This window comes from Diachasma alloeum, unplaced genomic scaffold (genome assembly GCF_001412515.2).
Source record: "Diachasma alloeum isolate Michigan unplaced genomic scaffold, Dall2.0 Dall_scaffold_00879, whole genome shotgun sequence".
Classification (NCBI taxonomy): Eukaryota; Metazoa; Arthropoda; class Insecta; order Hymenoptera; family Braconidae; genus Diachasma; species Diachasma alloeum.
Window position 1 is genome coordinate 2,650 of NW_021681000.1, and position 141,897 is coordinate 144,546.

Sequence of the window (141,897 nt, forward strand, 5' to 3'; positions counted from 1 at the left end):
ATAGGGCAACAGAGCTGCAGCGAATCTCACCGCAGTGGCTAAATTTCCCATTTTCTAGTCCACATTATTTTCTCACTGTGTTATTATTCCGTTTCCATTCCACTTATCAATTGACTTTATTTTACTTGTCACGCTTGTTGTTTTGAACTGACATGGAGAGAGTCGGATATTTTAGGGGCACTAGGCGGGACAAAAAGCACTAAAGTTGTTCTCTCGTCGCTTGGCGACGCGACACTGAACTCGACTCGGGTCGGAGCTCGATCTCGGGGATCGGTGGTGGGGAGCCTTCGGGGTATTTTCATCTCAGCGCTTGCTCAGTTGGTCAACAAACTGTTGTGGTTTACCGACGTTTATGGGGTTTTACTGAACTCTGAACGAAATTAATGTTTTCATGAAATGTTCGCATTTTATGGGCATTGATCATTACAAATGATTTATTATAATTAACTAAGGGAGGCCGCACGGAAATTTAAAAATAGCAGGGGCCTTTATTTATGGTGGCGATGAATTTACTTCGGTTTTAGGGGTCCATTTAAAACAGTACAAGTCAATTTTGACTATTGGCCAGTTGCCAATGAATATCTCGGAATTTAAGAGAGATAGCAAAATTTTTGTTATAACCTTTTTTGCGGAGCTGATTGAGAGCTACAACAAATGTAATTACGAAAATTTCGCTATTTCTCTTAGATTCGGAAATATTCTTCAAAAACTCAACTGGGAGATAAGTCGACTTGAACTGTTTTACCAATTCGCTACTGAATTAATTCTCCACTCTCAAATAAAAACAAAAAAAAATTTGTTCCAAGATTTTTTATCGTGTTTTATTAGTTCATTATATTTATGTTACACAAAGTCTGTATACTTAAAGTACTTGAATCATTATCAAGTTACAATCCTCCATGTGAATCCATAAATCATTATGTAATTAAATAGACAGCAAAAGAAACATTTTTACATGTTACTTTGTTTTTTAATCATCTCATACGACTAACATTAAACCAGGTCACGGAAATGAAAAATTTATTAATCCTAATTAAATATTTTCTACATGATGATGATAGAGAGAAATAATATAAAACGGAGGGGAGCAGGGAGGAGGGGTGAGATGGGTTTAAAATAGAAAGTAATGAAGTTAAAAACCTATGGATTTTTAAACAGTACATAATTTGTTATCTCCTTCTCCTTTGTCTTCTTATTTCTTGTATGAAGGCCTTGCCTTCACCTACGGGTTGTAAAGTCTCTTATTAAACTTCCTCTACTCTTCCAGACGGCGCCATTAAACAGTACTCTCCTCTGTCTATTTTTATCTTACAAATTTTCTGTTGTTGTTTCACTTTAATCATTCTTATTATCGGTCTTTATACAAATTGGGATAGGCTTCTCCCAAAAATTGGGATGTTGGGATTACCCTCGTGCCTATGACCTTTGATAATTGTCTCTAAATTATAAGTTTTTCTTAGTCTTTTTCTTTCGTTTTTATACAGTTGAACATTATCGAAATGAAGATATTCGCTTTTACTCTGGAGCACTCGACACAAATTTTTTCGTGTGCGTTTGGCGATCATATTCATGTATTTCACTGATATAAAATTGTATTGAGAACAAAGTCAACTAGAAAAATTGAATCGGGGCAAAAAATGGGGAATTGTCTTCGTGCTCCAGAATAATTTTTACCTTCCCCTTGTTCGTTTTCCGTATCACAATGATTAATATACACTTCTTAGATAAAATTCCTCTTGTGATTCTTCATTCAATAATTTTAAATCCTTCCACAAATGTAGAATATAAGCGTTTTCATCTCCATGTAATATGTATTCCTTATTAAATCTAAGCATTAGTAGTCATTATTTATTTTTTCATCATTTTTTTGTCCCTTTTCTGAATTTACTCTGACTAAATTTGTTCCGTATATTTTCTCATTTAAATATATAATTTGTTTTTATTCAACGTTTTTTTTCCCATACAAATCCACGAAAATTGGTGATTTCTCATGTTAAATGATTTACATGTAATTTTGACTAAATTATTTCAATGCTCCTGAATGAGATGCTAATTTAATTATTCGGACGCCGCAGAAAATTCCCTCATTCACACCTATCATTCACATTAAGTTTTTTTTTCATTCACCTCACAATGATTTTTTTATTGATTTTATTTTATTCATTACCTCACACTCTATTTCGACTATTTATTTACAAGAAATTTGTTTAATCTCTGTTGTTGATATTTCCATCTCCACTAGTATCTAATATTTAGAAATAATTACGACTACGAGCTCACAAGGGATTTTCTCATCACTATCATTAAGTCCACATATTCATTGATACATATATATAATTATGTATAATATAGATATATTTGTTTTCCGTCTACACGATAAATGCTATTTACATTGTGGTTCTATACATTAGTTTTTATACAAGATTATGTCGAAAGGAAATAAGGAAAAATCCTATTTACTCGGTCGGTATACCTGAAAGTCTCGATGGATTGTAGATTTTAATTTAATTAGACACTGCATTTCATCCAAATAAAAAATAATCATTGGTGATTCTGGACCATTAAAACATTCGAATTCCCGTCTCGAGACTATTTTTTGCACTTTCATTGTTGAATTCATCTCGATGGAAACTATGATGTGCAATCACTCAAAATAAACTCATGCGAAATTTTATACAAATCAGTTGACAATAAAGCTTTGAATGACTATTTCATGAACTAAAAAGAAGACGAAAGATTGAAAAAATTTCTCAGAAATTCTCATCGCCCGAGGCTTCGTTTGTTCGCAAATTGATCAATCTCCTGACATTTTAATCACGACGGAGGTCAAAATAAAAGCCAAAGGAAAATAAACCAAAATCAGTTGAATCCAGAGAAAAAAGTAACAGATGCATCAAAAAGCTGCCAAATTAACCCACAAAAAATCATAAATAAACATCATTGAATAACGAAAGAAAGAAATTTCATTGATTTCTCCATCGTTTTCATTACCCCTCATTTTTTTAAATATTAAATCGAAAAAGGCCACTGTTCAAGGCCACGGGCCAAGAAAGTCAATTAAATCCAGTCAACGAAGAGCCCTCAAACATTCACAATTTTCCCTCAAAAATGTTAAATTCCCTTGCATTCTTCGAGAACAATTATCACACACTCGAGTTTGATCGTTTCTTGGGACTTCATGTCCCCAATAAATTCCTCCCTCATTCTCAAATTTTCAAAAACAAAAGAAAATGTACAAATATTCACTGTACATTTACAAGAAATTGATAAATGTCCATAGCCCAAACGCTATTCGTGGGGGCTTATTCATTTGGTTTTTGTTCATCATCTGAGGAGATTTGAAATTTATTTCACGTGACCCTGTGTAGGTTACACCTTGGGATATACTGATTGGTGTCCAGTAGCCAGCCCTTTGTCAGTGCACAGGGGTAATGTGTGACAGCTTTGCAGCCACGTTTAACACAGCCAATATTGGCTCCACTCAAACCACATGCATTGCAAATGGACTTTGTGGCGTCCCAGACAGCTTCCTGAAGTCCAGTGACCCTTCCACCTTGAAATAAAAATTTTTGAATCAAATCATTGAAATCGATCATCACCCGATATCATTGTATTGATTTATTACGCGTGAAGCTGTGAATTTTTTTGATAGAATTGGTAATAAACTAATTTTCTATAATAAAAAGGAAATGGCCAAAATGTGTCACGCGCTCATTTTTTTCGATTTTTTTTCGCGTTTTCGCAAAAAACAGCGAACAGTAAACAGTGAACGTATTCACGTCAAAAAAGTGGTGTGACCCCCACTCCTTTACTAAAAACCTTGAAAACGTCAACAGAATTCTAAAAAAACTCACCAGCCAAATAAACCCCAGCGGCCCAAACAGCGCACTGTTCATGCAGCCACACCTCCCACCGCTGTTCCTCCCCAGGAATCAGCGTCATCCCCGAGTAGCTCATGGTGGCAGTGGCCTCCACCGAGTTCCTCTTCTTCTTCCCCATTTTCGCTGAGAACTGATCGGCCAGCCCAGCATACCTCAGACTCCTCTTATTCTTCCCTCCCTTTTTCTGCTCAGTATTGATCTCCTGCTCATCAGCAGACAGAATTCCATCCTCGAGTCGTTCATTGCCAATGAGATACGGCCCAAAGAGATCACTGAGGACCCCGGCAGGCACAACATAAGTTCCCGGGGCTATATGAGGCCCAGCCAAGTTGGGATGGGGTCTGAGTGGATCTCCAGGGACAACAGCGTGTGGACCGAGTTTGCAGAACACACAGATCCACGTTGAGTCTGTCGTATGTGCGTCGTACCGAGAGGACAATGTAGAACTGAATAATCCAGCTCTACTAACCTGCGATCAAATTTTTATATTGAAATCGGAAATATCAACGCGAAGAGAATAATTACAAATGAAAAATTTGAATAAGAATTGGCNGAGATCACTGAGGACCCCGGCAGGCACAACATAAGTTCCCGGGGCTATATGAGGCCCAGCCAAGTTGGGATGGGGTCTGAGTGGATCTCCAGGGACAACAGCGTGTGGACCGAGTTTGCAGAACACACAGATCCACGTTGAGTCTGTCGTATGTGCGTCGTACCGAGAGGACAATGTAGAACTGAATAATCCAGCTCTACTAACCTGCGATCAAATTTTTATATTGAAATCGGAAATATCAACGCGAAGAGAATAATTACAAATGGAAAATTTGAATAAGAATTGGCACTAGAGTAAAAAATGGCAAAATGAAATGAAGGAATAATATCATCGATAAAAATATTCTCCATAATTATGGGCAAACCAGCTTCAAATGAATTATAATATCAAAACTATCACTCATTATGGACAATTTTTTTGATTGTGAAATATTTAGTAACACAATCCCATAAGTCATAGTTATAAGCTATTCGATGTTTACAGAATAATTTCCATTCCCATTCATTCACAAATTGTATGTTAAAATTGAAAATATTACCGTGAAGAGAATACATATAAATTAAGAATTTGAATGAGGAATAATATATATAATAATCTCAATTCCCATTCAACTGCTCATTCATTCACAGGAAAAAAAATTCTCGATTTTCAGGATCATGTCATTCATTTCCAGGTATATGTCACTGATGTTTAAGAATCTATCGTCAATTATTGTTGATACTCGACACTGACTAAAATAACCCCGACCATCAATGATTGCTGACACTGAAATTTGATGACAGATTCCTAACAATTATAAATGGATCCCTATAAATCGGTGAGATTTTCCTGAAAATCAGTGAAGATGTCACTGAAAGTTAGTGACAATATCATTAAAAATTAGTAACAAAATCACTGAATTTCAAAATTTTGCACTCTTTGAATTTCCCAACCGCGAATTAGGAACAGATTCCTAAAACCAGCGAGATATCCCTGAATAATCACCTTTTTTCTCCGCGTGTCTACACATTCTCTCATCCCCACCACTAATTTAAACTCCCAATTCCCGTTTGAAATTATAAAAAAAATTAATTATCCTACAAACCTTCCCACGATAATCAAGATCATTCTGATGACTGAGTCTCTTGCTCCTCCCAGCACTCCCATTCCCCACACTCTTCCTCTTCTCCTTGCTCTTCTCCTCCTCCTCCTCCCTCGGAGCATTAACCACCTGAACACTGAGAGGACTGTCCCTGGGTCCCTCCACGTGCACCACAGGTCCCCTAGACCTTATCGAACTGGCATTAGACCCAGAGTCATACGCCATCTCCCTGACCCCATCCGTCTTCAAGTTCTTATTCTTCTTCTTCCCAACCTCCTGCTTCTTCCCCCCCTTCATAGTTTTCCTCTTCTTCACCTCCTTAACCGGAAGATCATCAACCGAGAACAAAGGGTCCACCGACCTAGCCACTTTCCTCTTCTTCCCTCTCCCTCTCCCCTTCTTCCCCCTCTTGGGGGCTGGTTTAGCTTCAACAGTCGACGTGACAGGTGAAGTCTTCTCCACCTCCATCGGCTCGTCCTCCCCCTTCTCATCACTCTCCACCTTGACCCCTTCACTCTTAACCTCATCCACGTCTTCAACCTTCACCTCCTCCTTTTTCACTTCACTCTCAGGCTCAACGATCCCAGCAAACATCTTCTCGAGTTCCGACTCAACCTCGTTAAAGGGATTAGCATTGGCAGATCGTTTTGGGCTCGAGGTCTTCAGTTCAGAGACATCGTCACTGGATTTTCTCCTGGTCCTTGGACTCCTCGGTGTGGGATTACCACTGTACCCCTCACTGCTTCTTCTCCTCCTCACAGGCTCGTTCTCCCCAGATTTAGAAATCTCCTCGTCCTTGCTCTTTTCTCTTCCCGTCTCACTCGGCTCCTCAGCTCCCTCGACTAATAATCTGTTCTCCTTCTCGCTTTCCTCTGGCTTCGATTCACCTGGTGAGACCTCTACCGGCTGCCCCTCCTCAGCCACTCCTTCAGCTATCCTGGTCTCCCTAGGTTCAGTTGGCTCCAGCTCCATGTCTTCAACTTCTGTCTTAGAGTCTTTACTCAGCCTCACAGGCTTCTCCAGTTTCCTTTTCCTCCTCTGTTTGGTATTGTCGTTGGAGTCGTCATTGCTGAAGGCCGGTGACACCACGTCCTCCTCCCTCGTCGGGGACTTTGACGATTTGTCGAAGCTGCGTTCTGGGGACATGCTCTTGACACTAGATGTGTCCCTATTGTCGTCGATTGGTGTCACAATCACTGACCCAATGTTCTCAGTTCCCAGCTTCTTGTTTCCACCCTCAAGCTTCTCCAGAAGTGAGTCCACCCCCTTCTTCCCCCTCTTGGGGAGATTCTTCGGTGATCTAACATTCAATTCCTCCACCTTTCGATCCCGTTCAGTCGACGGCTCCCGCCTGGGGCTGTCAGTAACATCCTTATCCATTCTCGATGTTAAATTAACAATAACTGGCATGACATTGCGTCCCTGTGGTATCACACTCAACGAATCTTTAACTTTAACTGGCTCTTCTTTCTTATCACCAGATACACGCTCAATCGTGACACTTGGAGGTAAATTAATCACCTTCTGGGTGAAATTATCACCACTCAATTCCTTGATCTTATCGTGAAGATTAGCAACACCCTTGAGATTACTCTCAAAATTCTTGACACTGATTTTTGGCGTTGGCAGGGGCTCCTTAGTTGACAGAGAGACTGGTTCACTTATTGAATTGGGAGTGGGCACTGATGACGATATACCAGAGTCTGAGGATGTCTCACCGTTCAGGGGAATCGGAGGGGATATTATGTTGCCATTTCGGGAGCTTTTGTCCATTGATCGGGCTGTCAGACTGATGGGGATGTCCTGGGGCAGTCGTGAGTAGTTTTCAGGGAGTTCTGAGGTCGAGGAGAGGTCGAGGGTGCTTTGGGCACCTGGGGAGACACGAAATTGATTCTGGCTCTGGCGATTGTCCACCAGCATCTGGAGGCTGAAGAGGGGGTTGCCAGGGGGATTTGACGAGTTTACGGACTTAGAGGGGACTGTCGGGGTGTGCCAGGTTGGTGGGGCCTGTGTGTGCGCCAGTTGGGGGGTCAGTTGAGAGCTCAAGTGGCTTGATCGAGTCATTGAGGGGTGACTGTAGAAATTCGCTGGATTCAGGGAGGATCCGGTGAGGGCTGTTGGGTGGAGGTTCAAGCCTGAACCCTGGGTCATTGTCAAGTGATTCCAGACTGTTTGAGGGGGGGGAGTGCCCACTGGAGGTCTGCTGTGACCTGGGTACTGCCCTGACATCTCGATTTCCTCCCAGGTGGATGAGGTCTGGGTCGAATGGGGGAGGTTTTCGGACTTTTGGGGGTGATTGGGGACTCGGGGCGGCTTTCGGTGGAGAGGGGGAGTGGGGAGGGGGGTGTGTGGGGGGAACGTGATAGGGGGGTGGTTTTGACGGTTTAAGGGGGGGAGAGAGAGGCTTGGCGGGTGGTGGTGGTGGTGAGAGAGGTGCTGGTGAGGTGGCGGAGTTGGTGAGTAGAATTGGGGGTAGCTCGAGGGGGCCTCAGGGTTTGAGGGGGACTGCTTTGGATCCAGGGGGTCGAGGTGAGACTGAAACTCGGGCGATATCGGCGGTGAGAGGATCAGCGGCTTCTGGAGGGGGTCCCAGTAGGCTGCTGGAAGCGCCCAGTTAGGCGCGTATCCCGGAAATTGTAGCCCTGGAACAGGGGAAATTGGTTTTAGGCGATTTTTTGGGTGTTTTATTCCTTTGAATGGAAGCATTGTAATGGTGCATTTTCGAGGTTTGGAATTTTTGGGTTATATGGACCCATTATGATCCAAAAAGGCCTAAATATGCAATCCATGGAATTAATTCATTTCTCATGTAATTAATCCATCGAATTAATTCATTTCCTACATTTTTCTCAAATGCAGGGATTGATAAGCCTTATCCATCGACGCCATTAATTAAAGTTTAATTCATTGATTAGTTTTTTCAATTTTTGAATTTTTTCGAAAATCGGTTGTCCCACGATAACTAGAAAAATTTTCAGAGTTGATTGAATGATGGCTTAAAAAATTTGTTTGGATGTCCCTTTGTACAGTTCGAAGATGAAGGCGACAGCAATAATGGTTATTTTGATTTATTCGAAAATATTCGAAAATTTTGTATTTTTTGAAAATCAGAATTCAGGGGATTTCTTTTAATATCGTGCTTCAAATGAATTCAATCACACCCTCAAAAATTCCCTAAATTGAATCATCCATGGCGAATATTCCGCTAGTTTGAGCTGCTTCAAAAAAAATTTTTTATTCGATTTTTTCAATGAAAAGAGAGGAAAAATAAAGTGGAAAAAACATGGAAAATTTATGTCGAGGAATTCCTGTAGAAAATGTCTCAATCGAAGAAGTTGTATTGGAAAAAACTAGTCAACTAATTCTTTGTATAAAATAGTTTCTATTGGACATTTCCATTCTTTAAGCTGTAGAATTCTTGAATAGAATCATCTAAAAACTAATCGAATTTCCAATAAAAGTTGACTAGAAATCCATTTAACTTTTCTATCGAATTTTCTAGGTTTTTTAATGAAAATGTTTCATACAGGACCCCATCTTGTTTTGATCGTTTCTCATCGTTTCAATAATATTATCTTCTTTCAGGAAAAAAAAATTTCTTCGTTCACGGAAATCTATCGTGGATTGATCGAATATTTATGCTATTTTCATGTCGCCATAAATCATATTTATGATATTTTATTTTTTTTTTCATCCGTTTTGAAATAGCATCCATCATAAGTGAAGAGAATTCCCCAATCAATCGTTACCATTGTAAAGGGCTGGATCTGGTGGGCAGCGAGTCACACCATGCTGACCGAAGCAGGGGTCAAGCTGAGGGTACTCTGGAAGTTCTGGACAGTACGTTTGGTCAAATCCTAAGCTTGGTACCGACAGATCAGTGGCTGGTGGTTCTAAAACAATAAAAAAAAACACTGCATCATCAACAAGAAGAAACAAGACGAGAATAAAATGATTATGAAATAATTTTTAAAAAAATACAAAAAATAATTTTTTTAAACACATTATCATCAACGAGAAGAAACAAGACTAGAACAATGAACATCGAACGAGAATGATCACTTCCTGGACTCTTCACTCATTCTATAATGAAATTTATGAGAACAAGTGCAATTGAATAATCGATGTGAAAACTTCATCGTTAAGGGGTAATAGAACACCACCGATTCCTCAAAATTTTTAAGGAAATAACGTTTAAAAACTAACGTTTTAAAAAATCTCGATAACTTTTGCCAGAGAATTTGAAAATTAAACGATCTTCTGTGATCCCTTAACAAGCAAAAAGGGGGACCAGTGAAAATTAACCAAGTTTTTTCACGTGAAAAGCGCGAGGAATTAAAAAAAATCTGATAAATGTTCCACATCATGTTTCGAGACGTCAAACTAAGGATCTTGTTCGAAATTTCCATGAAATTTAAGCTGTCTCGTGTTCTCACTGGATCAACAGAAAAATTTAATTCAAAATTGGAGGGAAAACACCGCATTTTGGCCGAAGGATCTTGAAAATCGTGAAGAGAAACTTTTTCCCAATATAACAATCATTTTTATAATATCTTAGAATCTAGTGGGGCAGAACAGGTCGTTTTTTTTCCATCAAACATGAATTTTTTGTTTTACCAAATTCACTACAGAAATTACCGAGGAACTCAGATTGAAAATTTTTAGTCAGTTGCAACATTGTCATAATCAAAACAACCCTAAGCATTTTTCCAGCGCCCCTAACCCCTCAAAACGAGCAGAATAAATTACTCGTGTTCTCGATGGATGAACAAAGAAATTTAATTCGAAATGGGACAGAAAACCACTCATTTTGACCGAAAATTTTGGTCGAAATTGGACGTAAAACAACTCATTTTGACCGAAAGATCTTGAAAATTTCGAAAACAAAGTCTTTTCACATAATAACAATCATTCTCATAATATCTTAGAAACTGTCGGGGCAAAACAGGTCGCTTCAATCAAAACAACCCCAAGCTCCTCTCCAACGCCCCGAACCCCCCGAAACGATCAGGATAAATTACTCGGTTTCTCGATAAATGAACAGAGAAATTTAATTCGAAATTGGGCAGAAAACAATTAATTTCAACGGAATTGTCTTGAAAATCATGACGACAAACTTTTTTAACATAATAACAATAATGTTTATAATATCTTGGCAGCTTCCGGGGCAAAACAGGTCGCCTTTTCCCTTCAAACATGAATATTCCGTCTGTCCAAGTCCGCTAAAATAATCCCCACGAACTCAGACTGAAAATTTCCAATATGATCAGTCGCCACATTGACATAATCAAAACAACCCCAAGCTCCTCTCCAACGCCCCCAACCCCCCGAAACGATCAGGATAAATTACTCGTTTTCTCGATAAATGAACAGAGAAATTTAATTCGAAATTGGGCAGAAAACAATTAATTTCAACGGAATTGTCTTGAAAATCATGACGACAAACTTTTTTAACATAATAACAATAATGTTTATAATATCTTGGCAGCTTCCGGGGCAAAACAGGTCGCCTTTTCCCTTCAAACATGAATATTCCGTCTGTCCAAGTCCGCTAAAATAATCCCCACGAACTCAGACTGAAAATTTCCAATATGATCAGTCGCCACATTGACATAATCAAAACAACCCCAAGCTCCTCTCCAACGCCCCCAACCCCCCGAAACGATCACAATAAATGACCCCCACACTTTCCAAAACTTCAAACCAGGAGAAAAAAGCCTCGAAAAGGCGCGGCACCGAGTGCCCGATCCTCGAAATGCATTGCGTTGCCAAAATAAAATCCCCGGAGAAATAATTCGCAAGCACAATCTCCAGCTCGAGCCACGCGATAGCCGCCCTCGTGCACCCCACCCACCCCCGAAAATTTCCCTCGCAAATCTCCGAGTGTTCGAACACAAAACCGCCCCCCGAACATCAAAAGTGAGACTATTAATTCTCTTCTCTCTTTCGTATTCTCGCATCAATCTTTCCTCCTCAACTGTCTCACTCCCATCCGTCTCACTTCCTCATTCCACCACCTCCAACGCGTACTTTACACCGATGATTCTGTAGAACTGTAGCTCCAAAACCCCCGAAAACCTCGGAACAATGCGCCAATGACTGCAGCTGAGGGGACAATTTACCGAATTTCAATCCTCCCCAAAAAATTCGGAAAAAGGCGAAACGACGCACCGACATGCACGCACACATGGGCATTTGTTACGAGATTTAGCCAGGCCCGGTGACCACCATAGAACGCACACAAAATTCTCCCCATACCCCGTGCCCCACTGATAAATCATCAATTCATAGGATATTAATTACCGGGCTCGTTGAATTTTCTGAATTATCAATGAACGAATCCAATCCCTCACTCGTGCAATCACTGACCCAACTTCTACTCACTTCACTGAATCATTTGATTACCATTTGGAGCAGATGAAGTTGGGAAATAAAAACGTGGAACCCCCCAGTCACAATTTCACAACTACTTCACACTTCCCACGTTGAATTGCTCGCAGGGTGCCTCGGGATCTCGTCACTCTTGATTATCCCCCTTTTTTTGACTCATTCGACACTATTTTTTTTACTCCTCCAGGGGGTGATTCGGGAGTGTACGAACCTCACCTCCGATACACTGCGGAGGGGCTACTTGTTGATGATTAAACTACTGTACCAATTTATTTGGATATTGTGATGATTTTTCGGTGGGTTATTTGCGGCCAATTGTCGGGTGGTTATTGTTAAATTTGAGATTAAAAAAAAAATTTTCTTCACTATTTGGGCATCAAGCAAAATGCAGGACTCCAACAATGGTGGCCGCTAAGGCCGTGAAAACGGGTGGCTGGGGGGGAATCAACCGAGCTGACGCCTTGTGGCGGCGGCGAGAGGCTCGACGACGAGATGTTTTTCAACCTTTTGGGATTTTACTACAGCGTTTCGCCCTTTTTCCCTCGCTAGGACGCAGTATTCGTGGAAAAAAACATTAATTGAGTTATAATAATTTCACTTACTGCTTTTTTTCGACTCTCGAACGCTCGACAGTAACTCTCTCCGATTTTAAAATTGTCCCGTGGGTTTTAGCGTTTGAAAAAGCTTCTCTTTGGAAACGAAGTTTTTCAAATTTTTTATTTTCGAGAGGGATTCATTACTTCGTTGATATGGAAACGGGGATATTGAAACAATCTTATTTTGTTTTTAGAATATTTAAAGGAGGGGGGGGAGGTAAGCGATGCGATTTTGATCATTTTTGTTGTGTTTTTTAGTTTGGAAAATTACTTTGGATATTTAAAATCAGCGAAGTGGTAAAACGATTCAAGTCACTCACTGCTGGCTGAGTTTTCGAGGAATATCTTCGAATCTAAGGGAGATACCGAAATTTTCATGAGGACCTTTTTTGTAGAGCGAATCAAGGGCTGCAAAAAAGGTCATGACAACAATTTTGATATCTCCTGTAGATTTCGAGATATTCATTGATAACTGGGAAATAGTTAAAATCTTCGGTATTGAAATAGTTATTATTGGGGGATTTGAAGGTATGGGCGGGTTAAAATGAGCCGTTTCGCGCCGTTCGATGGTGGAATGGAATGCTGGAATGGGTCACGTAGGCACTCTCGCCCAATTAGGGGTGATTGGGGCAAAATGAACACTTGGAATTTTTTTCAAATGTCAATGATAACGTATGAAAAAAAATAAAAGAAAAATCTAGCGAATTCGTTGGACAATTCTGTTGGATTTCTCTTAGGTTTTGGCTCATTCTACTGAAATGTTCAATAGAACAACTCGATAGAACTAGATTTTTCTATAGAAAAAAATTATTTCAAGTGAAAAGAACAAACAAAGAATAATTAAATTAAAAAATACTTGAATGCCGCCGAAACCCCAAATTTCTGGACGAGGGGGCCATATTTTTCTTTATTAATTAAATGTCGATCAATAGAAAAAATAATTGATCACATGATTATCCACGAGTAATATTATTAAAAGGTGAAATAATCACTACAATTTTCATTTTATTATTTATGGAATATTCAATGAAAATTGAAATCGTCCAGAAACTAACTCTCGTCCGTAAATTGACCTGTTTACCCTACCAAACTGTAACAAGATACTTGGATATCCTTAAACCGTTCTACCGCTTCGATGCTGAGTTTCTCCCATCCTCCCCTATTTTTTCTAAAAAAAATTATTCTCCGAGTTTTATTCCTGCAACGGAATTTCTCGACCAAATTTCCTTCTCCATCTGTACTATTCGCGCACAAAGTTCAAAAAAATGTAATAAAATGTACGATTTTATTGTTGATTTCTTCGTTAATGAATTTAAAATATATTTCTCGAAATATTTTCTTTTGCGCATGGACTCCCATCTCTGGAATTAAAGTCACTCATTGGTAATTCCTCCGAGTCGGAAGTGTCCGAGTTTTGACTCGGAAAATCTCCTTTCCTGTCTGAAAACTCACGAAAAAACTCACCCCCAAAAGCCCTCCTCTCCTCAATATTACGAAAATAAAAGTAGATAATTTCCTTCTGGCGTGCATCGACGAGAACAAGAAGAATAAACTGAAAAAAAATGTTTAAACAAAAAAAAATCATTGGATTTGTTATTGAGTACTCGAGTCACTCACCGTATTCACGTGCCAATCCCAATGACGTGTTCATCGTATCTTTACCGCGCATTTTCGAAATGTCTACATGTACCGGTGTCAATGATAACATCCATGTTACAACACTTTGTCACGAGAGAGGAAAATTTGTACTGCACGGGGGGAAAAATAATGGAAAATGCACAACACTTTCGGGTTTCAGATATCTCGAGATTCCGTATCGCTCCCAAAATTCAGGGACGTGCCCTTCAGCAACTACGCATTCCAGAATGTTCTATCGTCCTTCGAAACTTCGCACGTTTTCACACTCCGAGGAGACGACTCTCCTTCTCGACGCGAAATTGAAGGGAATAAGCAAAAATGAAAAGGAAGACCTAAACACAAGAGTCTTGTTCTCGCAAAAAACCCAGTTGACAAAGTATTTTTCAATGTTTATCGCTGATTTCAAGGCTTTTTTCACGTTTATTCAACGAAATTGTTAATCACCTAAAGCGCTAAAACTCGCATCCGAGCACGCGACATGTAACAACTTTCAACATTTATTCCTCCACTTGATTCACATGTAAACAAATATTGTGACGCAATAGCACGAGACTCTAGATCAACTAGAACGTGTCTGACGGTAACGTGAGGTTGCAGCCCCCACCATGCGGACCTAGCGACAGATGCACCGGGGCACGTAACCGACAACCCCCCACCCTGGGCAAAATCAACGAAAAAGGACGCGAAATTTTTCCGTGAAAGAAAGAAGAATCGCCTTCCAATCCGTCTCCAAATTTTTATTAAATGATCTGGAAAAAAATAATGCATGGATGATCAATAATCACCAAGTGGTTTTATAAAAAAAAATTAAGCCCAACTTCACGGAGAGAAAAATTCAATAAAGATTAGGGGAGGGTGGGGTAAAACGGACACTTTGGACTTTTTTAAAATTATTCATAACTCAGAAACAAATTGATCAGTTGAGCTCAGTTCAGGCTCGTCACAAAGGGAAAGAATTGTTCTTTGTATTGAAAAAAAAAAATATTGAATTTTATCAACATTTCAACCCCTCAATAACAGTTTGAAAAAAGTCAAAAGTGTCCATTTTACCCCAACCTCCCCTGCCAGAAAAACAACGTAAAAATTACGTTTCGAAACGTAATCCGCGAGCGAAGTAAAATTCATAAAAAGTGTGAGTCGCAACTGAAATTGTACGAATCGTCACGTAAATTCTACAATTTGTTTCGTAAAAATTAACCAACCGTCTGATGACTCACCGCTGTGGGGACAAGTCGTTCCGTAATTTTTCCCCAACGATTGAGAAATCTTACGGAACGGAACGTAGAAATAACTCGCCAGCTTCACAAAAATTGTTGAACGTTCAAGAATTTTTTATTTTGGAGGCACAATAAGTCGGCAAGTTTCTGTAAGATTTTATTTCATCGGGAAAAATTACGTGACAATTTCGTACTTTGTTCGGTGATGAACCTGAAAATTCACTGAACGTTTCAGATTTCTTCTCTTCCATTCCTATAAAAATTATTCAACAATTTTGCAGAAAAATCCCTCGTGCTTCGCCCTTGGGATTTCAAATCTGCAAAATTTGACACTATCGGAAAATATCCAATACTTTTGAAGCACTAGTGATATTAATACTGAATATCTCCGAATCTATAGAAAATACCGAAATTTCCATTCAAACCTTTTTTGTAGCTCCAACTCTCCCCTACAAAAAACATCTGAACAAAAATTTCGCCATCTCCTCGAGACACCTCGCTATTTCCCAAAAACTGATTTCGCATTTCGCCATTTCATCCCGAATTCTCCATAGTAAACAATTAAAAAATTTATAAAAATATGTAGGGGAGGGTGGGGTAAAATGGACACTTTAGACTTTTTAAAAATTATTCATAACTCAGAAACAAATTTATCAATTGAGCTCACTCTAGGCTCGCCACAAAGGGAAAGAATTGTTCTTTATATTGAAAAAAAAAATTATAAAATTGTATCAACATTTCAACCCCTCAATAACAGTTTAAAAAAAGTCAAAAGTGTCCGTTTTACCCCAACCTCCCCTATTCTAAGGAGTCAAGATGCAATCATAATTCACCCCCGCCACCTCTAGACTGCCCCCATAAATCCCTCCAATACTTTCGAAGTACTAGTGATATTAATACCGAATATCTCCGAATCTATAGAAAATACCGAAATTCCCATTTAAACCTTTTTTGTAGCTCCAACTCTCCCCTGCAAAAAACATCTGAACAAAAATTTCGCCATCTCCTCGAGACACCTCGCTATTTCCCAAAAACTGATTTCCATCCGAAATCGACATTTCCCATTTCGCCATTTCATCCCGAATCCTCCATAGAAAACAATTAAAAAATTTATAAAAATCTGTAGGGGAGGGTGGGGTAAAATGGACACTTTAGACTTCTTTAAAAATATTCATAACTCAGAAACAAATTTATCAATTGAGCTCAGTTTAGGCTCGCCACAAAGGGAAAGAATTGTTCTTTACATTGAAAAAAAAAATTATAAAATTTTATCAACATTTCAACCCCTCAATAACAGTTTAAAAAAAGTCAAAAGTGTCCGTTTTACCCCAACCTCCCCTATTCTAAGGAGTCAAGATGCATTCATAATGACCCCCGCCACACCTAGACTGCCCCCATAAATCCCTTCAACAATAAACCTAAAAGTTTCACCCTGACATCGACGTTTTGCCTATTGTCTGATTTCTCACATAATTGAATATTTTTTTTTATCGGAATGCGCAGTACCACGTGCGCAGTGCAGCCCTGTGCGAATGGCGAAGTGTGTCCACGACCCGAATCACCCTTATCCACTCCTTCAAATGCGGGTGACAATGACCGATGTCTTGAAATTACTGTGATTCCCTAAAACAAAACATTTTCCCTAATTCCGCTGAAATCCGGGGAAAAATGGAGGCAGGAGTGAGAGTGAGAGTGTTCAATACTCTTTCACCAGGCTCAAGGCCATGCTAAATAATCCCCAAATAAGTGATAAATGAATAATTAGCAGAATGTGAATTTATATTAATCGAGAGATGAAGTGAGTGAGTCTAGTCCCCTCGTGACCCTTTGATTACGACCTAAAACGTACCAACTAAACAAAATAACTTGATAAATTAGGAAAAAAATAATTAATCCGAGTTAAATGTCAATTTGTGGGTGATGGGTTATGTGAGAGACCCTGTTCCGTGGCCTGAAGCCTTCGATACTCATAATAAAAAAGGGAATTGACTGAAAAGAAAATTAATGGGGAGAATCAATCGATTCCGTTAATCCGGTGCTTAATAATTAATCTAGTCAGAGTTGCTGAAGGGGTTGAAACCCAAACTTTCCTCCACAGAACCAATGAACACCTAGAACTGAAAATTTAATAAAAATGATATTAATATTTTAAACTTATTTTATTATTAGCTAGAGGTGGTGAACAAATTAATTAATGGAAAATAAAATAATTATTAATTATGGAGCATAGTGATCCCGGTGGGGTATCGAAAGCCGAAATCTCCCCGCGTCTCAAGCAGAAGAAGAAATCCCTCTGTCAAATTTTAATGAATAAGAAAACAAGGGTCGGTTGTATGGAGGTGTCGTACAAGGATTCAGAGTCTCACGATACTTCGAAAATTGAGAACTCTCAGACTTCTCACACGAGCACAAAATTATCCCTCTGCTGTGCGATGACCGAGAGGAGTAGAACACCCCCACAGAGCATGAGTGCAACCAGGTTGTCACCGACGTTGAGTCGAGCATCGGTTAAATCTGAAATAGCCTCGATCAATGGAAATTGCCGGGCTAGTGCTATCATCGAGAGGAATGAACAGGTGCCGGTGGTCAAAATGAGGGGGAGTAAGTGTTGTCATGAGTGCGGGGTCAGGAGGAGTAATACGACTGGGAAGGAGCATCGGAAGAGTGCTTACACCGATGGTGAGTTCAGAATTCATTTGCACGCGAGAAAAAATTTCAGTGAAAAACCCAACGAAGTCGATTGAACTTTTATGCGCTGGGAAGAAAACATTTTCATTTTCAGGAACATGCACGGAGAGAAATTTTATAGAAAAATTCTAATACGGGGAAAAATTCACGTTTTCACTTCGCGCCTCATTTCCCGTGCTAGCGCGAGAATTTTTCTAAAAAATTTCTCTCCGTGTCTCTGATTTTCAGGGAGCCGTTCTCCAATTTTTAGTTTTTCCATTATGCGATTTTCAGAAATTGCAGAGACAGAAAAACCTTGGAAAAATGTCCAACGTGTATAATTCTTATCTAATCTACTCATCGTGTCATTTTTCTTCTCACTACTTTTACATAGATAACGTTATCCAATGACATGTATTGTTGATTATTTTCACTCACTACACGGAGATAAATTTTCTAGGAAAATTCTAGTACGAGTACTGGAAAAAATCACAATCCACCGGCTGTGGAAAATTCTAGTGCTGTTAAATTTCAGGGGATTTCTGTGAAATTTTCACAGAAATACGGGGAAAATTTCAAATAAAGAGTTTAATTTGTTCAATTTTTGTCGAAGAGTTTAAGTCTTAAACGTCTTGAGTTGAGTAATGCTTACTATGGAACAGTAATGCTTACTATGTTCCATAGTAATGGTTACTATGTTCCATAGTAAGCATTACTATGTTCCATAGTAATGGTTACTATGTTCCATAGTAATGGTTACTATGTTCCATAGTAATGGTTACTATGTTCCATAGTAATGGTTACTATGTTCCATAGTAATGGTTACTATGTTCCATAGTAATGGTTACTATGTTCCATAGTAATGGTTACTATGTTCCATAGTAATGGTTACTATGTTCCATAGTAATGGTTACTATGTTCCATAGTAATGGTTACTATGTTCCATAGTAATGGTTACTATGTTCCATAGTAATGGTTACTATGTTCCATAGTAATGGTTACTATGTTCCATAGTAATGGTTACTATGTTCCATAGTAATGGTTACTATGTTCCATAGTAATGGTTACTATGTTCCATAGTAATGGTTACTATGTTCCATAGTAATGGTTACTATGTTCCATAGTAATGGTTACTATGTTCCATAGTAATGGTTACTATGTTCCATAGTAATGGTTACTATGTTCCATAGTAATGGTTACTATGTTCCATAGTAATGGTTACTATGTTCCATAGTAATGGTTACTATGTTCCATAGTAATGGTTACTATGTTCCATAGTAATGGTTACTATGTTCCATAGTAATGGTTACTATGTTCCATAGTAATGGTTACTATGTTCCATAGTAATGCTTACTATGTTCCATAGTGATGCTTACTATGAACAAAAAAAACTACTGTGTTCCATAGTAATGCTTACTATGTAAGCACTACTATGTAATTATTATGTAAGCATTACTATGGAACACAGTAACCATTACTATGGAACACAGTAAGCATTACTATGGAACATAGTAAGCATTACTATGGAACATAGTAACTATTATCATGGACTATAGTAAGCATTAACATATGTGGCATAGTAAGCACTACCATGCGACAGTAAGGATTACCATCTAGGGATAGTTGAAACCCCTTTCACTATACTACCAAGTAATCCCTCCCATGGCCATGCTAATATTTACTATTTAATTCTCTGCGTGCACCACGGCGGGAGGGGTCTCAAAAAATGGCAGAAAAATAGCTTACCCAATACTTGACTGACCCCCAAGTTATAATAGACTCATTAAATCAAGTTATATAAATCAGTCAATACTATATTCACCCAGCGAGAAAAATCAACAAAAGCGAATAAATCCCACTCGCCTATGCAATCTATTTCAATATTCCTCCTAAATCACACAATGCAAATCGCGCAATATTCCAGCGATAGGATGGAAAAATCAAGGCCACTGACACATGCTCAATCAGAGACGATAGATTTTCTTCATGAATAATACTAGAGGATGCGTACATGGCAACACTAGGATAATCGATCAGTGTGTGGGTGCCTCCTCCCTCCGCCTGAAACGCACTTGAAGATCGCGAGCGTGCATCGGTCAGTCGGTGGCTCAACGCGGGCCGTTCAAGTTCGATGACAGAACGCCTTATTTCAACTCGAATAAAATAAACTGCCTACCACTATCTCCCAACTAAATCGCCCCAACTAAACTAATTATTCGTAATGTCCGAGGAAAGTCCGAAGCGAAGGCACAAGAAAAAATCATTTTTCTACAAAGTGTCGAGGGCCTTCGGGGGTAGAAGACGCAGTAAAAATCGTAATGACTCGTTATCCTCAGAGAGTGATGAGGACATGTCGCAGAGTAATTCGGCATCGAAGGGGTCCACACCATGTGGCTCCCCTTCTAAACCAACAATTACTGACAGGACTAGAGTAAACAAAGCTGAAACAGCTGTTTGCTCGGCTGATCTTACGTCAAACACCCACCATCCGGGGAAACATTCGAAAATCTCAGGACATGGAGAGCATAATTTCGAAGATAATCGCGAAAATATACCGTTCATGGACGGTAAACCCAGTGATTCGGGTAATTTGAGGTTATCCAATACCAACGACACACCCACACGTGCGCAAAGTAGTTCTGATCGGTATTTGGAGTTGAAGAATGCGTTTCTGGAGACGTCAGTGAAAATGCAGAACTCGAAAGTGATTTCTGCCGGGGATGTTGGGGAGATGATAGCCCCAGTGGGTGCGGAAATTAAAGCTAGTAATAAGTTGATAACAAAGGAGAGAAAACACCTGGGTCAGGGGCATATTTCGGACAGCGACGAGTCAGATACGACGGAATCAATACATTCGGATGATGACTCGGTGGATAGTGAGGAGGAGATTAATATCAAGGATCTTTATTTTACAACTGGAAAGTACATAACTTATTTCTTCCTGGAGATGGAGAGACAGCATTACAATCCGCAGGAGGAGAAGTACAGCTATATTCACTATCACGGGGCTGGGGAGACGTGCAAAAAAGGTATTCCGTGCCGAATTCAGTAGTGAAGTGGAAAACGGTTCAAATCGACCCATCTTCCAGTTGAGTTTTTGAGGAATATTTCCGAATCTAAGCGAGATAGCGAAATTTTCGTAATTACATTTGTTGCAGCTCCCAATCGGCTCTACAAAAAAGGTTCAAAAAATATTTTGCTATCTCCCTTAGATTTCGAGATATTCGTTGAAAACTGGTCAATAGTCAAAATTGACTTGTACCGTTGTACCACTTCGCTGCAAGGAATGCGAAAATGTGGTTGATTTAATGCTTCTTAACAATGATGAAGGTGTGATGGGCAGCAACTGCGGGCTAAATAAAGATACGTACATGTACAATTGATCGATGCAGTGACCTTGGTGTGACTTCATTGCAACACTTGATAATAGTATGAAACTAAAGGCACGAATTCTTTGATGGAGACCCGCTGCATTCGTTATTGTCTATTCTTGACTTTGGTATCTTTGAAGGATTCTCTAGGTTGTTATGATAATAGGAAAAGTTATGTTTGACGTTTTTTTGATGGAAATTTTTTAGGGTTCAGGTCTTCGTGAACTTTCAGGCTTTCTTCGTTGCAAATGCTTCGATTGATATTTTAATTTTGAGGATTAAATTCAATTGGAAATGCACTGTATTCTTGAAGGGTTTAATCTTATTGGAAATTATTAAATTTTATCAATTTTCTAATTGATTGTTGGTAGAAAAAATTCACTGTATTTGCACTTTTTTCTTCGGAATGTTGTTCAAACCTCAGGACGCAAAATTTTGGCTACGAAGCTGAATTTAGCAGAATATTCGTCAGCAGAAAATTCAATGCAGGAGATATTTAAGTGTAAGAGAGTCAAATGATCATATGTACAAATGGTTTTTAAGTGCGAAAGAGTTTGTACATTACTTATAAACATTTGTACATCCTTAGCTTCGCCTACGACAAATCTTCTTGTGTCGAATCTTTCGCTTGTTTCAGCTTCCTGTGTTGGCTTGAACTATAAAGTACCTTTTTACGGAAGTTTCAATAATTCTTCATCATTTCGCAATTATTTATACGGAATTATCCAAGTATGAGACCAAGAAATCGTGTGCAGTCCATCAAAGTGATGAACAATTAATTCGTTAATCAGCCTCATTGATGTTATTTGATGAAATTTCAATTGCATTGGCAGTATTTTTAATGATGAAATATTCCCGTTAATGATAAATTCGAAGGTCGTCGGATACAGCCTAGCTTCAGGCCTAGAGATGCAAATGCGCCACATGACCCGTCATATGACGTTCACATCGAGGCATTTATGATGGATGTCACGATTCCCCTCTCCCCCCTCTATGACTGTCACAATTTGTCAAAAGAATACAACAGTCTCTTTTCATCTATATTAGAATAGGATAGATCCAACTTCATTTTTCCTTCAGCAATTTTTATTTCAATTCATGTCGTATTAGCCTGATGTGCATTTTGAAATGAAAATCGCGATCATTTTTCATCTTTATCCACGAAATGTTTTATTTATTCATTTCTTTCCTACTACCCTTACGGGTTTGTAAGCTCCCCTTTTTCGCCTGCTGGAGTTTTTTTATTCGCGTTGTTGGACAGTCCTCGCATTTGGCTCGAATGCCAACACCACGCGAGTAAAAAACTCCATGGCAGTCGTCCTGAAATATACTATTTCTCATAAGATGGAAAAATCGAGTTCGGGAGGATCCATAATTCCGTTTGGCCTATGCCTCGTGTGTTGGAAGCTCGCATTTCATTATTTATTATCTCCTAAAGAGATAATGTAGTACAGCATAATGCAGTAGTTAGCATTTTTTAATAACTGGAGACTATTATAAACATTATCCATGAAAAACATGCGGACAATCTTAAGAAATACGTATTTTCTACCTTAACTCCGAGAAAAGGGACTCTACTAGAAGCCACCAGAACACTTTTCTCGTTGCTGGTTCAATTTATAACAAAACTCTCACCTCATATTTTCAAGAAATTGACAATTCAGTAGCGAAGCGCAAACTGGGTCAAGTCGATTTGGACTATTGGCCAGTTTTTGACAAATATCTCGGAATCTAAAAGAGATAGAAAAATTTTCACTATGACCTTTTCTGTAGATCCAATTAAGGTTTATAAAAAAGGTCATGAGAAAAATTTTGCTATCTGTCTCAGATTCCGAGATATTCATCAAAAACTGGCCAAAAGTCGAACTCGACTTAACCCGGTTTACCGCTTCGCTACTGAATTATCGAGTTAAGTGATTGAATTCAATGCCGAGTCAAATTTTGGTTGGAGATGAAGTTAATTTACACCCGAAATATTTGCTGACTTTCGAAAATAAATATTGAAACATGTCTTCTGGAGCTCGCTGGGACTGTTAATTTTTCTCTAAAATCACAGGTTATTGCGATAATCCTTACAACATTCAACAAAACGTCCATTGTCGTCTTGTTCCGTTACATTAGGAACTTCACTACTGCGGTGACTTCTGAAATCTTGATTTCCGAACTCTCAAGGATATTTTTACTCATGAATTACCATAACCCGGTCAATTGGAATCAAGTGCTTTAACAACTGGTGTTATGTCACACGATTATTTCCATCATTCCTGCGCGAAGGCTGCGGAAAATTAATTCACTAATTGAGTGTTTCATTTGTCTACCCCTTCCCCGCAAGAGTACACGAATATCAACTTACTGCCATTCATTGCAATAACACATAAAATTTTTGACGAATGGTTTGTCATTAATTTCTTATCTCTCTCGTTATGTCCAGGAGAACAGTCGTCCTCGGATTCAGCCTCCCCCAACATTTCCATGCAGATGAAGCACAAGTTGTTGCACAGAAGATCAGTAGATAATATCGTCGTAAATTCACCGTCAACTTCGTTAGAACATTCCAGTCCCGAGTCAGTGAAGAGTGTACCGATACGATTAAAACCGAGATCAACGTCTCACGATGCAATTGCCAGGAAGAAAGATCGTCTTTTACATCATGAAGGAGCTGCATCAATGGACAGTCTGGCCAAGCAGGCGTTACTAGCTGCACAAGTTCTCAATTTAATTCCCGCCCAGAAAGCTCGGGAAAGGTAATTATCTCCAGTTAATTTCAATAGCATACATACAAAATTACAATACTGTTCATTGTCCAATGCTATCTCAGACCAGGAACACGTTAAATCCAACGATATTATCCACTAATTTAGTAATGGATAATCTTCTTCGAATGAGTTTTTATCACTTTAGGGTCCGGGTGGATTTTCTTTCGAACGTGATCTTGATTGTTTTTTTTATTTTAATAATTTGAAATGATCTCCAATTGCTATTCAGTTTTGCATAGCCCTAGAGTTTCCAAAAACTATTTTTTTTTTAATCGTTATTTTACATCGCTTCGACCCGGTTAGAGTATACTGCGATGATGATCAAGACTTTAAATGGTTAGATCGCACCATTCTACCCGGCCGGGATTTGAACCTGGAACCTTTCGCATGTAAGGCAACGAACTTACCCACTGCGCCGAGCCACCGGGCTCCAAAAATTGTGATTGTACAATTAAAAGAAAAAAAAAAAAAAAAAAAAAAAAAGTTGAACATTGTCAAAGAGCGTTTTTGAATAACAATGGGAAACTAGGGGACTTCGCTCACTGCTCGCTTCGCTAAATTTAGCTTAATAATTCAACAGTAATTATAATTTATGAATACGGCTATCTCTGCCGTGATTATTTTGTTAGTTTCAGCTTGATCATTGTATCATAAAGGTTTGCATGAGGATCGAAATTTTTTACGCGAAAGTAAAAGTTTTTTACTCATTCAGGTGACCGCAATGTCTACCATCTCCTGAATTATCTCCAAAACTCGGTCGAATAATCCCTTCAAGTCAATTAAAAATATTAAAAATCATTAAAGGAATTTCTTACACGGTCGAATCGCCGCGAACTCTCTCCTGGGTCCCCGGGAGCTCGAGAAGGTCCTGCCAAATCGTGAAATCAAGATTTTCGTGGGCACATGGAACATGAATGGCCAAAGTCCCCCGAAAGAATTGAATGACTTCATGTTGCCCTCCGAGATCCAAACGATCCCCGACATCCTGGCGATTGGAACTCAAGAGTCCTGCTCGGAGCGATCAGAATGGGAGGCAGCACTTCAAGAGACACTGGGGCCATCCCACGTGCTGTTGACCAGCACAAGCCTTGGCACACTCCATCTAGCCCTGTTTTTACGCAGGGACCTCGTGTGGTTCTGCTCAGTACCCGAGGAGGACAGCTTCTCTACTAGACCTGGCACCGCCTTCAGGACCAAGGGAGCAGTGGCACTCGCACTCATTATCTTTGGCACTAGTTTCCTATTCGTTACTGCTCATCTTACGGCACATCAGGACAAGGTCAAGGAGAGGGTGCACGACATCAAGAAGATCGTCAGGAATCTCGATTTGCCGAAGGAATTACCGACCAAGCATAGCAAGAGTAAAGGTGAGACGAGTATGTCATTCATTGTGATGGGACTGGTTATGGAAAATACGTGAAACCAGTTTTTTCTTCAATTTTTTAATGATAAAGTTGCATTTTTTTAGTAAAAAATGTCGAAGAGGCTAGATGAATTTCAAATATAATAAATCTGTTGGCCATTCTTTGACCACGATTCAAGCGAAAACGATTGAATGGATTTCAGTGGTATTTTTACTATTACGTAATTTAGGGTCCTCAATCGGCTTTAAGCTATAGATTATCGCGCAAAAAGCAAGAGAGAAATGAAGAAGATGAAGAGGATTAATTCATTTCTCTTCAATTTCTCTAATTAATTCAGTTCTCATTGTGAAAAACTTCGTTGAAACCATTCATTATTCCTGCATTATTATTGAGATAACAATTAATGAAAGTGAGAAACGGTAAGGTTTTGCTATTCTGGCACCCATGGAAAACAATACGCGCGGCCTGTTCTAGTGTCACTAAAAATAAGTGACAAAATCGCTGAATTCCAGAATTTTGCACGCGTCGAATTTCCCAATGGCGAATCCCTAAAAATTCGGGAGATAGATTCCCCAAAAATCAGGGACGGATCCCAGAAAATCAGTGTCGCGTCCCTGAAAATCAAAACTCTAATTCTCCATTATCAATCTCATTTATTCCCTCCAAACAATTGCAGATGTGACACAGAATTTTGATTGTGTCTTCTGGTGTGGAGACTTGAATTTCCGTCTGGCTCAGCCCCGTGAGGAGGTAATCCAGTGGGTGTCAGACGCATGTTTTCCCCAAACGACCCCTGTAAATCTCGGCAAAGATCAACTACGTATGACATTAAACGAGGGCGCAGTATTACGTGGCTTTGAGGAGGCACCAATAACATTTCCACCGACCTACAAATACGATCCTGGTACACAGACATTCGACTCAAGCTCCAAGCAACGTGCACCAGCATACACAGATCGTATTTTATTCAAGGGAAAGGGACACACTCGTGGCTACATGAGACGAGTGAGTCATGATACTTCAAACTCCCATAAAGATGGCAATATCGAGTGTCTGGTGTATGACTCGGTGCCTAGTATTTGCACGTCCGATCATAAACCAGTTTGGGGGGTATTCAAGACAACTGTGAGGCCTGGAATCGATACGTGAGTTTAATCCCTTCATTATCTCTTCATAAATATTCTTGATGGGGAGTTAAACCGTTTGGTTTATGGCTAGGGGCACTCATTTTTCATTTGCCGTGTTTTCTCACAGAATACCACTGGCTGCTGGACTATTCAATCGAGACGTCTACCTCGAGGGAATTAAACGACGTGCAATTGCCATGGGCGACTCGTACAGTTCATCAAAAGTCTGCGCACTACAGTAATAAATCATTTTGCCATCAATTCCACGAGAAAATTTTTTTCAATTATTCATGCCAGAGCTGCACAGAAATTGGGGTCTTGCATAATTTTTTTTTTTCATTGAAGATGACTACACGCACGAAACAATTTTATAGAAAAACCAAGCGAATTCGGTAGACAAGTCTTTTGAAATGATCAATAGATAATATTCTATAGAAAAAGTCAATATAACTCGATTTTTCTAGAAAACTTATTTGATTGAGATATATTCTATAGAATTTTATTGACTCAATTTTTTGAAGTTTTTTCGTTCTTTTTCATTTCTTTTTATCAAGAAAATCAAACAAAAAAACTTGGAAAGTTCTGCGGACAAAAAAATTTAACAGAAAAACCTAGTGAATTCGCTAGAAAATGCTATTAGATTTCTATTGAAATTTCTATTTGTTAAAATTCCATTAAGAAATATTGAATTGAAAAACATTATCGATTCAAATTCTCTACTTTTTTGCCACTGCAATTTTTTTTCTAGTCAGAAAACTTTGAGAAAGGAAATTTTAATGGAAATCATTTCAATTAAAATCTATTGATTCTTTAAGTAAAATATTGTCTATAAAATTTTTCATATGGGATGAGTTATTAATGAAGAACACAAAACGGATAGCTACAGCTTCTAAATCGCTTATTGTCAAGAGAATAAAAAAATATGTAGCCCATAATTTCATCCAAAATTCCAATTCACTGAATTTTTGAAAATGTTTTTCTCACTTTTTACCTCAACGTGCTTTATGTGGCAAGAATGAGAGTAGTAATTAATCTAATGGAAGGAATGCTGGGCTTCAATTGATCTAGTCGAGAAAATAATTCACATTTATTGTGTGAATATCAAAGCTTTACAGATGAATATTCATTTTATTAATACTTCTCGATTTTTTATAGAGTAATTCGAGTGAAGAGCTTTGGATTTTTTAATAGATTTTATTAGATGGAACAATTCATTACTAGGACCTACTGTAATCAGAATATAATACGGGGTATCTTCAACACTTAAAAATTCGGGACAATAAGAATTTGATAATGAAAATTACAGTTCTCCAGAATTTGTTTCTGAATAACTTGATTTTGTGATTTTTACGACGTGAGATTATTCTATGGACCTACTCTGTCTTAATGAGTAATCGTTATTAATGATACCTTGAAGAAAAATGAAAAAACACGTCCAACAGTATTTTGCACTCTCTAAGCTGTAACTTAATGGTTCTAAGTGACTAGCCTCTTAATTGCTAAGATTTAATTCAGATGATTTTGGTAAATTGAAAATTTGTAAGTTTGTGCGTTTACTTGTGGCACCTGCATAGATAAAAATTTTCATGGGATCATGTTATGAGGATCCCGTGGAATGGTCCAATGCAAAATTCAAAAATTCCTTACAGGATTCTTCCAACACGAAGGATTATATAAAGAAAAGGTGCTTACAAAAAAAAGTAGGGTGAACAGGTCAATTTCTAGCGGTTAGTTTCTGGACGATTCCCACTTGCATTGAATATTCCATAAATAAAATGAAAATTGTATGCACCTTTCAATAATATTACTCGTGTACAATCATGTGATCAATTATTTTTTCTATTGATCGACATTTAATAAATAAAAAAAAAGATGGCCGAGCTGTCCAGAAATTAGGGGTCTCGGCTGAATTCAAGTATTTTTTAATTCAATTATTCTTTGTTTTGTTATTTTCTAATTAAAACATTCTTGAAGGTGTGGAAGTCATTATATTCCTTAACCGTCCAGCAATTGGCCTGTTCACCCTATTCTCTGCGATAAATTCTTAAGGAAATTTCTTCTATAGAAAATCTAAATTTCTAAAAAATTTGGGCAATTCCTACAGGCATGTTCTGAATTCTGAAGGAATTTTTCATACATGTGGTGGCAATAAACTCAAATATTTATCGTTTTATTTCTGCACAAGGGTCTTTAGATCATTACAATTATATTCTATTATTCTTCATAAAAATTGATTTATCGGTTACTGAAGTCGCAGTGCGACAAGTTCCTAAAACTATTCCTAAATGGATGGGAGTCAATGAAATAGAGAAAATATTGATGTACAATATACAATACATGGAATATAAATGAATTTCACAGAGATAATTTATGATTATTTTGCAGAGTAACGTAAGCACATGTTTATTAAAGGGACTGTCCTCATTCAACTCAGTAATTCTCTGTGTTACCGAATACTATTTAACGATAAATATAATCAAAATCTCGTCGAATTCACAGATGAGAATATTCTAAAGGATTCTCGATATTTCCAGGTGAGCTGCTTTTCTATAGCTGATAATGAATCCGAAAAATTTGGATATGCATTGAGTAACAGAGTGGTGAAGCAGGATAAGTCAATAGGGAACTTGCATGAAGCTCACTTCTTTCTAGTTCCCCTATTCAGACATTCTTCATAACATATGGATAGCTAAACGGCGAAAATTATGGAGAAATATTGCCTACATGTCTAGAAGACGGTCAGGTAACGCATTATTGGTCGAAAAAAAAAGAGAGTGGGGAGTTGTCGTTCTCCATTGGCCGAGGGGCACCTCAAGATTGGGCTAGGTCGGCCCGAGCCATTCTGTGATTGGTCCAGCACTCGACCGTCTGTGTGATGTCATTAACGATTTCAAAGCGTTTGAAATCTTCAACTTTTAACAATTAATTATTAATTAATGAGCAATATTTCAAACGTTTGTGACTGAAAAATGAATTATTCAGGTCGGAAACTTGAGATTAGAAAATTGAAAATAATTCAAGTTCCCTATTCTAGTTGGAGATAGCTTTTTAGTTTAATCGGAACCAAATTCCCGTTTTTTTTCAAATCATTCTGTCCGATACAAATATCCAGATTGAATATACCAATCATCAACAAGATTCCAAGAGCGTTTCTGGACTCCTTTTCTTTATTCCTTGAAAAAAAAGAGAAAAATTGACGGGGAAACAATTTCCGGGAATTTTTCCATGCGGAGAAAAACTCCGACCACCAAATCGATAAAATGGGCGTTTTTCACGTGGTCGTACATAATTATGTTAATGAAGTCTGAAGAAGATGCATTGAGTTAATGTTACCATTTTTTCTCATATTATACATTAAAGTGAGGTTCAAAAAACCTCACGTTAAATTCAGTTAACGACCATCTCGTCTCAAGTTCTGCATAAAAATTACACCATCTCCTTTCAATCTCAAGATATTAAGTGACGAAATTGACGGTAAACATGAGTTAATTTATCCAGTTTCACCACTCTCTTATCAAATTAAATATTGAAAAATGTTTTGGACAGTTTTCCAAAGGGAAAACCGAAAAAATGGATATAAATAATAGGCTAATATCGAGGCGACGTAAGGGGATCTGCCTTATTACATGCCTTACCGGAAAATGGCAAAGACTTGAGAAATTGTCGCTATGAAATGTTTCTGATTGATGCCAATGTATTTAATCTATAGATTCAAAATTGTTGATATCTTAATCGTTTGATTGAAGAAAAAAATATTACATGGAAATTATTATCGCATAACTGAAATACCAGAAAAGACTCGCAAAAAGTGCTAAATGTACATCAAGTACGAGACTATATCTCTGACTTATTGGTACTCTATTCATTTTTTTAAAATGAATGCACTGTTGTCTACTGTGATACGTAACATTTGATGTATAGCACATGAAATAATGGAGGAAAATTGTGGGAGTTTGAAATTTCGTCGAAGGTCCTAAAAGTAGCCAAATATGAAACAATAATTTATCTCGTCAATACACCAAGCACAGTGGTAAAATAGAATGTTTATATTTCAGGAATTTGAATCGGTACTGCACAAACTTTTCAATAGGATGAAATGTAGAATGTTTCTACTGAAATAAAGAGACTCCATTATCAAATTATCAAATTATTTTGGGAGGAGTGGGACAAGATTGAACATCTTCAAGGAGAGACTAATCATCGATTACAGAACAGACAGAAGTCTTACTTTTGCCTCCGAATGGAAGCGTGCATGAAAGCTTTGTGATCGTTCCAATTTAAGTTCCGGATTTTTTGCGTTATATCGACTCAATATGATCCGAAAAGTCCGAAATAGTATATTATGTCCCGAGAACAGATAAACCGCGAATTTTAACTTCACTTTGTTCGGTATTTGAACGCAGTTCTCGGTATTTGAGGCATAAAAAATTATTTTATGTCCCCAAGTCCATAAAACCGCGATTCTAACATCGATTTCCTCGCTTTGATTAATTGATGGGTTAATTAATAAATTTAATTGATATTATTTTGATATTTTGTTAATTATAAAAATTTAAATTAATTGTTGGGTAGTTTAAATTTTAGGGCATTATTTATTAAATTTATAAAATAATTATTTTTTAATTAAATCGCGGCTTCCGGGCACAGAGACATAAAATATTGTATGCCACACGGCGATAAAACAATTTAAGAAACTCAAAAACATGAGCCCCATACCTCATAAAGAGTAAATTTCACGAGGGTCAAACATTGCAAAAGACCAAAGTCACAAATTATCTCCATTGTGAGAAAGTCAATCTCATTATCTATTGAGCTTTATTGGATTTTCCTCTTTATTATTTGGAGCCCTGGAAAAGTTCAGTTGTCCCTGAAATAGTATATTTCGTAACGAGTGCAAAAAAGTGTTTTTTGGGGAGTGGGAGGTTTATATCACGAGCCGAAGGCGAGTGATATAATCTCACGAGCTAAAAAACATTTTTTCACGAGTTACGAACAATATTTTTCATCACAATGTGCCGAAAATTTCACTTTTCGTCACACCGTGATGAAAAGAACCATTTTGTTCTGAAGCGTTAAAAAAAGCTACCAAAGCAGTTGAATCATTTTGTCATTAAAGAATGCTGAATGAAACAGGTTAATGTGAAGGCAAAAAATGATGACGCGACGAATTCAACAGAGATTAATAAATAATGACATTGACCAACTGAGATCGCAATGAGGTCCCAATTGAAAATTTCACAAACATGGAGACGAACAACAAAATTGACAAAAAAATCCCTCAGCGCATAACGAAGATCCCTGCCTACCCCAGTTGATAACGCGAGCCCGCGAATCATAGACCATACAGTTCCCACCTAGACCCCCGATATTCCCAGAAATTCCTGACCCACGACACTGCCCATCTACTGTCCACCTCGTTCCGTCTCCTCAAAATAAATTGCAACCGTGCAAAAAGAGACCAAGTGGGTTCAACAGAGACGGAAAACCCGTATTAAAGAGTGCTTGTCCGGGGGCAAAATCGTGTAGACGGAGGGCGATTAAAATCGTCGCCATTTTGTTTATTTTCCGTCTGTTTCAGAGGTAAAATATAAAGGCGCCCAACAACGTCGATAAATTTTTCAAAGAAAACAGCCGAAACAGGCCAACTAGTACCACGAATAACTGTGTTAGTGAATCTAATCCCGAGAGACTGCACTGAGACACTCGGGGTCACCTGTCCACCGAAAAAAAAAACACCGTAATAATATCGAGCTCAACTAAACCCAGGCGTGGCATTTTCCACCGCGAAACCTCTGCTAATAGTCCCCATAAACCCAGAAATAAAAATAAACAAAACCCCTCGGGAGTAAATCGATGAAAGACAAAGACTCGCCTCGAAAACGAGACCCAGAATCATAAAAACATCGGGAGAAATCAAGCCGCCGACCCCTCGCCACTTCCGCCAGCCCAGTTGAACGAGAAAATCTTGAAAAAAAGTGTCCGGAAATCATCGTGTGTCGCATCACTCAGTAGCGCCGGTGTTCCCCCCGAATAAATCATAATTTTCCTTCACCCACACCATAAAAACAACCCGGGGGTTGCAATCCGGTCTCTCTCTAACCGTTCGGTCTCCCCCTCTCGGTGTTCCGCGGAAGCGCCAAGCACGACATTTCTTGTTGGCATACACACACAAGCCCGCAACACCGAAACCCCCAGTTGGAGCATAAAAAGTGCCGTCGGAGTGGAAATAAAGGGAGAGACAATTTTTTCCCTCAACATCGTCGTGGCAAGTAAATAATTATCCGGTGGAATCGTCGGAAAGACGACAATTTGTGCCTGAAAACGGTAGGGGGGGCGGGGAAGTGTTCCTGCTGTGTACAATATCTCCCAATAAAAACAAAATAACCGAGCAGGGAGGCGACAACGGGAGGAATAGACTAGTGAATAATTCGTTGGGAAAAACAACTCGTGGAGAAACAAAAAATATTGAAGGGAAAAGAAAATAAAAAAAAAAGAAGAAAAGATTTCTCCGTTCCCGAGTGGCCTCGAGAACGGGCATAAAACGGCCGCAGAAATTGGGCGAATCGCAAGCAAGTATCAGACGTCGTCGTGCGGTAAAGCAACGTCGCCGACGGTACGCCGCATAAGTACAAGTGATACATTGAACGAGGGTAACATACCTGAGGAACGTTTGACAAATTTTGATCGGAAAAATTTTGATAAAATTGATAAAAAATCGGCGGATTGCAACGATTGCTCGGGGATTATCGGTGGAGATTGTGAGAGGGGCATATCGCCGTTGTTAACGGCGACTGATACACCGAAAAATCATCAGATTAATACGGAAGTAACCTCGACGGCGCGTGTCGTCCGCGAGGTACAAAGCACAGACAAGACGACCATCAACATTGGTGTCGCAATGAACCACGTTAATGAACAGGATAACCTGAAGCAGCTCAATTTAACACCTGTGCAGGTCAACGAATTTGAGGAGATGGACACCCAAGAGGGTGAGTAATTGGTGTTTTATGTCGTGGGGGCGCGGAAGGGGGGGGGGAGTCGCGAATGCTTGCGGGGATATTTGAGGTTATTTTGGCGGGTGGGACAAAGACCTTGGGCATGACTATTTGGATGAGCGATGCTTTAGGACGTCGAAACGCAGATTCTTGCGGATTCGTCAGTGGGAAGTTTGGAGTTGATGTTTGGGGGAGATTTCTAATGACGAACATATTGGTTGCTGCTGTCGCCCTTTGTTGGCGAAATCGGATTAATGGAGTCTTGTCAGGTGTTTTGGTGGCTCAGCACAACGAAATGGAGCAGAGGCACTGAGGCAGAATTTAATTTTTTTTCAAGCATTCAGTGAGGTACTTGTGAAGTTGAGAATTTTTTTATGGGAGTTGTCTAATGATGAACACATTGGTGTTTGCTAATGTCTCGATTTTTAATGGAGCTGCTGTGAGTGGTAATGGAGCCAGGTGGGAAGTCAGGAATGGGGATTTGAGAGATTTGTAATGACAAACATATTGGTGGTCGCTGGGGGCTCTCTTTGTTGGCAAGATTTAATTAATGGAGTCTTCATGCCAAATGTTCTGATGTTTCAGCATAACAAAATTGGAGAGACATTGAAGTAAAAATTGACTTTTTTTTTGAATGAAAAATTCATTGAGTTGTTTGTGAAGACGAAATTTTTTTCAGGGGAGTACTCTAATGATGAACATACTGGTGTTTTGTGAAGTCTCGATTTTTAGTTGAGTCTTTATGCCAAGTAGGAAGTTGGGAATGCAGATTTGGGAGAGATTTCTAATGACAAACATATTGGTGGTCGCTGGGGGCTCTCTTTGTTGGCGAAATTTAATTAATGGAGTCTTCATGTCAATTGCTTGGATATTTCAGCATAACGAAATGAGGGAAAGAAACTAGAGTAAAATTGACTTTTTGTTGGTAATGAAAAAATGCAATTAATTGCTTCTGAAAATGGGAATTTTTTTCCTTCAAAGCATTCTATAATGGCGGACATATTGGTGTTTGCTGAGGTTTCCCTTACTTGGCTGAATTGAATTAATAGGTTCGTTTCCTATTAGGTGGAAAGTTGAGATACAGATCCCAGGGAGATTCTTAATGATGAACATATTGGTGTTTGCTGGGCTCTCTCTTTCTTTGCTAAATTGAATTAATGGAGTCTTCATGTCAGATCTTCTCATATTTCAGTACAACAAAATAAGGGAGCGAAACTGGAGTAAAAATTCACGAGAATTTTTGTCATCAGAGTATTCTGATAATGAACATTTTGGTGTTTCCTGGAATTTCCCTTTTTTGGTTGAATTAAATTATCGGAGTCTTCGTGTCAGGTCTTCCAATATTTCAGCACAACCACATGAGGGAGAGAGACTGGAGTAAAATGAACACTTAACTTTTTTTAATAATAAGAAATTCAATGAATTATTTGTGAAGGGCGATATTCGTTCATCATTTGATTAAGAGTTTTATAAGTCATTGAATTTAAAAAAAATGCCTGTCCATTTTCCCTCACTCGCCCCTGTATCCGTAATGGGGGAATTGTGAAGATGTCCACTCCAGATTCTCCATCACCCCTCCAGGCATTTTGAATGCTGAACATAGTGGTCTAATGCTTTGTCCTTCCTCCCTTTGTCGAAATTGAATCTATGGGTCTTCATGCCAGGTTTTTCGATATTTTAGCACAACAAAGTAAAGGAAAGAGAGAGAGAGAGTGGATCGAAATTAATCGAATTTTTTGCTTTCAAATGGAAATATTGTATTCGTCCAATTCGAAATTTTCTGTACCGCCCAATGGGTAATACCCCCCCCCNCCCCCCCCCCCAATTCTCAGGATTGGCTGAGAATTTTTTTAAATTTTTTTATTATGCAAATATTTGATAACAACAAGTAATTTCAACAGAAATTTTCAATTTTTTTCTGTGGAAACATCGTTCAAAAAATCCAAATCATTTCTTGCTGAATTATTAAAATATTTCGACTCCAGAATTTGAGATTTTTAAAATTTTCAGTTGTTTTATAATTGAATGGAGTGCGAAATATATGTTCGTTATACATTTTCACATCCATTGGGATCCATTCGATAGCAGAAAAATATCTTCATCAGTTATTATTGGCTATTTTATCACTCTCCGCGTTTANTCCATTGGGATCCATTCGATAGCAGAAAAATATCTTCATCAGTTATTATTGGCTATTTTATCAGTCTCCGCGTTTATGGGTAATTCCGCCCAGAGTTTGTGAGTAATGCCGCCCAGGGTTTCTATAGGGCTGCTAGACTCTGCAGCCAGAGGGCGGTCGAGTAACAGCTTGATTGTTTAGAGTAGCCGGTGACCAGATCCTATCAATTAGCCCCTCATGTATAGATATTCCAAATTTTTATTTTTTTCCTCATTGAAGTAGTTTTGNATCCGATCAATTAGCCCCTCATGTATAGATATTCCAAATTTTTATTTTTTTCCTCATTGAAGTAGTTTTGAAGAAAATTGCGAGCTAATAAAAAACATTTGCTAGTTAGTACTTTTTTTAAAATAAATTTTTGAAAAATCACCCCTGAAAGAAAAGGCGTTATCCTCCCTATTTCATTATTTCCAAAAAAATTTATCACCAGTCGGTAGCAAATTGTTTGAAGTTTTTGCGAGTTAAGAAAAAATCGTCAATGTACTCCTATTATTGTGTAAATTAACAATTCCAATTTCAACTGAAAACCAGAGTTGATGACCAGAGTTTGTAGCAGAGATGTCAGACAAGATATGAATGTTTTTTTGGGCTCAAATGAAAGAGCGGGTCGAGAAATGACGTGCTAGAGCCTCTAAACATGACAAATGTCTCTAAAGATGATATCTGTTTTCAATTGAAAAGCAGAGTTGTGACATCATTGTCTAGGAGGACAATGGGGTCTAGGAGTATGTATAGAACATTGGGGTCTAGGAGTCTCCCCTGGTTCAAAACCATCTTTAGAGGTCCTAGCACGCCATTTCTCGACCCGCTCTTTCGTTTGAGCTCAAAAAAACATTCATATCTTGTCTGACATCTTTGCTACAAACTCGGGTCTTCAACTCGGGCTTTCAATTGAAGGCCCGAGTTGTAGACCCGAGTTTGTAGCAGCGATGTCAGACAAGATATGAATGTTTTTTTGGGCTCAAATGAAAGAGCGGGTCGAGAAATGGCGTGCTAGGGCCTCTAAAGATGGTTTTGAACCAGGGGAGACTCCTAGACCCCAATGTTCTATACATACTCCTAGACCCCATTGTCCTCCTAGACAATGATGTCACAACTCTGCTTTTCAATTGAAAACAGATATCATCTTTAGAGACATTTGTCATGTTTAGAGGCTCTAGCACGTCATTTCTCGACCCGCTCTTTCGTTTGAGCCCAAAAAAACATTCTCAGTACAGTACAGAAAATGAGAAAACTCACGGGTCTTTTCTGTACTGCTTCTCACGATTTCTCGCCTGGAAATTGGTATTACATACTTCCCAAACTCGAAAACTTGAAAATCACTACAGAAAAATATTGTTCCTGGGCTGTTGCGATGGGGTTTTTTTGTGGTTGGCCAGTCCTCGCCTACGGCTCGGAGGCCAACGCCACACGAGTAAAAAACCCCATCGCAACAGGCCGGAAAAATACTATTTCCTTAGGTAAGCGGTACAACCACCAGGTGACCGCTGGTGTGATCGATCGTTTTTCGACGATAAGTGAAACCATAATTGTTTAAATGAATTAAATTGTGATCTAAAGTATTCTTCCCAACGCCGTCTTGATCGAGTTTGCTCATGAGATTGATCGCCTCATCTGTTGTTGAAAAAATTTATTTTGAAACCAATATTCAGAGAAAGGTAAAAAATTTAACGTTGGGGTAGTGTTAGCTGGCAATAAACCATTGAATTCAATTTAACCTTTACACCGAACCGCTCCGAAAACGCACGTTTACCGCACCCCACGATCTGTCAGACCACTACTCCGTCTGGATCGCATTTTCCGTGTGTTTGAACAAATGAATCAGTACTTTATGTAACTGAAAATTCAAATGAGGGCTAAAACGGGGAAAGGTCAAGCAAGGAAGGGTTTAACGGGGAGGGGTTGAACAGAAGATTTGTTATGAACATTGTCTCATGTAAATCTCCCCTGTTAATTCTCGATTATCGACCTAACAAACATATGGCATTCATTATAAATAATTGGTGCTAATTTTTTTTTATCAATTCCCTCAGTGAATGAATTAGAACTAAAATTAGTTTTCCTGATACTAAAAATTGGAAATTTCGAATTTGACGAAATACAATACTTCCATTTGAATGCGAAAAGCTAAGACCGTCAATTCGATCTTACTCGCCTAAAAAAAAATACTTGAAACCGTCAAAATTGGATTGGAAGTTTCAGGTCTCTTTCTGGTAATTCCAATGAAACAGTAAACTTGTTTAACCGACTGTTCTGTGGATTCAATTAATTTAATCCGTATCAGAGGACCTCGGAAGGAGACACAAAGTTATTTTCAATAAAGTTTCAACAATTTTTCGAAGGTCTTTCCCAAGTTTCTCGGTGGGTAATCGTCACTGCTCCACTTTCCTTCTTCTTTTATTGTACTGTCAACGTTTTATCAAGATTAGCTGCTGATTTGGGGGGATATGAAGGTGCAAAGTTGACTCAATTCAGTTGAGAACATAAAAACGATTAATATTGGTTTCTGGGGACAATGAAAGGAGTCAGTAATTACAGAAAATTGTACTCCCTCTGTGCGATGATGAGCTCGATGTTGTTTCATCCAAATGGTAATGAAATTATCGACTTTTTAATTTTTTTATCAGCACATCCATCGGGCACATAACCTATCGAAAAATGCTCCGATGATTTTATTTTTATGAATATGTTTGATATTTTGTTTTTTTTTTGTGAGGCCTGTGGACATGATTGGACAATTCGGCTAATGAGATTTGAAATTGATATTTCAGAGGCGCCGAATGACGGTCGAGGCGATGGCAGGGGTGAACTACCACCTATAAATGGTGAATTGGAGTTCGAGCTTGCAGGCATGAACGAAGACATGCCCGGCTGCGTCAGTCTGGATCACGAGATGAACGAGGGTAATTTTTTTAAAGAGGAAATTGAGATTATGAACAACTCGCACATTTTTCTGGTGTTTGCGAAAGCTTCAGCGAATATTCTAATAATAGATGGATTCCAGAGTGACGCGTTAACAGCATGGAATACCCAGAATTTTGATTTTTTAATACATTCTGCGTTACTGTTCTGAATAATTGAGCATTCTTTTGGTGAAATGAAGTAGAAAACTTTTTGGAATTTTTTCAATTACAAAATGCCATAGATTTTACTTGACTGAGAATCGTGAAAGTCAGTTTAATGTGAACTAACGGAAATTCATATGATTAGGAATGTTTATCCACACGGAGAAGAGAATCAACAAAAATTTGCAAAAATAAAAAAAAATACTCTATTTTCAACTAAGTATACGGTTACCAAAAACGCAAAAGAAAACTAACACTCGGAAAAAACTGTAGTGGAGACCGGGGCAAAATAAAATGAAACAGTTGTGAATTTTTCCATTCATGACCTCATCGAATCTTTCCCCGCATGTCCTTGTCCAAAAAACAATTAATAACATGTTCAACTCATTTCGTTTATTGTTCATCAAACAGAAAATATTATAAACAAATTGATGTACGAATGCGCTGTGCTCATGTAAATATCCGCTGTGAATTGTTTGTTATATTCTGGATAATAGTAGAACACATGCTGGCAAGGTTTTTCGTATAAAAAATACATGAAGAGAACATATTCAGTATCGAAAGAATAATCAGTACTTGGTTCGCTTGGTTCGCAGATAGAAAACCTGGGGAGAGAATTCCCTCCAAATGAGAATAAAAACAGTGTAAACTATCTCAATCTGTCACTTTCGAAGTGAAATAGAGCAAAAAAAGTCCCCCAAATCGTGTGAATGATGCGTTCTCCACATTATTTCATTTTGCCTCGCATTTCATTCGGTCCCGGTCTTTCCTAAAAAAGTTTTCCAGGAATAACTCCAAATCTAAGAGAGTTACCGAAATTTTCATAATAACCTTTTTTATAGACCGAATAGAGGGCTACAAAAAAGGTCATGACAATAATTTAGGTATCTCCCTTAGATTCCGAGATATTCCGTGAAAACTGGCCAATAATCAAGATTGACTCAAACGGTTTTACCGTTTCGCTACTGAATTTTTCTCAAATCTAAAAATGTTCAGTTTTCATCCTTAATTAAACAGTTTCAATCAAAAAAGGCTGGATTTGGTGGGAAAATTTAATTGAATTTAAATTGCAGATGAGGCGAGATCCGAGGCGACATTTCGCTATACCGTCGAGAATGTATCAAAGATGAAGGACTCACAGCTGTCACCCCCGTGCTATGTACGTAATTTACCATGGAAAATAATGGTAATGCCACGGTCGAGTCAAACCCAAGAGAGGCAGCCCCAGAGATCCCTTGGATTTTTCCTCCAGTGTAATGGTGAGAGTGAATCATCAACATGGAGCTGTTATGCTGTCGCTGAATTACGTCTTTTGTCATGCAAGGAGGGCCAAGAGCCGTTCAGCAGAAGTGAGTACAGATTTATTTGAATTCAAGTCTTGGATAATACTCCACAAACATCATCGTTATCATCAGCAACTGGGAGAATATCAACTGTAAACATGTTTTTTTTTTCAGAAATACAACATCTCTTCTATAACAAGGAAAATGACTGGGGATTCAGTCATTTCATGCTGTGGCAGGATGTCTTGGACCCGGACAAGGGATACATCAAAGATGATTCGATAACACTTGAGGTAAATTAATTATAAATTATTGCAGTGGAAAATTGATGCAGTACATTGAGAAAAACAAAGTTTTGAGAAGTACGTCTTTACTTATATCAAGAAACTCGTGGCTTGAAAATTTTCACGAGCAAAACATCTTGCACCAAGGAAAAACACATTCGTCAAGAAATTTCGTACTTGACCTATAGATGAGGACAACTTCTTGACGACGAGAAAGCGATTTCTCAAACCAAGTAAAATTGAATTAATTCCTCTAATAGTTTTCTCGCCTCAATTCTAAAATATTTTAATGCAAAAACCTTAAAGAAAAAATATGCAATTGTTGGAGACAGAGAGTCTTTTTGATATTCCTGAAAAATTGAACTTCAGGAATGATTGACTAGTCTCAATCTATGGAATCCATGTATCGAATTCTGGACAAAAGCTCTATAAATGTCTGATGTTACACACTGTGGACAGTATTGCTCGCTAGATATGAATTGGTATCGTTCTATATGGCTTCAAAATCAATACTCTTCCCTTCTTAACATGCATTAAGATAATCCGGTGGATTAGGGCGCTAATTTCCGGATCTAGTACATTAGGATGATGCGCACATATTTGAAAAGACCCATCGACGAAACCACGCGATGGTCACAATTATCATTAACGAGATGGTCAATATTGATTGCCTGCATGACAATACCTGAGTCTAAAAACCACTTTGAACATCCCCAAGAGAATAAACTGCAGTGCTATGGTATAGAAATATCTTGATCGATTATTCTAAGAGGAAGTGCCAGGATGTATTTTTTGTTGAGAAATTATTCAACTACAATAAGAGTGTGTTGAATTTTGAACATTTTTCTCTCAAAGGACTTGTTTTTACGATGAATTGTCAATTAATAAGAAATAAAATATAAGCCTAAAAAATAAAATTGGGTTGTTGATGGGCTGAAACGGAAAATTTTCTGATAAAGACTGATTTGTGGATGAAATAACGAAAGGCGTTTCTTTGACATCTTCCCATGGAAGTACTTGGTTTTTACATAAGCGAACAATCATCAGAAATTAACATATAATTCGAAAAAGCAGAAATCTAGGTATTGTAGGGTGAACTAGGAAATTACTTGATAACGACTGATTTGAAGAGATAATGTCATAAACAATGGGCTAGAAAATCAAAAATTTTGGCGTGTCATAAATAAAAGTCGGATGAATAGCCCTGAAATTTTGAAAAAAAAATTAAAAAACAAAAAATCCTATCTCCAAAATGGGCTGTGAAAAAAATCTGAAAAAAATTGAGAAATAGTTTTTCTAGTCCCCTAATCGTAGAAAAAATCGAGATCAATTTCCAAGAGGGTGAGGGTCAGCCGTTGACTCGTTTGACATGGAATACCTCATATATAATCGATCTTCAACGCATGAGAAATCTCACTTCAATTGCTCGCGACTTTAAAGACTTATATTAATCCCCCCTTAATTTATTCTCATTATACGATTTAGCACTTCACAATGATGGTTTTTTCTCCAGGTTCACGTTGCAGCGGATGCTCCACACGGTGTAAGCTGGGACAGCAAAAAGCACACAGGCTTCGTAGGCCTGAAGAATCAAGGTGCAACATGCTACATGAATTCCCTCCTCCAGACCCTCTACTTCACAAATCAACTGCGCAAAGCAGTTTACAAAATGCCAACTGAGAGTGACGACTCAAGCAAGAGTGTCGCACTAGCACTGCAGAGGGTATTTCACGAGTTACAATTTTGTGATAAACCAGTTGGTACAAAAAAATTGACCAAGAGCTTTGGATGGGAAACCCTTGACTCATTTATGCAGCACGATGTTCAGGAATTTTTGCGCGTACTACTTGACAAACTTGAGAGCAAAATGAAGGGCACTTGTGTTGAGGGTACAGTGCCAAAATTGTTCGAGGGAAAAATGTCATCGTTCATAAAGTGCAAAAATATGGAATACACGTCGACAAGGGTCGAGACATTTTACGATATACAGTTGAATATCAAGGGGAAGAAGAATATTTACGAGTCATTCAAGGATTATATCAGTACTGAGATACTTGATGGGGATAATAAGTACGATGCTGGGGAGCATGGACTTCAGGAGGCTGAGAAGGGAGTGATCTTTCAATCTTTCCCGCCTGTTCTGCATCTTCATCTCATGAGATTTCAGTACGATCCGGTTACAGACTGTTCCGTGAAATTCAATGACAGGTGAGTGTTTTGATAGAGTTCTTCCATGACGACCACAGTTCGATGGCTCCTAAAGGGAACTCCGTAACTCAGAGAACATTTCCAAACTCAAGTGTCTTAAGAATATTGACTGAAACTTTGTGCCTCAGAGGAGATGACAGAAACCAAGCTTTTCTGAGAAAATTCAAAAAAATTTAGCTCAGTGACTCCGATTAAATACCGTCTAATTGTAATTACTCGGATAGAGTTACTGCAGATATTTTCATATACTTTGTTTGAGGAATATTTCATACCGGTTGTCAGTTGTCAGAGAACCAAACCTCTTATTCAATCAATTTAGTAATTGGTAAATTGTTGTCATCTCATTTCTTTTAACATTAATTTCTTATGTAGTGGGTAATGCAGGGGTTGGTGAATCATTTTGAAACTACTGGTTCATTTGATTTGATTGGTTCTTTGCCACTGTATTCATTAATATCTACGAGAAATTTTCCAATTATTGATATTAGTTTTTCGGAATTAGCGTTCTGTACGAGTGGGTAACTAGGGATCAGCTAATCCTGATCCCTAAAAGATTGATAGGCTTGATTCATAGAAACCATGAACGATTTCCTAAAGCAACAAGAAAAACTGCAACAATTTGGGAGCAAAGGATTGGCAGCTCTGAATTTTATTCATAGGTTATTAACGAAACTAAACGGAGATTAATCAGAGCTCCTGGGTTACGTGTTTTTGAATTTTCATTGAGATACTTCTCTCGTCTCCTCTGAGATACAAAGTTTCAGCCAATACTCGTGAGATACTTGAGTTTAGAACGAAATCTTGAGGTACGTGGTTTTGGAAATGTTTTCTGAGTTCCATTGTTTCCTTTAGTAGCCATCGAGTTTTTGCTTTAAGTTTCATCCTAGGCTTAATTGAGTGAATTTTTTTTTTGTTGAATTATAAGGATTAAATTTTTTCATTTTGTTTACAGATTTGAATTTTACGAGAAGATAAGCTTGGGTCCCTATCTCCAGGTAGAAGAGCCAACTAATTACACCCTGCACGCAGTGCTTGTGCACAGTGGGGATAACCATGGAGGGCACTATGTTGTCTTCATCAATCCTGCTGGGGATGGGAAGGTAAAAAATAATTTGCATCTATAATGGGGGGGGTAATGACTGTGCCATTGATTGTTCGCAAAAAACGTTTGTTTTGTTTTTCTAATAGAGGATGGTATATGAGTAATTTCTGTTGTAATTTAAATTTAATATCGAGCATTTAATATTGAAAAAATTAGTAGAGAAGTCTTTTTTTTTTCATTACATCTTTAATGCTGTTGAATTTGTTGGATCATCAACCAAAACCTAGAATTATAATGAATAATTTTCCTAATAATTTCTTGAAAGATGTGATGGATATCCCCTGAATCCTTCGCACGATTTTCCTTTCTCACGTCAACCAACAGAATTTAATATAAAAAAGTGAATAAACAATTCAATTGTCACTACAAAAAACGCGAAATATCCTATGAAAAATTTTGATACTTCGTTCATGTATCCTCATGAACCCTTAACACAAACTGATACAATTGTAATAAATAATTGACTGCGAGAGCACCAGAAAACCCAAGAATTTGTGAAATCTCACATTTAAACAATCACTTCAACTCCACATTAATAAATTTCTCATGATTTGTGTGTGCTCAGTGGTGCAAATTTGACGACGACGTGGTATCAAGATGTACAAAACAGGAGGCAATAGAACATAACTACGGTGGACAGGACGAGGACATGTCAATGGCAGTTAAACACTGCACAAATGCATACATGTTGGTCTACATACGCGACTCTGAGCTACAAAATGTACTCCAAGAGGTGAAAGAAGAGGATATACCTCAAGAGGTCAGAAACGTCCTACAAAGAGAACTATCCGAGGAGATGTACAATCGCGAGCGTGATAAAGACGTTATTGATACTAACAAAGACAATCGTGATAATGAAAACGCGTCCTTGAGGCCGTCCACTCAAACACCACGTAATCCAAATCTCTACATCCACGATTTTTAATTTTCTCAACGATTTTTATCGCTAATTTTTATTTCTCGGACTGTTGAAAATCAAAATTCTTTAACAACTATTTGATTCGTATTTTCGGGGGATTTTTTTCACATTTTCTTTGATTTATTTGATAAATCGAGGGGAGAAACTTTCTCAATCTAATTACGATTCTCATCCCTATTGTTTCAACAAATGGGATTTAGTTGTTGAATGATTTTTTAAAATGCAAAATAATTTATGACGAAGAAATACTTTTTTAGATTTTTTTTCCGACTAAAAGTGAAGATTTAAAGTCTCTCCCTCGTTCATTAATCGTGATTTAAAAAATTTCACGTGGCCGGTGACGATAACCTATGGTTTAATTAAACATTTTTTCTACAAAATAATGAAAAACGTGAGAAAAGTACGTGAAACACTTTTTTTTTTAATCCAAAATGATGTTTCATCAGTGTTGATAGTGAATTACGAGTATTAACAGATGCTTATCTATTTATTTGTTGTTACATATTAATGAATAGAAGGATAACAAAAAATTTAAGACGACGGATTGAAAGATAACAGAGTGACACAGTATCGTCGAAAGAATAAATAATTTATAATTGCTGTAATCGAGGTTCTTTTTGAATGCTATTACCAACTATTTTATATAAAATAATGGGAGGAAAAAAAGTTGAGAGAGACGAGCGGATGGGGAGTGATGAATAATAAATTGTTGGATATTTAATGAAAAACATTAGCGTCATTTCAAGAATCGACTGGTTCATGCATTCATTCTATTTATTTAATGATGATTAATTCATTATTTTTATTCCTGAGAGGATCCATCATTTTACTAATCATGAGGAGTAACCGGCCTGTGTAATTAGCAATTTTGCACTGTCGATTAGTTTTTTTTCGACTTTTTCCCCATTTTTAATATTTCATCGTTGATTTTTCGATGGTAGAATTTAGTTGAACGCGTTTTTCACACCTTGACATTGATATGGATGCTATGTCAACGCATTCAGATACCTCGAGGTTTCATAATACATCGGAGAATCCTGGAATGATGTCTGAATAAGCCTCACGTGACTTTCTAGAATTTTATTCATCAGTTTTGGATCAAATTACACTTATGTCATCAGATTATTATATTTTCCATTTCCATCGTTGTACTAATCACATGACCCCTTCCTCATTATTTAGATAAAAATCACTTCTGGTATTCGTTGGAATAAGGAGATGAATAGTTTTAGCACCAAATTCCTCTTTTAGTCGTTCAGAAGTTGAATGAAAATTAATTACTGCACTCGTCTCCTTATTTCCACTAACTCCAGAGCTGTATCGTAACGCATCTTATCCAACTTATCGATATTTCATGCACCCCATTCCCAATGAACTACGCCTGCTGAATAATTTTCATTTTGTAATCACATTTAATAATTTTCGATAAAAAAAAGTGCTGACTATTACGGCAGATGAACAAAATTAAAATTATTTGAAATGCAGTGATAATTGATAAAGAAAAAATCCAAATGAATTTTTCGATCGTAAAGAGAGAAAAATTAAAATGAATGGAAAAAAAAAATTGATAATTGGCAAAAGCAATATTGCGAGAAAGCTCGAAGAGAAAAAAATTCTGTATACACTTGGATAATTTTAATTTTGTTGGTCTAGCTGGTGGAGAGGCTACAAGAGGAGAAGAGGCTGGAACAAATAAGAAGAAAGGAAAGAAACGAGGCATACTTGTATATGACTGTGAACGTACTTCTTGAGGATAGCTTTGATGGACACCAGGGGAATGATCTCTATGATCCTGAACACGCGCATTATCGAATGTTTCGGGTTCGCAAACAGGCGACACTCCATGAATTTCTCGAATTACTCAGCGAGAGTTTGGTAAGTTTTATCAAGTCCATTATTAACACATGTTGCTGGAATTTTTTAAATCAATTTTGAGCTCCAAAATGAATTCCAATATTTTGAATTCATTAATTTTTTGAAGTCACGTAAACATAATTTACATTTTTAACATTAAAATCTGAAATAAATTCAGTAGCGAAGCGGTGAAACGGCTGAAGGCCCGGGTGGATTATCTTTCGAACGTGATCTTGGTTTTTTTTTATTTTGATAGTCTGAAATCAGTAGCGAAACGGTAAACCGGGTTAAGTCGATTTTGACTATTGGGCAGTTTTTAATGAATAACTCGGAATGTAAGGGAGCAAAATTTTTGTCAGAACCTTTGCAACGGTTCAGCGAGATAACAAAATTTTTGTCAGAAATTATCAATGATGAATAATTTGTTTTCCGGAATTTTAAATATATTTTCCCTTGTCACCCTCAACGACTTACGTTGAGTTTAGATATACTACTTTAATAGCTTCACTAATGAATAAATTTCTGACTGACTGTACACTTCGAGGCCTAATTTAACTGTCTCCCTCAGAAATACCCAATGGAGCAGATCAGAGTCTGGCCATTCAGTGCCAGGACGAACCAGACCTGTAGACCAACCCTAATCGAGCCCGAGGCTGACCTCCAGAAGACAATGACAGTGTGCGCCGAGAACGTCAACCCCTGGCACGTGTTCGTCGAGCTAGTTCCCCCAGATTCCGGCCTGACTGCCCTCCCACCCTTCGACAAGGACACCGATGTATTATTATTCTTCAAACTTTACGATCCAAAGAATAAGAAGATACATTACGCTGGGCACCACTACATGCCAGTGACAGCCAAGGTCCAGGAGCTCATTCCCATTCTCAATGAGAGGGCAGGCTTCGCCCCTGATACTGAGTTAGCTCTCTACGAGGAGATCAAGCCCAACATGGTGGAGAAAATTGAGAATCTGACGGAGCCACTGGAGAAGGTGCTGGAGGAGCTTATGGACGGTGATATCATTGTTTTCCAGAAGGAGGAGAGGGATCATGAGATGTATGAGCTACCAACGTGTCGTGATTACTTCAAGGATCTGTTCTACAGGGTAGAAGTTACGTTCTGCGACAAGACCATACCAAATGATCCTGGATTCACAATGGACCTATCTCTCAGGATGACGTACGATCAGATGGCAAAGGCTGTCGCACAGCGAGTTGGCACTGATCCTTATTTATTACAGTTCTTCAGGTGTCAAAATTATAAAGACTTACCAGGCCACCCCTTGAAGTGTACATTCGACGGTACCCTGAAGGATCTCGTCGCCTACTGTAAGCCAAAGACAAAGAAAATATTCTACCAACAATTGAGTATTCGAGTTAACGAACTAGAGAATAAGAAACAATTCAAATGCATCTGGGTTGGACCATCATTGAAAGAGGAGAAGGAGATTATTCTGTATCCAAACAAAAATGGCACTGTTGCGACACTCCTCGAGGAGGCGAAGAAGCAGGTCGAGTTCTCCGAAAATGGTTCCGGCAAGTTGAGACTACTCGAGGTTAATTGCAGTAGACTCGTGCCAGGTCCCAAAGAGGATACTCCACTCGAAACCCTCAATACACTTGGCACCAAGGCTTACAGGATAGAGGAGGTACCAAAGGATGAGCTGAGCCTCGCCGAGGACGAGATTCTTGTACCTGTTGCTCATTTCCATAAGGACATTTTCTCCACTTTTGGAATTCCATTTATGTTTAAGATCAAACATGTAAGATTGTCTTTTTTTTCGGGTTTGAGGATGTTTATCCTGAATCACAAATAGGAGAAGCTAATTTTCTTCAATTTCATGGGGATTTTAATTCATTAATCCAGACGAAAATGTGGAGAATGGCTAAACATCCTCAACCAATTTTTTTAATTATGTTTTTTTAAAATTATTATTCTTACGGTGTTTTTTTTATTTTCGACCACAGGGTGAGCCCTTTACCAAGGTCAAGGACAGGTTATTAAAGAAACTAGGGGTACCAGAGAAAGAATTCGAAAAGGTAAGCATCTACAATTGAATTCAGTAGTGAAGTGGTGAAGTAGTTGAGTCAATTTTACTTGAACACAGACTTTGAAAACAAATTTTGATATCTGCGAGAGATGGAGAATTTTTACAAGATTTTTTGTTTGTAAATTTCACTTTGGGACAAAAAAATCAATCTGTGGAGATTGGTTTTTGGAAAATATGTCAAGTTTTGAGAGAACTAACTAAACTTTTGCAAGAATCTTTTTTGGTAAATCCCATCATAAGTGGGAAACTCCACTCCATAACTTGGAAAGTTATATACCCATTTAGAAAACGGTAGAAAATTTCAATCTAATTTTTTTCTAGGGTAAACCCATTCTTTTTTCAACGTCAATTTTTTACGCGCTTCATAACGATGTTATTATACAGGATGTATGAAGTTGAATCTTTCATTCTGTATGAATTCCAGATGACTGGCATTATTTACCTTTTTCAAACGAAACACCTTAATAAAGAGTAGGAAATAAGTCTGATAGAGGCAATTTTTAATGGATAATTAACCATGGCAACGATCTGCCAGCCATTAGCTACTCTGACAAATGACGGCCGAACAGTCATTAGATACAGTAAATTATTAATTTACAATTTTCTTCATATTGGGTTCATCTCTCTATATTATAAAAATCCAAATCGACGTCTGGTGATGAAAATTTGGTACGCGAAATTAAGACTCGAAAATGAAGGGCCACAAGGGGTAGAATGAAGGTCCAAACAAGGGTCACAAGGGTCAGATCAAAGATCTACAGGTCTTATAGAGGTCATGTGTGGATCATACGGGGGTTGGTGAGCGGAGCGAGCAGGGGCGTAGCCCCCTAGTTTCCCAAGATTATTCAAAAAGATTCTTTGAAAATGTACAATTTTTTCCAACATTTTGTTGATTGTACAATCATAATTTTTTTAGACTCCAGGACTGTATAAAATTGAATGGCAATTCCAGAACATTTCAGATTATCAAAATAAAAAAACAACCAAGATCACGTTCAAAAGATAACACAAGCGGGCTTTAATCTAAAAAAATTATAATTTCCCTATTGCATCGTGAAGTTGACTCATTTTGTACCGCCACTTCACTACTGAATTCGTAAACGCTCAATACATTATGAGAGTTCATAAAAACTTTAAAGTTTAAGTTCGCGATCGTGTCAATGGGCAAAGCGCAGTTTATCACCGATGAGACGGATTACTTCATAAATCTCGCTGATTTCCGAGCCGTTCCCAACCAGAGTAAGTATCCCTTGCCCCTCAAAATAGTTTTATGGGGAGACTATTATGAGTATTAAAAGTCGTGGGCTATTGGGCAAAAAAAATTGTTTATTGTTCGTTTGCACGAATTTTGATAAATTTGACGATTGAAAATGATTGAATGTATAGTATGGTCTCTACCAGACGGTGAAAGATACTTGGATATGCTTAAAATTTTGGTGACTCAATTAGTCATATTTTTAGCATAAAAAACCCATTATTTATAGCCCGAAAAAACTTTCAAATGTCCTAAATTTTTCTGAACAACCCTTTTTCCCCTAAAATTCTCCAAAAAATGTATAGAAAAAAGATTACGATTTCATTTTTCTATAATCGAAATTTCACATGTTTATTGAATTTTTTTTATTAAAAAAAAGTAAATTGCGCTATTTAAGAGTTGAATATCGAAAGAGTGAGTCGTAATTATTCCTCTACTCATTTTTTGAAAATATTGGAGGAAAAAAAACCGTTCATCTGAAAAATTTACATATAAAAAACATGTAGAGGGAAAATATGGAGATCCTCTCTTCAATAACCCGTAGTATTTGAAACTCATAATAATGTCCCCCTAAAAGTCTAAACAACTTCATTCATTAATTTATTAATTTCTTCCCGAATCAGATGCACCACTGCAGAGGCCTTGGCTGGGTCTAGACCACGTCAACAAAGCCCCAAAGCGTTCCCGAGTTAATTACCTCGAAAAGGCTATTAAAATATACAATTAAATTCTCACCTAAAAACTAAACCGACAAACGAAAACGAAAAAAAAAATAAGAATAAAATCCTCATGCGGAAGCGAGCAATTGACCGAGTCAGCCATCCTTGTTACGTATGCAGGAACTCTTTGTTAAGTGCATCGAGGGAGGTCATGGCACTGTAAGTGGACGACGTGATACCGCTGTCTCAAATGAAGAATCATTAAATAGAGTCGAACAACTAAAATTAATTTCACGTGAGAATTCAATAAATTCAAATCGAGAGAACGACAACTGAAATTTTTTGAGAGTTCACATGATCCAATAATTATGCTGATGATGGATACAAAGAGAATGAAAAATAATCGTGAAGTTATGAAGAACGGTTTTTAACACTGAAGGGCAGCGAAAAAGAATGAGAATTTTATTTTTCCCTCAACTCGAGGGACGATGAATTTTTATTTATAAAAAGGGCATCACATGCATTGAGAAAATTCATTTGGCATTGATTTTCTCGGATTAATGTGCTTCAACTAAAAAATGATAAATTTTTCCCCTTCACTCGCGAAGAAATGAAAGGAAATAATGAGTATATAAAAATTCCTAGTATTTTTAAAAAGTTAAAATGAAACAAAATAATGAAATACTAGCGACGACTTTTGTGACGAAAACAATTAATCAAACCAGGCCAGCGCGATTTGATAACTCGTCTCGTTATTCCGGCGTTTCTCCAATGTGAAAATAAATTATATGAGATCTAAGGTTTACCATAAAACCGTAAAATGAATTAATAAATGAAAGAAAAAAAGCAAATGGAGTAAACAAAACTTAATATACAACGTATTATAAATGTGTTATTATCAATCAATCAATCGTAGATTAGGTGATAATTTAGAGTGGAGTTTTTAGAATTAACTCTTAATCGATCTGATGAAGTGCAGGGGTAAAAATTGTGAGGATTTATTCATCTGAACGAAGTGAAATAAATGAAGAGATGGAGAATTAAGTGGAAATATAAATAAATGTGCACAGAGGATTAAATCCAACGCCGGGTATCGAGAACGACTGAATCATACCTGAAGAAATATTCATTTTGATTTGGAAATAATTAGGCAAATAATTACTGGATGTATAAACAATTAATCATGGACAATGTTATTTTACCTTCTGAAAGTGCATTTATCTGGGAAAATTGTGGACAGCCCCATCTCTCAATCGTACATCAAATAAAAATAATATTGCACTCATTTTTTAATGGCACTCTACTACAATTATTATTTGAAATTTTTTTTAGGATTTTAGTTGGAACTTATGCTGGAACTTTGCGAACACTGATGATGTGAATATTTGAAGAAATATTTCCGAATTAAAATGAGTAGTAATCTCTCAGCATAATTAACTAAAGAATTACTTTCTGTAATATAATAATGTCACGACTAGGTATTTAAAAATTTTTATGGTTAGATTGCATCGCGTTTTTATCTTATTTTTGTATGATTAATGTACGCATGCATCTTCCTGAAGACTTTTTTCCATGGATATTGTAATTCCAGGGCCTTCACACTGAGCACCTGTCGTCGATCATGATTTCTATATTTTTTTTTCAATGAAATTTCTTCATTTCTCTCTGCCTACTGGAAAATTCAATTGAATCAAGTGATTGATGAAAAGATGAAAAATTCAGGTATCCAAATTTTTTATTTATTTTTCGACGGATCACTCTGTTCATCACTTGTTTATAAAATAATTGTTTATATGAATTTTTTTATGAATTTTTCGTTTATTAATTTATCGACGACGATGATTTATTGATGATTCTTTTCACTGGGGGCTGAAGAGAGAGTGAAAAGAACTCGGAAAATTGCGATTTTAATATCTTAATAATGATTAATTTTTTTTGAGAGAGAGAAAGTGGTCATATATTTTTTGTTCCTCTTTTGCAGAAAACATCGCATAAATTTAATATGTGAATGGAAAAATTGTTTAAGTTATAACTGTATGATATTAATAATAAAATAGATAACATTCAGCTATTTGTATTTCTTGTTCTCATTAATTATTTTTATTTATTCCAATTGTTCATCCCACGTTTCGATTGTCTCGAGGTTCTTCATTGATTGTTGAGGACATGCGCAGTAACTCCCAGTAAAAATTATTACATAACGAAAATTGCATCTGGGACTACTGCACACGTGTTTGTAAATTTCCTGAACAACATAATTTTCTTCGTTCCAGAATATTAATTGATTAATAACGGAAGGAAATAAGTAATGATGCGTAATCGATAATTTATTATTAAATTCTGAAGTTGAAAATTTTCCTCTTCAATAGACAAAATGTCTTCTGCACGAGAACAACACAAACAACGAAACAAACAATTTCCTAAAATCTCAATCTCCAGGGTTATCAGGGTTTATCAAGAAGACCCGAAGTCGAGTGAAAAATAAAAAATTATTCCAGTCGCCCATTGATCGTCTCCATACGCACTCCAGCAACGTGCTGAACATCATTGAGTGAAGCAAGGGTATGTAATCTCAATAAAATTACGATATAAAATAAACGATTGATAGCGAGTCAAAGTCAGTGCAATATTCTAATGACGTCCTTTGGTAAGAAAAATCGCGAGTATCTCACGCGGCATGGGTAATCGTGTTTTGTTGACCCTCGGTGACACTAGCTGGGGGGTATTAACGTCTTACAGTGATAAGAGGAGTTTTTAGACTTCCCTCGTTGATAACAAACCCCGAGGATTAAATTTTTCGAATGGAAAGCGAATAGAAGACAGAAAAGTGTGAGGAAAAACTAAAGAGTACACTGTTAGGAAAAAAATGAAATTTCAAAAATGAAAATACAGGCGTACGTTGACCCGGACGATCGTTACCACTTTCAGGTGTTTAATTAATTAGTACAGATCAGAAAAATAATTCTTGTCGATGATCTCCATGAAATGTTTTCTGAAAATGAACTACTCACCCTAATTTTTTTTAGTTTATGTGGGGTAATTTCACCTGTATGCAGGCCCCCGCAACTTGAGAAAGTCGCTCAACGTTGCACAGTGTGAATAAGACACGTGTGTGTCTTATTTCCCGTTCAATTCAGTAGCGAAGTGGTGAAACGAGGTAAGTCAACTAAAATTGTGGGTGAATAACCGTTGAATAGCCTCAAATCTAACGAAGATGGAGAAATTTTCATAAAGACCTTTTTTATAGAACAAAATTAAAGCCACAAAACAGATTAAAATGAAAAATCTGCTATTTCTCTTTCATGCAAAGATACTTTTCAAAAACTCTAATAATTTTATCTTCCTTTTCCACCTTGTTATTAAATTGTTTTATCAATTGTCCTTCCATAGACATATTTATATGACAGGACAATTATATATAGATACATGTTCATTAGTGGAACTCGTCGTTTATCAAATTAATTCTATTTTTAACGTTTGTGATTGCTCAAAGAGTTGCGGATAACTTTTGAAAATCAATATTTTTGTTATTCTTTCCTTTCGTACATAAATTTCTTACACCGAGGTTGCTGTTTCTAAAGTGATAAAAAGCAACTGAAATATGAATTAAAAAACAAACAGCAATGTTTAACACTAATTTTAAATGTTGAATATCAATATTTGTAACAATCGATCAATTCCTAGAGAATCACTTGAATGACTGCATTTCCCACACTTCTCAATTTATCCTCATCATTAATACGCAATCATTACCATATGGTGTAGGGTCGCAATCATCGACTTGTAATATTGGAGAACAGTGAAGAGAAAGGCGATATCGAGAGCAATCCGAAAAGAATGTCGTCAATCACGTTCTTCGCTGAATTTCCCTCTGCTCTTGTCTTTGATTTTCAACCAATTGTTGAGCCTAAACTGAGCTCAATTGATAAATTTGTTTCTGAGTTATGAACAATTTTAAAAAAGTCTAGTGTCCATTTTACCCCACCCGCCGCTACTGTCAAATGGAAAAAAAATTAGAACACGAGCAAATCATTTATTGTAATATGAGAATTTAAAAGCTGATAAATGGGGACATACCATTCTCATCGGTCGTATTGTTTCTTGCAATAAGAATAACTATAAACAATTAATTTTAAAAAAATAGCGAATCAGGCCTCAACACTCCGGCCGCAAGCGCTAGTACATTCAAAAGCCCGGAAATTGCCTCCCCGGAAATTCCCACCATCACTGGGATATTATTTTCCCGCTAATACAGTGGAGGTTATAAAAACAGTTTTTATGCTAGTCTTCATGGTATTACTCTCGCAAATGACTTTGAAAAATCAGTAAATTGTTCACGCTTTAAAATTGTGAATTGTAGGGCCTGATTTAAACGTTCGGATTGATTTTTAGTCGGTGTCAACTTCACGATGGCGGTAAACTGGACGTGCCATGGTGTTCGGTCTGCTCGATTGGTCGGAAATGTTTTCATCAACAGTCTGGAGCCTATAAAGGGGCCGGTGCTCCAAGGTCACATCCCAAAACTAATCTTCATCTCGTCAAAGCACGTGGCTACGACGACCTGTTGGCGTTCGCAAAACGTAAGTATTATCAATATTAAATAAATAAATAACTTCATCTCTTCATGCAGAACTAGAACAAAATTTATCAGACGACTGTTTATGAAATTGAATGAAATAAATGCAATAACAGAAAAGAATTGATTAAATTCTCAGAGCAAAAAATTACAACGCACATAAAATACATAAATATTGACTGAAGCAGAAGGAACACATCAGCACTATTTTTATTCTTGTCAGTTACATTGAATGTCGCTTGTAATATGTACATCAGAAGATGATATTTCGCAAATGATTAGTTGCACCACCATTTGGGTTATCTGTTATTGCCTCAGCGTTTGTCTACCCTCACAAAATACGGAGCTGAATAATCTTCATTCCTCATTCCGTAATCAACGACGATACAGACCAGTTCCCAAAGCCAATATCTTCACGATTGCTGTTTAAATCATTTCTATTCCATTAATCGTTTCGTTTCTCTGTAAGTGATCACAGTGGTTCAATCTTTAATCGTGATTCTAAGTTTTCGAAGTGCCAGAATGTAACAGAATGAGTTATATTATACATCTCGTTGATTAATTTCTTTGGATGCAAGAATTGAGAAACATTTTTTTTAGCTGGATGATTTATGGACAAACGTGTCCCTTGACATGGCCAAAATTATGTCCTCGACTCATTATTATCAAAATAATTTCACGTTTAAATTACCGTTGTTATTTGTAAGTTTCGCATCTTGTGGATTAACAAATCGTAATCATGAGTGATTTTAGCAAAAAATTTCAAGAGACAGTTTTTCGGGAATTTATCCAGTTACATAAATTGGAACAACAAGAGACCTTTCAAATGCCAATGAACGAGCTTTGGAGAAGTTTTTTCAAAGGTTTGAAAAGTCAAAATGCAACAGAATGAGCCCTTATTAAACATTTCGTCGATTTGGAAGAAGAAATCAAGAAACATTGCTTTAGCCAGATTATTTATGGACAAAAGTATCCCTTGACATGACCAAAATCATGCCCTCGACTCATTGTTACTAAAATAATTTCAGGTTTAAATTAATGTCCTAATTATTAAGTTTGGCATCTTGTTGATTGAAGAAACAAGAATCCCTTGAAATGTCGATCAAAGGGGTCTGGAGAATTGATTCTAAAGTGTTGAAGTTCCAAAATTTAACAGAATGAGTCAATATCGAACTCTCGTTGATTAATTGATTTGGGCGAAGAAATCAAGAAACATTTTTTTTAGCCGGAGGATTTATGGACAAACGTGTCCCTTGACATGACCAAAATCATGCTGTCGTCTCATTATTATTAAAATAATTCAATGTTTAAATTAATGTTTAAATTTATGAGTTTTGCATCTTGTTGATTGACGAATCGTAATCGTGAGTGATTTTCACAAAAAATGTCAAGAGATAGTTTGTAGAAAATTTGTCCAGCTACAAGAATAGAGAAACAAGAAAATTGCCACGTATGAAATAATGCTATAGAATTTCCCATAGGATATCCTATAGGATTTTCTATAGGAAATCCTATGGAGAATTCGAACATTTCCGATAGGATTTTTCTAATAGGATTTCTCACAGGATTTTCTATAGGATTCCCTATAGAATTTCCTATCAGATTTATGACCCTAATCCTGACCCTTGTGACCGATTGGTTTCGAGTCTCAATTTTGGGCGTTACTTTCTATAGAAAACCCTATAGTGAATTCTATAGGAAATTCTATAGGATTTTTTCATACGTGTGACTGGTGACGCTCCGCCAATTTCTTACTGAGTGGTTTCTAAGTGAATTTTTGAATTTCAGAAAATGGCTGGAGTTTTACACAAAAATCTCTGGGAGACTGATCCCGAGCTGTTCGACCTCATCAAAAAGGAGAAACATCGTCAGAATTGTGGATTGGAGATGATTGCAAGTGAGAATTTCACATCACTGAGTGTCCTCCAGTGTTTGAGTTCTTGTCTCCATAATAAATACAGTGAGGGACTTCCAGGTGCTAGGTAAACACTCATTCATCATCTCCACACTGAGAGAAAATCTTGAGCAAAATATTTCGGTGTTGTCGAAAGCAGAGTAATTATTCACGTTTGAGATTTTCAAATTTCAATCAAACAATTTCTATTTTGGCAACTGTCAACTAGCGATTTTGTTGGCTCAAACAAGACGATTGAAAACTTGTTTGTTTTTCTCTGAGTGCGGAGTGCTCCGATGATCATAAATTGGATAAGGTAGATGATGAGGTTCAAATTTTTTAGATATTATGGTGGAAATGAATATATCGACCAGATCGAGTGGTTGGCCCAGAAGAGAGCTCTAGCTGCCTACAGACTTGACCCCGAGTTATGGGGCTGCAATGTCCAGCCTTACTCTGGTAGTCCAGCAAACCTCGCTGTCTACACCGGTCTCATTGAGCCTCATGGCAGAATTATGGGACTGGATCTGCCAGATGGTGGCCACTTGACACATGGTGAGCCTCAACAATACTTGATAATTATATGCAACGAGAAAAATATATATTTTAAAATACGTTTCACAGAAAAAAGTAGCGAATTCGCTAGAAAATTCTGTTAAATATCTATTAGTTTTTAGTTGATTCTATTGAAATGTTCAAGAGAAAAATTCAATAGAATTCGATTTTTCTATATAACTTAATCTCTTCAAATATTTTCTATGAAATGTTTTTGTGCAAAGACTCTAGTCCTTCTCGATTTGCACGAAAATGGTTCATTCTAGGGTAAAGTATCCAAAGACTTTTTTTAACTGAGGTAATTAACCCCGACCGTAAATATTCCTTCACACTTATAGCAAAACACCATCAAAATATTTATAAATGATCTTAAAAATCGTGAAATATCGACTTCCCTATTCCGTTCTCTTCTCTCAAGTTCCCCATTCCTCCTGATCATTAATAATAACCTATTGAAAAAAAACTTCAGGCTTCTTCACCCAGAACAAAAAAATCTCAGCGACTTCGATATTCTTCGAGTCGATGCCCTACAAAGTAAACCCAGAGACTGGATTAATCGATTACAATAAACTATCAGAGAACGCAAAACTCTTCAAGCCAAAAATCATAATTGCCGGAGTCTCCTGCTACAGCAGATGCCTCGACTACAAGCGATTCCGAGAGATTGCTGATGAGAACAACGCCTACCTCTTCGCCGACATGGCGCACATTTCCGGATTGGTCGCAGCTGGGGTGATTCCAAGTCCCTTTGACCACTGCGACGTCGTCAGCACAACTACCCACAAGACCCTGAGGGGTCCTCGCGCAGGAGTCATCTTCTTCCGAAAGGGAGTCAGAAGCATCGGCAAAAACGGTGAAAAGATAATGTACGACCTTGAGAGTAAGATCAATGCTGCAGTGTTCCCGGGGCTCCAGGGTGGGCCCCACAATCACCAAATAGCTGGCATTGCAACAGCTATGAAACAAGCCCAGCTGCCAGAGTTCATTGATTACCAGAAGCAGGTGGTGAAGAATGCGCAGAAGCTGTGCGAGAGTCTCAAAGCACGTGGCTACAAGATCACCACTGGTGGGACTGATGTGCATCTGCTTCTAGTCGACCTCAGGAACACTGGGGTCACTGGATCCAAGGCTGAGAGGATCCTGGAGGACATCTCGATTGCTTGTAATAAGAACACAGTGCCTGGGGACAAAAGTGCCTTCAATCCCAGCGGAATTAGACTGGGAATGCCTGCATTGACGACTAGGGGAATTACGGAGGAACACGTGGATGACATTGCTGACTTCATTCATAGAGGTAAATAATTCGATGGGGGAATAGGGGAGCAAACAATTTTTTTTGTCTTTTTTTATTTTTGAGAATACTGATAAGAATAACACTGATGCGAAAAATCACTGATATTCGAAACCCCTGCACTGAGAGAAAAATAAACACATTGTCAAACAAATCTATCGACTACTTCCACAGATGAATCCCACTCCCCTGCTAAATCTCGATCTCAACGTTCACTAGTCAGCTTGTCCCCTGACTCTCCAGTAGTCAAACTAAGACCTCGTTATCGCTGAGTCTATGTTCTCTTCTCATTCGAAAGGTTTTTCATATATTGCTTATATCGAGACGACAATATTAATAATTTTCACTAATTTTATCCACAGTTCTATTTTCAAGTAATATGAAATATTTCATCTATAATTCAATTGATTAGATTCCATCCCGTTCTAGTGAATGAAAAATTATTATTCTCATCGATACTCCCAATGACAAAGAAAGTTGGAAAAAAATTTTTTTGCTTGAATTATGTCGAACAGTTATTTTTCGACTGTTTCATTTGCTGGAGAGGGGAGGGGAGCACGAGATGGAAAAATTTTTATGAGGAATTTTATTATCAGATGCAACTTAAGAGAGAAATCCTTTGTGAATTTCGACATATTGATTTTTGTTTCAGGACTCGAATTATCAAAAGAAGTGACAGCAAAGTCTGGCCCCAAGCTCGTGGACTTCAGATCAGTCCTGGAGACCGACCCAGAAATCAAATCGAAAGTCAAGGCCCTCCGTGATGAGGTCGAAAGTTACTCTCGAAAGTTCCCAATGCCTGGGTACGATGAATACTGAAAAACAAGACTGCACCAACGCAGTTGTTTCCACACATCCGTTAAGCAATTACCAACCTTGTTCATCCCTCTGATAATATTATCAGCATTACGCAACATTCACCGTATGTATTTAAAGAATCAACACATGGTATTTCTATTTTTATACAGAAAGTGTATGAAAGAAAAATAAACATTTTTGTAAAATGATTTCTTTTATTGCTCCAAGACAATTATTATTACCATCATCCCGCTCTGATCAGTACATTATTGCATTAGTCGAATACAAATATTGCGCACATACATTAGAGACAAATCCTTGGATGTACTCTATATGGTCGTACTGATTATGTACAAATCCGAGAAATTTTATTAATTTTTTACAAGTACATCTAATCATTGATTTTATAGTACGTACGTGAGTGACAAAATAATTCTTCTCAGGATTGAATTTTAAAGGAAAATGCATTAATTTTTTACGTATGAAAAATTTTATAGACATCTTCCGTGTGGAATTCAAGGGGACGATCCTCGAGGAAAATTTCTGTAAATCTCCTCCTTCTGGAAATTTGTATTTCGCTCATTTGAAACTCCATGAACGAATGAAAAAAATTAAAAGGAAGCCTAACGGATTCGCTAGGAAATTCTATTCAATAGCGAAGTGGTAAAACGACTCGTGTCAATTTTGACTATTGGCTGATTTTCCATGAATATCTCTGAATTTAAGGGAGATAGCAAAATTTTTGTAATTACCGTTTTTGTAGTCGTAAGTTCCCTCTACAAAAAAGGTCACTACGAAAATTTTGTTATCTACCTTAGATTCGGAGATACTCCTTGAAAATTCAGAGAAGGGCTAAAAGGGTTTCTAATTTAATGAAACTCCATTGAATTTCTAGTAGAATTATATTGAAAATTCCTCTAGACAAATTTTCATACGGAACTTTTACGAGTACTCCACAGAATTTTCCACAGGACGAGTTCATAAAAAATTTTCACACGTGTTTCTTTCCAATTCCCTCGAATTACAAATTTACGTAGATTTATTTATTTAGTGTATTGCAACCCACTAAAAGACTCGTGGAATAGAAACGTTCCAGTACTTTTTTTTGGCAAAGTTACATTATTTTACACTCAACAGACCAGAATCTGCAAGTAACGTTCGCATGATAAATTTCGCTCGCTCACGTTGGCCTGACCCTTTTAAACGGACTCATCTGCCACAAGTCGTAATTACCACCTAAAACTCGTAGTTATTTGTACAATATATAATCCTCCATTTTTTTTCCATCGACATAGTCCATATCGCAATTGTAAAGCTCGTTAAAATGAGCACACCACAAGTCACACTCCTTAATCAACAATTAATACACGTTACTTCAAGCATTTCCATTAAACTAGCTTTTCACGTATAAACAAATTTCATATAAAAACCTAGTGAATTCGCTGGATAATTCTATCTGACTTCTATTGAACTTTCTGTTAGATCTTAACCAATTCCATTGAAATGTTCAATAGAAAATATTCTATTCTCTATACAACTTATTCTATTGAATTATTTTTTATAGAATTCCTTCGGCTAAAATTTTTCAAGTTTTTTTCATTCTATTTTTATTTTATTTTCATCAACAAAATCAAATAAAATAACTTTAAAGATTTGAGTCCAGGAAATTCTATAGAAAATATCTCAATTGAATAAATCGTATAGAAAAATCGAATTCTATTAATTTTTTCTGTGAAATATTTTCTATACAATTTTCTCGTTTCAAATTTTATAAGTTTTTTGCTTCGTTTTCTTGATAAGAAAAATCGAAAAATCGTAGGAAAAAACTTGGAAAATTTGAGTCGAGGAAATTTCATAGAAAATATCTGAATAGAATAAGTTGCATAGAAAAATAAAATTTTATTGACTGCTTCTATTGACTACTTTCTATTCAACGTTTCAATAGAATTGGCCACAAACTAATAGAAAGTTCAGTAGAAATACAATAGAATTGTCCAGCAAATTCGCTAGTTTTTTCTATTAAATTTTTTCATTCGTGTTCTTTTATCATGTATTATCATTACCTTTTCCCCATGATTCAACAGAAAGATATCGTACAGTAAAAAACAAAAGGAATCAATAAATAATTAGATGATAGATCAATGTCAATAGATAAATTGTCGATACCCAGGGGTAACCACTAAGTCTTGAATTTACCTCAAGACTAGATGAGAACGTAAAGGCATCGAGGAGTTGAAATGTGATGCATTGTCTTCAACCCTTAAGGTGTAACGGAATACCACCGTTTCTTCGAAATTTTCGAACAAATTTCCTGCTCAAAGTTATTAATATTTTTCGACATCAAAGCACATCGATCTTCATCTGATGATCTTGAAGATTGATGAGCTTTTTTGAATTTCGAAAAATATGGATAATTTTCGGCAGCAAATGTTCTGTTATCTCCTTCAAATAATCGAAAATTAACAACTAACAGCCATCCACGGTCATACAAGCACGGATACAAAAAATTGAACAGGAAAATCTAACGCTTTCTCTGAGAATTTTTTTTTTAATTACTAAAACTATTTTTCCAACAAAAATTTTCCATCTCAGTACAATCCTGAGATGGTCAGCAGTAGATTTTATATTTTAAAATTTTCAACTACAGATTTTTTTGGTTCAAACAAGACTTGTTTAGGAAAATATTTTTTTTCTCTCAGTGCGCAGGAAATTCGAAATCTTGTTGAAAGAAATTCTGCAGGAAGTCTGCATTTGTCACAATCATTCCATAAGAAATCTGACAGGATTATTCTCTTGAGTTCTCCAATAGAAATTCAAATTTCCATTTACTGCTTTTTATTCAGCGCGTCAATAGCTGTAAGAAGTTAATTTTAGAAGATGGATAAAAATAGTAAAAATAATTTACACCAAATTTCGCTGTTATGTTGCTCACATTCATCGTCAATCATAATCCTTGCACTTCTCGTTCAAAAAGGAAGAGCTAACGATTTTCTATTTTTCTTCAGGGTCTAAAACTCATCCTCATGAATCAATGGGTGCACTAACCGAGTGTGAAAACTTGTCTATGCGAAAGAAAGAAATGTAAACGAAATTGTAAATATCTGCTCTACTACATTATCATACATTTTCAGTGGCCTCGATAATCAGTCAAGTTCTTGGGGAGCTTGCGAGGTGGATGCACCACTAGCACTACTCTGTCTTGTGGCCTGCTCCTCCATGTCGGAGTCCTCATCCTCGAGACCAACGAACAGTGACTCGAGCAGATTACCGAAGAGACCTTGACGTTTGGGACGTGGCGCTGGGGCATTAAAAAATAGCTGGGCTATTTTCTCAAGGTATATACGATAACTTGGGTCTCTGTTGAGACTCAAGTGGTACTGCTCACAGAGTATGAGGAACATTTCGTGTGAGCAACTGAAAGAACAAGAAAAAACAGTCCTGTAATATTCCTGAAAAAATTGATAAAGACGTCATCGATGAAGGGATTAACCCCTCACGGACGGGGCCCTTCTGTTACCAAGCGTAGAGTGTGCTCAATACGACTCGAATTCGATTACTTCTAATGAATGGAAAAATATGAAACCGATCTCTAATTGAAGCTACAGTATTCCGGTTTCCAATTTTGTTTGTGCGCTCAAGTTATTCTTCATAGATTTGGAAATAATTAATCTTGAAAACAAGCGTTCACATTCGCATGGCAGCGACCCCGTACGTGAGGGGTTAATGGAGAGATTTTCCACATTTTGTTAAATGTGTTACATAATTCAGTAGCAAAGCGGTAAACCGGTTTAAGGGGAGACTACTATGAGTTTTAAAAGTCGCAGACAATTGGAGTGAGATTTCCCATGCATTGAAGATCGATTACAGATGTCTAAAAGCGAATAATTAGTGCAAAAAAAATAATTGTTTATTATTCGCTTGCTTCGCACATGCTTAAAATATTAAAAATAGTCCAGGGCCTCCAATTTTTGAGCTGCAGAGGTCTTTCTTTTTAAAATTATTGAAAAGAATGTGTACAATAACAATTATGAATTAGTTTTTTGATATTCGATTCCTGCACAGCTAATTTCGTTTTGTTTAATATAAAAATTTGCGTCATTCATGTAAAATAGACAAAAAATTATCGTTAAAATATTTGAAAACAAAATAAGTAATGCAGTAATAACGCTCCTGAAGAGCTTCTGTACTCACAGTTGAATTGTCTTTAACAGAAACGACAAGAAGTTGAGTAATGGTAGGAGGTAAGGGGGTCCATTATTTATTTTTGGATGCCTGGACGTGTAAGAATCCAGGGCCTCCTGTGCTGCTGATGCATTGCGTAGACAAAGGTACCTGAAGGGATCATTGCGTTAATTGACGAGTGGATCATTGCGTAATTTTTCTGCTATTGTAATTCTTGGAAATATATTTTGTACATTTCTATATGATTCCGAGTTCGTTCAGGGTAAGTGTTCTAGTGTTCGAACGAATGGCATTCGGTCATGAGTGAAAAAAGTGAGTTGAAAAGTTCATAAACTATTAGAGAAAAATTGACATTTCAGACTCTACTGGAAATTCAAGAAAATTTGGAATTTTTGGGCAGCAGGAAGACATGCACTCCCTTTCAATCCAAAAATTGCTATTTGATACCAAACTATTCTGAATTTTCCAATAATCGAAGTTTCAAAGAAATATTGACCTAAATTTTGTTCATTTGTTCTCAGTTGTAAAAAAAATGCATTAAAATTTAGTTTCCATTCCTTTTCTCATCAAATTGTGAATTTTCAATATCGAAATTCTCTGAAATTTCAATGGAATTGTCACTTGATAAGAATTTGCAAGAAGTGTGCCGGAAATTTTAGCCAAAAATTTTCAACAGTGAAAGGTCCAACTGAATTGATGAATGTTTTAGTCGTTTATAACAAGGAAAATATCAGATCCCCTTTACATAATTATTCATAATTAATATAATACGACAATGTAGAATGAAATACTCACTGTAAAACAACTTGGGCTATGAAAAGATCAACCTCGTTCGAGTACCCACGTTGTTGATGAATCTCTACGAGCATTGCTGCACATCCGGCGCCATCATGACTATAGATAAAGTGCTGCTTAGCCAATGTATAATTCTTTTCTGCAATTAATGACAACAATGTTAGCACTTAGCATTGTTCATATGGATGTACGAAAAAATAGAAGGAAAAAATCGCCGATGGGTAATAACACGCGTTGCATCCCTGGAGAGAAAAATAAAATAGTTCTAAATCAATTCTGAAACAAGTCTTGTTTGGGCCATCAAAAGGGCTAGTTTGAAAATTATAAAAAAGATTTAAGCTAAAGGATTTAAGATCTAAGACCTAAAATAAAAGATTTAAGATTTTGATTTATTTGATTTTCAACCTTCAGTATTAAAAGAGCTCGAACCATACCAAATAGGAAACTTGCATGAATTTTTTTCAATTGTCTGATATCAAGTTTGGGACCTGAATAATTCATTTTTCATTCAAAAACGTTCGAAATATTGCGCATTGATTGTTAATTAGTTGTTAAAGTTGAAGATTTCAAACGCTTTGAAATCACCAATGACGTCACACAGACGATCGAACGCTGGAGCAATCACAGAATGGCTCGAGCCGAAAACTCCCCACTCTCTTCTTTTTCGACCAATGGAGCGTTACCTTAGCGCCTTCGTGACGTCATGACCGAAAAATTGGCCTCGAAAACGACTGATGTTCAATGAATTATCATAAGACATCTAGGCAATATTTCTCCATAATTTTCGCCGTTTAGTGTGTGCACTTCTCGTAACATATGGATAGCTCTTATGGAGAAATACAATTCAAATATCTCACCTTGCCAAAATACCTCGGCAATAAGCTTATGAAGGTCAGGATGTCCCCACTTGTAACTCGTATGCTTCAAACTCCACCCAAGTGCATTATGGAGGAAGGTCTCTCTCTCAGGTGTTCCCTGCTTCATAATACTGAACAAATTCGTTATCTTCTCGAAGTAAACTTTGGTACGTTCTGTCTGGGATCTATTCAACACATCGATGAACAAAATTCCTAAGTCAGCACCACTCGCGTGCTAAAGAAAACCCCGAAGACAACGGCAATTAGTCGACAGCGAACGTTGAAAAACATTGCAAGAAAATTAGGAAGAAAATATAACGCATTCACATCGTTGTCGTATAGCCAAAGGGGTGTAAGTGGTGGGTATGAGCATAGCTGGTACGCCCCTTTGGCTCTACGACCGCATGGAAGTGCTGTTGCAGGTCTAGTAGAATTCCACGAATGAAAAAATTCAATAGAAAACTTTGCGAATTCACTAGAAAATTCTATTGGATCTCAATAGGATTTCTATTGGAATAGGATATGTAATTTAAATCATCGCATCTTCACGCTCATTTCGATAGAAATATTGGACTAATGATGTGTTCACGTTAGCTAGACGAGTGTAGGGTCATTTACCTTAAATCTATTGAAATTTATGTGGCGTTTTTCAAAAGATATTTGTTCATAGCAAAAGGATTAATTTAACACGAATTCTTGAACAAGAATTTTCCAAGTGTTGGATTATATTATGAGAAGCAAATGAAAATCACGGACAAAAAAATTTAATAGAAAAACCTATCGAATTCGTTAGAAAATTCTATTCAATTTCTATTGAACTGTTCTATTAGGTTTGGCCGATTCTATTGAAATGTTCAATAGAAAATATTCTGTAGAAAAAGTCAATAGAAGTCAATTTTTCTATATAACTTATTCTATTGAGATATTTTCTACAGAATTTTCTCGGCTCAAATTTTCTAAGTTTTTTCGTTTGATTTTCTTGATGAGAAGAAAAGAAAAATAGAATGAAAAAACCTTAGAAAATTTGAGTCGAGCAAATTCTATAGAAAATATATGAAAGGAATAAGTTATATATAAAAATCGAATTCTGTTAACTTTTACTATTGAATTTTTTCTATTGACCATGTCAATAGAATCAGCCAAAAACTAGTAGACAGTTTAGCGGGAATTCAATAGAATTTTCTAACGAATTCGATAGGTTTTTCTATTAAATTTTTTCGTGCGTGATAGAACGGAAAAAATTTGGAACATTTATGTCCAAGAATTTCTGTAGAAAACAGAAAATCGAAATTTATTAATTTTATTCTATCCAATATCTCTTAACAAGATGACAGGAAAAAATTGCATAATCTTCAATAGAATTGGTGCAAAAAGAAAGTATAATTCATAAATAAAATCCCAATAGAACTGCCATAGACTTTCAAAAGAATTTCAGTAGAATTTTTTTCCCTATCCTGTTATATTTTCCTATTCAATTTTTTCAAACGTATTAATAATCGTCCACTAACCTGATCACGTTGCAGAAGTAGCATGGCACCATTATACAGTAATTCAAGTAAATCTGCATACCTTTTCCGACCGAGGTACCTGAAAGGAGGTTAGAAAAATTTACACGTCAGTAAAAAAAGTCCAGGAACCCAAAAAAGAGCCCAGAAAAATTGTCCAAAAAAAATCATCACTCATTACCTAAAGTATAGTGATCTGTATAGCTGATGTGCCTCATAGTAATTTCCAGAATTAACAGAAGCCTCTAAGTTATCCAGAACTCTCTGTATACCCTGATTAACTCGCGATGCCATATTATCATATAAATAATCCACCCAAAAACTCAAATATGGTTTAAATAATAATTGACTAAGGGATCACCGAGCCACTTTTCCGTGTCCACGATGATCAATTACTATTGCACGCTGTTGATTTTTTATTGGACAGTGATTCATTAAAATTTCTATTGGACATAAATACAATTTGGTCACTATTTATTTGATTTCTACTTTTATTTTTACCACGCGACGACTTATCAAGAAGGAATATCATTGAGAATGTCAATGTCGTTTTTACCGACTCGTGAATCTCCGTGGGAGATCCAAGATGGCGTTTCGAGGTATTGGAGGTGGAAGAAATCAGCTGATTTGCATTTTTTTATTTGATTATTTGAAAAATCGATATTTTTTCTCATTAGAGGAGATCGCGGTAAAATGGAAACTTTTGACGTTTTTTTAAATATTAGTGACGGGTTGAAATGTCGATGAAATTAGAATAGGCTTTAGGATCCACCGGCATCCCCACCACCTGGAGAAATTGAGGATGAGATGGTCATTTTCGAGAGATACGTGGAGATAATCCAGTAGATGGGGAGGGGATGCCACTGCGATATGGAACGAGTTACGAAACTGCGTGACTCGCCGGTCAGTAATATCGATAATTATTCAGTCGTCGGTGGATTCTTGGCGTTGAAAGTTATCGTTTTGAGTTTTGAAGCATCATGAGTCTTATTAGGGAGGATTTGTTGAGGGAGTTCGCCATCTGGGGCACTGTCCTGGTGTTGAAGACCCTGGGAATGGCTTTGCTGACTGGGAGACTGAGATTTGGGAAAAACGTAAGGCCTACTACATCGTATATGACCTAAGAACCCCCTGATAATGTCCAACACACTGATAAAAATATATCTTTGCCAAATATCCATTTACTTGAGACAAGTATTTATTTTTTCAATTTCGTATTTCTCCAGTTGAGTCATTCCCAGGCAATTCTCGTTAGGTTTCAATTATGACAATTATATTGCTCAAGAAGATAATTTTATTTTTATTTTCTATTTCATTGGTTTTATTGAAGTAATTTTCGATTTGAAACCCCTCCTCTAGCCTGCCTCCCCTCCTTTCTTTCTTTCCTCTCATTGTTATCTGCGGTATCATGGCCGTCTTACTCTTAGCTGTGCCCCATTCGAGCTAGGACTGCACGGGAAACCATGTAAAACCCCAGTCGCACAGCCGGCCGATTTGTGCAGTGCCCTAATATATCTGTCACACTGACTAGATGGAGACACTAGGCCGCTACACCGTGCCTACCGCCCGTAATTTTTGTGTGAGCGAGGTGTTCCTAAGCGGTCACCCATCCAAGTACTAACCCAGCTCAACGCTGCTTACCTTGGATGTCCGCCGGAGCAACACCTCACCCACTTTTTTTTTTAACCTTGTCTTCATTCAATTTTTACATTAGGTATTTACAGGTATTTACAATATATACAAAAAAAAACAGGTACATAAAAAACACTTGATGTTTGATCTCTGCTCTATAATTAACCAATGGTCATTCCATGACACTCGAGTTAAATAGTTTATCAGTTTTATGATATTTATTATTTTTTTATATTTGTTTGTGCGGTTTATAAACCTTTGCCTTGGGATTTGGCAATATTTTTTATGAGATTTTATATGCGCTTGAAAAAAAAAGATGAAAGAGAAAAAAAAATAAAATTGAAAAACTTATTGTATAAAAACAAGCGCTTTTGATATTCGCTTTAATCTTTTTTGTGTTGACTGAGGTTTGTTCTTCCCTGGATTTTGTATGGGGGAAGAAGATATTGTCGATCATTTTTTATTCTTCATTTTTAAACACCTCACCCACCTAACTATTAGAGTCGGTGCTCAAGAAGATGATCTTGGACATTACCTTGAGTGAACTACCTCAATAATTATCAATATTAAAAAATGATCGAAATTCCTCCCTCTAGAAAATAAGAAATTATTCTGACCCTCATTGTACTCCTCGTGACCCTTATTTTGATCCTTCACTTCTGAACCTTAATTTTGGAGTCTTAATTTCGAGTCCCGAGTTTCCATCACCAGAAGTCGATTTGGATTTTTATAATATAGAGAGATTTTCTCACAAATCAATTCCACAAAACAATGAGACTCCCGGAAGTTTGAACAACTTCCATTGTTAATTTATAACAAGCAAATGTTTGAGCAAAATTGATATTTCTCTATATTATAAAAATGTAAATCGAATTCTGGGGATAAAAATTTGGTACTCGAAATTAAGACTCCAAAAATAAGGTTCAGAAAAGAAGGGTCAAAATAATGGTCATGACCAGAATAAGGGTCGTAAGGGTCGGAATGAAATGTCACAGGTCAGATTAAAGGTCATAAGGGTCAGAATAAGAGTCAGGAGGGTCAGATTAAATGTGACAAGGGTCAGATTAAGGGTCGCGAGGGTAAAATTGAGTCACAAGGGTCAGAATAAGGGTCACCCGGGTCAAAATAATGGTCATGAGGGTAAGAATAAGGGGCGGAATGAAATGTCACAAGTCAGATTAAAGGTCATAAGGGTCAGAATAAGAGTCACTAGGGTCAGATTAAATGTGACAAGGGTCAGATTAAGGGTCGCGAGTGTAAGATTGAGTCACAAGGGTCAGAATAAGGATTATGGAGGTCATATGTGGGCATATGGGGGTTGACGAAAAACATTAAAAATCTACTATTAAAATAGACGAATAACATTTAAAAATCTATACATTAAAAACTGTAGAGTGGTCAATAAAAAAGACTAGGTGTCACCTGGCAATTAATTTATCATTTCCTTTAACGGTGGTGAATAGTCAGAACTAATATTTGTCTCGATCATTTTCCCAGGTATTCGCGAATCCCGAAGACTCTTTCGGCAAGAAAATAAAAGTAGCTACAGATGATCCAGACATCGAGAGAGTCAGAAGAGCCCACAGAAATGACTTGGAGAACATTCTCCCCTGGTTCGTAATGACAGCAATTTGGCTCACCACTGGACCGGCCTACTACTGGGCCATGATCCTCATTAGAACATTTGTTGCCGCTCGAATTGTCCACACACTCGTCTATGCAGTTGTCCCCAAACAGCCTCACCGAGCTCTCGCCTTCTTCGTTGGCTTCGCCATCACCATTTACGAGGCAGTTTCGACTTTGATGTACTATCTCTAAGTTTAAATAACAGATTGTGTGAGTGGCATGAATTATTGAAGCGAAACCGCTGAATCCAAAACCGGTTTATCATTTTTTTTCGCATAGAATATTTTCTATGATTTTTTAAAAATTAAAGTGAAATATTTTTATATCTGGTGTGGTGATAATAAAATGATGTAACATCACATGAAATATTGATTGGACTTTTTTCGATTTATTTCATTATTCAGCAACAGCATCCTTCATTCATTCCACAGGTGAAGATGACAATCATCATCATTTCTACTGCTCTTCGGGCTTTCTTCGGAGAGTTAATTTTATCTAGAGACCGAAATATCGCAGGATTTTTTGGTCGCTAAAATCATCAATTGTTTCATAATGTAGTATGTAGTCGAGTGGTGAAACGGAGATAAGTCCACTTTGATTTGATATCACTTCCTACATCCAATAAATTAATTCCTTATTTTCCGATTTTAAAGGTCTTCAAATAAGATTTTCAAACGTCCTGAAAAACGTCTTTGAAACCTGAAATTCTTGAGTTTAGAGTGTTGAAAGTCCCAAGTTAAGACTTTGAAAGGTCTTAATGTGTTTTGTCTGTAGATCACCTGGTGGTGAGACGGAAGGGGAGTCTTAATGGCCTCGAGCCCTGATTCAATCGCTGAGCAAGAAATTTTCCAATTTTCAAATAACTATTTAAGTGTACATTTGAATATTTTTTGAATATTCTTTTTAGTTATCACATTGATTGATTTTTTTCTCAGCACCTACGGGTGTCAAATAATTTTTATTGGATGTTATTCTAATTGTTTAAATAATATTAAAATGCGTCTCGAGTTGGTAAACCTGTCGAGTGTTTTGTCTCTCTCAGTTCCATGGTCCAACCCATACCTTTTCTATGATTCTCACTGACTTTCCAATCACGCGCCTTTGCGGGAGTGCGTAATTACCCTAAAACTCATAATTTTCCAAATCATTTGTTTAAATAACCCACTAGTTATTATCACCCACTAGTTTTTTCTCAGTAGTTCATTATTTTTTTTAGGTGCCATGGAAATTTCCCTAATTGAGAGTGAGGTAACCTCGGAGGTTATAGCTGGAGGGGTCACAAAAACATTCAAATTTCATTATTTTTTTTCTTGAAACTGAGATCTGAACAAAATGTGCAACTATTCTTAATGATGCAGTATACTTAAAAATTTCTCTCATGAATTTTCCAATTCTTTTTCATTATTTTGACTTTTCAACCCAAATACCTAAACTTGAGACTTGCAAACGTTCAAATTGAGACTTTCGTAGACTCAAGTTGATACTTTCGAAAGTTAAGACTTTGGGAAGGCAACTTGAAAATCTTCTTTAACCCTAGCCGTATAGTTACTATACGCAACCCTGCGAGTCTGGTCACCTCCGCGGGGATTCCCCGTGTTATTTAGGCTCTAGCATTGCCGAATTCACTCTACACTGCCCGAGCGCGTTTAGCGAGATTCCGGCAACGTCACGTTGTGGACAATTTGATTCAACATGGGAAAAAATAATTCATCTGTTCGACATAATTTGTTTTCTCTAGGAATTTCGGGAAATATATTGTTCTAAAGACTACTATAATTCTTTCGTCACTTCAACTGACGAAGCCTTATTTTTTTTATTTTTCCAGTCAGTCAATTGTAATTAAAGAAAAACGGCGCGCGGCGGCCGAATAAATTAGCGAATTAGTGCATTGCGATGCAACAAAATGCAGCGATCAATAATCTGCTTAGTCATGATTGCCTGATATCAAAGATAATGATCTCGAAGTCATAACAGTTACGTCGCAACATGACTTTTCTCTTCTCACAATAAAACAGAGACCTGTCAAGTTCTACGTTCAGTCGTAAATAACCCACTATGGAGTACGGATCATTGGAAGTTCTTCTAGGCGTGGCAGCGCTCCTATTGTTGTTTTACTACTACGCAACATCTGGATTGGATTATTGGAAGAGAAGAGGTGTTCCAGGACCTCGTCCACTTCCAATTTTCGGGAATTTCACTAGCGTGTTTTTGAAACAAAAAGCTCCCTTTCAAGTATTCCAGCAGATATATGAGGATTACAAAAAGTATCCTTATGCTGGGGGGTTCAGAGGGCTCAAACCGATGCTAGTTATCAATGACTTGGACCTGATAAAGATTGTGCTGGTCAAGGAATTCAGCACTTTCGCAGGGAGAGGACTGAATGTGGACGAAAAGAATGAGCCACTTTCTGCGAATTTATTCGCCCTCGACGGACCTCGTTGGAAGGATTTGAGGAAGAAACTGACTCCAGTCTTCACAAGTGGTAAACTCAAACACATGTTTGATCTCATTCTCGAGTGCTCTGATCATTTCGAAAAATATCTCAAGGAGCAAATTGGTAATGGAAAAGTCATCGAGTGTAAGGAGCCAATAGCCAGGTTCACAACTGATGTCATTGGATCCTGTGCCTTTGGTTTGGATACGAGTGCTCTGGAGAATAGCGACAGTGAGTTCAGGAGAATCGGGAAGAAGATTTTTGAGCCAAATTTCATAACGATGATCAAGAGATTGATAAGGGAGATATCACCTGGTCTCGCCAAATTCCTCGGGCTCAGAGGTAGCAGCAAACAAGTCGAAGATTTCTTCATCTCGGTGATCAAAGACACTATTGCGTTGAGAGAAAGAGAGAATATTGTTAGGCATGACTTTGTAGACACTCTCATCAGCATGAAGAGGAGTAATGATGTTAATGAATGGAGTGAGTACCTTCATTTGTCTACTCACGCACGAGGAAGTTTAATAGAAAAGCCTAGCGAATTCGATACACAATTCTTTTGGATTTCTGCTGATCGTTCTATTAGTTTCTCTCTATTAATATTCAATAGAATAATTTGTATAGAAAAATCGAATCGTATTAACTTTTTTGATAAAATACTTTGTATTGACCATTTCAATAGAGTCGGTCAAAAACTAATAGAAAGTTCAATAGAAAATCAGTAGAATTGTCTGGAGAATTTACTAGGGGACCGTGGGGCAAAATGAAACACGGGGCAAAATGAAACAGCAAGAAAATCTTGTGATCTAAGGGAGATAGGACGATTTTCATGAAAACCTTTTTTGTAGAGAATTTTACAAGCTACAAAAAAGGTCCTCTTCAAAAATGTCCTATCTCCTTTAGATGACGAGATTTTCCCACTGTTTCATTTTGCCCCGTGTTTCATTTTGCCCCATGCTCCCCTAGGTTTTTCTATTAAATTTTTTTATACGTACTCCTCCATGGGATTGTTTTTCACTCACTTAATTTTGATTTTCAGAGTTTACCGATGCAAATTTAGCAGCTCAGGCTCTAGTTTTCTTCGCCGCAGGTTTCGAAACATCTTCAACAACCATTTCCTTCGCTCTCCTTGAGCTCTCCCATACACCTGAGCTTCAGGAGAAATTGAGGAAAGAAATTTTGGAGACTATGAAAAATTGTGATGGCAAACTTACCTACGAAATCGTCAGTGAAATGAAGTATCTTGATATGGTAGTTCAAGGTATGCCGAAGAAATTGATGTGAAATAGTAATCTGAAAATTTTATTCATTTTTTTTCGATTTTGTTGAGGTTGTTTCTTCAGAAAGTCTTTAATTTAAATTTTGTTCTTTTAGGCATGAAAAAATCGAATAGAAAAACCTAGAGCTTTGTCTAAAAAATTCTACTAAATTTCTATTGAAACTCTATAAGAATTCTCTTGAAGTTCCATGAAAATTCTAAAGAGAATTCGAAAGAGAAATCTCATAAAAATCATTGGGCTGTCATTATAAATGAGCCGCAATTTTCAGTCAGCCGAAAATTTTGGTGGTAATTGAATGATTTTTTTTTCTTAAAAATATCAGAAAAGTTATGATGGTCATAAACAAAAATGCAGAATAATAATTTTTCTATTTTTTTCTACGTAGTAACCAATTCAAATGGACGAGAAATTATATCATATAGAAAGTGTTGAATTGAATTGACAAAACTGAATTGATTTTTCTTCCAGAAACTCTGAGGAAAGATTCACCAGCGCTATTACTCACGCGTCACGCATTCCAGTCTTACAAAGTACCTGGAACAGATTTCACCATTGAGAAAGGGATGTCCCTATTCATCCCTATATACGCTATTCACCATGATCCTGAATATTTTCCCGATCCCGAGGTATTTGATCCTGAACGCTTTTCGGATGAGGCTAGGCGTCTGAGGCACCCAATGGCTCATATTCCCTTCGGTGATGGTCCAAAGAATTGTATAGGTAGTTAAAAAACATCCAAAAACCCCCATCTAATAATTACTCAATGAATTGTAAAAGTTACCTCTCGATTCCTTATTTTCAGGCGAGAGATTCGCTCTCTATCAAACTAAAGTTGGGATGATCAAAATACTCAAGAATTATCGCGTGAAACCAACGAAGCTGTCACCAATTCCTTTTGAAATAGATATATCAGCCGTAGTGCTATCAACTAAGCATGGAATTCACCTGGAGTTCGAACCTGTTATGTAAATTGAGTACGAAGTACTGGTGAAATGTAATGAAACAAATTTGGCATGTTTGTTGTAGAGAGAAAATTGTCAAATCACAAAACAAGACGAGAAACACGTAATTCTTGTCTTATTTTGTCTTCCAGTATCACTAATCATATCAAATGTAAATACTGCAATGCACTTTGTGCATGAGGAGATACCACTGAAATTGGGACAAATGGTCACGCATTCGAGAGATTGTGCATCAACCCTTCGCCTCCGAGGCGTCTGCGTCGAATTGATGTACACAAACCGTTACCCTGGCGACTGAAATGCAACCACCCTGGGCGAATGTGCACGCGGGTAGCTCCATCAGACGTTCCGACGTGCTCGTCGAGGTATCATCCCCATTTCAACTGCCAAGCCATCGTCACTGATATCAGTCGTCATGACTCGAGATCGTTGATCCAAAAAAAGTACTCTAGAATAATAATTACTTGAATCTTGAACGTGAAATAACGTGAACTATGAATAGTTTATAATTACCCTTAATAATACCAAACTTTGGACATTATTGTTGATACTTTATCGATCTTATCACCGCGAAATGACACGTTTCCGGGTTCAGTGGAGGCTTGCCAAGGTCACGATGCGTAGGGACTGCGGATTTCGACGAAGGCCCGGAGAATCAATAGTTCAACGTTTTATTGTACAGTAGAAATTTCGAATGAAAAATCTCAGTGAACTTGGAGTGATTTCTCAAGAGACTTCAATGTGAATAATGATGAAACTACTTCATGCGGGAGAAGAGAAAAGTTATAAGTGAAGGAGGGATGTAGCACCGTCAGGTATTTAATATTTAATGAATCAATTACCTTCCTCAATATTTCCCAAGCGGATTGTACCATGTGCACTGCTAGAATAGAACAGTAAAGCGTGCATAATCGATGCGATTTTTTTTATGTGTACACTGTTGGAAAAAAAATGAATTCCTGGACCGTTGACTACTGATTTTTAGGACGGTGACACTGAATGCGATTTAGGGGAAAAAAATCATGAAATTCCAGGTTTCACTGAAAATTCAGTAAAATTCCAGAATTTTAAGCAGCATGAAGATGAAAATTCCTTAATTTATTTCAATTCCCAACGAGGGGCTGGTCACTCTTCAATCGGGTGGCTCAGTCATTTATAGAATGGGATGATTTCTTGTGATTCGTTGAATGATTTCTCAATGAGAATTGTAAATCATGATTTTTTCTCATTTTTCCTGATTTCCATGAATTCTAGTAGATTCTGATGATTTCCTGAAATCAAGAAATCATCGTAATTAAATTCGATGAAAATTTTCGCAAAGTATACCAGAAATTTCAGACAATAATTTTTAACAGTGAAGAGCTCCATTGATTGCTGTAAACTCAGGTGAATTAACTCGTACTGTAAATTTGTGGTGTGAATGCAAGAATATACAACTGAAATTGTTGAGTCAGTATAATGAAGAATGAACTGCTGACACGCGCTTAATTAATTGACGCTAAGAGAGAGAATTTTAATTGACATTTTAACCAAGTTTCGGTAGTAATGAATGCGCTTTATCGATGCAGGACCTTGGTTACCGAATCTGTGTCATTCCAATGCGGCAAGGGCTAGTCAAATTCTCAATAGAAATTCCAAACCCGAATTAAAAATAGAAATGGATCAAACTAGAACCACTTGGAAATAAATTTCGTTTCAAGAATATCTATTCAATATGAATCATGCAGTTTGGAGTGCCTAAAGTAATCCACTCACATCATTAAAGTAAAATGAATCATTGAATTTAAACAATTGACCTTGCCTTCTTTTCGCCGTCATTGGTACATTGAGTAAAATCTCTCGTCCCGTCTTTGATCCGAGGCCAGACGTCCCGTGCGGTTCACGACATCACGTATTTTAGTGTCATGGTCGTATATGGTGAGGACTGCCTCCACTTTCACGTTTACAAATAAAAGTGATGACGGTGTGGTCCTCTCGCATTTCGAGAGAGATTTTAACTCGAGCGAAAAATTTCGCGTGACTTCACTGGCTGCATATGCTATTGAGATGAAGTGGTGCGGCTGCTTCAGATAATAAAATGCATTTCCTGACGCTATGAGAGGACTCATTCAGCTTAAATGGATCCTGCTGTCATTGGGCATCCTGTGTTTTTATACCATTGACGAAAATAATACTGGAAGCCGGGCGAGTTAATTATTCGCTTGATCCCAGATACACGTGTAATGAATTTAATCAACTTGTTCGATACAATTAGTGTCAATAGGCGTACAGAATTTCATTTGATGTGACGCAATTGAGTGGCTTCGGAGAAAAATTGTCGTGGGATTCATCACGTTCGAAAATAACAGTTGAAGAATAAAGAAAAGAGTGAGGAATTTTTATTGTGAATTGAGAATCGAATGGAGTAGTTTTGTATTCATAAAACAAGTTGATATTCCGATTTTTGCAGAAGTTGAAGTGCTTGCAAGGATTTTAGTGAAATAAGTGGGAAATTGCTATTGTATTGTACATAGTATAGTTATTTTTACTAATAAATGAGCAATATGCTTCCGAATGGGTATTTTGCACATCAGTTCCATCTATCATGTACAATGCTTTATTTATTGCATTTTATTAAATTGAATAGGATTTCTTTTCAACTAATTTTGTCGGATTTTCAATTTAATTGAATGTTATCCTCATCATTATATATAATCGATTGTCTTTTTTACGGTTCTATCTCTCCTCTCAGCCCTTCGATAAATTGTTGATTGAAAAATTTTATTTATGTATACTTGAATGAATTTGAAACACCAAATTTAAAGAAACCTTCGGAAACTCACTTTCAGGGAAATTCATCAAAAATTAGAATTTTTCAATAATCATCGTAAAAATCAAATTAACCAATATAGCTAGCGTAATCATCTTTTAACTTCGATTTAATGGTATTAAAACAAACATTTTAAACTATGATTGAATTCATTTGAAGCATGATATTCAAAGATATCCCGGAATTCTTTAGCTGAATAAAACGAAAATTTATTCTCCTATTTGAGATTTTTGCAGCTTTTCTCATTTTTGCGAAAATTTGTTAATGAATTGATTATTTTTAAAGTTTTTCGAGCACATTTTTTCGTGTAAATATCCCAAGAAGACGGGCATTTTCTCAAAATCGTTTAATCATGTCGAAGAGTTGAAGAAAATCCGAATTATTGTGACTGTTCCGTAATGTTCTGGTGTTCATCCTAACAAATAAACATCTCAATTATGCAGTAATAAAATCATTATCAAGTACAGACTTCTGCAGAGGTCTCGCACATGGCATCGACCGACGAATGATGAGGTCAAACCCTGTCCCTCAGTGACACTGACCTTGTTTCATTGTTGTAAAACTATAGAAACGTGCCATTGAGTGTTTATAATTCAACTTGAGTTTCTACATTATACGGAATCTGGTCGATAAAACCAATGCACAGGGAATGTGCACAACTCAGTCTTTGTGGCATTTGAATGTTCGTGGATCTCATTGAGAGGATGACATCATCCACAAGTGCGTGCCCTCCACGCCTGTTTATTCACGTACAAATAATGAAACACGACGATATTAAGTGAAAAATATTCATTCATATAAATAACGATGAAGTCATTCTTCAATATTTTTTGGGTTGACTTTCCCTTCCCTTCATTCTTGAAATGGGGTTGCTGCATAAATTTCGTTTATTGACCACAATTATAAAATATAAAAGATCGATGACAAATACTTAATACAGTTTTTTTCATACACTGTTAGAAGTTCTTTGAAATTTCATGGAAGATATTATAGTACATCTCATCAGAGTGCCATTGCATCGGATTTAGGGAAAAAATGGTTATGAAATTTGAGATTTTAAGTAGAATTCACGAAAATTCATAAGTTTTCAGTTGTAAGGAGATGGAATTCACAACTTAATTAAATTTCCGGTGGAATGTGAATATTCAGCAACAAATGTTCGAAATAACAAATGTTCAAAAAATTGTTCGATGTCTTGAAACGAATAATTAGTGCGAAAAATTGAGCGTTTACTATTCGTTTGCCCCACAGACGCTTGAAGTGTTAAAAATAGTCGAGGGCCTCCAATTTTTGAGTAAAAGAGGTTTTTTTTTTAATTTTTGAAAAAAAGTGTCTACGCAGTTAATTAAATTTTTTTGAAATCGAACTTCGCTAAAATTGAAGTTTCTTTTGTTTGTCGCAACTTCTACTTTCAAGAAGAAATGATTGATATTCACCGTAAGATCTTTGTTTTTAAATTGGTTCAAGTATATAATACTTGTTCCAAGAAAGAAACATCTCAATAATAGAATATTTTCAATTGCCATTGAATTCATTTAAACAATTTTTTTTCAGTTGTCGAAAAAGAATAACCTTCGAAATCCCAATGAAAGGGAAAATGTATACAGTCTCATGGCGGGGAATGCTAATGTTGGTCTTGATTGAGTCGTCAATAAAAATAATTTCGTTCTAATTGCAAATTAATTAATGGGTAGACATTTACAGCGAATCGACAGACGTCCATTTCGTCTCGATCTCCTCGGCGGATTAAATACGAGGTCGTGTCTCCGGAGGTTTACTTGCTGTTGGCAAATGTGGCCGGCTTTCGTTCCAAATGTAATGAGAGTCAGGAGATTAATGGTCCCTTGTATTCTCGTTGCACGTACTCGAGCTCAATATCCATATACCGACACTTTCCATTTAACGTTTCCGAGAGTAATCCATTTTTGGGTTTTCAATGATCGATGCCAAATCGATCAACATTCAGCGCTTTTGGTCACTCCTTGAGACGTTGAAAAATTATTTAACGAGTGAAATAACACCTTTGGGAGGGTTTCGAGACTAGTTGTGAAGCGGAGGAAATTTCGAGATTTTTTCTTCATCTTTTTAAGGAAATACTTATTTTTTGGGAGTTTTTTGCTTTCGAATGGAAGATTTGTAATCGTTCACATTTAAGTTTTAGATTTTTGCTTCCGAATGGAAGCATTGTAATCGTTTAAATTTAAGTTTTGGATTTCTTGTGTTGGATTTCTCGTTATATCGACCCATTATGATCCAAAAAGTCTGAAAATGCAATTTTTAGACCGTGTCCGTATGTGTGTATGTATGTAACAAAGTTTTTCTTCAATTGTTCGCTGATGAATGGATGGAATTGATTTTTTTTCTTCAAATGTAGGTATTGTTGAGGCGGATCAATTGCCATTAATTGAAATTTAATTAATCCATTTTTTTTATTTTCGATTTTTTTCGAAAATCAATTGCCCAATTGTGAATTGATTGACTGATGACTTAAACAATTTGGTTGGATGTCCCTTTGACCGACTTTGAAGATGGAGGCGATAGCAATAATCGTTATTTTTATTTGTTCGAAAATTTGCGAAAAATTGGTATTTTTTAAAAATCAGAATTTTGGGGATATCTATGAATATTCTCCTTCAAATGAATTCAATCATAGCTTAAGATGTTTGTTTCAATGCCATTAAGTTGAAGTTAAAACATGATTACGATGGCTATATTGGTATTTGATTTTAATGATGATTGTTAAAAATTTCGAATTTTTAATTAATTTCCCCGAAAGTGAGCTTTCTGATGGTTCTTTCAAATGTTTCAAATTCATTGAAGTATGGGTAAATAAAATTTTTATATTAACATTTTATCGAAGGACTAAGGGGAGACATAGAACCGTAAAAAAGACAATCGGTTGTATAGAAGAAAGGGACAATAATAAGAATAATGATGATGATAACATTCAATTAAGTTGGAAAACTGACAAAATTAGTTGAAAAGAAATCCTATGCAACAATGAATTGTACATCATAGAAGGAAATGATATGCAAAATAACCATTCGGAAGCATATTGCTAATTTATTAGCAAAAATAACTGCACTGTATGCAATGCAAGAGCAATTTTCCACTTGTTTCTATTTGTGGATTTGAATCGGAGGACAAATTGTATTGTTCCCAAAATTTTAGAATTGTATGAGAAACTGTGTTGACAACTCCAATTTTCAAAAACCCCAAGGTTATCATTTGAAGAATCCAATAATATTGAATACCAAGATTTTCTCAAAATTATTGCGAATTAAAACTTTCTTCTGTGATTATTAAGAACGAAAATTTCACTGAATTTCCGGATTTCTCCTCGCTAGATTTCAATACTCAAGAGTTTTAAAATTCACGGATTATCATTGAAAACTAGAAATTTTTTCTCCAAGTATTAATTCAATTATTCATGAATGAATTGTTTCTCCATCCAAAAATCCATTGAATCTAATTTGAAAATTTTTCAATCGTCTTGTTTTTCCGCACTTGACTTTCTCATGCGCATTAAAATGATATAAGAGTATGAATAATCGATGCGTAGGTCGCTCTCCCACACAATCAAGAATCCCCTAGTCCTCCACAAAATCTCCAGTTGCACCCTAATAAATCTCGAATCAAGATCTACATTTACAGATGAAAAAACTGTTGGCTCATTATTCCTGAATATTTTTGTATTCTTCGCTTCATCGGGCGTACCGGCTCCCAACATTTATAATCGACGTAAAAAGTGATTTAGATGAGGAATGAATGGAAAACCCGATGCAGGTGATATTTTACATTTCCTCCAGTCGCACGATGTGGCCAAGTCCGCTTTCAGTTCGCCCACGGAAACCCCGAGGTGTTTCATTTCACCAAATAAGGAAGTGTCCCGAGGAGAAGGGGGGAAGGTACTTGGAGGACGGCGCCGTGGGTTACGGCCCACGTATGTATCCATGACGCTTTCTTTCGGGACCAGATTCTTAAAGGAGTGGTTGAACATGAATTCGTCGTCTGAACTGGATCAAATGCTCCCAATTTCGATGTCCCCCTCACCTTCGAAGCCTCAAGATTATCAGATCCCGTGAAAATTGATGGCTTCTAAAAGAAACTATGTAACTCAAAAAACATTTCCAAAACCACGTACACCGTTAAAAAATTTTGTCTGAAATTTGCGGTACACTTTTTGGAAATTTTTATCGAATTTGATTACCATTGAAATTTCAAGGAATTTCGTCATTGAAAATTTTGAATTTCGTGGAAAAATTAAAGAGAACTATCAATTTTAGTTCCGCTTTTCCTTTTTTTTTAATTTTTAGGGCAGTGACACTGAATGCGATTTAGTAGAAAAGAAATAATAAAATTTCAGATTTCACTAAAAATTCAATGTAATTTGGCACTGAATATTTATATTAGATTGGAAATTCAAATAAGTTGAGGAATTCTCGTCTTTATGCTGCGTCAAATTCCGAAATTTTACTGAATTTTCAATGAAACGTGAAATTTCATGATTTTTTTCCCCTAAATCGCATTCAGTGTCACTGTCCTGAAAATTGATTGTCCATGAGTATGATTAGTCAACTGTCCATGAAATTTCATTTTTTTTCTAACAGTGTACCTCAAGATTATGAGAATATGAGGGTCATATGGGCTCATAAACGGAAAATATAGGGATTATAAGAGAGTCATATGAATGTCACTATTCAAAACAATAAAAAATAAGAGACCTAATTTCAAAAATAGAGAATCCATTCGGAAGCATATTGCTAATTTGTTAGCAACATAAACTATACCCATATACAGAAAATGCGATTATCCACTTGTTTTTAGTTATCGCGGGACAACAGATTTTCGAAAACGAAATATTTTCATTTTTCTGTGCACGTGAATTTTTTTTCTAACAGTGTACCTCAAGATTATGAGAATATGAGGGTCATATGGGCTCCTAAACGGGTAATATAGAGATTATAAGAGAGTCATATGAATGTCACTATTCAAAACAATAAAAAATAAGAGACCTAATTTCAAAAATAGAGAATCCATTCGGAACCATATTGCTAATTTGTTAGCAACATAAACTATACCCATATACAGAAAATGCGATTATCCACTTGTTTTTAGTTATCGTGGGACAACCGATTTTCGAAAACGAAATATTTTCATTTTTCTGCGCACGTGAATTTAATTTCCGCAATAGTTTCGTTATCTCCACTTTGTTCAGTTTGTGGGTAATAGGAAAATTATAGGTACGCACCTGTGATGACACTCATTATGCAAACGAATACCTAGATAACGTGTATTCACATGAGAGAAAAATGGAAGAAATAATCGTCGGAATAGTCAAGTAATTTTTTGCTCACATCAGTGCAAATGCCGAGGAAAAAAGAAACAGCCAATTCGCTATATTCCGCATAGCAAAATTTTTTACATAACAATCATGACTCTATTTATTTGCTGGCCATAAATAACTCGACGCGAAGGAATATTGTGATCTTTTTCATCGCTGAATCGGCTAAGAAAAACCCGTCTAATGGTCACCGAGTAATGAATTCTCTCAATTCCCCGCAGACGAGAAACTCATGTTCGTTTAAACGAAACCGAAACATCTGGAATGATGTCCAGTGTTCAGCGCTACGTGTTCGAGATTCTTTTCACCAAATTAGCGAAAATCTCCCCTTCGTTCCTGTAATTGCATGGTTAAAGCTAATCATATAATTACACCGCCTTAATTACTCGGATTAGAATAAATTTTTGGTGTCGTCGTGATGCTTTCAGTCTTGATATTGAAACTCACGAGTTATTCGTGTGACACAACTAGCAAACAAACGTGAAGTTATCACGATACATCGAGACTGTGTGTCGTTTAGAATTTTTAACGAGCAGTTTAGCGTCTCACGGCATGCGAGGGAAGAAGACACATTTTGTGAAACCATTTTGCGTTTCTTGAACATGATAATCGTGGATCGTGTAATGATTGGGGAAAATTGAGGCTTACATTGCTAGATTTTCCGTTCACTTTTTTGATTCTTTTTTTTTACGGGAATTCTTACGTTGGGAAAATCTACATTAACAATAACCTCTAAAATCTGTTGTCACTGTTGGAAAAAAATTTAAATTGCATGGCGATCTCAGTAATCATTTTCAGAAGAGCGACATTGAATTCGAATTAGGAGAGAAGAATCATGAAATTTCTAATTTTGCATAAAATCTAATGAAATCTGGCTGAAGGCCCTCGCACAGCAAAAATGAATGTCTGAATTTTACACACCTTTTGTAGACATTTTTCAGACACTAAAACACGTCCGAATAAAAGAAAATTAGTTTGAATTTCAAACAGGAATTAAAATGTTTGGGCACCTGTTCGTCTGAAATTCAGGCACATTTTCATTTTATTCAGATGTTTTTTAGTGTCCGAAAAAAGTCGATAATAGGTGTGTGAAATTCAGACATTCGTTTTTGCTGGCGGACGATCTCCAGTTGCAAGTCCTCGAACTTGCAACAAATTACGTTGAGAATTTGTTGCAATTTCCATTCCGGCGTCAAGGAAAAAAAATCATCTCGCGAATTTTCTTCAGAAATTCGCAGTTAATTCATGTGAATGCTCTGTCCGATCTCAAGAATCACGCAATAATCCAAACCGAAATAAAACTGCTCCCCTGATAAAACCATTCGACGATTTTACAAGAGTCTTTCAACTTTTTCCCCCCCTTTCATTGAATTACAAGCTTTTCCGTGACCCACTTTAATTCTTGTTTCTTTTTTTGCCCGTTCTTACCACGAAAGGTCTCCGAAATAGGAATGAACGGGACGAGAACGAAAGGAGTTCAAGAAGAGTAGACGAGAATAATACGAAACGAAAAAAACATATATAAAAAAAAATCATGAGAAATTCAAACAAACTCTTGGACTTGGACGATTCCTCCTGCATGTTGCCTTTCGCATCGTCGAAAAGAGGGGAAAGAAGGCCTACGTCATCGCTTGCTTTACGTTTTAACCGGTTTCACTGGGTGACTCTCGCCCCCACCTTTTTTTACAATTTCCTTGGTGACTCCTTCAACCTCGTCAAACGTTCTATTCGTCTCAATAATACTGCCATTTCTGTCTACACTGTTCGGAGAATTTTAACACAATTTTGGAGACCACAGAAAACTCCGTTCATCATCTTTCTGAAAATTCATTGCGCAATGATTTAGGTGATGGTGATTCAAAGCTCATCAGCAAGTGTCGTCATTGTTATAATAAAAAAAGTCTCGCCTTTTTTTACCGGAAGACAATTGAGTCATTTTTTAATTTGAATTTTTTAAACCAGATTTCAATCAAATGTTGTACTAAATATTGTAAATGAGTGGATCCACGTCAAATTAGCAGGACAAAAAAATCGATGCTGGCCATTTTCGTCTCAAATTTTTTCTGAAAATCGCTGTTATTCACGCAATTATCGCCCAAATAAGTGAATATTCAATTAAATATTAGCAAATGGTGGATGTTAGACTCATTATATCTTCTATTATTCAACTTCAGTAAGATTTTTTGTGTGAAAAACTATTATTTATCGAAATATGCAATGGAAATACGTCTTTCCAAGAGTTTTCATTTATTGGTAATCGAGGATTTAATTAAGTACTTTAAAATCGATATATTTTTTCGACTAATGGAAGAATACCTATGAATTAGATTTCTATCCGTGTCGTTTGATGAAATGAGTAGAAAAATTCACGGAAATTCAGAATTGGAGACTGACAATTTCATCGGATTATTATTATGTAATTTTTCAATTTTTAAATCTTCAAAATTTTTGTATAAACACCGTCTTCTCAGAAAAAAATAGAGGTAAAAATCCCCGGCATCGACTTGTTTGGCCTGTTAATTCGGCGTGGATCTGCTCAAGTAGAGAAAGGCCTTGAAAGACCCCAAGACCTAGTAATAGCATTAGATTGGATCTAATATGCATTGTTCATAAAACTGCCGTTTTGGAACTGCTGACCTCTACATTTTATACCACTTATCATTTACTTTACACCTATCATCATTATACTTTGCATTATTTATATTGGATCCCCTTATCGGCTGTGGCTGTGGGAATCGTGTGAAATTTGAAATAAATAAATGAATAATGAAGTAAATGAAGAAATGAAGGAATGAATACATCTGGGAGACGACGAGTTGAAATAACTCCGACCTGGAATCCACTTGAAATACGCACCAAAAAAACATTGACTCACATGACCGATTACGCTCTCGATAACACCGAACAACCATTAATAGAGTCTCACTTCTCGGAGGCCCTCATCAACAAACACACGCCCCAAAAATGACTAACGACCTCGCCACAATAATCCCGGGGGTCTAAACCTCTCAAAACAAACGAGAAATCCACCTTGCGGAAGGAGTTATGAGAATGGTTCAGTGAAAACAGCCGGTCTTTTTCTACTTAAAGTAGTATGAGTAAACTCCAGTTGAGTCGGTGAGTGTAACGAAGAAAAATGAATTCATAAAGTCAAAAAAAATATTCATCAGTGATAATTATTCCCATGAATCTAACTCTGATGAGTGTAAAAAAATTGATCCATTAAATTCTTTCTTCAATGATTTTTTTAAATAATAGCCTCTCGTCTGACATAACATTTCGGGCATAATTTTTACATTGGGCACAGAATTTTCACTCATTTTTTCAGATTTTCCGAGATTTTTTCTAGACTTTAATCTTCTCTTCATAATTAAACTCCCTGTTGAGCTTTTGAGGGATATTTCCGAATCTAAGGGAAATTTTTGTAATTACATTGTTGTAGCCCTCAATCGGCTCTACAAAAAGTTTATAACCACAATTTTGCTATCTCCCTTAGATTCCGAGATATTCATTGAAAACTGGTCACTAGTCAAAATAGACTTGTACCGTTTTACCCCTTCGCTACTGAATTGTCTCGGCCTAAATTTTCCAAGTTTTTTTGTTTGATTGTCTTGATGAGAAGAAAAGAAAAATGGAATGAAAATAACTTGGAAAATTTGAGCCGAGACAATTCAGCAGAAAATATCTGAAGAGAATAAGTTACACAGAAAAATCGAATTCTATTGACTTTTTCAAAAGAACTTTCGAACGAATTCGGTAATTTTTTCTATTTCTATAAATTTTTTCGTGCGTGTTCCCCCATGTGGTACAAAACTATTTCCAAAAATACCCGTCAAAAGTTCCAGACATGGAAACGAGAAGATCCGCGGAAGATCCTCGCGTGAGTCGCATGCAATATTTTCCTCTAATAAACACCGAAAAGACATAAGACCTGTGGATTCCGGTGTCTCCCACTCGCACGAAACCGGCGCGCTAAAACCCAGCGGAGCGTAAACACTCACACACGTGCATATAAATCTTGACACGTCGTTCCGTCAGCGTCCCACGCGGCATTCGCACACATCGAAAAGGCATTTCAAACATTTGTTGAAAAAGAGGCGCAGGTAGGGGAGTCTGTTGATTCGTGCAGTTGCGTGAAGTGAGAAAATGCCTGTGTAGAGCCCTCACTTACGTGTTGAGTTTCAACTGAGTGCCCGTACAGAAAAAAAAAAATACAATAAGTAGTTATGGTAGGGATGGAATAATCCAAAAGGGAGTGGGAGAGATGGAATTGACGAGGCCCTGGCGCGTCTCTCAGCGCTGGTGATCCCCCCGATTCAAATGTGTTTGAGAGGTAGGCGCCTTTAGTACTCGCAGACGGGCCGCGAACTGTGCCACATCGAATCGCGATACCACACCGTCAACATCGAAATAAATAAGTGGAATTTAAATTCGAACTATTCACGATAACTCCATCGATTTCACTCCATTCCTCAAAAAAAAAAAAATATTTATACTGAAAGATAAAAATTATTTGAAGTAACCATCGGAACATATTTCGTACTATTGAAAAAGGTATTTAAAAACTAATTAGTGAGCTCGAGTGACAAGTGAAAATAAACGAATGATTTTTTGCTTCGGTAAATAAAAAAGCAAGTGATGGGCATTAAAAAAAGTGGGAAGAAAAAAATAATGAAAGACGGAACCGAGGCTGTGACGACCTCGACGGAGGTCTCGGGTGAGACAACAGTGACATCCTCGCGGATTGTTGCTGAGGCGAGCACAAGTGCTGAGACTGCGAGCCGCAGCAGCACGAAAGAAATCACTTCTGGATCGCGCGAGGTAATAATGGACTCGCGGGGAAATATAATCAAAGTGACAGAGACCCCGGGCGCGACAATCAGACAGGGAAAATCGTCGGTGAAAGGTGCAACTGCATCCGAGGACTTTATTCAGGGTGAACAGAGCCAGATGATTGAAAAACCCCGTCCAGAAGTCAGACATAAAATCGCGAGTGACGCAATGCAGAGGGAAAACGTGGGATGCGACACCTTTATGACATCATCGTCTGTGGTGAGCTCCTCGTCCTTCACGGAGGAGTCATCAAGCGCATCAGTTGGGAATAATCCGCCGGAAGTTCACAGGAAATCCACGGAATCAAGTCAATCGGCGAAAACTGTGTCCGAGGGGATAAGTAGAAACGGACAGTTGTGCACAGACACAGTGCGGATAGACGAGTCTGAGAATCGCCTGAACATCGATGGAAACGTCGTGGCGACTAGCGGGAAGAACGTCCAGACTGAATCCACTGTGGAACCCTCGGGAAAACCTCACGTGACGTTCACAGACGACAAAAAGACGACGAAGTGCGTTCCCCTGTCGAAGCCAGGTCAGTCGACGTGGGACGGAAGATTCACGTACGAGAGACCGGCGACCCCGGGAAGAACGACTCCGGCCCCGGCGAAGACGTCGAAACTCACACGCCACCAGGAGGACCTTAGGACCTCCTCAGAGCAGTCTTCGTCCTTCGAGGAAGTAAAAACCTCCTCCGAAGTCACGTCGATTGATAAATCGTCTCACGATCACGTCGCTCGTCCTTCGAGACCCGGAGACTTCCTAGACGGTAGTTTCGTGATCGATAAATCGAATAAATCGTGTGAAATGACGAAACGAACGAACGAGCCTACGAAAATCCAGACATCAGGGAGAACCGATGTTGAGATAAGGGATGTGTCTGAGGAGCGCAATATCGTCGAATCGACGTCGTCCTCTTACATCGTCGAGTACAAAGACTCCTCGGACGGCAGAAGAGTCGAGAGAGTGTCGACGGTATCGACGACGATTCAAGAAGAGGAGCCGTCGTCTCCTCGGGGCGCGTCAACACCGGTTCGTCCAGGTAGTGCAGACAAGCGTCACTTCAAACCGGGCGAGTCCACTTGGGACGGAAGCTTCACCCTCGAGAAGCCCCCGATGTCCTCGACCCCTCGAGCCGCCGACAGAAGACATCGAAGAACGAACGTTGACATTCGCGACGTAACCGATGACAATACGATAAACGAGGCAGATGTCTCGACATCTTCGTACATCGTGGAGACGTCGGCTAGTGAGAGCAGCTTCTCAGATGTGAGAGACAGCTCGACAATCCGGAGGGATGAACACGTGAGGAGGTCGAGTCCGACTCCTGGGGGCAGCCGACCCCCCGGAGCCGCTGAAATCGTCAACGACTCGATTATTGTCGAGCAGTCGCGCGTCCGCGAGAGCTACTCCGACTCCTCGAACATCGATTTGTCGACAACAGCTGTTGAGACGGTGATTATTGTCGACGGGAAGCCGGTGAGTAGATCCGTGGATTATAAGGTTGGGTCATCAGGGTTGAGGGATACTGTGATAAGGGATGCGGATGGGCGAAGTGGGAGACCTTGCAAGTCTGTTGGACGAGACGCGCTTCCGGGGGATGCTGTCGGACAGACAGGACTAACTGAGTCGTTGACGGATAGCGTCGATGTGTCAAGCAGCAGGAGGTTCATCAGTGTAGAGTCGACTTCAACGGCTGATTCAAAGACTTACGAGGTCTTGGAATCAGATGTGAAGAACGGCAGACGTCCTCAGAGCCCTGAGAGGATAACTGGGAGATCTCCGAGTCCAGGGGACAGAGCATCTCGTCCTACCAAACCTGGATCTTCAACCTGGGACGGTTCCTTCACTTATGAGAAGCCTCAACAGCCGAAGAAACCTGCAGATACTCTGAAAGATGTTCTTCAGCATCCTAAAGATATCAAGCGGCCAGAGCCAATTACTGATCGAAGAACAGACAAAACTGGTGTTTCAACCACTAAATTCATCAACGTTGAATCAACATCGACGATTGATTCAAAGGTATTTGACTCTTCAGACGTTTCAACAACTGTTTTCCATGATGTGAGGGACATCAGACGTCCTCAGAGCCCTGAAAAAATAACTGGAAGACCATCTGACAAGAGATCTCCAAGTCCAGGGGACAGATCATCACGTCCTACCAAACCTGGATCTTCAACCTGGGACGGTTCCTTCACTTATGAGAAGCCTCAACAGCCGAAGAAACCTGCAGATACTCTCAAAGATGTTCTTCAACATCCTAAAGATGTCAAGCGTCCAGACCAACGTTCAGGATCAATTACTGATCGAACAACGGACAAAACTGATGTTTCAACCACTAAATTCATCAATGTTGAATCAACATCGACGATTGATTCAAAGGTATTTGACTCTTCAGACGTCTCAACAACAGTTTTCCATGATGTGAGGGACACCAGACGTCCTCAGAGCCCTGAAAAAATAACTGGAAGACCATCGAGTCCTGAGAAGAGATCTCCAAGTCCAGGAGACAGAGCATCTCGTCCTACGAAGCCTGGATCTTCAACCTGGGACGGTTCCTTCACTTATGAGAAGCCTCAACAGCCGAAAAAACCTGCAGATACTCTCAAAGATGTTCTTCAATATCCTAAAGATATCAAACGTCCAGAGTCAATTACTGATCGAAGAACAGACAAAATTGATGTTTCAACCACTAAATTCATCAATGTTGAATCAACATCGACGATTGATTCAAAGGTATTTGACTCTTCAGACGTTTCAACAACTGTTTTCCATGATACGAGGGACACCAGACGTCCTCAGAGCCCTGAAAAAATAACTGGAAGACCATCGAGTCCTGAGAAGAGATCTCCAAGTCCAGGGGACAGAGTATGTCGTCCTACGAAGCCTGGCTCTTCAACCTGGGACGGTTCCTTCACATATGAGAAGCCTCAACAGCCGAAGAAACCTGCAGATACTCTCAAAGATATTATTCAGCACCCTAAAGATGTATCCAAGCGTCCTGAGCAGCGGCCGGTGCCAATTACTGATCGAAAAACTGAAAAAACTGAGTATTCAACTACAGTATCGAAATCCATCAATGTAGAATCAACTTTGGCCGAGGATTCTCAGACATTTGACTCTCGGAGCTACTCCAGTACACTCGTACATGATGTAAGAGATTCTCGGAGACCCCAGAGCCCTGAAAAGACACCTGGAGGGCCTTCAAGTTCCACTGACAAGTCGATCCGTCCTACCAAGCCTGGATCCTCCACTTGGGATGGTTCGTTCACTTATGAGATGCCTCAGCAGCCTAAACAACCGGTTGATAAGCCTCAACATCCGAAGGAGATCACCAAACGTCCAGACCAACAGCCAGTGCCAATTATAGATCGTAGAACAGAAAACACAGATGTTTCAACCACTGAATTCATCAATGTAGAATCAACAACAACAGTTGATTCAAAGGTCTTCGACTCCTCTGACTACTCAACAACAGTTTTGCATGATGTGAGGAACACCAGACGCCCTCAGAGCCCTGAAAAAATAACTGGAAGACCATCGAGTCCTGAGAAGAGATCTCCAAGTCCAGGAGACAGAGCATCTCGTCCTACGAAGCCTGGATCTTCAACTTGGGACGGTTCTTTCACTTATGAGAAACCTCAACAGCCGAAAAAACCTGGAGATACTCTCAAAGATGTTCTTCAACATCCTAAAAATATCAAACGTCCAGAGTCAATTACTGATCGAAGAACAGACAAAATTGATGTTTCAACCACTAAATTCATCAACGTTGAATCAACATCCACAATTGACTCGAAGATGATTGACTCTTCAGACGTTTCAACAACAGTTCTCCACGATGTGAGGGACACCAGACGCCCTCAGAGCCCTGAAAAAATAACTGGAAAACCATCGAGCCCTGAGAAGAGATCTCCAAGTCCAGGAGACAGAGCATCTCGTCCTACGAAGCCTGGATCTTCAACTTGGGACGGTTCCTTCACTTATGAGAAGCCTCAACAGCCGAAAAAACCTGCAGACACTCTCAAAGATGTTCTTCAGCATCCTAAAGGTGTCAAACGTACAGACCAACGTCCAGAGCCAATTACTGATCGTAGAACAGACAAAATTGATGTTTCAACCACTAAATTCATCAACGTTGAATCAACATCCACAATTGACTCGAAGACGATTGACTCTTCAGACGTTTCAACAACAGTTTTCCACGATGTGAGGGATACCAGACGTCCCCAGAGCCCTGAAAAAATAACTGGACGACCACCGAGCCCTGAAAAGAGATCTCCAAGTCCAGGAGACAGAGCCTCTCGTCCTACGAAGCCTGGATCTTCAACCTGGGACGGTTCCTTCACTTACGAGAAACCTAAAGAGCCTAAATCACCAAGAGATCTTGCAAGACCAGAGGATCAGCGTCCAGTGTCTATTAAAGATCTGAAGACTGGGAAATCCGATATTTCCACGACAACATCGCAATTCATCACCGTCGAAGCGTCTTCAGCAGTTGATTCCGAGACAATTGACTCCTCAAATGTCTCCACAACGATTTCCCCTGAGAGGAAACCTGAGGGTCCTGGGAAGACACCTCGAGGCCCCAGAGACAGGCCTCAGAGCCCGGAAAAAGGTGTAGTCAAACCAACGAGTCCCGAGAAAACCCCTTCGATCCCAACAGATCGTTCCACCCGTCCGACAAAGCCAGGCTCATCAACCTGGGACGGTTCGTTCACTTACGAGAAACCTAAAGAGCCCAGGAAACCCGCAGAAAAAACTAAACCTGGGGACAAAAAACCCTCAGACAGGGATAAGCCCAGGAAACCTGATAGGGAGCAACAACCGGTACCATCTGACTCCACAGTCAGGAGTTTTGTTTCTAAAAATGATGTGGATACAACGTTTGTCACTGAAGTTGTTCAGCAGTCGTTTGTCATTGAGAAGTCCTCGAGTAGGACCGATGTTATCAAGGAGAATTACGTCACAGAGATCAAGGATGTGAGGGATGTGGTGAGTTTACAATATTCGATTACTATTTACTAACAAAAATAATCGAACGTGACATCGAGGAAGCCAATTGATACATTCGTTGGAAAATAGATAACCCAAATAGAAAATGATAGCTGTAATGTGACGGTGATAACAGTTGAGGCTAATGATTGTTTTCGCATCCGTGTTGATGAATTTGGTGAAGAATTGGGGGGTACGGAGAAATGGTAACAATGTTGATTAGATAATCTTCGGTATCCCATTGTGGTGGTCATTATAACTCCAGGCGCCGTGTTTCAAGAGCTTCATGGAAAGAATTATGTTAATAGTTGAGGCTAATGATTGTTTTCACATTCGAGTTGATAAATTTAATGGTGAATTGGGTGATAAGGAGAAATGTTAACAAAGTTGATTGGATAATCTTGAGTGACCCATTGTAGTGATCATTATAATTCTATTACACTCTGCGTATGGAAAAATTGAATGATAAAAACAAAATGCTTCGGCAAGAAAATTCTATTGGAATTCCATCGGAATTATTTCGCAGATTTCACAGTGTTTCCGAGCGATTTTCTCTGAGACACATTTGAGAGAAAAAGTCGATGGATTGTGATTTTTCTGTGTTAGTTATTCCCTTGAGATTTTTTGTATTAGTTATTCCCTTGAGATTGTCAATAATAATCGGAAATATCAACGGAATCAAAATATGAAAATTTAAAAATTTGAGATCAAGAGGTGCTTTCACCCGATCCTGTTCAAGGATCTAAGTAAACTCCCCGCGAATTTAAAAATAACCCTGATGTAATGGCATTCACTTCGACAAGGTGAATAAGTGCGGGAAGAAGATAAAAGAATTTACAATTCAACTTCCGCAATTGCAATCACGTAATTCAAACTATCTGATAAATGAGAGAGGTGATGTTGGCTTTTGTGATGGAAATTTAGATCGTTGAGTGACCACCGAGAAGTCCCATTTATCACAATCACTACATCCCCTAATAAAAATGAAAAGAAATTTAAAAAGCTCGGTTACTCATGTTTGAAATTTCATTTTGGTTTCAATTAATCTATTGACAAAGTCTTCTCCGTCACATCTTCTTAATAATTTTCCATTCAACTGAATGAACAATTATTATTCTCATCAATACTCCCAAGAACAAAACAAAGTTAATAAAAAAAACATTTTCGGACTTTTTGGATCGTACTCGGTGGATATAACACAAAAAATCCAAAACTTAATTGGGAACGATTACAAAGTTTCTATACGGAAGCAAAAAACTATTCTATATTAATATAAAACTAATTTCCCCTTGTTTTTGTTCAGACGAAACTCGTTTGAAAACATGTTCATTGCCTCTCAGTGTAATCAATTGTCTCTCGTAAATTTTGAGTGGACTCATTAAATGCATTCCCAGAGTCAACGGCATTCGTAATGGCCAAGAAAAAATGGTTCCAGTCAGATTGAATGCGCGGGACTGCAGCGAAAAATCGAAGTAGTCGTGATTAGAGTGAATTCATCAAGTCAACGCGATCACAGGGAGTTAAATGGCCTCGGACGCACCTTCTTGTCTTGAATTCAACGTATCCTCCAACTCTCTCCAGACACGCCATATGACAAATACAAATAAGACAACGTTTGTGCCCCAGTAATGCATGGTCGACATGTAATATTAAACGTGTGTTAGTCTGTTTTGCATAGGCTAACACCGTGTTAATATAACTCTCTTAGTTGCTCACCCGAGTCCGTCAGTGATATCATCGCGTGCTTCGGCTTCATTCAATTTCCGACAAATTGATTTCAACGATTGTTATGAATACGTTTTACCATGAGCAACCTTGACGGCTATTCATATCACTACGTCAGCGATTTTTTTCTCAACGTAAACATAAAAGTGTATGTTTTATTTTCAATTTCGTTTCGCTGCAGATGATCGTTTAAAATTCGACTGCACTTGGATATATCCAAATGCTGTGACTATGCTTTTTCGTTGAAAACTGTAAAGGTAATTGGACATTCTCAATGGGAAATTAATCGATTCTTTTCCTTGAAAAACATTATACCTGAAAATAATTCCCAACGATTTTCCTATTTTTTCTGTAAACGTATCATGGAAACTTTTGGTTTACAATCGTTAATAAAATGACAAGATTTTTTAAAAATCTATAAGCATTCATTGAGTGAAGATTTCATCGAGGATTTAATTCATTAATTTTCTTCAGTAATTTTTATGATAATTATGAATATCATAAAAATTGCACCAAAAATTGAAGTTAATATTCAATTAAAATGAAATTATTAATTACACTCAACGAGTTGCAGTAAATTTGTGAAGGAAATCCGAATTTTTTCTCTTTTTAATGAAATCAGAGAGACAAAATCCGCTCATTATATTTCTGTCGGTGTATATTACCACCAGGTGAGATATTCACAGTAGACTGCGCAAAAACCCAATGATCGATGAAAATGCTCATACAGGAGCTCAGAGTTAAGCGATGCGGTTTCACCATACCCCATTGATGCATCCTGTATAACAAGATATCGATTCAATGATAACCCACAATTGCACTCGTGGTCAAACACATGTTCTTCGTTCACACAGGCTCATTCAATTGCTAAAAAAATCAACTCATCCACCCACTAAGTTTATTAACACATTACGTCATAGTATTCAGTGGAGGCTAAATCAGGATGCCTTCACCCGGTGTCTTTGTTTCGCAACGTAGGTGCATCGAACTTGGGGTGTATAATTAGAGCAATGGTAAACGGTCGTTGGCTTTAATTGCCTGGTGGTTAAAGCTGTCTAATCACATGAAATCAATTTAAGTCACGTTTCGAGAATTGTTTCTCAACCAGTGCTCAAACAAGGGATTACACGTACGAAAAAAAATTAAGGGGGTGTTCACCCTGGGATTGAGAACATTTTTTTGGTTTTTCGAGAGAAAAAAATTTAAAATAGTTTTTCCGCGTGATTTTCCCTCAGGAATTTGATTTTGTTAGTCAGAATCGTCACCGGTCACCGAAAATTAGGGAGTCGATTTTTTTTTCATCGAAATGTCAACCTAATAAAAATCTCCAACGTGTTTTTTGCGATTAACTTATACTACACTAATACAAAAAAATATTTTTATTGAGATGTTTCTTTCTTGGAACAAGTACTATATACTTGAACCAATTTCAAATAAATAATTTATTTGGAACAACGTATGATCGTGTTGATTGAGATAACAACGTATTTAATCATGAGAATAATTTTGATTTTTGAATAAACCAACGAATTTCTGGAGTTAGCAAACTTTTGGCTAGAAATAAATCAAATACTCTCATTATTTCGACAAATAAAAGAAACTTCAATTCACGAGAAGTTCGATTCCTCCTAATCAAATGGATCTCAAGAAGAGATAACTGGTATTCACTATGATCTCATGTTTATTTGAAAATTAACAACCAAATGATGATGTCAAATGAACAACAAAAATGATTCTGGCCGATTCTATTGAAATGTTCAATAGAAAATATTCTATCGAAAAAGTCAATAGAATTCAAATTTTCTATACAACTTAGTCTATTGAGTTATTTTCTACAGAATTTTCTCGAAAAAAAACTTGGAAAATTTTAGCCGAGGAAGATCTACAGAAAATATCTCAACAGAAAAAGTTGTATCGAAACATCGAATTCGATTGATTTTTTCTATCGAATATTTCCTATTGAACATTTCAATAGAATCACCCAAAAACTCATAAAAAATTCAGTAGAAATCCAATAAAATAGTCTAACAAATTCGCTAGGTTTTTTTATGAAATTTGTTCATACGGCTATGATTTTTTTTTACGTTTAATGATACTGAATTTGCTCGCTTAAAAAATGTAATGAGGATGGAAGTGAATGGTGTGATTTAAGGAAATGATTTAATTGTTCATTTCATTTTTTTTCGATAGAGAGATGTCATCGAGACGTCGACACAAGACGTTATCAATCAGGAACAGGTGACTAGCATGGTATCACATAATGTTATCGACAATACTCACTTCGAGAGGATCGACGGTCCAAAGGGCCCAGATGATTCCCCTAAGCAAATCACACCCGATCGCCCTGGCTACCCCCGAGGCATCCCAGGTCTTCGGGAAGAGGACAAACCAAAACCATTGCCTGCAGCAGGCAAACCGAGTCGTCCTCGTCAACCCGAAGATACACGAAGGTAAGAATATTACACTAAAATTACATAAAAATCTAGCGAATTGGACAGAAAATTCTATTGGATTTCTGATGAGCTCATACTGGAAATTCAATTAGTTTCTGGCATAAGTGAATTTCATAGAGAATTCTATTCGACTAGTCATGAATTTCAATTGAGAATTTCGCAGCTTTACCACACTTTTTTAAAATAGAAAATGGCCAAAGGAAACTATTTTTATATAAAAAATGAGTGGAGTTCCATCTTTCAACACAGGTTTTTCTATTGAGACATTTTCTGTCGGAATTCCTCGACATGAATTTTCCAATTTTTTGTTCACCCCATTTTTTTCTCTTATCATTAAAAAAAAAATCAAATAAAAAATTAGATAATTTTAGAAAAATCAAATTTCATTGATTTTTTCTATTTATTGAATATTTTCCATTAAAAATTTATATTGAAAATAAAACGCGTAGAAGAGCAGGGGAATTAATAGAATTTTCATTCAACAGAATTTTCTAACGAGTTCGCTACGTTTTTCTATAAAATTTTCTCAAACGTGGTTACACTGTTAAAAATTTGTCTGAAATTTTTCCTCTTCATCTCAGGAGTTTTTAATTAATGCAAATTTTATTGCAACTCATGAAACATTGTCATTGAGAAATCATCATTTGATGAAAAAATTAGTTAAAGTGTCAGTTCAATTATTCAGTGGCAACTCGTAAATTTGGGAAACTTTATTTTCCTTATTCTAATAATTTTATTAATTCTTCTCTCATCATCACTAGGTCCCCAGACGGTAGACCAAGGTCACCGGAGAAGCCGGGGGATCACGTGACACCAGGTAAACCGAAGAAGCCTGATGAGAGGCCAAAATCCCCAGGTAAACCTAGACCAGCAGCTGGGAAACCGAGTAGAAGTCCTGATAAGGATAAGGTACCTGAGAAAAAGCCTAAGCGACGGGATCAGTCACCTGATTCGCTTGACGGTGACACGCAACCGAGGACACCACTGCCCGTTGATGTTCTCAAGGAAATTCCACTGAAGGAACAGTGCATCTGCGAACTGTGCACTTGTGGGTACGTAAAACAATCTAATACCATTTTTATTTTGAGTCCATTTCACATTCTTAATTTTGCACTCATCTCGAATGAACACAAGTTATTTTCTCGAACAATTACAGAATTCTTTTTTTGTAGCTGAGAAATTTTCCAACGAAAATATTTCTTGACGTTTTTACCTGAATAATTAATTGTTGAGATAATTGAAGAGGCAGAATAAACGGAATTATTTTCGAAGCCTATTGATATGTCTTCAGGTATGAAAAAATTAAATAGGAAAATTAACGCATTCGCTAGAAAATTATGTTAAAAGTTCTCTTAGATTTTCCCTCATTTCTCTCAAAAATTGCATAATTCTTCCAAATTTAATAGATGTTGACGTTTGTAGACAACTTATTAAGTTTTCTCATTAAAAATTCTTATTCTGTCGTTCTGAAAATATCATAAAACTTTTTTTGTAGCTCGATAAATTTCCAATAAAAAATATTTTCTGTCATTTTCTTCTAAAATGACTCGATGTGAACGGAATTCAATCGAAAGATCAACTTGTTCTGCTGCAAATGGATGAATCCATTTACTACTGAATCAATGAAGACTAATGAATACAGAACGAGCGATATCGATGCGATCAAGGCTCACTTCGATCTCAACTCGTGTTTTTATTTTAACTCTTAAACATTTACATTACTTCGCGTGTTGTAAACGGCCTCAATAAGTCCGGGCAGATCAAAGGTACACATCTACCTCACTGGTACACGTATAAATGACGCATATGGGACACGAGACAGTACCTTTTACGGTATGACGATTCCTCACGGCAATCGAACCGTCTACAGCCTCGGCTCGGCCTCTTCCTTATTCGATTCACTGGTTTTTTGCTCAATGCTACCTACACGGTAACTGCCATACGCGACGTAATCCATCAATGGGACCGAATCATGTTACTTTCAGCGAAAAGTTTCACTTTCCTTCATTCACTCGACCACTCACATCATTTCCCCGCAATTATTTTTATCTTGAAACTGAAAATTTAGGGGATAATTGCATTGGAAGCTTTAACGAGTCATGAGTTGATGTAGTCGATTTAGCATGAAACATTGGAAATTTGATGAAAATAGGAATACGGGTCTCAGAAAGGAGAGAATGATTTTCGCAAGAGTTTTAACGAATCCCTCCTGTCGAATACCAATGAAGTCGCTAGAGGTGATCAGAAATGAGGGAAAACGGTGATGCCTTTCGTGGCGGACTTTGGGACGTGCACTCGATTGATGGATTTGGGTCTGACAGGTTCTACGTTTTCTACTTTCTTATTTTTTTCCAATCGATGTCAGCTTTAAACTGAATTCGTATTGTCACTTATGAAAAAGTTGAATAGGACAAACGAGCGCTATTGCTGACAAATTGTACTGAATTTTCATTGGAATTCTATAAAAATTCCACTGTGGTTCTTTTAGAATCACTGTGGTTCTTTTAAATTCAACATTGCCCTAACGTCAACGTTAGGGCAATGTTGAATTTAATGATTCATTGAATTCAATTGAAAATACATCATCATAGAAATTCCATTTGGAAGCAAATTGTTAATTTATGAGCAAAAATATATTCACTATGTTGTACGAAAGAGATTCCCCACTTGTTTCCAAAGATTTCCCGAAATTTTGAGAATTTTCCAACATTCTAGTTTTCTTAACTGATTGAGATGATGATTTCAACATGAAGGAACAAACATCTTGTTAATAAGAGTTGTTATGTAATTTTTCGTCATTCCGGCCGTAAGGCAGCGTCATGACAATGAATATTGTTCGTCCAATGACGAAATATATTATTCTAGACGTCATCGATGTCCTCATAATGCACCGGAGGACCACCTGGACATTCCTCACGAGCCCATTGACGGGGTCACGTCTTACCGTCAAGAATATAACGAGAAACACGTGGATCGCCAGGTGAAATTCCACCATGAGGATCATCTTCACATTGAGGGTGACTTCACTGGGGAAAGAAGGACTGATTATGTAGTGACACGAGGGGAACGAGCACCGGTTAGGAAACCTCAGGATAATCTGAGACCTGAAGGCGATTTTGACAGTAAATAATTGTTTTTGTGCATTAAAAGGATGTTTATTCAAGCGTGTCAGCACTCTTGAAATTCTGAGTCTTTTCTACGGATAGACGTATTTCTGATAAAATTCAATAAAAAACCTAACGCAACCGCTACAAAATTCGATTGGCTTCCTATTTGAATTCCATTACAACTATATTCTATTGGAACTATAAAGAAATTATAGAATTTCCCATAAGATTTCCCTATAACTCCAATGGAGGGGCAGCAGAATTGTAATAAAATCCTAGTCCAAGTCAGTAAATTTTTATTTTTCCATAGGAATTCATTAATTTTTTCCATTTTTATTATTCTTGAATTTTGAAATTGGGACAAGAACAAAATTCATCTGAAAATGATTCTGCAAATTTGTACTTACAGGTGTCTACAGAATTCCAATAGAATTTCCTAGTGAAATGTTTTTGTATTAAATTCTTCCAGGCGTGTAGAGTTATCGCTTTCAGATCGATAAAAATTCACTAAAAAATAGACAATATGCGCCAAAAGAATGCGTTAGCATGGGATTATCTAAGTTTGAATTTTTACACTGTCTCCATTATTCGTCCGGGTTCACCAGATTTTTCTTGTTCAAATTCAGAATATTTTTTCATATCGGCTTAATTTTATAATTTCCAAAATTGTTTAGTCCGTTTTGTCTATGCGGTTGCAACTGAATTTTCAGGATCATAAAGAAATTTGATTTTTGGAAAACAGATGAACATCCTTGGAGAGATTGGAGGACGTTATCAATGTTTTGATTGCATTTTCCTTGATTTTTAGGTGTGACAACAACGGAGCTTGTCTTCACCGGAAAACCTGGTGATCGTCCAAGCCCGGTACGTCGCAATACCTACACCAAGCCCGAGGGTGATTTCACAGATGAAACAACAACACGCACTGAGTTCATCGATCATCGAACAGTCGAGCGTGCTGAAATCATCCGTAGAGTGGATAATCTCACTGTGGGAGAGGGTGAATTTACGGTAATTGCGCTGCACATAATTAATCATAATCAAAAAATTAGTGTTACGGGATTTCCGAGCTGACAAAAACAAGAAAAAACAAAATAAAAATAATAATAGTACATTATTTTATTGTAATTGTGATTTGATGAGAACTGTGACCTTCTTGGTCTGATTTAATAGCCAGAAAATATCAAGTGAATCTCTCTTCATTGTTTTGATCTGTCTTTATGCTATATTAAACTTTATTTTGTATTCAACGAATTTTATCCACTGTACTTGGAAATCATCACTGTTTATTTATGATAATGTATGAAAAAAATTAGCGACATGCGACATGACGGGTCATGTGACGCATTTGCATCTCTATAAATTGCTCCCGTTATTATGATTACAGGGAACCTCTCACACAAAAGAGGACTTCCACACTTACGACGCATTGGAAATAGATCGTCCCACTCAACGCTGCCCATCTGTGGACAAAACCGATCGTTTCTGGAGTCAGATAGACGTCGTAAACACAACGACAAATCACGAGGAATACAGAGCCTTCGACGAGACAGATTACAGAACAACTGTTATTCTGAGGAGAGAGGATAATCTGCGACCTGAGGGGCCGTTCGAGGGTCGCCCCAAGGATGATTACACCCCTGGACGAGTAGACCGTCCACAGCCGATTCGTCCCATCGACAATTTGAAGCCTGAAGGACCGTTCGAAGGGCGTCCTAAGGATGACTTCACTCCTAAACGAGGGGACAGACCTGAAGTTAAGAAGCCGAAGGATAATTTGAAACCGGAGGGGCCCTTCGAGGGCCGCCCTAAGGATGATTTTACTCCTAAACGGGGGGAGAGACCTGAGGTGAAACGCCCTGAGGATAATTTGAAGCCCGAGGGGGACTTCACAGACCGAGAAAGAAAGCCTTTCAAACCTGCCGAGAAAAGAACTCCGATTAAACATCCAGATAATCTCAAGCCTGAAGGAGATTTCGAGAGACCTGAACATGAGAAGTTCCGTCCTGCTGAGAGACCAACTCCGAAGAAGCCACAGGACAATTTGAAGCCTGAGGGAGATTTCGAAAGACCTGTTAAGACGCCAATTAAGCCTGGAGAGAGAAGAACTCCTATTAGACATCCAGATAATCTCAAACCTGAAGGTGATTTTGAGAGACCTGAGGAAACTCCTTATGGTCCTGGTGAAAGAGCTCCAATCGTTCGTCATCCAGATAATCTATTCCCCGAGGGAGATTTCCCAGAGAGGGAGCAAAAGCCCTTCAAACCAGCTGAAAGAAGATCACCGATTAAACATCCAGATAATCTCAAGCCTGAAGGTGATTTTGAGAGACCTGAACATGAGAGCTATCGTCCAGCAGAAAGACCCGTTCAAAAGAAGCCTAAAGACAATCTCAAACCTGAAGGTGATTTTGAGAGACCTGAGGAAACTCCTTATGGTCCTGGTGAAAGAGCTCCAATCGTTCGTCATCCAGATAATCTATTCCCCGAGGGAGATTTCCCAGAGAGGGAGCAGAAGCCCTTCAAACCAGCTGAAAGAAGATCTCCGATTAAACATCCAGATAATCTCAAGCCTGAAGGTGATTTTGAGCGGCCTGAACACGAGAGCTATCGTCCAGCAGAAAGACCCGTTCAAAAGAAGCCTAAAGACAATCTCAAACCTGAAGGAGACTTTGAAAGACCTGTGAAGAAGCCAGTGGGTCCTGGAGAACGCAGGTCTCCTATTAAACACGCAGATAATCTCAAGCCTGAAGGTGATTTCGAGAGACCTGAGGAAATTCCTTATGGTCCTGGTGAAAGAGCTCCAATCGTTCGTCATCCAGATAATTTATTCCCCGAGGGAGATTTCCCAGAGAGGGAGCAGAAGCCCTTCAAACCAGCTGAAAGAAGATCTCCGATTAAACATCCAGATAATCTCAAGCCTGAAGGTGATTTTGAGCGGCCTGAACACGAGAGCTATCGTCCAGCAGAAAGACCCGTTCAAAAGAAGCCTAAAGACAATCTCACACCTGAAGGAGACTTCGAAAGACCTGTTAAGACGCCAAATAAGCCTGGAGAGAGAAGAACTCCTATTAGACATCCAGATAATCTCAAACCTGAAGGTGAATTTGAGAGACCTGAAGGAATTCCATATGGTCCTGGAGAAAGAGCTCCAATCGTTCGTCATCCAGATAATTTATTCCCCGAAGGAGATTTCCCAGAGAGGGAGCAAAAGCCCTTCAAACCAGCTGAAAGAAGATCTCCGATTAAACATCCAGATAATCTCAAGCCTGAAGGTGATTTCGAGAGACCTGAACATGATAAATTCCGTCCTGCTGACCGCCCAATCCAGAAGAGGCCACAAGACAATCTGGTGTCTGAGGGTGACATTGAAATCTGGCGTTCTCGTGATGATTTCATTGATTATAAAATTCGTGAACGTGTGGAGGTCACCAAGTTCCTGGATAACCTCCGGATGGAGGGTGAATTCACCGACAGCAGAACGAGGGACGATTTCAAGGTTGTTCGAGGTGAACGAGTTGATATCGTTCGTCATGCAGACAATTTAAAACCGGAAGGGCCCTTCGAGGGTCGTCCGAAGGATGATTACACCCCTAAGAGGGCTGAGCGGCCGGAAATCAAGAGGCCAGAGGATAACTTGAAGCCTGAGGGTGAGTTTGAGAGACCTGAGAAGAAACCGATGGGTCCATCAGAGCGCCGGACTCCGATAAAACATGCAGACAACCTCAAACCCGAAGGAGACTTCGTGAAACGACCTAAGGAAGAGGCTCCGAAGAGGGGGGATCGTGCTGATGTCAAGAAACCCCAAGATAATCTCAAACCCGAAGGGGACTTTGAACGCCCGGTGCACACACCTGTTAAACCTGCTGAGAAGCGAACACCAATTAGACATCCGGATAATCTCAAACCTGAAGGCGACTTCGAGAGGCCTGAACATGAACAATACCGTCCTGCTGAGAGACCTACTCCGAAGAAACCGCAGGATAATTTGAAACCTGAAGGAGATTTTGAGAGACCTAGTAAGACACCAGTTAAGCCTGCAGAGAGAAGAACTCCTATTAGACATCCAGACAATCTCAAACCTGAAGGTGATTTTGAGAGACCTCAGGAAATTCCTTATGGTCCCGGTGAAAGAGCTCCAATCGTTCGTCATCCAGATAATCTATTCCCCGAGGGAGATTTCCCAGACAGGGAGCAGAAGCCCTTCAAACCAGCTGAAAGAAGATCTCCAATTAAACATCCAGATAATCTTAAACCTGAAGGTGATTTTGAGAGGCCTGAACACGAGAGCTATCGTCCAGCAGAGAGACCCATTCAAAAGAAGCCTAAAGACAATCTCAAACCTGAAGGAGACTTTGAAAGACCCGTGAAGAAGCCAGTGGGTCCTGGAGAACGCAGGTCTCCTATTAAACATGCAGATAATCTCAAGCCTGAAGGTGATTTTGAGAGACCTGAACACGAGAGCTATCGTCCAGCAGAGAGACCCATTCAAAAGAAGCCTAAAGACAATCTCAAACCTGAAGGGGAGTTCGAAAGACCCGTGAAGAAGCCAGTGGGTCCTGGAGAACGCAGGTCTCCCATCAAACACGCGGATAATCTCAAACCTGAAGGAGACTTCGAGCGTCCTGAGCACGAGGGCTATCGTCCAGCAGAGCGACCGATTCAGAAGAAGCCACAAGACAACTTGGCACCTGAAGGTGACATTGAAGTCTGGCGTTCGCGGGATGATTACGTAGATTTCGTGGAGCGCGAGCGTGTCGAGGTCACCAGGTACCAAGACAATCTCCGAATGGAGGGTGAGTTCATCGACATGAGAACTCGGGATGATTACAAGGTCGTTCGGGGTGAGAGAGTCGACATCATTCGACACCCGGACAACTTGAAGCCAGAGGGTGAGTTTGAGAGGCCTGTGTGCAAGCCGGTGGGACCAGCGGAGCGCAGAACCCCGATTAAACATCCTGATCATCTGAAGCCTGAGGGCGAGTTCGTGAGGCGACCGAAGGAGGAGGCCCCGAAGAAGGGAGATAGGGTTGATATCAAGAAGCCCCAGGACAATCTGAAACCTGAAGGGGACTTTGAGAGACCTGAGAAGAAGCCGGTTGGCCCTGGAGAACGCAGATCTCCTATTAAACATGCGGATAATCTGAAGCCTGAAGGTGACTTCGAACGTCCTGAGCATGAGGGCTACCGCCCTGCAGAGAGACCCATCCAGAAGAAGCCTAAAGATAATCTTAAACCTGAAGGGGACTTTGAGAGACCTGAGAAGAAGCCGGTTGGCCCTGGAGAACGCAGATCTCCTATTAAACATGCGGATAATCTGAAGCCTGAAGGTGACTTCGAACGTCCTGAGCATGAGGGCTACCGCCCTGCAGAGAGACCCATCCAGAAGAAGCCTAAAGACAATCTTAAACCTGAAGGGGACTTTGACAGACCTGTTAAAACGCCGGTCAAACCTGGTGAGCGACGAAGTCCAATAAAGCACGAAGACAATCTTCATCCTGAGGGTGACTTCGTGGGTCGTCCAAAGGATGACTTCTCACCGAAACGAGCGGAGCGTCCAGTGCAGAAGAAACCCAAGGACAACTTGAAGCCTGAAGGTCCCTTCGAGGGTCGCCCCAGGGACGACTTCAAACCAACGAGAGGAGAGCGCTCTGAGATTGTTGTTCACAAAGACAACTTGAAGATGGAGGGTGAAATCGACATCCACAGGTCCCGGGACGATTACACAACGACGAGGAGAATTGAACGTGTCGACGTCGTCAGAAGAGAAGATAACTTGAAGATCGAAGGCGAGTTCACTGACATCCACCGCAGAGACGATTACCACGTGACTCGGGGCGAACGTACAGAGATAGTTCGTCACGAGGACAACCTGAGACCGGAGGGTGACTTCGAGAGACCAACGAAATCCCCGACTGGGCCAGCAGAGAGAAGACAGCCCATTAGACACCCAGACAATCTCAAACCCGAGGGTGACTTCGAGCGTCCTGAGCATGAGGGCTATCGTCCTGCAGAGAGGCCCATCCAGAAGAAGCCCAAAGACAATCTCAAGCCTGAAGGAGACTTCGACCGTCCCACCTGCAAGCCAATCGGTCCTGGCGAGCGCAGATCCCCGATAAAGCACCCTGACAACCTGAAAACCGAAGGAGACTTCGCCAGAAGACCGAAACCCGAGGCTCCAAGACGCGGAGATCGTGCGGACGTGAAGAAACCGAAGGACAATCTCAAACCCGAAGGTGACTTCGAGCGTCCCACTCCCGACAGGTACGGCCCAGGCGAGCGAAGAACCCCAATACGTCACCCCGACAACCTGAAGCCTGAGGGTGACTTCCAAACCCCTCAGAAGCCCGGGTATCAGCCTGCAGAGCGCGCCTCCCCGAAGAGGCCGAAGGATAATCTCAAGCCAGAGGGCGACTTCGAGAAGCGAAGTCCGACGAAAGTGGGTCCAGCCGAACGCAGGACTCCAATTCGACACGAGGACAATCTCCACCCAGAAGGGGACTATGACTTCACCCCACGCGATGACTACACACCCAAACGAGGGGATCGAGCTCCCGTTAAGAAGCCCCAGGACAACCTCAGACCTGAAGGAGAGATGCAAGTCAGCCCAACGAGTCGAGAGGACTACGTTCGTGTGACGAATGGAGATCGAGTGGATATTAAGAGACACGAGGACAATCTCCACATGGAGGGGGAGATGAATATTCATCGGTCGAGGGACGATTACAAGAAGATTACGAGGGTCGAGAGGACGGACATCAGGAGACACGAGGATAATCTGAGGATTGAGGGGGAGTTTGTGGATCATCGTCGGAGGGATGACTACACTAAGGTGTCGCAGGCCGGTCCTGGGGAGAGACGATCGCCGATCAAGCCCGATGACAATCTGAAGCCAGAGGGTGACTTCGTCGCCCACCCCAGGGACGACTATCTCCCCAAGCGATCTGAGAGAACTGAAGTCGTCAGAAGAGAGGACAACCTCAAGATGACTGGTGACTTTCATGGGACGACCTCCCAGAAGTCCACTTACAAGGTCGTCAGGGGCGAGAGGGCGGAGATTAAGAGGCACGAGGACAACCTCAGGGTCAACTCCGGAAGTATGGAGTGTAGGACCACCAGCTCCGACTCGTTCTCCCCCACGAAGAAGGATGTGAGTCCTGCGGGGCCTGTCAACAGGCGCAGGCACATGGAGTCCACGATCTCACTTGGGGACGACAGCAGCACCATGATGACCACCAATCAGAAGAATTACAACACTTACACGAAGAGAACTGGGAAGGACGTGGCTGCCAGGGTCTCCCAGACTCGTGACATCGAGAATAGGAAAAACGTCGAGTCTGATATCAAGACTTTGGATGACGGAAGTGTCGTGATGACGACGAGGATGACGTCTGCCACTGGTCAAAGGGTGTCGTCGTCGTCGCAATCTGCTCATCACAGCGGTCAGTCTCAAGTCACTGAGGCTGAGAGGAGATCAGTCTCTCCGAGGAGGTCAATTCCATCGATTCCCGAGCACCAGGTGGTCCGCGACGATGTGAGACACTCGGAGAGACATCTCTCCTCTCAGGAAATCCAGACCCAGAGGGCTGAGAAGTCTCAGCAGTCGTCTTCCAGGCGGGACTACGTCAACACTCAGCATTCAGAGGCCCACGTGAATAGTAGACACTTGTCCCAACAGCACACGAAGTCGAGTCAGGCGAAGTACAGCTCCAATGGGCAAACAAGCTCGGAATTCCGACAGGCATTGGCTGGGGCTCAGTCCACAGAGCGTGTGATCATCGACTCTGGGAAGTCCACGCACCACAGAAAGAACATCATCTCTTCGTCGTCCACTGATGTCAGCAACTCGGTTCTCCATAGAAAGGGAGTCGTGTCGTCGACTGAAGCTCTTCACACGAGCTCGTCCACAGCTGCTGATCAGAAGAAGAGCATTTCCAATCTTGCTGAGTCTGGACAGTACATCAGCAACTCGTCGCAGAGCTCGGACAGAAAGAGCTTGACTTCTCTTCACCGAAGCTCGAAGGATGGCAATCCCTACGCATCTTCGAGTTACGAACGCCCTCAGAGGATCGTGAGGAAGGATAATTTAACTGTTGGAGGGAAATTCTACTCTAATAGCGAGGCCAAGTCGACTTATGGGAATTTCTCGGGGCAGAGGGTCGAGAGGGTGCACAGGTCCACGAACGAGTCGCACATCAGCCTTGGGGAAGCCTCGCACGTGAATTCCAGCATGTATAAGAGGGAGTTTGTGCCCAGGGTCAAGGGACCCTGTCCTGCTGCTCTACTGGAGACTAAAAAGGCGCCTTTCAAGCACACTAGGGACACCCCCAAACATAAGTTTTATATGCCACTCGTTTCTAATTAGAGGGCTGTTTATTTTTCCATTACTTCAGCTACAAAATCATCTCCTGGAAATGAACACATTCGAAGTTGATTTATTAGGGTTCAACTCTTCGTTATTTTTTCCAATTTTTTCCTGTAATTTACAAGATTTTTGAAGATAAAATTGCGTCAGTTTCGTCTCGCTGAATTTGTCTCTAAAAGAAAAGAGTCCATCAGGAATGTGACGTAAAATTTGATTCTATATTTTTTGATTTTTTGAGACTGGTCTCAACTACGTGGTAGCCAAGAACGTATGATTACGTTTTTTCTCTTTTATATTGATGCCATAATTTCTTTTATACTTGCGAAATGAAAATGTTAGAATGCTGAGGGTTAATGTGCAATTCATTGCAGTTTTCGATGCTTAAATTTGATGATAAAAGGGTGATAGGTTGAGCTTTGCTTGATAGGATTTTTATCAAGGGGTTCTGCCAGAATTTACGGTTTATATCGTTGCTTTTATGATTATTGTTATCATAGGAATATCCTTTATTATGAGTTCTGAGACAGTCGATCGACACTAACAAGTTATATGATTTTTTATTATAATTATTATTTTTCATTATCTTTTCTTTTCTAATTGCAATAATCATTTTATTCAGCTTGCGATTTTTTTTCGATTTTGTCAACATGACATATTTATTTTTCGTTAATCCAATCGTTTATTTTTTCTTTCTCAAAATATTTAAGAGCTTATGGTTATTCCCATTTATACCTATCATCATTTTTCTTTGAATAAAGTTTTTTTTGTCGACGATTTTTGTTTTGTTTTCTGTTTATTTTCTCCATCCACTCAGTTTCCTCGGCTTTCCTTTTTCACGTTTATTTATCGTTTATTTGGAGTTGAAAACATTGTTCAATCATGATGGATGTGTGTAAATAAATCATTAACAGTATTAAACTGCCTGGGGTAGTATAGAAGCACGAAAATATCAATAGAGTTATAGTTTAAAGATATGCAAGTGAAAAAGTCCCTGCGGTGAAATTACATTTTTTACTTTTTCAGTGCAAAAGGCGATACAGCTTTGTTGTCTGAAAATCATAAAGTTGAGTTGAATTTAACTCTCCGTTGGTCGCGCTATGAGCGCCGCGCCTCACTTTTTCCGATTTTTCAATTGGTGTTCAATTCATCGGAATAATTGAGTGAGATCCAGGTGTGACGAAAGGTCATGGGACTGTTCACATGCAGGTGAATATCTCTCCGTCCACGTTGACCTTTTTAAAATTGGCTGTGCTGAATGTTTAAGTCATCCAATCGTTAATGCAAGGATATCGAAAGACACTTGGGAGGAGAATTCTCAATCCTCGAATATGTATACTGGCTTATTATACGTATTGAAGAGGCGAAATGTACAAAAATGGTTCAAGTCCTTGTGAAATCATCGAGCTTATTAGAAACTAAAATTTGTAGTTAGTATTTTAAACAATGAGATGCTATTGAAGAAATAATAAATTTTATTTTCTGTAACACAGTGCCTGCGTTATTGTTGAGTGAGGATCTTGAAGTCTGTTCTGTTCAAGAAGAAAATAACTTTTCGATGTGATTTTCTGTTGTTTTAACCTGATTTTTAATCCACAAAATATGGAAATCATTTTACCTGTCAATTTCCCGTAAATTTGATAAAATCATTAATGAAAAAATGAAATACTTTCTGATGATGTCGACACGATGAGAAGACTCGGAATTTCTCTGGGGTCATTTATTCTCATTGCGATTACTGTAGGCACTATCGTTGATTGCAGCACTGGCGCAGATTCCAGGTAATTAGAATTAATTATCCGGTGAAGTGGTGACAAGTCGGTGAATTTGGGAAATGTAACAAGTTGATTTTGAACATTTCAGTAATTTTGCCATCATGTCCTTCAATATTTGTCCGTAAACCTACTTGTTTTTTAGATAAATTCAAAATTTTAAAAATGATATTATGTTGAATGAATAATAGGGAAAATGTAACATTTCGATTTGACGTCAGAGTGAATATTTCATTACATCGGAGTGATTTCAAGGAGAAATAGGGAGGGACAGTACTTATTGAAAATTTGTTCAGCTACGAAAATATCTCGTGATATTTTTACCGAGAACTACTTGTTTTCACATATCGCGCACGAAAAAAATTAATCAAATACATTAAAAAGGAAAGAAGTGTTGATATATTTTTTATATATTCATTTTTTTCAGCTACGAAAATGTCTCCTGATATTTTTACCGAGAACCACGTGTTCCCACATATTACGCACGAAAAAAAATAGAAAAACCTAGTGAATTTTCTAGACAATTCTATTGGATTTCTGTTGAAGTTTCTATTAGTTTTTGGCCGATTGTATTGAAATATTCAATACAAAATATTCTGTAGGGAAAGTCAGTGGATTTCGATTTTCCAATACAACTTGAGATATTTCTGTAGAATTCCCTCGGCTCAAATTTTCCAAGTCTTTTTGTTTCATTTTCGTGATGAAAAGAAAAGAAAAATAGAATGACAAAAACTTAGAAAATCTGAGTCGAGCAAATTCTATAGAAAATATCTCATTAGAGTAAGTTGCGTAGAAAAATTGAATTTTATTGACTTTTTCCCTAGAATATTTTCTATTGATCATTGCAATAGAATCGGCCAAAAACGAAAAGAAAGTTCAATAGAAATCCGATAAAATTATCTAGCGAATTCGCTACGATTTTCTATTAATTTTTTTCGTATGTGTTGCCTAGGTTTTAAAGAACCTTGAAAAGAAAAGTGGAAAACAAAAGAATCATCATCTACTGACTTTTTCCTATCTAATGTACATATTTAAAAAAGACCCAGCAATATTACATAATTTCCATAAAATCTGTTAAAAAAACATTCTTCACAGAATTTCCCTAGAATTTCAACAAAAATCATATTCTTATAAAAAAAACAATACGATTTCTTAGCGAATGCGGTAGGTGTTCCTTTGAATTTTTCCATACGTATTCCCCCTCGAACTCTCCTCCAACTAAAAATTGACTTTTCGTTATCGTTCGAGGTCGAAAGAAACTCCCCAAGAATCCGACAATAATCCCAGCCCCTCAGACACCATAATACTCCGTAAAAAACGACTAATAAAATACGAGGACCTTCCCCTGAGCATTCGGAAACGCCTAGCAAAAAATTTAGAAACAATATCAGATTATGAGGACGATCTAGACGACGAGGACTCCGAGAACTTCCAAAGTATAGGCAGACACAACCGAGGATCTCCGGACGCTGATAATGACTTTGATGACCACAGCTTGGACAAGCGTGCAGCCATGATCAACGGAGAAGAAACAAATAGGCAACAGGTCGAAGAGATCAATGTGAAAAATACAGTCCCAAAAAAGTCTCGTGTGAAGCGAGATAAAAGCCTCCAAGAGGCCCTCCGAAAGAAAGTAAATTTGGAGCTAGCGAAGTCCCAGCTTGAAAGAGTAGAGAAGAAGGTGGAGAATGAGATTAGAAGCTTGAAGAAGCGATCGAAATCCTCGAGAGACACTTCACAGATAGAGAGAGACTCGAAGAAACGTCAAATAATTACTCCGAACATTTCGTCTCACCCGCGTCTCCTGAAAATTGAAGTGGACACTTTCGAAATCGGTCGAGAGTCGCCGAAAGACACTTCTGGAAGTACTGACAGATTTGAAAAATCTGGAATAGACGCCGCACCATCACAAAGTAAAATCGAGCTTCAGAAAGAAGTCAGAAGAGAAGTGTCTCTCTCTGAGAATGAAAGCGAAGCTGAAAGCAAGGATAAAGTTGATTCGAAGGAACTTGAAGATCAACTGCAGAGGAGAATTGAAGCTGTGAAGGAGAAGGTCAAACGGGAGAGCGAGGAAAATTCAAAGGTTAAAGAGATCGAGGCGAATAACGCCAAGTATGATGAATTAATGAGATTGGAGGAGAAGGTGGAGGACGAGGTGAATGACAGTGAGAGGGAGAAACGACTGGAGGAGGATCTCCCTGAGGAGTCTGATAGCGTTAAGGTATTTATGGCGGGCGGGCATGTAGGAGGTGAGACGGAGGGGAATCTAGTGTTCTCTCGCAGAAAACCAATCGCTGAACAAGAAAAAAGATATTTCAATTACAAATTTTCAATCTATGTCGACCATTTTTGTGTTGGAAATCGGCATTTTTCATTTTTACTAGGAAATCGTTGTGGAAACGATAACTGAAAATTCAAGGTAGGAAGTTGAAATTTGATAGGATTGTAGCTCTTATGACATTACAGGATGAAATTGTATAGCTCTGACAGAATCAGAGGTCGGTGTGGTTTATTCCCCTTACCAATATGAATAGCTTTTTGAGTAGTTATCATCTGCCAAATTGTACGGATCCATTCGGAAGCTTATTACCAATGGAATTGGTAGAAAAAAAGTAAATGTCACATGGCTTCTGCCAAAAAGGAAAACTTCGCAAAAAATTCGTGAATGAAAAATCCATAAAAATTTATATTTCTACTTTCAACCATATGGAACACATCAACATCTTTCTTCGGTCTAGACTTACACCAATGAATTATTAAAATCTTCTGAAAACTCGACTTGCTGGAAATCTCCATGTTTAACCTCAAAATTTCATAATTTTGTACTTTTTCAAATCGAGTTTTTGGACTATCTGACAATTATTTCGATTCCATACCACCATTTCCTATTCATTGAAAGTTCAAAATTACTTGTGAACGTGGAAGAAATTTTTTTTGTTCAACTTTTTCTCGAAATTGTAAAAGACACGGCGCGGGGATTCCCTTAACGTACGACCAACTACGCTCGGTGAAGAGCTGCGTCCGCTTAAGGGTTAATATTTTTTATTCCAAATTCCCATAAGAGCTCGCGTTAATATGCATTTTTAAGAAAAATTTCTGTGTTTCACCTATTCTCTTAGGCTATGTGGGATTTTCCACAAGGATTTTGAAAAAAGTAAAGAATGTATGAAAACAAGTCATCAATTTCTTGACTTTTTTTCGACCTTCCCTGACTACTCCATAATCACCTTACTGGGATTGATCAGGATGACGCAGACGTCGCTGAGGAAGCTGACAGCCCCCATGTGAGCATTCGGAAGAGATCAGCAGCTGCGTATGATGATCTCGACGATAACAACGAGATTGAAGAGGAGATCAAATTAAGAAGAAAGGGGAATCCCAAAACTCGAAAGTTCCGGAAATCTGTGATACCAGCGCCGAAGTACATCAGCCACGGTGACAGTGGAATCGATTCAGATCTGGAGATTGAGAAGTCAGAGGTAAAATGATGAAGGTAAATGTTCCAGATGCAGATTTTATCCGACAGTTGGATATTGGATATCTCAACACTCTGAAAAATGAAAAAGTTGGGGAATAATTAGAGATGTGAGTGACAAAAATGACCGTCATTGACCACCGTCATTATCGGTTTATTCAGGATAATAAATGATAATAATTCTATTCTATTTTTTTTTTATTCAGCGTCAAAACTTATCGATTTATACAGCTAAATTCAATTCTATTGAAAAATTTTCCGATCGAATGTTAAAAAAAATGACTCAAAAAACGACCGATATAAAAATGACGGTTAATCTGCAATTATACACAGCAAAAACGAATATCTGAATTTCATACACCTTTTGTAGAAATTTTTCAGACACTAAAAAACGTCTGAATGACATGAAAATTTATTTGAATTTCAAACATGAATTAAGATATTTAGGCACCTGTTCGTTTGAAACTCAGACAAATTTTCATTTTATTCAAACATTTTTTAATCTCCGAAAAATGTTTAAAAAAGGTGTGTGAAATTCGTTTTTGAACACTCGTTTTTGCTGTGTATTTCTGATCATTTTAGCTCGTGTCTGACGCAGTGACGTAACTGTGACGGTCATTTTGCATACAAAATTCGGTCAAGGTCAGAAACCGGTCATTCACCCCTGACCTGACCGAAAGAGAAAATGACGATCATTCCACATCTCTAGTGATGATCGATGTTGAGATGAGACGAGCTACTGGAACATTTACCTGATTATTCTTGGAGACGATACGACGTTAGAGCCAGGCGAATCGATTTGTTCGTAGGTCCAAGGGATTGAGTGAGGGTAAACGAAGATTAAAGCATTCCAAGTTTAGCGGGATTGAGGATGGACGTGAAAGTTTTTTGTTTCCTGGGCGATTGTACTCGAGACAGCGGAGGGAGATGAATTCCCGGGGGAGACGGCTGGGGTCTTACAAGAGGAAGCGAGGGGGGAGACCCAGACACAAGCATCGGGTAATATTTCAAGTTAATCATTTATAAAGCCGGGATGAGGGATTGGGTAAGCCTGGGGATTTGAAGAATTAATCATTGAGGGGGGGACTTTCATAAGTTGTTTTATTGGTTTTTTATTCCAACGTCGTGACTCCAAAATAAAATAAATTCAGCTCAATAACAAATTTTATCTCAAATTGTCTTTAAAAAAAACTATTGAATTTGCCTGAGGTTAAATTTCAGGAAGGATTCCTACTAATTCGAAATTAATGACAGAAAATCGTATTTGCACTTTTTTGTTTCAATTAATCCATTCGGAAGCAAATTGCAATTTTTTGGCAGAAAAACTATACTTGATTTAGACCTGTGCAATGGGCCACTTGTTCCATTTAGCACGCGATATTATCTCGTTTGATGGATTGATTATTCAGAGGCAGAGTGGAGGCCTGGGTGGAGGTGAAGTCAAGGGAAGATGGGAGAGGGCTGCTGACGAGCCTCTGGACGAGGTGCAGGCGGACTCCGTGGCTGATCCAAACTCCATGATAGACCTTGCCAATGCTCAGGATTTGGGCTCACAGCTCGCTCCAGAGTACCAAGAGGCCTTCGGAGGTCTTCCCAACGAGCCCAGGGCTGCCTTGGCACGATACAAGAGGATCAAAAGGGCATCTTAATCGAACGAACACAAAATATTGAGATAATTATTAATGTAATTAGGGTAATCACATGACTTTCACTGCTGAATACCTAGAGCTTAATCATTAAAACCCTCGGGAAGGGATCAGGTTCCAAAGAATGAATAAATAAATAGTTCTTTTGATATTTAACGACAATTTAATAGAGCCTGATTATTTACAAAATTTTCTAAAAAACATTGGATTTTTATTCTCTTCCCCTTCTAACTTCTCCTTAAACTCTAAAAAATGTCCGATTAACTATTCATTAAACTTTTCATTATGCGGTAGAACGATTTGTTTTTCTTCTCTTAGAAAAAAAGAGGATAAAAATTATGACAATTGGATGAAAACAAAGCGGATAAAGAGTTTCCATTCTGGTGTCCTATTTTTTGTCTTTGTTCAATTTATTATTCAATTTATTCATTTTTCATCGCTCTCAGTTTACTCTATTTCCCTTTAACATTTAGTGTGCTGTTTCTCTCTCATCCATGGCACAGTAGAACGACCATTCACATTGCACATACCCATTTTCATTTTATTTCTCTATCGATTTTAATGAGATATACATGAAGGTTATTCACCTTTTTCCCAATTATTATTCTCTCATTTGACACTATCACTTCTCTCATATTTTTCTCAATATTTTCTCAGTAATTTGTGCGCATTTACAATTGTCGTACTTTAATATTATTCATTTTTAAACTCGCTTCTCGTCATTCTCCCCCAATTCGAGCGTTACAGTTAGTCTAATAAATGTATAAACTATTATATTACACAATGCGTGAGAGGAATATTATTTACAACGTTTTTATCTTCTTGTTTATTCATTTAATTTGTATTTTTGTATTAGTTTTTTCACTTGTATAAAGGGTGGAGGAGGGGGGAATTGAAAAGAGACGGATAATTATTAGAGAGCTATTATCGAGATGGATATACACTTTTCCATTTACCATTCGTTACCGAAATTTCACGAAAAATTTCCATCGATACAGCAAGTCCGTTTGTTTCATTTCTCAATTAATTATTTTCATTTTTATCTTTTGTTTTTATTATAGAGAACATGCTCTGGCCAATGAAAAAAATTCGAGATTATTATCGCTTGAATTATTGAATGCTCGTTTTTAATTATTAAAATCTAATGACGTCAACATTGAATATCAGAATGTAAGAAAAATTTGAAAAAGTCACCTCTCATTTTCTCTCATTACTGCGAATTCTTTAAATATATTTTTATTATTCTCATTGATACAAGATTACTTGGATTCGCGCGTGAACGACATTGGAATTTTATTTATTAAATTTATTGAATTGAATTATTAATTTTTCAGTTATCGTCATCAAGGCTTTATTTAAAATGACTTTAATGTGATTTCACCATGCATTTTTTTAGTGGACAAATTGGGAAGAAAAATTGTTTAGTACTTGGATTTTTTTCTTCTACGTTTCTTCCGCATCTTTTTGGTTCGTCATTTTATGCTGTTTGACTATGAAAATCGATGTCTGGTTAAATGTTATTCATTCATGATCATTCGGGACATAATTTTCAGCGATTATCCTTCATTAAGAGGATTTCTCTGGATTCATCTAAAAATTCTGACTGTTTCATTCACACGTAACGTTGACTATTTACAAATAATTACAATAATTTCCTGTCTCCCTGTTCCCGCACTCTCTATTCATAAAATGATGAAACAAATAACAGATAATAAAGACTTTTTCTTTTCCTCATTTCATTCTCATGATCTCCACGTCCTTTTTACCCTCATTATTCACTCTAATTTGTCTTCTTCATTGTAAAAACAATAATTCTTCAACAACATTATTTCTGGCCATTCCGTGGCATGAGGAGATAAGTGAAAAAATTCGTAAAAAATTCATTATTCCGAATGGATTTATGAAAATAAAGAATAAATTGAGTAAATACAGTTACCTTTATCTCCTGATTCCACTTTGAACAAAATTCATTGCAAAAAAGGCAATAAAGACTAGTGTTTCGGTTCATTAGCATCACACATTCTAGCTCCCACTTCGAATCTCATTCTTATGTGCCTGGTCAAGACGGTATTCGGTCTAAATACTACACCAAAATATTACGGTGAATAATATAACGATCAAAATTGTTACCGGATATAATTATTATTGGGTTTTTTCATTATAAGAATATTACTAATAATATTATTATTAATGATGATAATATTATTAATGAATTTGATTAAAGTGCAAGACAACTTTTTTTATTTAAAACAGGTGATAGTTTCGGGGAGAAAATTACAAACAAACAAATTACAAAATTCTGTGGATTTTTCCCCGAAACTTACACATGTTTTGAATAAAAAAAGTTCACTTGTACTTTTTTGATAAAATTGATATTTATCGAATATCAATTTAATTTCAATGACAACAATTTTTTAACTTTTTTAATAACATTTCAAGGCGTGCTTGGAACACATATTCTACATCATATTAAATTTTCATCGAAATAAAAAAAAACAGACTGAAATAGTACGGAATGCCTCAAAGTTCACTAATACACTGACGGACTCTTAATTCCCCGATTCTCCTCATACGTAGATGATTGTAGACGTTCATCGTTCAATGAGTTAATAATATTTTATTTCATAATAATTCTGCCCTCAATATTTTGTCTGTTAAGATTATTGCATAATATTTTCTACCGTTATATAACGGTTGCGTAATATTTAGACCCGTAATCAGTCAAGACTCCTCCCTTTACCTCATCCTCCAATTGTTTAAGTACTAAACACTTGTGCTGGCTGAACAAAAATTCAAATGTAAGTGAATAAAATACCACATTACCTCCCAATCCCTCCTAAATTCGCAGACCTCTTTGTTTTTGGCACCACTTCCAAACACTGAGAATTCAATTAAAACAACTGGAAACTTCTCCTCTCCCAGAACTATTACCATTTTTCCTCAATTTTCCCTCTTGTCTTTCAGTTTTAGTCTTTCAATTGTCAACTGCTCTCAGCAGAATTCACAATGAGATTAAGGGAAGAGAAAAATGAATCAACTGACTTCACAAATCAAACGAATTATCCAATTGAACTCCCGAATTAATCTCTCAACAGGCAAATTCATCCACGCACTTACACTTGTATCAAATTTCCTTAACGATAGATCATGAAATTTCATAATTTTTCTTTTCCCCCATTTGAATTATATTCCAAGATATTACGAGATTTTGTAGATAAAAACATTCTTTTCTTCGTAAAATCCACTCTGGCCTTTTTCTTCCAAAAGGACTCATTCAACTCACCGACAATTATTTCATTAACAACTATTCAAATGTGTATAAAGTACAGTATTACTTTCAAAAAATCAATTGACAATCGCGGAGGGTACAGGCGAGAGCATCAATACGTGCCACAAATTTATATTAATTATGATTCAATTTTTCTTTGTTATTTTGCCTCATTGTTCCCCATGACCTTTATCATTCCATTGAAGTCTCTAATCTTCCTCATTCCATAATTATCCCCATAAATTCACAGCGAATTTTTACAAAAGCTTGTGGGTTCAACAAACATCACACAAGAGAAAATTAATTATTGATTTTGTAACGAAAAAAATTGAAATTAAATTATCGAATCGTCTCGATGGTTTTCCCCTGCTCTTTCAGTCAGGTAAGTACAAAACAAAGAAGATTACCTAATGAAAAGCTGATTAGCAATTTCATCTCTATGGGTCCCAATTTTCTAAATGAGTCTACCTTGACTCTCCACTGATATTCTCGTTATAAACTCTCTCATTAACGTCAGCTGTTAAAATTGTAAGAAGATTGAAATGATATGCAGATAACAACAAGTAATTATCACAGCGTGCCGAAGGCCTGTATCATCGCTACTCAATGGAATGGGTCCAAAATGAAAAAAAACGTGACGTAATTGTTTAATCCTCCTATCTCATCTCCTCATTTCACTGAACGAAAGAATCAACTCGTCAATTTCGTAATTAAAAAACAATTGCAATTTTAAATAACAATGAAATATATTGTCCACAGAGTATTTAAAGGAACAACTGAAATATCTCAGACGCAAAAGAACCAGATTTCTGTGTGATACATTAACGAGTAGAGTACAAAGGGAAAGTAAAAGAAAGAAAAATAATTTTTCAAAAAGTATTGACTATGAAACGTGTTCCTTCGGGCGCAAATTCAATGGTCGAATGAATTCATCTTATGTTTCTCTCAACATCAGTCCTTTTCCTTCAAACGGTTATATATATTTAACTTGTCTCTGTATATCTATACACTCGAATGCCTCGAGGCGAATCACGATATATAAATCTCTTCCTTTTCGATAAAAAAAAGCCGACGATCACAAAACAATATATGAAACAGAGGAAAAATGTAAAATTTGAGAAAAGAAAATCTTTATCTACAGTTTCCAGTCACTTATTCATACCTATGAGAAAGTTGAGTTTAATGGATTAATTAAATGTTTTGACTCTCAATGTTTTCCCTTACACTTTGTCATTCACTATTTCTTTACTCTTATTAATTTCACTCTTTTGTGCATTTATAGAGATCATATTATGATACAATGTACAAAGTAGTATAAAATAAAAAAGAATTGATAAATTTTCTTAAAACGACGATGAAATTTCAATGATTCTAAACAATTGAATCGTTAACTAATCAAATAACTAGTTTTAGAGTTGAAAAATTTTCCAACGGAGGCACAAAAAAATACACGAATTGATTATTTCTGTGATTGAATTGAATGAGGAGTGGAGTTTAGAGATCCTTCTGACTAATACATCATGGTACTACATATTTACAGATGTATGGGCATTAAGCTAAATAATATAGTTATAATTTACGGAATTTAGCTGTGACTCTCACATGGAAACTTTATTTTAACTTCATTTTCAAGGTGAAAACAAGGCTTGAATGTTTGTAAATTATTATTTTTACGTTTCAAACGAATAAAGTTTGAATTTTTTAAATTTCATGAAATTTATGTTTAATTAATTCATTAAAAAAAATATCATCAATAAACTCAGATATTGAGTTATGATAAAACGATTAGTCAACACAATTTTTAATTAAGTTTATCAACTTTTAATTGACATTTCAGTTTGCGAATTCTGCAACTAAACTGTTTCAAGGAAGTTTGAATTAATTAAATGCTAATCAGTACCATTTAAATTATATTTTGCAACACAGTCCTTTTGTAAACATTGTTTTCTCATGAATAAATAATGGAATTTGTTTAACTAACGGATGATTATTGACTTTTAGGTGTCGATAAATTTCTTCATTTTTATACGTTTAATGTAAAAAAATTGATTTCAATCGTTATCTACAACCAAAATTGTTTTATAAGGGGCTGGTTTAAGGATAAACCTAAAATTTTATCGTATCTCGAGCTTTTGTTTGCCAAAGTTGACCGAAATTCGGAGGCTTCATAATCCCTTCTACCACGTGAAAAAATTTCACACAATATTTTTAATATTTGGTAAATAATACCAAAATATTTATGTAACATGAAAAAATTGTTTACAAAATTTCAAGCTTTTCTCTACTCTTTTATAAAAAAAATCACGTTAAATTTCAAATTATGAAACGGTTACTGAATTGAGAAAAAACAATTCCAAATCAAATTCCAATCGAATTCCTTGACAATTCATTCATTTATAACAATTTGTAATTTTCGAAAGTATTGAAGTACTTCAATGCCCAAACACCCTAAAATATCATTAAACCTTCTCTGTAAGTCAAAATTATTGAGCAATTGAAAAGCGACAGTTGAAATAAATCAGTCTGCTGCACGTCCCCCTATAAAATAATATAAATCCCCCGAACCTTCGAAAAGACCAGTTGGTACCCAATTCTGTTGACTGCCCCACCAGTAGATATATCCAGAAACAAATCAGACCATAAATAACTCAATCTCCCCATAGAAATCAATCACAGAAATTTGTCAAAAATAGACTGAATAGATTTACTCGATGCATTATCGAATAACGTCAATCAAATTGTACTCGTTTCAAATTAAAATCCCACGACACCAGGATAAAATAACAATTACTCCTAGGGGAGAAAAACATGGAGGGGGTGAATTGAACCCACATATGAGTCGACGATAATTTCAATTATCTCATAAACGTTATTTCATGCTTCTGGAATTGGAAAAATGCTTTGCAAATGATTATCTCTCTAGCTAAATAAAAATAATTATTTAAAGACGATCTAGCCTAAAGTGATCTTCGGCATTGGCGTCTGATATCACCATATCAGGATCGGTGAGCATCTGTAGACCGTCCAGGTCAATGGGGCCGAGACCCTGTCTTAGAGCGTCGTCCGATGTAAATAAGTCCGGATCAAACTCACCCGACATCGATGAGCCCAAGTCCTTGGCAAACTCTGGGCTCGTTAGGTCATCTGTTCCCGAAAAATCTGCGAACATAATTTGTGAATTTAATTGTTTCGTTCAATAGTCTCTATTTTAGTAGCTGAATTTTTAATAAAAAAATCCTATTAAGTTTATTTGGATCAAGGATACATGTTTATATTTAAAACACTATTCATTGGGTTTGAATAAAACGACAAATAAAAATCAAGTTGAAGGTTGAGTCCAAGTTTTATTGCCTTCTATTCGAAAAAACCCATTTGTTCGATTAAAATAATGTTTATTTAATTTGAATAAACTATCTAATGGGACCCGATGCACAATCGGAAGGTCCCGGGTTCAAACTCCGGTCTGGACTAGCCATTTTTCTTCAGTAAAAATTTTCTGGTTATTCATATTGAGAATAATCCCAGTTCCCCTCATCCAAATCTCATGGAATCATCTCCTATAACGTTATAAAGATGTGGAACACTATATAAATTCCCTTCTTTAACCCTAGATTGGTCACCCGATGAGAAAAACTCCGCCGCGCGTCGTTTTCTTTAATTACAATTGACTGGCTAACTGGAAAAATTCAAAAAAAAAATTAATTTCTCAATTGAAGTGTCTAAAAAATTATAGTAGTTTTTAGAACAACATATTTCCCAAAATTCCTAAAGAAAACAAATTATTTCGGACGGATGAATTATTTTTTCCCATGTTAAATGAAATTCTCGTGACGCGAAGTTGCCGGAAACTCGCTAAACGCGCCCGGGCACTGTAGAGTAAATTCGGCAACGCTAGAATCTAATACTGCGGGGAATCCCAGCGGAGGTGACCAAGTCGCAGTGTCGCGTTTGATGACCAGACTAGGGTTAATGTGGACACGTCTAGGTTGTTATTCTGTGCGGGTGTGTCGACGTGTCGATGTGTTTTATAAATGGCTCCATGTTTAATATTTATTATTATATTATTTTAAGTTTAATATTATTATTTACCTGTCAGTATAATAGTAGGTGTATTCGGTGTCTGAGGCGTCAGCTGTTGCGTCGTAGTTGGTGTCCTCGGTTGATATGCCATCTGAGGACTCGTACTGTAGTATCCCCCGTCGCTGCTACTCAATTCCCCTCCCACATTAATCATATCATTCTGTTGGAATAACAAAGAATCATGAAAAAATCATAAATAGCCCCAGGCAACAATTAATTTATTATTCAAATCCTTTGGTAGATGGGGTAAATTGTAGGATGGACTCACCTGACTGTAGCTTGACGTGTCGTTCGTCGAGCCAATGTACGAACTAATGCTGTTGGGATCCACCGTTGAGTCCATCTAGTGCAAACATAAAACATAATTCTCTTTTAATTATTCTGGCATGATACCGTTCGCGTTTTTTTTTCTGTTGTTCGACGCTGAAAGCATTTTAGTGGGCTTTTTACGGACTGGAGCAGCCATCGATCGCCTACCGTGTTCGGTAGCCTGTCTCCCAGCATTTTTGCCATTTTCGCGAGAGAAAATGCTCCGGTATTTTTTATTCGTAGTTTCATGTTTTTATCAAGTTTCTACTCTTAATTAATATATGGAATTTCGGGGGTAAAATGTCATTCGTTATTGTGCGAATTCGTGGAGAGGACAATATGCATTTTTTGTTTTTATTATGGGAAGAATATTTGTTTGGGAAAATCATCCAGGGAGAAAGGTGGTTTTTATCATTCTACGGGTACACTGGGGTTATTCATCAACCCACCGCATTTTCTACTGATTGTCGTTTTTATATCAATGAACCCCCCCAGTGTCTCCGTAGAAGGAGCGCCCAGAAGGTACACCAGTACAAGGCTATTCTACATGGTATCGTTGTTCTACGACGGTTGGAGGGGAATAACAACTACCTGCGAGGTCCAACCGGACTCCACGAGCTGCTGCACCACTTGGGCCCAGTCCTAACGGTAGGCAGGTAACAGAATAAAGAATTGGAGCTTTTGAGTCACAATGTGAGGGAGGTAATTTTCATTAGAATTTTCGCATGCTTCCCACTACATATCGCCTAAACTCTGGCAATTTCGCAACGATTGTTTTGTTTTCATCATGAGAATTGAGATTTACTCACCACTTCCTGATATTTCGTGAATTTTATTGGAATGGAAGAGGGGGAAAAAACGAAATTGAGTTTTTGAAGTTGAGGTTTTTAATTGACTTGAATTTATCAATGAATTTTTACTTACCACTCCCTTTGGTAAGCACAGACATAAAGCAGACGTGACTCATTAATTATCGATTTTTGTGAATCAAACTCCGTTTTTTATAGATTTAAGGGGTTTCGTGTGTAGATCACCGGTGGAATGAAATGGAAGGGGAGTCTTATTGTTCTCGAGCCCTGATTCAATCGCTGAGCGCAAAATTTTCCAATTTTCAAGTAACTATTGCATTTGAACATTTTTTGAATATTGATTTTATTTATCAGATTGATTGATTTTTTTCTCATCACCTACGGGTGTCAAATAATTTTTATTGGATGCTTTTCTAATTATTAAAATAATATGAAAATGCGTCTCGAGTTGGTAAACCTGTCGAGTGTTTTCTCTCTCTCTCTCATTTCCATGGTCCAACCCTTACCTTTTCTGACATTAGAATCACGCGCCTTCGCGTGAAGGCGTAATTGCTCCGAAACTCATAATTTTTCGAATCATTCGTTCAAATAACATTCTTATGAGATCTGAAAAAAATCTGAAACTTATACGTATTCTCAAGAAAGATTTGACTCATCACCCTCTAGTTTTTTTCTCAATAGTTCATTATTTTTTTGAGTGCCATGGAAATTTCCCTGATTGAGAGTGGGTAACCTCGAAGGCTGGAGGAGTTACAAAAACATCCAAATTTCATCATTTTTCTTCTTGAGATGGAGGTCTGCAAAAAATGTGTAAAAATTCTCAATGATGCAGCATACTTAGACATTTCTCTCATGAATTTTCCAATTTTTTTTCATTATTTTGACTTTTCACACGAAACAGCTTAACTTTGTTTGCCGCCTGGACTCAAATTATATTGGTGATAATTGCGAGTTTAGAGGTTGAAAATAGTGGAAATGTTGACGTAGGCTGACCCATTCATACACGAATCAATAATTAATTACTAACCATATTAAACTGCTCAAACGTCTGCTGGAGTGCAGCAGCCTGTGCCTGATTAATGAAGTAGCTGTTCTGGTCTATGCTGTCTGACGTGAGGCTCGGTGGTCCTGGATGGCCTGTGGGACTCGGTGGTGCCGATGGATTGTTACTGTAGCTCAGAGGGCTCCCCTGAAATTGAATTAAACCGTTGATCAATGGAGAATTGAGGAGAAATTGGTGAATGAAGAATTTGTTTAAGAATTCTCACTTGAACTGTCAATCCAGGTGATGACTGCGGGGAGGGTCTCACTGGCTGGTTTGTCCTGTACGAAACGAGGGAATTGAGCTGTTGTTGATGTTGAGGTTGTGATGTTTTCTAAAGTTGAAGGACAGAGAAGAGAATGAGTATATTTAACAAATTGACTGTTTTTAAGGAAATCATCGTAATCGAATTATGACACTAAAATACCAATTTTTTTTCGCATTTCTATGATTTTATTTATCATAGTATTTTCGATTAATAATTTTTTTTTGTGATGCCGGCCTGAAAGATGCACTTTTCGAAAGGGTTTAGTGTGCGTAAAGTGGTTGTTTTTCACACGACGCGCGTAAAATTCAAGAGCTTCGTTTTACGCACTCGAAATTCACTTTACGCACAATAAACCGTTTCGAAAAGTGCACTTTCCAGGCAGGAAAAGTTCGAAGAAAGAAGTTTGGAATAAAATGTGAAAGAACTTTTCTGCAAATAAGAAAAATTTTCAACGAAGAGTCTCTCCATATTTATTCCGATTCCATTCCATTTACTCCTATTCCATTCTCATATCATAAGGAAGTGTAGGGCAAAACGGACCTCTGACAGAAAATTAATAATTTTTGTTTTTGCTTCCGAATGGAGCAAATTTGAAGTCATTTGTGGTTTGAGGTGATCAGCAAATCTGATCAAATTGCGGTTCAATGACATTTTTTGTCTATAAAACCCCTGTGACGGTTACGATCCAAGAAACTCACTTTTAATTCAACACATTCTGTGTTCCTGATTTGAAGGAAAGAAAAAAAAAATCACCCATTTTCTGTCAGTGGTCTGTTATGCCCTCCCCGTCCGTTTTGCCCTATCCTCCCCTAGTTATTCCGGAAATTAGATAAATATATCAGTAATTCCAGTGTTTGATCGAAAATTAATTTTTCTGAAACACGAGAAATCTTAAAAACAAGTGCACTTGGGACGAAACTTCAAGAGACCTTTCCTATACTCTAAATCAGTAGATACTGAGATGATAAGATGGATCGATTGCTGAATTGAATTTTTAATGAGACATTAAGTTCTCCTACACCCGAAATATCTCGAGAACGAGTTGATCTGGGCCAAAATATAAATACCCTTTTGCAGTTGAAGGAATTGTCTGCAATAAGATATTTCAAAATTGCCTCCTAAATCCACTTATCGAGATAATCCAATGACACAAAAATAGAAAAAATCAAGTCTTCTGCGCTGTTACGTTTTATTGATACAGATACGAAAAAAAACATTGTAAAAAATTTATGTATCGAATGGACGTAACACAATTGTCCAAATCCCCCGACTCAAGAAAAAAAACTCTCTAGAGTTCTCTGAAATCGTGCAATAAAATTAATGAATGCGATTTATTAAAATTTATTTCACACTCACGGGACTTTGTGGTGGCACTGGACTGTGTGGCTGTTGATAAATGTAATGGTGAGCAGGACTGTGTGACGCAGAAGGGGGTGGTTGAGCGGACGTTTGCCCGTAGGACTGTAGATCCTGTTGCGAAGTGCTTGTGCTATTCTCCAATGCCACACCCTGGTGAAAATTATTATCCCCCAATAAATTTGACTTCAAGAAATTAATGCCAAGTGTTCCACTTTACTTATTGATTTTTCTTCAATTCTTCATATCTCTAACATGTAACTAGGTATTACACTGTTCAATTGGTGGGAATGTGATGGATTGAAGTGAGAAGTAAAATTTAGAGAAGTCATTGATTTTAGAAAGATTGATGAATCGATTGAAGGCATTGGCTAGAAAATTCTATTGAATTACTTCCACAATTTTTTCGCTGACTCGATTGAAAAATTCACCATCTTTTCTATGAATTTTTTAAGAAGAGATTTCATCACAAATTTTGTTTTTATAATACTGTTGAGATTGTTTCTATAAAATTTCCTAGGCACGAATTTTCCTTTTTTTTTTCTTGAATTTTTTTATGAGAAAAGGAAAAAATACGGCTAAAAAATAAAAACTGTGAGAATATCTGAATGGAATAAGTTGTATAATCAATTTTTATATTTAAAAAATGGGTGAATGGTTTGCGGAATTTTCCAAAGAATTGGGGAAAAACTAATAAAATTGTCAATGGAAGTCTAATAGGATTCTCTGGCGAAAGCGCTAGGTTTTTCTATAAAATTTTTCTCTGAACTGCACTCATTTCAAGGATTTTCTCAAATTGAAAACACAAACAGAGACACTGTGTCTCACGATCTCAGGAAGTGGCATCTATCAAGTTTGAGTAAACCTCTATAACGTCCATTCCTCGCAGATTTTATCCCCATCTCACTTCACTTCTATATAAATAGAATAACATTAAATTGAAACTCAATAGCAACTTCAAAAAAAAATTCTTTCCACTTCAATAAATCCTATTCCTCACCCTTCGTATAAATCTGAAATTCAAAGCTAAAATTATCTTCACTAGTTTTAAACGAAACATCCATTCAAACGAGTCGCTCAAATGCAGAGGATCATTTTAAATATCGATCAAAAAATATATGGGTTTGGCTGAGGAACGAATTCTGTGATTACAGGATAAACTTTGATTAATCAAAACCTCAAATTGCATGAATTAAGGTGATACGTCGGTGAAATTTAAATGAGGGGCAAGGCCCAATGAAGACTTAAATTTCACCAACGCATCCCCTTAACTGATGAATCGCGAATCTCTTTCGCCCATGCAATCACAGAAGAGGTAGATGCATGTATTAATAAAATTTACTCGTGAAATTGCAAGAAGCAAAATGAAAAACAAAAAAAAAATCTGTTTACTACTGACCTTACATGTATGGAGGAACCTAGAGTTAACAGGCACTGATAAATGGTTCTGCAAAATAATAAAGACAAAGAAACCACTACAAAAAAAGGCAAAATCAAAAAGTGTTTAAAATATAAATAAAAGTAAAAAAAAACCTTGTTTCGGGGAGAAAAAAAAAGAACGAGTGATAAATAAAGGATAATGAAAGTGTCAGAAATGGTTAAACGCGAAAGGTAGAATGAGGGAAGAAAATAAGCGCCAGGGGATAAGGAACAAAAGGGTAGATGATGATCGAGCTGATGATAGCAATCTCTTTCATGCAGCCAACTTACGGCCTTTTCCACTACAATGGATTGAGGATACCTTCGAAACACACGGGTAGGCTTCCCTTGGCTCTTTCGTGAAGGTGATAACCATACCAGTGAGGTGGGAGAAGAAAATTCTCCTGAATGGAGGTATCATTCTGGGTAACAATGAAATCTTAATATATAAAAAAAAAGAATGAGTGATAAATGAAGGATAATGAGAGTGTCAGAAATGGTGAAACGCGAAAGGTAGAATGACCTTTCTACCTTATATTCTGAAAATTGAGGGCGAGAGTAGTGATGCCGCGAGACATTTCATGAGACATCGTGAGACAAAACTTTGGAGAGAGAATCTCGGTCTCAATGAGCATGGAAATCTTTGCTCTCGTCTCAGTCTAAAAATACGCAGCATCGACTCCTCTCGTGATGACTCCGAGTCAATTTCTCTCATTTCGGTTTAAACTTTTTCGCGCTTTTTATATGTAGAAAATCGAAACGAGACAAGCCGAGACAAAAACCAAAATTTTGCATGAAAAAACACGAAAAATTTGAACATTTAATGAAAATGTTGATTAGAAAAAAAGGCCAGTGACCAATTGATTTTATTGAAAACAGCAAGAATATGCCCAAAAATGACATCCATTCAGAAGCAAATTGGTAATTAATCAGCAGAAGCAGGCATACAACCACCAAAAATAACCAATTATCCACTTGTTTTTATTCAACGTGAGCGCCTTACAATCATGCAGTTTGTTTCAAGCACAGACAGTGAAGTTGTGGGCCCCAAAAACATTATCTTAGGTGTTTTAATCCATGGTTCCACTCGAAACCCATTAACAAACAGTCTAAAATATTTTTTGGTCCATCTCTCTCGCCAAAAAAGAGACTTTATTCATTGATTTATGATTATTCCTCTATCGTCTAGGGTTTCAGACTCGATCAATCTAATTTATTCAACATTTTATGTTGTTTCCGTTCAACAACTGACTACGACTAAACAATCCAGACAACACAATCTAAGAATGGACCAGGAATATTTACTTGGGCGGCTGGTGGACTGTGTTCCTGTGAAAAGGACAGCCTCCCAGCTTGTGCCAAGCTGGTTGGCGACAAGGTCGTAGGACTGCCCGTTTGAGGACTCTGGAATAAATCCACAGAGCGATTTCTCCTTTTTTTAATCCAATCTCACAAATACATTTTTTATCGCCTGGACATTCCACACGAATTTACACGAATAATATGAAATGTTTTTTTCGTGCTAGAGTCATGAAATAATTTGAATATTCAGAGTCCTAAGGTATTTATGGCGTGGTCAGGGCGGTCGAAAATGTCAAGAAATGGATGATTTTTTTATACATTCTTTGATTTTTTCACAACCCCTATGCAAAATCCCATATAGCCTAGGGGAATGGGTGAACGGGAATTTTTCTAAAAAATACATTTTAACACGGACCCTTATGAGAATTCGAAAAAAAAAAATATTAAAACTAGAAAAAAAAGTCTCGATTTTTGCGATTTGATTCTAGGTCTGAATTTGATTCTATGAAAATAAAAGAAGGCTTGAAATATGTGGGAAAAAATAGAAAAATTATTTAAAAAATATTTCAAACACAAAAATGGTCGAAATAGATTGAAAATTTGTAATTGAAATATCGTTTTTTTTGTTCAGCGATTGGTTTCCTGCGAAAACAATAGATTTCCCTCCGTCTCACCTCCTACATGCCCGCCATAAATACCTTCATAACAATTTACGTGAGTAAAAAAAAATGTGCATTTGCTTTATTATCTTTATTTTGATATTTAAATCCGATTAAAGCATTGTGCGAATAAATAACATGGAAAATAATGGTACAATATGAATTTTTTTAAATTGAAGAAAAATGTGTAATACACTCGGACAGAAAGAAAACCGGAGTAATTCCTTGGCATACCTTCGGTAAATCTATGGAAGTGGCATCGGACTGAACACGCTGTTAGAAAAGCGAAGAAAATGAAATACCTCAATCAAGCTTAATTATCTTAATATCATTGAAACGAATGTAAAAATGAAAATGTGAAATACTGTGCTTGATAGTATCTTGACGATTCGTTTGTTCCCTGTTTTGTTTATTTATAATCATCAATCTTCGTTGATCCTTTGGAAAACGATTTCGGTACTTTGTGGGAGAATATATGAATGACAACATGACTCACGTTGCTATACTGCGTACTACTCGAGTGATCCTCTTGATCCAGTGGTGTGTGAAGTGGTGATGGGAAGTGAACGTTGCTCAGATCTGGCAGAGAACCCGTATTATTACCGATTGGCGTCTGGGGACCTGGCGGTTGTGAGCTTGGATATATGCTGAAAAAGAATTATTAAAAAGAATTATTAAAAAGTTAATTTCGTGGAGGATAAATCATTAAGGATATTCATGTACTTTGGATACTTGTTCTCCACTGAAATCTTCTTTTTAATACTTTTGTAGTCGAACATCAGACCTTTCATTTCAGCCCTATTTTACCCTGAGTTTTTGGTCATTTTACGACGATTTTATTATTTAAACTTTGCAGTTTTGAATTTGAATCTCGATATTGAACCGTTGGAAAACATTTGAAAAATATAAAAAACAAATCCAATTTTTCTCACGCAATTTAATTGACAAATTTCATTGATTCAATCGATCATTCACAGGTGTGTCACATCCAATTAACTTTGATCATCCTCAGTCAAAGAGAACTCTCTATCTTTCATATTGAAAAATCCCAGAAATCCAATTTTTCGAGTACCAATTTCATCGGAGTGACTGGTTCCATCGCGTATTCTCATAAAGATCAAATCAAAACCCAAGTTCCAAGCTAAAAGCATTCTACCATTATTTCACATGAAAAAAACTCAATTAAAAAACCTCATAACCCGCTGGAAACCTTTGTTCAACTCCCCTATATGTTGTGGGAATATCCCCCAGCATCAAAATCTCCGGAGTATGAACACTGCGTGTAATTGGAAATTTCTGTTTGAGCTTGATGAATTACTCTCGCATTTTCTCATGTCAAACAACTTCCTCCGTGAAATACGTGCGTTAATTATTTTCCTCAGAACTTTATTTCATTCGGTGTTTGAATTCTTTATATAGCATAAACTAGCCCATCCGCTACAAAATTCGATTGAATTTTTATGGAAAATTCTACTGATTTTTCGTCAATCCTATCAAAAAATTCCCCAACGTTCCTGCGGTTTTATTCAATGGCAAATTCGAATGAAAACTATTTGCAATCCTAAAAAATCTACGAATTTTCATTTTTCTACCAAATCTATTCGATTTAAATATTTTCAATGAGAATACCTTGGCATAAATTTTAGTAATAAATATTTTCATTACAAGGAGAGTAATGAGAAAACAGACGATTTTGCAAACCAAGTTGAGAATAATAAAAGTATTAAAAAATAGCAGAATACAATTCGTTATTTTTTGTTGCAATCAATATTCTCCGTAAAATTTACACCGAATGACTAGAAAATTCGTACGACGTTCAAATTTTGCGCCAAAGAGGTCAAGAGTGACGTTGTCACATTTCATTATGGAGTGAACGAAAAACCGCAAAAATCGACGATTTGGGCTCAAATTTTGGGGCTTTATTTTTCAGTATGTCTTCGTCAAAAGATCTAGAACAGGGTTAAAACTCTCATAAATTGAAATCAGGATTTACTTTCTCTCATACTAGTTTTTCACGCATTTTTCATTATTTTTAAAGCCATCAGAGAAAAATTTTCGAATTCATCATTTTTTTCTCGAACGTAAGATCTGGGAAAATTTTGGGAAAAACCCCAGTGATGCAGCATATTCAGATACTTCCCTGAATTAAAAAAAAAATTTTTTTTCATTATTTTGACGTTTTAGATAAAACACTTTAAACATTAAAACCCAGTGGGCATTTTTTTGGAGTATGTTCCTACCACTTCAACTGAAATTTTAATTTTGTATACAATACGAAATGTAGAATCCGAAACGATGAATGATTCATGAGCATTGAGTGTGGTGATTTGCTATCGAGTATTCTCTCCCCGGGTATATGAGGCCATTGGTAACAATTTTATTTGCGAATCATTGACCGGTCACGGGTATCAGAGTTAGCCCACGAAAATAACCCTCGCTCAGCCGTCGCTCTCTCGTCAAATACCGGATTTTGTGCCCATTCAATTATGCATAGTACTCTGCACAATTACTCGATTGGTCGAGCGAACCATTTAATCCGGATATTTATCATTCCATACAATTTTAACTCCGGCTCAATTTTTTTCTTTATAACTGCATTATTGGATTACCCTCCGCCCCCCGCCCATAGATACAAATAAACTATTGACAGAGATCGAATGAAAAGTCAATTTTGCTGAGATAATTGACTTACTGTATTCCGGGCACTCGAGGCATCTCACAGGAAGATCTTGGTCGTTCGATAAACCCATGATGGCCATCCCTGTTGTCCCCAGAGGTGTTGCCCATCGCATGTTGATCTGTAATGAGCAATGGAAAATATGAATTCTCGGGTCATGAGCGTGAATTCAAAGATATGCAAGGAGGACAATCTCTGCGACGAAATGAGATTTTGAAAAATCACATTTTTGTTTTTTTTTTTACTGCGAAGGCGACAAATTTTCTTTGATTGGGGTTGAAACGTTCACACAGAGAATAAGTTTCATTAACTCTAGTCTGGTCACCAAACGTGACCCTGCGACTGTCGTCACCTCCGCGGGGATTCCCCGCCATGTTATTTAGGCTTTAGCGTTGCCGGTTTCAGTTGAAAACCCGAGTTGAAAACCCGAGTTTGTAGCAGCGATGTCAGACAAGATATGAATGTTTTTTTGGGCTCAAATGAAAGAGCGGGTCGAGAAATGGCGTGCTAGGGCCTCTAAACATGACAAATGTCTCTAAAGATGATGTCTGTTTTCAATTGAAAAGCAGAGTTGTGACAACATTGTCTAGGAGGGCAATGGGGTCTAGGAGTGTGTTTAGAACATTGGGGTGGAGGGAGTCTCCCCTGGCTCAAGACCATCTTAAGAGGTCTTAATAATGAAATAGAGGCGATAACGCCTTTTTTTTCAGAGGTGATTTTTCAAAAATTTATTTAAAAAAAAGTACTAACTAGCAATGTTTTTTATTAGCTCGCAATTTTCTTCAAAACTACTGCAATGAGGAAAAAAATAAAAATTTGGAATATCTATACATGACGGGCTAATTGATCGGATCTCTTAAGTGGTTGCATAATGACGGAATCCCCGCCGTTTTTTGATTCGTTCTTTTCACACAAAAACTTCGTGAATGAAAAATCCATAAAAATTTGTATTCCTACTTTCAAATATATGGGACTTATCAACATCTTTTTCAGTTCAGACTTATACCAATTAATTATCAAAATCGTCTGAAAACCCCACTCGCTGAAAATTCCCATGAACAATGAATTATTTCTAGTTATGTTCATTCAACTGTACTTGATTAATCCTAGTGAAAGAAATTGTGACATGTGTCGTTTCAAAAATCCTCAGCAATATCCGGAGAACAAATTTCATTGCAGGGATTGCTACTTAGATTATCAATAGCAATAGAAAATGGTGAAAAAATTGGGAAAAATAAAACAAAGGAAACAACACCGACATGCATCGCTACCTCTGCGATGAGGAATTGGTGAGGTGGCCTGGCAGGCCTCATTGGCACTCTGATGTAACGCTGAATCCGAATTCGTTCTTCTCCATGTGTCTGGCAGTGGGGGTGACAGGTATGTACCACTATAGGGTGATGTATCGTATCTTTTTTCCATCGGTCGTGATCTCATTGGCCCAACACCGTGCATACTCCGACCACGTTCATTACTCCTGTACAGCATTGGATTGTGTTGCATTTCTTCTAGATTACTTAGTGCCGTCTGTAAAAATAATTAAATAATGATAGTATTATAGTACAGTATAATAATTATTTCGACATGGAAAAAGTAGTTGAATGAATTGTAAAGGAAAAATGTATTATTTCAATTGGGGGTCAATCTTTGGGATTTTGCTTTGAAAGAAAAAGTAACAACATTTTTCTATAGCAAATTTATGTATAAAAAACCGTGTAATAAAAATTCCATTCACTCGCTTCATCTTAGTCTGGTTACCATACGGGACCCTGCGACTTCGGTCACCTCGGTGGGGATTCACGGCCGTTGTTTAGGGTTCAGCGTTGCCGAATTTACTGTACACTGCCCAGGCCCGTTTAGCGTGTTTCCGGCAACTTCGCGTAACGGGCAATTTCATTTAAGGATATCCAAGTATCTTTTACAGTTTGGTACACTGATAGAATGATTCATTTATTCCAAACGAGATTCGTTAACTTTTAACGAATGAACATTTGGTGAGACCGAATAGACCTTAACCTCCAACCAAAACCCATTCGTTAACAATAACTAATCCGTTCTATCAGTGTACAGACCACACTATACATTCAACCATTTTAGCATGATTAATTTATTATGAATCTTTGAAAAAGTGGTCATTTATTCAACACAATTGTAATATTTGGAAATGGACATGGACCACCTGAGAAATACACTCCTAAAAAAACAAATGCTTCTCCCAAGGAAATGATTCCTTGGCAAAAGTAATTCTTTTTCTCAGCGAGGATCACATACATTGATAAGAAATTCGCCTTCAATACTGACTTTTTCCGTTCCAACTTTGAACTTTATGAATTTTTGTTATCTCACAATTTTTCTAGAATACCACAATCAAAGATATTTGACATATCCTTTCAAATAGTTTCGGAATATTTCAACTACTTATTCAATTGATTAGACACGAATGGAATTTCAGCCGTCTCGTGACGGCTCTTAAACCATCCATTGAAGGTCGCAGGCAGTTTACGTGCCACCGGAATCGCATTAAATTGCCCAAGACGGGTATCAAACCAGTGGTATTAGGGGAAGGGTATGAGAGAAATTCAATGCAATGGTATTTGACAATCGTTATCCAACTGCCGTGAGGAATTCACTCGGTAATCATCAACGTGTAAAACATTCAGATGGTATGTAAAAAATTAATGAATCATTTATGCCCAGTGAATGAGCGGATGTAGTGTGACGGAAAGTTCCTGTTTTATTATTAATCAATCATCAAATGGTATGTTTATAGGAACTTTCCTTTGTTTTTTCTCGCCTGAAAGTTTAATGAAAGGAGAAAAATTGAAGTTATCGGTATGGATTGGGTTCTTCGCTGGTTGACCTACCGTTGAGCTCAAGGTAATCTATGATGCTTCAATTAACTGTAACATTGAACATTACCCAACACTGGAAGTAACTTTGTCGCTGCGCAGTGGAAAAACTTCACTCCTCCAATTTTTTATCATTTCAAGAAATATTCATCGCGTTTGAGAGCATGAGGGTATCTAAGTACTTTAGTCATTTTTTTCATTTCATTCATCCAGAGAAAAATAAATTCTCACACTAAGAGAAAAACAGTAGAGTCCTCAAACAAGTATTGCTTGTGTCAAAAAAATCATTTAAAAATCATCAAAAAATTGTATATTATGTCATAAGGCGATAAAAGTACTGTCTCACGAATATGATTATAACGTTGTATGTCGTGTGACAATTCGTGTCGTGCGGCAATTCCCCGATAATATTGGAAATTTCTTTCAATTTACTGTATTCTTCTGCACCAGAATGTGGGGGGAAATTTCAATAGAAAAAAAATTCTCTCCGAGTATTTTGAACGGTTTGAAATATTCGAGAAATATGGCAGAGTAAAAAGTCTAGTTTTTGCGGAAGAATCATAAAACAGCTACAAAGTTACAATTCTTGAAGATTACGACCTTTTTCCATCACTTATTTATAAGCAAAAAATTCTAAGAAAAAACTTTATTGCGCAATGGAACTTGAATGACACCGACTACCCATACATTCTTGTAATTCTTTCTCAGACCATTTGATTGAAGAGCTCTTCAAATGGAGAACATCTGCTGATCAAAGGATTATCCTTCTCGTTTGACAATCTGACAAAATGGAAGACTTCACGTTGTTCAAGAAACAGAGAAATTTAATTAAAAATTAAAAGACTCATTTTGCCCCAAAAAAATTGGTGAAAATGATCAAAAGTATTTTTTTTTTGTGCCAAACATGCGAAGCGTGCACCGAGATTGGAAATTTTTATTGCAAAAATATATGTAGTCTTTTCAAAAATATTTTATTCTCTATGCAAGCAACAACTAATTTCTAGCACTACTTCTTCGTTTGGCTCGTAATTGATGCTCCACTCATTTTTCCGAAAATTAAAAAAAATAATCTGTTGTAGCTCAAAAATTGGAGGCCCTGGACTGTTTTTAGCATTTTAAGCGTTTTCGAGCAAACGAACTATAAAAAAAATTTTTTTTGCACTAATTATTTATTTTCAGATCTATATAATCGATCTTCAATGCATGAAAAGTCTCAATCCAATAACCCACCACTTTTAAAACACATAGTAGTCTCCCCTTAAGTCGACTTATCTCTTAGTTGAGTTTTTGAAGAAAATCTCCGAATCTAAGGGAGATAATGAAATTTTCGTAATAACTTTTTTTCTAGAGCAAATTGAATGCTACAAAAAAGGTCTGAATGAAAATTTAACTATCTCCCTTAGATTCCGAGGTATTCACTAAAAACTGGTCAATAGTCAAAATCGACGAACCGTTTTACCACTTCGCTACTGAATTATTTCAAGTTCCTACGGCTATTTCAATGGCAGGACAGAATTGTTCCACTATTTCCGCTCACATTATCATACCACCCATCATCATCATCATTATCATCTTTACCAATGTAAAATTATTAATTGTAATGCGTTCTTGAGCGCTCCGTGTGAGCTTCCAAGGTTCAAGGTGAGCCTGCTTGATTTGTATTTACAGTGCGTACTACCTCGTCTTTTAGCTATGTATTTTTGCAAAATAACATTCAACGCACCAAAGTGTTTGTCAATGCTCGTCGCCGCTGCGTTTTTCTTTCTTTTTCAATTTTTTTTCTCTCTGTTGAGTGTTGTGACGCATTGTGACGCACCGCATAGCTCTTCGATACACTGATAGAAAGGATTAGTTATTGTTAACGAATAGATTTGGTTGGAGACTAGGGTCTACTCGGGTTCCTATTTGGAATTCTCATTTTCGATTCGATATTTCTCATGCTTTTTTTAGAAAGATCCGGATATTTTTCCGAGCTATAAAATATGATGGATTTTTACAGAAAACTAGAAACTTTTTTCTCCTGTACAATTTCCACAATTTTCCAAACTAATTCCAAAAGAAATTCAGGATTTCTCTCCATAACTTCTCTTCCCACGGCTTCCCCTCGCCCCCTCCCGGTATGTGACAAAGCTCTACAGAATGAAGCAGTGACAGTACGGGTGAATGGCGAGGCCACGTTGAGCCCCAGAGTTGGCGAGGTCGGGAACCGATCGACTCTGCACCCTTTTCTTCTCTCCATCATTTCCTACTAAAGCTTTTCACCCCCCTTCTCACCCATCCTATCCCCACTCTATCAAACTCCACCTCTTTCCTCACACTCCCCCGCGGGACAATTCCGTAACGCCCACGCGACAACCAGCGTCGCGGCAACCGGCGTCTCTCTGTGTGTCACGATGACGGTGACCTGCTTCTTCATTCTTACAGATTCCCAGGAGTGCCCATTCAAAGCACTCGATCCTTTGGTCTGAACCCCTCACCCTCCCCTCTGCTATTCCCCTTCCACACCACTACAAACTCCCATGTACCCTCCTGCTATTTGTATAATCTTTCCTGGAATTTTTGATATTCTTCACTTTACAAATAGGGAAATACCACGAGTTATGGAAAATTTTGGAGATTTTCCTTTGAACTAGCCCCACAAAGACAGAAGAATGGTCAGGATGTGGACTGGCGAAATTTTTTTGCTGAAATTTTTGAAACACTTGGAAGTTGAAAATGAAGAACTTGAAAAATGTCACGGCCCACAATTATCATTTTCTTCATAAGGTTCACAAAGTATTTTCTGACGAATGTGAGTTTATAATCCGAGCCGAAGACGAGGAATACTTTGTGGGTCTAAATGATGAAATCTACTATTCTCTGTGATCTTAAATTCGATTGAGCGTCAAGAACCATCATAAAATTTCAAATTTCCCAAACAATCCAATAGACTTGAAAAGTTTTAAGCAGCAGAAAGACGAGAATTCCGCAACTTCTTTGCAACTTTGAGCAAAACATAAATATTCAGTACCTAATTCCGCTGAATTTCACTGATTCCTATTCATTTTCATAGAATAAATGACTTGAACTTCACATTTTCCGTTGATTTTTCCATCAATTTGTGAATTTTCAAAATTGAAATTGTTTCAACCTTCAGCGTAACTGTCACTTGATGAAAATTTCTCAGAAGTGTACCTGTATTTTTCCCAAAGGCAAACTACCAGTGTACATTTTTTTTCGATAAAAAGTTCATTTTACATTCCTTCGTGCATTTATGATTATTAAAAAAGTGTAATATCCTAAGTTCATTCCACTCGTAGAATAATTCAAGGCGGCGCCGTTCAGTGCTCCACTCGACCCCTTGCCTATCCCCACCAATTGTGGTAACCAACCTCCTTAATATCACCAGATGAATAATTTATCTCACTCAACGGATTAAAAAACACATGCCCACGTTTAGTTCATTTTCTTTTAGTTCTTTATTTTCCCTCAAGTCTGCTCCAATTTTTTCTTCGAACCACATTCTCAGTGTATTGTCTTTGGGGTCAGACACCCGCGGGTGGGATTGGGGGCCGAGGCAGAGCGGCTGTTCACCGAAGGAAAAAGCGATCGAAGACATGTGAAATGGAACGACGCAAGAGTCGAATATCCTCGTTTGACCGAGTGAGAGTTCGATACTCCCGCACGATGGCTTGTATTATTCACTTTTGTTACGTAATCATTAACAATATAAGTCCAAGGTTTTTGAAACTTCAGCGAGGGTACGTTATCAAACGACGTTACTCCGATATTGGGAAGAAACTATTATCCTAATGGGTTTTGTAATTAAGGATATCAAAATACTTTGGCTATTTTTGCTTCCGAATGGAAGCATTCTAATTGTTCAAATTGAAGTTTTCGATTTTTTGAGTTACACCGACCCAGTATGATCCAAAAAGTCCGAAAATGCAATTTTTAGACCGTGTCCGTACGTATGTACACAGAGAGAAATTTTCCAGAAAAATTCTAGTACGAGTACTGGAAAAAATTACAATCCACCGGCTGTGAAAAATTCTAGTGCTGTTAAGGTAAAATTTCTGGGGATTTCTTTATTTTAAAATTCTTAATTACAATTCTTTATTTTTTGAAAATCAAAATTCCCAGGATATGATTAGATATCATCCTTCAAATGAATCCAATCGTAGTTTAAAATGTCTATTTTAATGCCATTAAGTCGAAGTTAAAAGATGATTTCGATAGCGATATTGGTTGATTCGATTTTGATGATGACAGTTAAAAATTTCGATTTTCTCACGAACTCCCAAAGTTAGCTTTATGATGGTTTCTTCATTCTCTAGTGAAATGGTTTTCTACTTTTATAGTCGAACGTCAGAGCTTTCATTTGAGCCCGTTTGACCCTAAGTTTCCGGACATTTTACAGTGATTTTATTAGTTAAATTTCAGCAGGTTTGAATTTGAATCTCGATATTGGACCGTTAGAAACCATTTTTAAACTTGAAAGGAAAATTAGAAATTTTACTTTGGGAGGAGGAGCATTGATGAAATAATTAAGCAATTTCAAGCGAATTGAAGCGCTCGGGATTTTTCAACCTGCAAAACTTGACAGCCTCATTTGTTTGCAACGAAGCTATCGGGAAACACCCGACAATTTTGAAGCTCTTGGTGTATTACTACTGATAATTTTTTTTAGGCTGTATTTTTAAATAAAAAATTAAAAAAATTCAATTTTAATTCGTGAATTTAAATAAAAAATTTTTTAAATAAAAATACAGCCTAATTTGGCACTCAATAAAAAATGATTTAATATTCTTTCCGTGTACACTAGGATAAATTGCATAAGCATCGAAATGAACGTCACAGTGGGAATCCGTTAATTTAACGGGTATGAAATTGACAAGAAATGACAACATTTTCTCACTGAAAACGTGGAAAGAGTAATAATAATACTGACGATGATCGTTCCGAGGAGCGGAACCTGACCGAAATCGATTTCCTTAGAGCGCTGAAGGTGGCAAGGGGCTGGGCATATCCGCTTGTCGGAAGGGGTTGGATAAAATATGAGTATCCATCTTGGAAACCGTGTGAGAGGGATATCGCGACGGATGTCATTATCTACGAGACTACAAAATATGGGATTTAACCGAACAACTAGGGAGCCTTTTCTCCCTTGCTGGGGGAGGTGAAGAGGGGGAGGGAACAGAGGGGTCGTACTTTGTTCAGGGACACCGCCACCTGTGGAATAAATAACGAGTCAATTTTATCCACTATTCCGGGTACGAAAATAGATACGTGCCACACTATTCATTTGTCTCTCTCTCTCTCTCTCTCTTGCTCTTTCTCTCTCTCCCTCTGTGTGTTCGATGCGACTTCGAGGATCTCACAATATATTGGGCAAGGGGAATGCCTTATAGTGATTTATTATTCACACTTGCTCCAAATGTTGAACACAAATGCTCCAAATTTTCATAATTACATTTGTTGTAGCTCTCAATCAGCTCTACAAAAAAGGTTATAACAAAAATTTTGCCGTCTTCCTTAGATTCCGAGGTATTCATTGGGAACTGGTCAATAGTCAAAATTGACTTGTACCGTTTTACCACTTCGCTACTGAATTATACATAATATTTTCTAACGGTGTCCTAAATCAAATTTTTTCTCACTCTCCTGAAAATGGCAACTGTCCATAAAATCTCTTCTAAAAGTGCATCACTTGCTAAAAATTCCCAGAAAGAGCACCGGAAATTTCACCTAAAAATTTTAAACCGCGTGCCCTAACCCTCGATGTCATCAACATCTCAAACGATAAGAGATGCAGAGTCGACATTTTGAATTTGAGAATCAACGAATGGATTTGCAGAGAACAAAACCCATAATTGCAGGAGTCTGAGCAATTTAGATAGTCCCAGAAGGGAGGTAGGAATGAGAGGAAAAGAAATGGTTGAAAAAAATTCTTCCATTGGCTCGTTAATAGTAGTTGCAGCAAGGATGCAGCGACACATAGCACGCGCCCCGGAACAAGCGAATGAGTGCCTGCAGTTACGATCAATACTTCTCCCCGACTCGCCCCGCTGGCTGTGCCACAACGTTCTTCCTACCCTCGTCCCCCTGAACCACCGTTGATGTTCAACAACCATGTATACGACCGTCAACTACACATGCCTCGATGCACCATGCTTTTTATTTTTCCTGTCCTCTTGATGCTGCATTTTCCTCCCTTTTTTGTATCATATTTTATATCATCTCTAGTTTTTGTCCCGCTCTTTCTATCAGCTATTGTGGCACTCATTCAGGTAAAAGTAACTCGGTCATGGCCGTCATTGAGCTTGAATTGCCATTAACATGTTTATCAATTGATTTTCATTTAAATTTTCAAGCGCCTTCGCGAGAGATCTGTTATTCCTTCGCTCGCTGGGATTTTTTTATTGTCGTGTGGAGAGATTATGGGGCAATAATTTATCCTGATGAATCGTTTCCGTAATTC

At 37.7% G+C, this 141,897-nt stretch overlaps 11 protein-coding genes across 24 annotated transcripts in view; 8 read left to right on the forward strand and 3 right to left on the reverse strand.

The window, feature by feature from the left end:
- Window positions 1-794: 794 nt before the first annotated feature.
- Window positions 795-9,395, reverse strand: LOC107045159 (uncharacterized protein CG5098). The gene is made up of 5 exons (XM_015267319.1): window positions 9,265-9,395; window positions 5,519-8,157; window positions 4,450-4,638; window positions 3,855-4,161; window positions 795-3,553 (listed from the first exon to the last, which is right to left on the reverse strand). Exons 2-5 carry the CDS (start codon window positions 7,742-7,744, stop codon window positions 3,351-3,353), a joined length of 2,925 nt encoding a protein of 974 aa, XP_015122805.1. The 5' UTR covers window positions 7,745-8,157; window positions 9,265-9,395; the 3' UTR covers window positions 795-3,350.
- Window positions 9,396-16,918: 7,523 nt separating this feature from the next.
- LOC107045156 (inositol polyphosphate 5-phosphatase E) lies at window positions 16,919-30,796 on the forward strand. Of its 4 annotated transcripts, XR_001461415.1 has the most exons (7): window positions 20,137-21,052; window positions 23,826-24,138; window positions 24,955-25,517; window positions 26,191-26,659; window positions 26,769-26,879; window positions 29,027-29,175; window positions 30,697-30,796. XR_001461415.1 is itself a non-coding variant. In XM_015267315.1 (6 exons), exons 1-6 carry the CDS (start codon window positions 17,576-17,578, stop codon window positions 29,034-29,036), a joined length of 1,926 nt encoding a protein of 641 aa, XP_015122801.1. In that variant the 5' UTR covers window positions 16,919-17,575; the 3' UTR covers window positions 29,037-30,780. The 4 variants fall into 4 exon arrangements, 3 of the variants coding, with proteins under 3 accessions (XP_015122801.1, XP_028982431.1, XP_015122800.1); XM_015267315.1 differs by lacking the exon at window positions 20,137-21,052 and adding an exon at window positions 16,919-18,035 and having other exon boundaries at window positions 29,027-30,780; XM_029126598.1 differs by having other exon boundaries at window positions 29,027-30,780.
- A 2,316-nt stretch (window positions 30,797-33,112) lies between these two features.
- LOC107045155 (ubiquitin carboxyl-terminal hydrolase 7) lies at window positions 33,113-52,563 on the forward strand. Of its 2 annotated transcripts, none has more exons than XM_015267312.2 (12): window positions 33,113-33,630; window positions 38,587-38,718; window positions 39,954-40,229; window positions 40,338-40,456; window positions 41,961-42,655; window positions 43,608-43,755; window positions 44,323-44,517; window positions 46,330-46,551; window positions 47,099-48,289; window positions 48,495-48,566; window positions 49,717-49,816; window positions 50,456-52,563. In XM_015267312.2, exons 1-12 carry the CDS (start codon window positions 33,540-33,542, stop codon window positions 50,557-50,559), a joined length of 3,345 nt encoding a protein of 1,114 aa, XP_015122798.1. In that variant the 5' UTR covers window positions 33,113-33,539; the 3' UTR covers window positions 50,560-52,563. The 2 variants fall into 2 exon arrangements, with proteins under 2 accessions (XP_015122798.1, XP_015122797.1); XM_015267311.2 differs by having other exon boundaries at window positions 33,455-33,630; window positions 49,723-49,816.
- A 145-nt stretch (window positions 52,564-52,708) lies between these two features.
- On the forward strand, window positions 52,709-59,814 carry LOC107045157 (serine hydroxymethyltransferase, cytosolic). Of its 3 annotated transcripts, XM_015267316.1 has the most exons (8): window positions 52,709-52,796; window positions 52,861-53,053; window positions 53,518-53,648; window positions 54,884-55,071; window positions 56,856-57,049; window positions 57,305-57,516; window positions 57,986-58,810; window positions 59,460-59,814. In XM_015267316.1, exons 4-8 carry the CDS (start codon window positions 54,901-54,903, stop codon window positions 59,624-59,626), a joined length of 1,569 nt encoding a protein of 522 aa, XP_015122802.1. In that variant the 5' UTR covers window positions 52,709-52,796; window positions 52,861-53,053; window positions 53,518-53,648; window positions 54,884-54,900; the 3' UTR covers window positions 59,627-59,814. The 3 variants fall into 3 exon arrangements, with proteins under 3 accessions (XP_015122802.1, XP_015122803.1, XP_015122804.1); XM_015267317.1 differs by lacking the exons at window positions 52,709-52,796; window positions 52,861-53,053; window positions 53,518-53,648; window positions 54,884-55,071 and adding an exon at window positions 55,428-55,531; XM_015267318.1 differs by lacking the exons at window positions 52,709-52,796; window positions 52,861-53,053; window positions 53,518-53,648; window positions 54,884-55,071 and adding an exon at window positions 55,539-55,930.
- Window positions 59,815-61,440: 1,626 nt separating this feature from the next.
- Window positions 61,441-67,448, reverse strand: LOC107045120 (Golgi to ER traffic protein 4 homolog). Of its 2 annotated transcripts, XR_001461414.1 has the most exons (7): window positions 67,126-67,448; window positions 66,948-67,026; window positions 65,440-65,674; window positions 64,583-64,721; window positions 63,797-63,937; window positions 62,538-63,019; window positions 61,441-62,459 (listed from the first exon to the last, which is right to left on the reverse strand). XR_001461414.1 is itself a non-coding variant. In XM_015267257.1 (6 exons), exons 1-6 carry the CDS (start codon window positions 67,236-67,238, stop codon window positions 62,749-62,751), a joined length of 978 nt encoding a protein of 325 aa, XP_015122743.1. In that variant the 5' UTR covers window positions 67,239-67,448; the 3' UTR covers window positions 61,441-62,748. The 2 variants fall into 2 exon arrangements, 1 of the variants encoding a protein (XP_015122743.1); XM_015267257.1 differs by having other exon boundaries at window positions 61,441-63,019.
- Window positions 67,449-67,808: 360 nt separating this feature from the next.
- Window positions 67,809-70,574, forward strand: LOC107045116 (microsomal glutathione S-transferase 1). The gene is made up of 2 exons (XM_015267252.1): window positions 67,809-68,038; window positions 70,074-70,574. Exons 1-2 carry the CDS (start codon window positions 67,925-67,927, stop codon window positions 70,392-70,394), a joined length of 435 nt encoding a protein of 144 aa, XP_015122738.1. The 5' UTR covers window positions 67,809-67,924; the 3' UTR covers window positions 70,395-70,574.
- Window positions 70,575-72,411: 1,837 nt separating this feature from the next.
- LOC107045151 (probable cytochrome P450 6a13) lies at window positions 72,412-74,644 on the forward strand. Its single transcript, XM_029126600.1, has 3 exons — window positions 72,412-73,119; window positions 73,676-73,897; window positions 74,385-74,644. Exons 1-3 carry the CDS (start codon window positions 72,504-72,506, stop codon window positions 74,642-74,644), a joined length of 1,098 nt encoding a protein of 365 aa, XP_028982433.1. The 5' UTR covers window positions 72,412-72,503.
- Window positions 74,645-87,394: 12,750 nt separating this feature from the next.
- Window positions 87,395-91,049, forward strand: LOC107045108 (microtubule-associated protein futsch). Its single transcript, XM_015267243.1, has 2 exons — window positions 87,395-91,000; window positions 91,042-91,049. Exons 1-2 carry the CDS (start codon window positions 87,670-87,672, stop codon window positions 91,047-91,049), a joined length of 3,339 nt encoding a protein of 1,112 aa, XP_015122729.1. The 5' UTR covers window positions 87,395-87,669.
- Window positions 91,049-109,283, forward strand: LOC107045148 (titin). 3 transcript variants are annotated; one of them, XM_015267300.1, is made up of 7 exons: window positions 91,049-92,859; window positions 96,775-97,034; window positions 97,799-98,089; window positions 99,903-100,159; window positions 100,953-101,155; window positions 101,532-103,419; window positions 104,581-109,283. In XM_015267300.1, exons 1-7 carry the CDS (start codon window positions 91,144-91,146, stop codon window positions 108,507-108,509), a joined length of 8,544 nt encoding a protein of 2,847 aa, XP_015122786.1. In that variant the 5' UTR covers window positions 91,049-91,143; the 3' UTR covers window positions 108,510-109,283. The 3 variants fall into 3 exon arrangements, with proteins under 3 accessions (XP_015122786.1, XP_015122788.1, XP_015122785.1); XM_015267302.1 differs by having other exon boundaries at window positions 101,532-102,897; XM_015267299.1 differs by having other exon boundaries at window positions 101,532-102,288; window positions 102,550-109,283.
- Window positions 109,284-110,195: 912 nt separating this feature from the next.
- Window positions 110,196-115,457, forward strand: LOC107045125 (apical junction molecule). Its single transcript, XM_015267261.1, has 6 exons — window positions 110,196-110,287; window positions 111,527-111,746; window positions 111,834-112,493; window positions 113,524-113,757; window positions 114,537-114,752; window positions 115,163-115,457. The coding sequence occupies exons 1-6, from the start codon at window positions 110,196-110,198 to the stop codon at window positions 115,400-115,402; spliced, it is 1,662 nt and encodes a 553-aa protein (XP_015122747.1). The 3' UTR covers window positions 115,403-115,457.
- An 82-nt stretch (window positions 115,458-115,539) lies between these two features.
- The window catches only part of LOC107045149 (CREB-regulated transcription coactivator 1), a 44,594-nt gene continuing 18,236 nt past the window's right edge, over window positions 115,540-141,897 (reverse strand). For 2 of the 5 annotated variants that reach the window (XM_029126596.1, XM_029126594.1), the window contains 13 exons: window positions 133,848-134,115; window positions 132,604-132,709; window positions 130,408-130,558; window positions 127,931-127,978; window positions 126,532-126,684; window positions 125,134-125,241; window positions 124,893-125,054; window positions 123,981-123,986; window positions 123,866-123,871; window positions 123,648-123,698; window positions 123,016-123,090; window positions 122,757-122,907; window positions 115,540-121,826 (listed from right to left, as the gene is read on the reverse strand). In XM_029126596.1, the coding sequence (XP_028982429.1) occupies window positions 121,609-121,826; window positions 122,757-122,907; window positions 123,016-123,090; window positions 123,648-123,698; window positions 123,866-123,871; window positions 123,981-123,986; window positions 124,893-125,054; window positions 125,134-125,241; window positions 126,532-126,684; window positions 127,931-127,978; window positions 130,408-130,558; window positions 132,604-132,709; window positions 133,848-134,115 (1,503 nt within the window). In that variant the 3' untranslated portion in view covers window positions 115,540-121,608. The remainder of the gene's footprint in view (window positions 121,827-122,756; window positions 122,908-123,015; window positions 123,091-123,647; window positions 123,699-123,865; window positions 123,872-123,980; window positions 123,987-124,892; window positions 125,055-125,133; window positions 125,242-126,531; window positions 126,685-127,930; window positions 127,979-130,407; window positions 130,559-132,603; window positions 132,710-133,847; window positions 134,116-141,897) is intronic. The other 3 variants (XM_029126597.1, XM_029126595.1, XM_015267303.2) reach the window with 3 other exon arrangements.

What these genes read in the sequence shown, in the direction of transcription:
- LOC107045148 (XM_015267299.1), top strand. Translation starts at nt 91,144, where the DNA reads ATGCCTCAGCAGCCTAAACAACCGGTTGATAAGCCTCAACATCCGAAG. An exon ending in TGCGAACTGTGCACTTGTGG is followed by an intron (nt 98,090 to 99,902) that starts GTACGTAAAACA and finishes ATATTATTCTAG; the next exon opens with ACGTCATCGATGTCCTCATA. An exon ending in AGATAATCTCAAACCTGAAG is followed by an intron (nt 102,289 to 102,549) that starts GTGATTTTGAGA and finishes TCAAACCTGAAG; the next exon opens with GTGATTTTGAGAGACCTGAG.
- LOC107045151 (XM_029126600.1), top strand. Translation starts at nt 72,504, where the DNA reads ATGCTAGTTATCAATGACTTGGACCTGATAAAGATTGTGCTGGTCAAG. An exon ending in TAATGATGTTAATGAATGGA is followed by an intron (nt 73,120 to 73,675) that starts GTGAGTACCTTC and finishes TTTGATTTTCAG; the next exon opens with AGTTTACCGATGCAAATTTA. An exon ending in TCTTGATATGGTAGTTCAAG is followed by an intron (nt 73,898 to 74,384) that starts GTATGCCGAAGA and finishes TTTTTCTTCCAG; the next exon opens with AAACTCTGAGGAAAGATTCA.
- LOC107045120 (XM_015267257.1), bottom strand. Translation starts at nt 67,238, where the DNA reads ATGGCATCGCGAGTTAATCAGGGTATACAGAGAGTTCTGGATAACTTA. An exon ending in TACAGATCACTATACTTTAG is followed by an intron (nt 67,027 to 67,125) that starts GTAATGAGTGAT and finishes ACCTCCTTTCAG; the next exon opens with GTACCTCGGTCGGAAAAGGT. An exon ending in CTGTTAAAGACAATTCAACT is followed by an intron (nt 63,020 to 63,796) that starts GTGAGTACAGAA and finishes TTGTTCTTTCAG; the next exon opens with TTGCTCACACGAAATGTTCC.
- LOC107045108 (XM_015267243.1), top strand. Translation starts at nt 87,670, where the DNA reads ATGGGCATTAAAAAAAGTGGGAAGAAAAAAATAATGAAAGACGGAACC.
- LOC107045125 (XM_015267261.1), top strand. Translation starts at nt 110,196, where the DNA reads ATGAGAAGACTCGGAATTTCTCTGGGGTCATTTATTCTCATTGCGATT. An exon ending in ACAACCGAGGATCTCCGGAC is followed by an intron (nt 111,747 to 111,833) that starts GCTGATAATGAC and finishes CAGGTCGAAGAG; the next exon opens with ATCAATGTGAAAAATACAGT. An exon ending in TCCCTGAGGAGTCTGATAGC is followed by an intron (nt 112,494 to 113,523) that starts GTTAAGGTATTT and finishes GGGATTGATCAG; the next exon opens with GATGACGCAGACGTCGCTGA.
- LOC107045159 (XM_015267319.1), bottom strand. Translation starts at nt 7,744, where the DNA reads ATGTCAGGGCAGTACCCAGGTCACAGCAGACCTCCAGTGGGCACTCCC. An exon ending in ATCTTGATTATCGTGGGAAG is followed by an intron (nt 4,639 to 5,518) that starts GTTTGTAGGATA and finishes ATTTGATCGCAG; the next exon opens with GTTAGTAGAGCTGGATTATT. An exon ending in CGCTGGGGTTTATTTGGCTG is followed by an intron (nt 3,554 to 3,854) that starts GTGAGTTTTTTT and finishes TTTTATTTCAAG; the next exon opens with GTGGAAGGGTCACTGGACTT.
- LOC107045155 (XM_015267312.2), top strand. Translation starts at nt 33,540, where the DNA reads ATGAACCACGTTAATGAACAGGATAACCTGAAGCAGCTCAATTTAACA. An exon ending in CCAAGAGCCGTTCAGCAGAA is followed by an intron (nt 40,230 to 40,337) that starts GTGAGTACAGAT and finishes TTTTTTTTTCAG; the next exon opens with AAATACAACATCTCTTCTAT. An exon ending in AATTACTCAGCGAGAGTTTG is followed by an intron (nt 46,552 to 47,098) that starts GTAAGTTTTATC and finishes TGTCTCCCTCAG; the next exon opens with AAATACCCAATGGAGCAGAT.
- LOC107045157 (XM_015267316.1), top strand. Translation starts at nt 54,901, where the DNA reads ATGGCGGTAAACTGGACGTGCCATGGTGTTCGGTCTGCTCGATTGGTC. An exon ending in GAGGGACTTCCAGGTGCTAG is followed by an intron (nt 57,050 to 57,304) that starts GTAAACACTCAT and finishes CAAATTTTTTAG; the next exon opens with ATATTATGGTGGAAATGAAT. An exon ending in TGCTGACTTCATTCATAGAG is followed by an intron (nt 58,811 to 59,459) that starts GTAAATAATTCG and finishes TTTTTGTTTCAG; the next exon opens with GACTCGAATTATCAAAAGAA.
- LOC107045156 (XM_029126598.1), top strand. Translation starts at nt 20,245, where the DNA reads ATGTCCGAGGAAAGTCCGAAGCGAAGGCACAAGAAAAAATCATTTTTC. An exon ending in TGGGGAGACGTGCAAAAAAG is followed by an intron (nt 21,053 to 23,825) that starts GTATTCCGTGCC and finishes CGTTATGTCCAG; the next exon opens with GAGAACAGTCGTCCTCGGAT. An exon ending in CAAGCATAGCAAGAGTAAAG is followed by an intron (nt 25,518 to 26,190) that starts GTGAGACGAGTA and finishes AAACAATTGCAG; the next exon opens with ATGTGACACAGAATTTTGAT.
- LOC107045116 (XM_015267252.1), top strand. Translation starts at nt 67,925, where the DNA reads ATGAGTCTTATTAGGGAGGATTTGTTGAGGGAGTTCGCCATCTGGGGC. An exon ending in GACTGAGATTTGGGAAAAAC is followed by an intron (nt 68,039 to 70,073) that starts GTAAGGCCTACT and finishes TCATTTTCCCAG; the next exon opens with GTATTCGCGAATCCCGAAGA.